The sequence below is a fragment of the Syngnathus floridae genome, chromosome 6 (genome assembly GCF_059516105.1).
Source record: "Syngnathus floridae isolate MCC-2025c chromosome 6, RoL_Sflo_1.0, whole genome shotgun sequence".
NCBI classification, from domain to species: Eukaryota; Metazoa; Chordata; class Actinopteri; order Syngnathiformes; family Syngnathidae; genus Syngnathus; species Syngnathus floridae.
In genome coordinates, this window is record NC_142418.1 from 4,802,217 (window position 1) to 4,930,489 (window position 128,273).

Below are 128,273 nucleotides of genomic sequence, written 5' to 3' on the forward strand. Positions count from 1 at the left end.
AATACTATGTGGCAGCTACAGTAATGTCATACCACAACCACTTTTTTTATTTGGAAAGAGTGCACCTAATGACTGCTCCACCAATACTCAGATGAGACATTTGTTAATTTTTCTAGTAAGAAAACCAACTGTTTTTGTCCTCCTCATGTGTCTCAATAGCCTGCTCATTTGTTTTTTCACCTTTGGATGTAAAGGTTTTGCTGAATAATTTGTAAATGATTGTATTTGAATGTACAGCATATCTAATCTTGTGCAGCCAAACCACCGCTGCACAACAGAAGCAGGTTCCCCATTAGGTAATAAGTCTTTATTTCGGGATAAAGTACAGGGGTTTGGCAATGAAAGGAGGAGCGAGTCAGGAAACGTTTTCCTCCACCAGCATCACGTAGTGGCCTAGCCACTATCCTGCAAGAAGTATGGCTTTATATCCTGCAGGAAATGGGGTCAAAATACAAAAAGTCCTGCCTAGCTACAAAAACAGATATGCTCAAACCTCATTGAATAAAGTACATAAGCAGACAAGTATATTCACATGTTAAATAAATAAAAGAAACATTTTAAGCATATAATTATACCTACACACCAAATCAATAAAGAAGACATAACTAGACATTTTTCATAAATGGTGATGAGAAAGGTTTTTATAACTTTATGATCTGATATATTTCTGAGCACATTGAAATAACAAATGACTTTTGATATATTGCCTAAATAGCTTAATGACCCTTAAGGAACTGTGTAATGCATGCCTGATGTTTTTTCTCTGAATCATGGACACGACCAAAGTCGTCTTGACCGTTCAGTACTTGATTGTATCTTGTGTTTTGACTAATGCTAGACGCCAGTTTTTGATTACTACTGAACGCTCTGCACAGAGGGAAATAGTTTGCCTAACAAAGAAAAGATACGGTTGGAAGCATGATTAAACTAAGAATAAGCAAAGACATGATGTATCAAAAGAACAGCAATAGATTAATGATGTCACAGCCAAAAGCTAACATAATTTCGTACAAAATGACAAAATTAAAAGAATCCAGCAGTACGACAGTCTATGTCCAAGATTGGAGAAGAATGTTCACAGGAAGGTCACGTGGAGATAAAACCAGCAGGTGCCAGAAGGAGCCACCCAAAGACTCGGCCAAAGATGATCGCCAAGGCCGAAAGACGGGATGGAAGACAACAGCCCCCCCTCCACATACACACACCAACAGAACCCCACCTCCACACCGAATTGCCCATAATCAGCACCACTCCCATGCAAGCAGACTCTCCTTCGAACTTGCCCCACCCCGAAGACTCATCACCCATCAATCTCGGCCCACAATGTGCTACTGAATATAAAACTGATCTAACAACCTTGGACTTTGCCTTTTCTGAATGGAAACTTTCCGCTCTTGAAGGGCCCAGCGCTGTATTGTACTTTCCTGAAAACAGAGCTTTTTGAACAAGAATTGTGATTGAACTCAACCAATCTGTGTAAGTCTAATTTCTGCTTCAGTGTCTTTGCATTTTCCTAAATCTGAAGAAATCAAACGAGCACACAGTGAGTAAATTGGATAACAGGTGATTGGCAAAGGCTTTTGCCGTGAGGCGCAGATAACGCGCTCCCTAAATTGTGGACAGAATCCAGCAATCCCTCTGACCACTGCACGTCATTTCAAAGACGAATTGACGCTCTATTGGCCGCAAAAGGAGCCCCTTATTGTGGTCTAAAATTGGGTGTTCATTATTAGATGTTGCAGCGCTGCTTTTGGTTACTGACACTGTTGGTATGCATTAGAGAATGTGCATACACCTGAAGGGACACAATCATTTATACGGAATACTTCATCAGGTCCCGATGTTGCACCCTCAAACAGAAAGACGCATCACATTTGCGTTCTTCATTTCGACATCTTTACTCTCCTCGGTTGACTCGGAGGTTACACGAAGCATTTTCTTTTCCATCGAAAGCACATCCACTCAGTAGCTTTTTTCTCTGTCCCCCTCTTATTACGTCACAAGCCACTTCAGCACTTGAAGTCTAACCTCTGTGTCCTAACAAAAGCTACTAGAACTGCATAAAAGTAAAATATATGACAAAATAAGAATTAACTGAAACCAAGGCTTTACTGAAACCATATCTTTTCACAGATAATAAAATATTCTTACTTCAAAACCTATAGGTTGCGACACCTACAGTATTAATTGATATTTCAAAGTTTTATCACCAAAAATAGTACACCGGTAATATTGTAGAAGGTATGATATGCCACACAAATTATCCTAAAAAGAAAAAAATCACAAAATTTTTGTACCTCTAATGCTAATAAGTGATTTGTGCTATGCACAGCCCTCCACTTTCTGTGGCATGTGTACACACTGACCAGCAACATTCCGCGTCTTCCATCCATGATGGCGGTGGTGATGGTGGACGGTGTTAGGTTCAAAATCAGCAAAAGGATCAGCAGACAAAACCAGTGAGGCAGAATATTGAGTCTTTTCTCGCGAGGAGTGCATTCAGGCTTACAGCAATCCGACTACACTAAAAATCTGTTTTACACTCCTCGCTCTTTTTATTTGGAAATGCCCTACCCACAGTGTGAGACGATTAGCCCTTAAGGGGGGGGAGAGATTGTGGCTTCCGAAAGATAAAAAGAGAAAGTGACGTTCTTTAAGGAAGATCAGAAGGTTCATGACGCATCGTTTGACGTGTTGTTTTCACGATCTGTTCTGGTGGACGCTGAGCTGTCAGCAGCATCTTGTTTGACACAACCGTCATCTTGCCCCTGACCCAGCCGTAATCCTTCTGTTCTGTTGTACAAGATAAGAATAAGCAAGGCAAAGCAGCAAGCATACTGAACAGTAACATTGTGAATAAGTACTCATTAGAGAACGCATGATAACATATATATACAATTTTTCTAACAATTCCCCCCTGTTTATCATAAGTTCTCGGGGACTAACTTATCACCCATATGGCCACTTCAAAAGATTTTCAGCCAAGGGATCACATTTCGCAAGAACTAACTTACACTTGGGAGGAAACTGAGTCTTAATCGTCAAAGCCAGAGTCATGAAACAAATCGGACAGGTTTACCACAATGGATTCGCTGACAGAGTCGTCACTAGAGAAAGAACTCCCGTCGATCGAAAGGTCATCCCTTTGGAGTAACAGAAAAAGTCTCAGCTGGTGGAGAGATAGCAGTTGTAATTATCTTATTAATTAAGGATCGGAGACAAGGAATGCAGCAACAGCCACACAGGGTCAAAATGGCAGAGAAAACGGCAATGGAGACCAGGACCGAGGAAACCAGGGTGCGGTACTTTCCGAACACGTTCAACCAGTCGGTCCAAACCTCCGTGTTCACCCCACTGTGTTCCTTCATCCTCCCATTCAAGGTCCTCAGACCCTCAAGGGCCCGGGACAGGCTTCCGTCGGCTGCAGTATTATTTGGAATAAATGTGCAACATTGCTCACCAAACATGGCGCAGACACCGCCCTCTTTTGAGAGTAGCATGTCAAGGGCCATTCGATTCTGGAAAGCCATGAGGGAAGTAGCGGCCAGTTGGGAGTGGACCGCCTTGAAACCCGCCTCGGTCCAGTTTCCAAGCCTCTGCACGTTGTAGTGGATGTAGTTAAGCCTGTCAACATTTTTGTTAAGAGTACTGCCAACAGAGGGACCCTGGTGGCATCAACGATTTTGGTGACCTCAGTAAAACTGAGGTCAACAGAGGGAGTGAAGGAATGAGGTCGAAATACAAAAAGTCCTGCCTCGCTACAAAAACAGATATGCTCAAACCTCATTGAATAAAGTACATAAGCAGACAAGTATATTCACATATTAAATAAATAAAAGAAACATTTGAAGCATATAATTGTACCTACACACCAAATCAATAAAGAAGACATAACTAGACATTTTTGATAAGTGGTGATGAGAAAGGTTTTTATAACTTTATGATCTGATATATATATTTCTGAGGACTTTGAAATAACAAATGACTTTTGATATATTGCCTAAATACCTTAATGACCCTTAAGGAACTGTGGAATGCATGCCTGATGGTTTTTCTCTGAATCATGGAGACGGCCAGAGTCGTCTTGACCGTTCAGTACTTGATTGTATCTTATGTTTTGACTAATGCTAAACGCCAGTTTTTGATTACTACTCTGCACAGAGGGAAATAGTTTGCCTAACAAAGCAAAGATACGGTTGAATGCGGTACGACAGTCCATGTCCAAGATTGGAGAAGAATGTTCACAGGAAGGTCACGTGGAGATAAAACCAGTGGGTGCCAGAAGGAGCCACCCGAGAACTCGGCCAAAGATGATCGCCAAGGCCGAGAGACGGGATGGAAGACAACAGCCCCCTCCACACACACACACCAACAGCCCCCCACCAACACACCGAATCGCCCATAACCAGCACCACTCCCATGGAAGCAGACTCTCCTTCGAACTTGCCCCACCCCGAAGACTCATCGCCCATCAATCCCAGCCCACAATGTGCTACTGAATATAAAACTGATCTAACAACCTTGGACTTTGCCTTTTCTGAATGGAGACTTTCCGCTCTTGAAGGGCCCAGCGCTGTATTGTACTTTCCTGAAAACAGAGCTTTTTGAACAAGAATTGTGATTGAACTCAACCAACCTGTGTAAGTCTAATTTCTGCTTCAGTGTCTTAGCATTTTCCTAAATCTGAAGAAATCAAACGAGCACGCAGTGAGTAAATTGGATAACAGGTGATTGGCAATGGCTTTTGCCGTGAGGCGCAGATAACGCGCTCCCTAAATTGTGGACAAAATCCAACAATATATATATATATATATATATATATATATATATATATATATATATATATATATATATATATAAAGCAGTTAACCAAATGTCTGATTTTTGTTTTAATTGGCGAATATAAAAACAAGGAATAAAACACCAGACAAGTTTTAACACAAATGTTTATTTAAAAATAATAATATTAAAAGTAAATTTCAAACCAGCAATCCAATGTGAAATTGCAGTCGTATTGGATAACAATGTTTAAGCGTATACATGCATACGCGTTATTTAAAAACTACTATAAGTGTTATAAAATCAAGATTACCCAAAGAGACGCATAATCTCCCCGTTGTTGCATAACGGCGCATCCCTTCATGCAATAAAGTTAGCCGTTAGCTTGGAGAAAATGTGCATAAAAGAAGTTGTGTTTCAGTTAGTGGTTCTTTCTTTCCTTGGCAAATTGTAAATCTACATTCTGGTTTAAATACCGTATTTGCCGGTGTATAAGTCGACTCGGTGTATAAGTCGACCCCCTAAAATTCAACGGAAATTTACGATTTTATGATATATCCTTTGTATAAGTCGAGCTCAATTGTTGCATTATATTAAACTTCAAAATTCAATCAGAAATATGCGAAATTTATTGACGAAATGTGTTCAAATTCCGGGAGGCCGTGCGCATGCGCAGTGGCCGGAAATAGCTCCAGCCGAGCGGATCGGCTGTTTATAAGCACCGCGGAGGAGATCGCGAGCCTCTTTCGACTTCCAGCGGCCGGCGAGCTCGCGCACGCCGCCCGGCACCACCGGGAGGCCGGAAATAGCTCCCGCCGAGCGGATCGGCTCTTTATAAGCACCGCGGAGGAGATCGCGGGGCCTCATTCGACTTTCAGCAGCCGGCGAGCTCGCGCACGCCGCCCGGCACATCCGGGAGGCCGTGCGCACACGCCAAGTGGCCGAAAATAGCTCCCGTCGAGCGGATCGGCTGTTTATAAGCACCGCGGAGGAGATCGTGGAGCCTCATTCGACTTCCAGCGGCCGGCGAGCTTGCGCACGCCGCCCGGCACATCTGGGAGGCCGTGCGCACGCGCCAAGTGGCCGAAAATAGCTCCCGCCGAGCGGATCGGCACTTTATAAGCACCGCGGATGAAATCGCGGAGCCTCATTCGACTTACAGCGTCCGGCGAGCTCGCGCACGCCGCCCGGCACATCCGGGAGGCCGTGCGCACGCGCCAAGTGGCCGAAAATAGCTCCCGCCGAGCGGATCTGCTGTTTATAAGCACCGCGGAGGAGATCGCGGAGCCTCATTCGACTTCCAGCGGCCGGCGAGCTCGCGCACGCCGCCCGGCACATCCGGGAGGCCATGCGCACGCGCCAAGTGGCCGAAAATAGCTCCCGCCGAGCGGATCGGCACTTTATAAGCACCGCGGATGAAATCGCAGAGCCTCATTCGACTTCCAGCGGGCCGCGCACTCGCGCACGGCTCTTGCGCCATAAAGAGTCCGCCTCGGCTGGTTCCCCATGTCGGCCAGAACAAGTGAAAATTCGGCCTCTTCCCCTGGAAGTCTGGCCAAGTTTGGCGAATATTTTCTAAGTGCCAACGACTCAACCGCCGTAAAGTGTCCGCCTCGGCTGGTTCCCCATGTCGGCCATAACAAGTGCAAATTCGGCCTCTTCCCCTGGAAGTCCGGCCAAGTTTGGCGAATATTTTCTAAGTACCAACGACTCAACCGCCGTAAAGTGTCCGCCTCGGCTGGTTCCTCCGGTCGGCCAGAACAAGTGAAAATTCGGCCTCTTCCCCTGGAAGTCTGGCCAAGTTTGGCGAGTATTTTCTAAGTGCCAACGACATTCATTTAGACATGGCGATTGAATGTTTACATACCGGTAGTTATTGTCGTTGCTTGACGTGCGATGACTCGCACATTCGCTCAATACCCAGTACTTCCCCCTAGCAGTCATCGTCGCTGTCTGGCTTTCGATGTCCATTATTGAGGTGAGAATATTTGAAATTGTTGCTGAGGATGCGTGTTAATGCGACGAACGCTTTATAATGATTCAGTTTCTCGCTGTTTGATGAGCCTAACGGACGCACACCCACGCACAATGAGATGCACGAGAAACGGCCTTGGTTACCATCACATTTGAAGCGATGAATACGAAGTTAAATTTTATGACTCGGTGTATAAGTCGAGGTCGATTTTTTCGGTCGATTTTAGATCGAAAAAGGTCGACCAATACACCGGCAAATACGGTAGTTCACGCCAGGAGGGAGACGCAACACGTTCACTGACTGATCCGTTGATGCACGGGAAGGAAGGCAGTTCACCCATTAACTCGTTCGTGAACGGGAATGTCAGGACTCGTTTCCTCACTGATCCGTTCTCGCGATGAACTGGAAATGCAAATCACTCACTCACTCACTGACTCGTTCACTCACAGATCCGTTCAGTTGGTGAACGGGAAATGTAATTCACGACACGACTAACCCTAACCCCAACCCTAACCCTAGGTCTAACCCCAACCCTTGATCTAAACCTAACCCTAGCTCTAACCCTATCCCTAGGTCTAACCCTAGCTCTAACCCTAGCCCTAACCCCAACCATAGCTCTAACCCAAACCCTAACCCAACCCTAGCTCTAAACCCTAACCCGAACCCTAGCTCTAACCCTATCCCTAACCCCTAACCCTAGGTCTAACCCTAACCCTGGGTCTAACTCTAACACAAACCCTAGCTCTAACCCTAACCCCAACCCTAGTCTAACCCTAACCCTAGCTCTAACCCTAACTCCAGCACTAACCCTAACCCTAGGTCTAACCCTAGCTCTAACCCAAACCCCAGCCCTAGCACTAACCCCTCACCCTGTGTTGCAAATTTTTCCATGATAAAATATTTATTTGGTCCCATGGGTATTTGAACTCAAGTCGCTGGGGTGTGAGTCCAGGGCACTAACCACAACCTTATGGAACCCTCTCTTGTGAGCATGGAAGGTAGCAAAGTAGGTAGGAAACCCCAAAGTAGGGCTAGTGCTTTAACGTACACATTTGAATGTAGGTGGTACTTCGTAGACAACACAAGAAGAAAAAAAAAGACACACACATCATCGAGTTGAATGTACTTTAATCAATGATTACCGGGCTGTTTCCCTTTTACGATGAATGCGTGCACGGCACTTCTACTTGACCAGAGAGAGACAGCGATAGTTGAAAGAGGAAGAAAGTTGCTATGTTTCCAGAGAGAGAGAGACAGAGAGAGTTAGCGTTGTACAGCATCTTGATAACGACAGAACTAAACAGAAGCACACAATCTGAAATTGGCGTTCAGACTTAGCGTTAGCGCTGCTTCCATGTTCAACAATTACATTCAGGATTAGAACCAAATGAGTCACATGCAAGAGGATAACATGATGTTCTCTTGGTGAGGTGGAATCACTGTCCAAGCCAAAATGTTACGTTCTGAGATATGTACAAAGCGTGTGGGTGTATGTTGCTGTGTGTGCGTGCGGTACATTCGTGTTGTGTTTGACCGTTTGGACCTTTTTTTCAAGTCGTAGTCAGGAGAAGGTTGCGGCCGGCGGGGCGGCCGTCACTGCTTTTGTGTTTTGGCGTCGTCAGAAAACTTGCAATGACCGGGTTGCCATTAAATCCACTTTTGAGTCGTTAGTCTGTGCATCTACATTCATAAAAATACTTTTTCCATTCCATAGTAAAGATTATACCTTAGCCGAGAAAATCACATCCGGACGCGATTGAAAACGTTTTGTTCAGAACTTTGAGGCATTGTCGAAAAAGTCGTCTTCTATGTCGTCGTTAAATCAAACCGAGTTTCACATTCCCAAGCTTGCTCAAACGCATCACGAGTACCAACATGCTGATGCTGCATTCAATAAAATTGGAAAATTGGAAATCTCTTCAACGCAGGGTTTGAAAAGAGATTTCATGTTCCACAGTAGGCTTCAAATTAAAGTTTCAAATTAGGCTTTTACAGTTGGGTTTCAATTTAGGGTTTCAAATTATGGTTTCAAAATCAGGTTAGATGATTTGGGTTATTTAGTGCGAGACAATTTGCTAACTGCTCGTTTTCGGGAATGCATCAGTCATCTTGGTGGAAAATTGAATTAGCGTTAACTAAGCCCAAAACGACCAATGTTTTGGTCAAAAGACACAGAGCAGAATTATTTGCAATATTAGCGCGATAAAGAAATAACTGGGACGACATTCTCAGCTACCAGCCTCGAGCATGCAGCATTTGCAAAATCAAATAAATATTCCAACAAATGCCTCCCTGAACATTCATTCATGCTCATTTATAAATAGTTGCTGTTATGATCAATATTTACATGTTGCAACGAGGTCATCTCTGTGCTTCAATACAAACAATTCAACCCCTCCCACTTCCTTCTCGGTAAAAAAGTGCATTCTGGCTTGGTGCAAAGATATTCCTAGTATTTGTTTTTCAAATCCAACGGGACTTGACGGCCTTTCTGGAATTTTGTGTTTGGTCTGGTCCTATTGCTTGGTTGAAAAACCAGCTTCCGTTTGCTACATTAGTGTTGTCGTCTCCAAGACGATGTCATGATGAGAAACTTTCGCGAATGTGATTCGTTTTAGTGCGGAAACGTCGTCAGACGCCTTGTCAGGAACATCCACACAAAATTTCACAAATGACAATGTTTCTCAGGTAGCGGAGAGGTAATCATGACTGAAAATATTTAAAATACATTTTAAAAAAAAATGTATTATACTATTAAAATAGAAATTAAAATGAAATAAATGATTTGAAGTTATTCCAAAGCAGCATTGGGATAAGGACATAAACAATCCAAAAATCTCAAATAAAATCTAAAAATGTAATTAATAATTATAAAGCAGCAGCAAGATGATCTGGGCCGAGGACACTTCATTAGGGACACCTGCAAGATTATTGCAGTTTACGAATACATGAAAAACGAGATCTACTAAAATGATAAGGAATTATATTTCTTGAGTGTCAAATGATTAGGGACGGCTCTCCGTTCAAATGAATAGAGTCAAAAGAAAAAAATAGATAACAATGTTATGACTGACTGTGCAAATATGCCTCAAAGTGATCAGTACGGCAATTTCATCAAATTTAGCAACAAATGGGAAAAAAGATAATCAGCTATATTTAACCGATTATATTTGGTCCCGAATTGTGTTTGGCGACGAGGCAAATCATTTGTGGTCAAGTTAGAACTCGATCTTGCAGGCGGGGAAAGACTCGTTCTGCATGACCACTGTGCTGCTGGAGGCCAGGACCATGATGTTGAGGTCCTGCTGCCTCTCGTGTGTGTGCTGGTACCACTCGCGGGTCACCTCCGTGTCGTGTGTTGGGATCAGGGTCACCTTCAGCATCAGAAAGAGCAAATATCAATCAGACCACGAGTATGGTTGATAAATGGAAATATCCAAAACCAAGCGGTTGCGTGAGCACCTGCAGGTTGGAGCCCCACTGAGCTTTGCCCTCCAGCAGGGCGTCCAGGACCCCGCGGCTTGGCTCCCCGCCGCTCGGGTCGTTACCGCTCACCACATAGTACGCCGCTCGCACCCGCTTGAAGAATTCCTGGTCCACGTTCTTGGCACTGCAGTGGTTGGGCACGTAGGCCAGGTCCACGTAGACCGGTGGTCCGGGCGGGACTGCCGAAGGAGTTTTCTGAGAGTTGTTTCCTGAACACACGGCCAACATTCTTTTACTGTCCCAGTGTCTTGAGATCTTCATTCAAAGATGAAACTCACCTGAACTGCTCTTCACTCCATTGACCAGGCCCTTGAGGATATCACTTTGTGAACCTTGGTTCTCTGACATCTTCACCAGCTTGGAGCTCCTCTCCAGGTCCTTCCTCCTGAGGGATGCTGATCGGGGTGAGGCCGAGTCCTTGTGGGCCTGCTTCACCGGCGTGGTGGACCTCTTCTTTGTGTCCCCCTTTCGGGCAGGAGAAGCTGATTTGGGTTTGGCTTTCCTGAGACCCTTGGTAGCCTGAGAGGTCTTTCCTGTGCTGCTGACGCCCTGAAGGACAGCCTCTGGATCCACCATGCACGCATGTGGATGGGGAGGTTGTGGAGGTGGGTCCTTCACCAAGGTAGGGAGGGGATCCTGCGTCTTCTGAGCTGCCCTTGGCGATGAGGGCCGTTGGCCACCGGCAACACCAGGGGCAGACAATTTGTCCGCAGGTAAATGTTCAGCGTCTTCATCTGAGTCCAGGTTGCCTTCGGCCGTAATGGATGGACATTCCTCGGTTCCTGGCGGCACATCAGAATCGGACGGCGAAGGCAACGACTCACTCACCGATGTGGGAGGTGTTTCCTCTCCGGCTAAAGTGACACCAGACAACTGATGACTGGCGTCTCCATGGTGACGCCTTTGCTTGTGCGATTTCCTTTTCACAGATTTTTGCTCGTGGACCGCATCACCTCCCTCCTGGGAACGGTCGCTTCGGTCGTCCTCTTCACCCTCGTCACCGGAGAACTGGTGTGGACTCGGGTTGATGAAGGAAGGAGACAGTTCTCCTTTACGCTGTTTGTAGTCATAAGAGGAATCAGTCAGAGAGGAAGCAGAGAAGGCTCCTGTGTTCAAGTCTGACGGATGATCGGTTTTTGCTTTGCTCAAGGTTGCTTCTGAGGAGGCACCGTGGATGCTTGCCATCCATTCGAAGGCTTCCTCATCTCGGTCACCGTAACCTGGCGGAGGGGCACTTGGGAAATCATCAGGCTTCTGCAGCAGCTCCCAATCCGATATGCTACTCCTTCGCCTTGCCTCCAATCTCTCTGGAGGCTTCTCCGAAACCTCTGGGAGGTCGGCTTCTTTTTCCCACTTGACATCTGCAGCTTTCATCTTCTCGGTGCTGTCTTTGCACATCTCATCCTCTGAGGACTTTGATTCCATTTGACCGACCGCAGTGTCGGTTTTTCTTGTTTCTTGGTCTCCTTCATCTTGGATCATCATCTTCTCCTTTTCATCATGTGGGGTCTTCACGCTCGGCTGCTTTCCCCCCTCTGCTTGTGGAGGGTCTGCGACGGCACATGAGGTGTTCATAGCACCACCTGGACTCGCTGAGGTGACGGAGGCAGCGTAAGGAGCAGCTTGCATCAGCACTTCTGGTAACGACGCAATAGTCGTGGCAGTCTTCGGATCTGTTGTATTCAAATTACTTTCCGTAGTTTGTAATGACGACGTGTTTTTCTCTCCAGACATGTTTTGCCCTTCAAAGTCACATACGAGATCTGCTGGCCCTTGAGGAACCCTGTCAGCCCTTTGTGAAGAGACATCAAAACTAGCTTCTGACGAGGAGAGCTCAATACTTGCTCCAACAGATGACGACAATTTGGTCTCCTCAGCCTGAGGATACTCTTTTGCAGGTTTGGTCATCACCTCCATGTACTCGTCTCTCTGAAGGCCACCAGAAGCTGAGGTTACAGAGCCGCTAGTGAGCAATGGCACTTGCTGGGCTAAATTGCTCGCAGCGTCTTCTAAATGCTGAGTGAAACTGGAGAAGGCTGATGTGTTACTGGCTAAAGAGGTGGTGAAGGCGCAAGGTAACCAGGAAAGCTGGTTCTCGGTTTTAGCAGTCAGATCTGAACTTTCCACTCGGTTGTCTTCTTGGTCATCTTCACTTAAGGTTACTGGTCCACATACATCCGGATGGCTTTCGTGCTGCTGATCTTTTGGACCCACTTGAGTGACAGCAGAGTATCCTTCAGATCCACCCGGTCCGATATCGGCATAGGTGTCGGTGTGCAGAGCAAGAAGACCAGAGGCAGGCACAGATACGGACGTGGGTCGGTCTGATGGTACTGCTGAGGTTGAGCTGCTGAGGTTGCTCGTGGGTGATGACTGGCAACTGTTTTCTGATGGTGGCGACAAAGGTTCTTTGTCTTCATCCTTGTTCTGTGACTGCTGGACCTCAGAGGAAGCAACACCCTCAGCGATTCTGGGTGATGCTGGCTCAGGGGATAAACATGTTTTGTTTTCCTTTGTTTCGAGAGGTTTTGGTTCTTTGACAGCACTTGTTGTCGTTTCGGCTTCGCTCTTGGTCTCGGGAGATGTGGTCATACCAGCAGCTGTTGCTCCATAGACCATTTCCTTCTCCAGAAGGTTTGTGTCACCAGATTGGAATATTTGACTTGTGTCCTGCTTGGACGTCATAAAGGCTTGATCAGGTGTAGGTTTGGAGGCCATCTCCTCTTTTTGGAAGTTCAACTCAGGAGAGGTTTTGTTTGAGTCCTCAGAAGGCATCGTATTATCATCAGGACTACGTCCGCACCATTCTTTTTCAGACTGCTCCCTGGCACCTTTTTCCATGTCGACATCACTGGAGTCCTCCTCTTCCTCATTATCGTCTTCATCGTCATCATCAACGTTGAAATCTTCACCTGCTACAAGTAAGCGTACATCTACCAAATGTTCTTTACCTTTGGGGAAGTCCATCACGGCTTGACTGTTGTCCGAGGCAAGAATGTTGTCATCTAAATACGAGGAGCCCAAGCCTGCTTTCAGTTTACCTTCTTGCTCTTCCCTTGCAGAGGATGAAGCATCTTGGGGTAGAATACCTCTTTCTGCTGCCATCGTGTCTTTGGACGATTTTTCCGTCTCCTTCGTTGCGGTGTCCTTTTGTGTGAACGGAGTGCTGACATCTGATTGGTTCCAGGTTTCTTGCTGCCCAGCGGAGTGAAGCACACCACCACTAGAGGCCTGATCCCTTTCTCCTGTCTGTAACGTTCCTGAAGTTCCTTCCTGGGTATCTTCCTTCTCTTTCTCAGATTTTTCTGGTTTGTCCTCTTTGGGACTATAAGACTCCTGGGAAATTTTATTGTCTTGCATATTGAAAGCTGAAAAACTCTTGTCAGCGGGAGTCACGTCGGCTCTTTGCTCTCGTTCCCGCTCTTCTTCTTGCCCTTTCTCTCTGTTTTCTTCTTCTGGTGATGGGCTTTGGTGGCTGTCACTCTGCGGGCTGTCGTCATCAATTCTGCTCAAGGACGTTGGTTCTTTGACTTGGTCCTCGTGTAGGAACACAGCTGACCTGGTTTGGCTCATCCTCCTATTATCATCCATGCTAATCTCAAGGGTCGGACCTTCAAACACACCTGTCCCTTCTCGAGTGGCAGTATCTTTTGGAACGGGCTTCTCATATGGGTCATATTTGGATGCATCCAAAGTTTGGTTTTGTTGTCCGTTCTCAGTGCTCTCCTCTGATTTCAAAGCATCAGTTAGCCTGCCGTCATCCGAGTCTTTGTCCAATAGGAAGTACGAACAAGGCTGTGCAAATCCTGGAGAAGCCGTCTCCCGTTCTCCTTCCATTTCCCGCTCAGCCTCTTTGTCAGGTTTCCCAGCACCAGGACTTATTGGAGATTGGATTTTGAATTGACTCTCAGTGCTGGAGCCGGACTCTGGTTCTGTCTGAGTGTATGATAAATCAGAGGACGGTTCTTGATTTTGAATAGAAGTTCCCGAGTCAGGAGTTGAAGACAGCTCCGGGTGGGTGGTCGTTGAAGGAGCAGTTGCGGGTTTTGCGACGTCATTAGAAAGACCGCATTCTTCTGCTGAAAAGTCTTTGATGTCTTCATCCACTGAAGGTTCCTGCATGGTTAGAGTTGGTATTACTATTATGCTCGGTCTGGATGCAGCCTCTTCAGCTCGATCGCTCAATGTAGATGTTTGGATGGTAGAAATGGAGTCAGGTTGGGATTTTCTCAGTTCAACTGATAAAGGTCTAGAGCCCATACATATATATTCTTCCTCACCTTCCTCCTCCTCCTGGTCTTCATCAGAAGACTGCACCAGGAAGGCAGGCCTTTGGTCTAAGACCGTATCTCCCAATGTTGCCTGTGCAGATTCCATCCTGGTTTCATCCAGTTCCTTCTCTTGCAACTCCTCTCGCTCCCACTTCTCCTTGGCATGTTCTACCTCAGCTCTCTCTTTGTCGCTGATCTCCTCCGCCTTCATATCAGACGTGGTTTTGATTTCTTCTGATTTGGTCTCACGCAGATCTTTGGTCTCACAGGTTGCTTCTTTTTCCTGTTCCTGCTCCATCTTTTTTTCCTTGCTCAGTTCAGCAACATGAGCATCATCCTTTTCTTTCGCCATCTTCTCTTTGGAGCTAATGACAACTGTTGCAACCTGATCACGTTCTTGTTTCTCCTCTTTTGGAGGTGCGGTCACTGTGTCGAAGGTTTCTTCTCCAGGTATGTTCTCGTTAGCTCCCCCGTACACCTCATTGACGTCACCCCTGGTAACTGTCTTTTGGATCTTTTCTCTGTCAAATGATTCTGTGTCTGTCTCTTGTTTGTCTCCATTTGAACGTATGGTGGGCTCTCCTTTGTTGTCTTTCAAGGCTTCATTGTCGCTAACGTGCTGCTTAACTGAATCCTTCACCAATTTCTCGCCGATCTCTTCAGATTTGACTTCTTTCAGTTTTGGTTCCTTCGAGCAGTCCTTGGGAACATCTTTGCCATCTTTGGTCGTTTCTTGAACATCCTCCAACACTGTTGGTTCTTTCAGCTTAACGGGGCTCTGTTTGTCTTTCATTGTTTGGGTCAATACAACATCAACATCTTGTAGTTCCTCTTTCTTCAGTACACCATTAGAGCTTTTATGCTTTTCGTCAGTTTCTTCCTTTTGTATCTCTTTGGTGTCCATCTTTTGTTGTTGTTCTTCTGTATCCATCTTCTTATCCACTTCTGCCATAGATTTTACTACAACGGAATCTTTGGGTTCCACTTTAGTGGGTTCGGCAGTCTCGTCATCAGTCGCTTCATCTTCTTCCTCAGATTTGATACCAAGGCTTTGATCCACGACTTCTTCCTTCTTGGCCAGTTTGTCGGTGATGGCGTCCATTTTGTCATGAGCAGAAATGTCATCTTGCAGAGTGGTCTGCTCATAGATATTCTCACTTGCCATCTCCACGGCAACGGGTATGTCGTTAGCAAAAGCGTCTAGCGCTATTTTTGCGTCTTTGTCCGGTTTGTCTGCAAGCGATGGTTCTCGTATGGAAGATTTGATCTCCTGTTCCTTTTCTTTGGCCGTAATGTGTGCAGCCGCCATACAAACAGTTTCACTCGACATTGTATCTGCCTCGTCTTTTTTCGTCTGCGTGTCTGCGACGGGTCTGCTTTCTACTTTATCGTCTTTGATGATCTTATCGTCCGTGGTTTCATCCTTGCTGTTCCTTTCCTGCTGGTCCTCCTCGCAAGGCTTTTCAATTGAACGATCATCCTTTGCCTCTGTGCTGTGAACAAACTGAATCTCTGTTTCTTCTGCTTTTGTGGTAAAAATGTCAGAAGATCTGTCCTCATCTCTCGCCTCCTGTTTCGTTTCGTCACGCTCAGCCACAACATCATCTGTCTTCTTGATTTCTTCCATGGTTTGGAGCTCATGGTCATCAACCGTTGCTTCTTCGGGCGACTTAGCTAAAGGACCGGTCTCTGCTCCCAAGTCTTGAAGGTCATCTTTCATGATGGCATCAAATGTTTCTTTTGTTGCAGGTTTATCAGTGTCAAGTTTGGCATCTTTCACTACCTTCTCATCTTTTATAGGTGAAACATCACAAACATCTTCCAGGGGAGCAGATTTCGATTCATTCTCATCCTCCATTTGTTGTAATTCAGAAGCTTTGATGGTGACAGTTGTTTTCACTACAGACTTGTCGTCATCATCTAAAGTGCCTTTGTTGTTATTTTCATTGTCGTCAAGGAAACATTTTTCTGCAGATTTATCGTGTTCTTCATCGGTGGGAGATTTTGGTCCTGACAAAGGTGCTTGAACTTGTGTTGAAGGGTTAGGGTTAGGGTTAGTGGTTGTCTGTTTTCCCGTGTCTTGTTCTGCCTCCATGACAGGTTCAGGTTCTTTGACAAATGGTTTGTCCTCTCTTTTGGTGTCTTTTTGTTCTTTTTCTTTCTTCATTCCGATTTTGTCTCCAGTTGAGGTGGCAAGCTTAGGGAGGTCCAGATCAGGAGAATGTCTAAAAGGAGAATGAGATGCGCTGGGTGGTCCCGATTGGGTCGGGGAGGCCATTTTGACAGTGATGTCATCTGGACTGAAACAACGCTCCTCGCTCTCAGAGGTGACAGAGTCCGAGCCAAAAGGTCTGGTCGGCACAACTGAGGAGACACCTTTGGAGGCCACCGCATCAATATTTTCCTCTTCTACCGGAAAGCGGACCAGTTTGTCTTCTTCTATGGACATGGCGACAAAAGATGCAGGACCGGACGGCTTTTCAGCCTCCTTCTCTTTGCACTTTGGTTCTTGAGATAAGGCGTAGCCCTCTTGGAGTTTCTCCAGTGAGATATCAACATTGGGGGTCTGATCTTCCTCTTCTTCTTCATCGTCATCATCGTGGGAATCGGGAACCTTCTTTGCATCTTCGAGAGGAAGATGCAAGTCAGCCGAAGGAGACTTGTCTTCGAGAGACGATGGTGAAAGCGTTCCAGACGAGAGAAGTTGCTCACTTGCCACTCGGCATTTTGCCGGCTCTTCAAGAGCCACGGTGGATGCGACAGACTGGTCTTCAGCCAACGAGGTGGGCAGAGAGGACATCTTGTCATACTCTGTGATGGACGTCGCAGAAGATACGTGTTCTTCCTCCGCCAGAGGAGCAGTGAAGATGTTGGTAAAGAGCGACAACTGCTCCTGAACGTCAGGTATGAAACCTTTCCCGGCCGAAGCCTGCATCTCTCTCATGCCGTGAATGTTTACAAATGACCCAGTCTGATCCGGAACCGAGACGTCGTGGGAACCGACGTCATATTGAAGGTGCGGGATCCGTTCCTCGGCCTCCTCGTGGATCTCCTCGTCGGAGATGGTCTGTTCTGTCTCGGAGTAGCCCGGAATGGTCTCGTCTTGGATGTAGGAGATGGGTTCTACCGCTGCCTTTCCGGTTCCAGGAGCACTTATGGGCGCCGTTGTCCCAGCAACATGTGAAAGGTAGCCCTCTTCCTCCTCTTCCTCTTCCTCCATCTCAGCTCGAGTCAAGGTGTGGGCTTTGCTCTCGCTGACCATCAGCTCTTTAGCCACACCTTCACCCGTGAGCTCTTCGTCGGCTATTACGTCTAGATCTTCAACTTCTTCCAGTTCCGCCTTCTTCACCAGCTCGTCTTCATCCTCTTTTGTGTCACCCTTTGCTAAAGTTTCTGATTTGTCTTTTGTTTCATGTCTGCTGTCCATCCCGTCATGCTCCTTCAACTGGAATTCATCTTCCTCTTCGCCAATTCCCATATCCTCCTCTTCTTCCTCTTTTTCCTCCTCCTCTTCCTCCTCTTCTTCTGTCCTCGCCTCAGCAGTATCAGGAGCATCTTCATCTTCATCTTGAGATGCAGCTCCCTCATCCTCATACATTTGAGTCTCGTCCATCTCTTTCTGGTTGTCTTTAGCTTCCGGTAGTCGCGGTTCCTCCCTTGAAGGAGGCTCCGTCGTAGGCGGAACACTTTCTGGTTCTTCTGTCTTCTCTTGGGGAAGGCTTTGGGCTGCAATCTGCAAGTCGTCCTCACCAGCGGATGCTTTCAGAACATCTCCAGCTACTTCTTTGACCACTTGGGTGTCCTCGGCGAGGCCTTTAGAGGGAGGAACCTCATTCTGCATTGGCTCTGCTTGAATGCTTTCTCCACTTTGGACTTTTTCTTGGTGAGGTTTTGGTTCTTCTGGCTTTGGTTCGGCCTTTGCCGGTTTTGTTTTTCCGATCTTTGTTTTGCTGGACACTTTCGCTTTGTGTAAAGTCTTTCGTACTTCTGGCGTGAGTGGTTTGAGGTCAGGCTTTGCTATTTTTCTCAGCTCCGGTTTGGACGGGTCCTTTTTCTTGTCCTCTTTGGCCTTGCTGTCTCTCTTCTCGTCTTTTCTAGCAGACTCATCTTTCTTGACCTTCTTGATCTCTTTTTTCTCTTTGTCCTTTTTCTCATCCATCTTTGACACTCTTTCCTTGGAGTGCTTTCTCAAAGATTTTTCCTTGAGAATTTTTTTCTTTTCTGGGATGTCAAGTTTAGACTTGATCGTTTTGCTTGTCTTTTTTGTGTCCTTTTTCGCCGACGGGATTTCCTTGACGGGCTCGCTCTTCGTCTCTGTGCCGACATCATCTTGTCCTTCTGTTTTTTCCTTGCTGACCTTTGCGGTTGTCTTGGGGGAAGATTTAAGGCTCTCTTTGCTCTCCGTTCTTTGTTTTAGCTTTATCTGCTTGAGCCCAGAGGGAGGTGCTCCTGACGCAATATCTTTTTGCGTAGCCACGGGATAACGCAAGTAGTCAAGGTGCTTTAATTTTTCCAGGCCTTCCAGGATCTTGTTTTGAGGTGCGTTTCCCGGGAAGAGGACTCTGACAATCCTTTCTGCAGGGTTTGCGGGAAGCCAGACAATTAAGGCGGTGACTGATGTCAGGTAGGGCACGGATATTTCTCCTTCTTTGCCATTTGGCAAAACAATGCCAGTTTTGGCTTTGCTGTTGCCAGCCCACTTTTGCATGAGGAACTGCATCTCCTTGCTTTCCTTGACAGGGTTGAGAACGTACATATCTAAGCGGCCCACTCCCATCTTGTGGAACAGCGTAATGGGCTCAATGGTGTTGCTGACTACTCGATAGAGAGGCTCGGGCTTGATTCCCAGTTTGTTAAGGTACTGCAAAGTCAGCGAGGCTTCTTCGATGCTGCGTTTGACTTTAAGATTAGATTCTGGCATGCGCAACTTTTCCGGCACGTTGAAAAAGACCACACCGAGTTCTGGAGAGATCAGGTTCTTGAGCCAATCGGTACCGTTGGTGGAGCCTTGAGATCCTTCCTCCTCCTGCTCGGCGATCTTCCTCTGTAAGATTCCATTGATCCCGGGGAGATTGTCGGCACCGACGTGAGTGAGCAGAATGGAGTCGATACGGTCCAGGTGCCGGACCAGTTTCCAGAAGCAGGCTTTGCGTTCAGAGCCGCCATCTACTAAGATGTTGAAGCCGTTGACAGCAAAGAGAGCCGAGTCGCCACGTCCGCCGGGAAAGATGTAGCAACACGGCTTGGACAGTTTCAGGAATCCTCCGGATGTCGGTGGTTCCAGGAGCTCAAAGGGCGAGGGCACGTCAACCGTGGCACAGATGTACTCGCTGAACTCGGTGACCCCTTCCATGTTGAGGATCACAGGATCAGGGTTTAGTTTGTAATGCAGGAACTCCCGAAGGCTCTGCCGCTGTCCCACGGAGTTCCAGCCCACCTCCCCGCGGCAGGACACGGTAAGTGCAGCCTGCTGCTTAGGGATGGATGGGCCAAGAAGTTCAATGACCTGCAGAAGGAGAAAAGGCAGAACTTGATCAAGATATCGATTTTTACTGTTGCTATTTTGGGACTTTGTCACATACAGAAGTTTATTTTGAAATAATAAATTAAAATGGTTTGGAGCAAAACAATGGTAACCTTCGTCTGGTCTGAGAGGTTTCAGCTCCTTCCACCAATGAATTCCATCATTAGAACATTGACTAGTGCTCTTTAGATCAATCTGATGTTTTCACCTTTGGCAAGTTCAGTTGGAGGTACTCTTGGTTACATTGATTTCCTGAAAATGTTGTGCAACAAAATACTGTATGAATTTAAGAGAACCATCACTTTAGTGGCGGCCATTTTGTTTGTTCTTAGTTTGCCTTGTCGGACCAAAAAGAATATCCTATTCCCAGTAGTTATTCCCAGTAAATTTGGATTAATTCATACTTTTGCTTGTTATTTCAGTGCCAATTATGGCTTGTCTTTCCTTAACAAAAAATTTACCCAACATGTATATGTAGACTAGTAAGGTAGCGTGGACTCACCCCAGGATCAGAAAATATACTCGCAAAGGTGTCGTGGGTGAAAACCCCTCTTTGAAGAAGGAGGCCACCGTGTTCCGAGCTTGGACCACTCAAGATCACAAGCTTGTGGCCCGCTGAGTCTGTGATGAGACACTGGATCTGGGAAACGCAAAGACACACCTCCATTAAGATGCATCAGAAGGGTTGAAAAAGATTGAGAGAGTAATTGACGGAGGAACGCACTCTAAATCATTTATGTTATGATGGACACCCTGGTCAGGTGGCGTCTGAGCTTACCTCTGCTACGACAGTTTCTACGGAAGGGTTAACAAGCACCACCGTCTCGAGGACATCACTTCTGTGGTGTAGAGTCCTTTGTCCTGCACACAAACGAAGGTCAACACATAAAGACTGCGTTTGAAATCCATCCATCTTTTCAAATGGCTAATTAGGGTCACGTGACCAGGAGAATATTCAAGCCGACGCCAGACAAAAGAATGCGTTTGCGCTCACATTGTGTTGTTTTTGAAATCTTCCTACAAATGCCAATTAGCAACATCTAAACCTGCTAGCTTTATTTTCTGACCATTGGTTGCATCATTACAGGCCAATCACTAACAAGAGACAAGCAACCCACTTGTGCGTCAACACTAGAAAAACACAAGTTGGAAATAGGCCACTGGCGTCTGCTGGATATTGAAATCGGAATTTGTCTTCCGCAATCTACTCCACATGCTCAGTAGCGCTCAACGATTTTGTGTATAAACAAACATTCCAAAGCAAGAGGAACATTCAGCACAATTGTGGCGCTTGTTCGGCCCACCGGTGACGCAACATTTCCGAATCCATTTTGTGTCAGCACAGATGGGATCTTATAATTAGCCAAGTCAAAAATGATGACCACAATTATCAGCTCATGGAGCTAATCATCTTTTTGTATTACCAACACTTCGCTCAATAGTCTCGACACGGTTTGTATGCATTTATTATTTTGTTTCATTTGATTTTTCAAATGCTTACGTATGTGAGAGTAATTGGTAAGTGTAGCATTATTTTCATCCATCCATCCATTTTCTGAACCGCTTAGTCCCCACGGGGGTCGCGGGCGTGCTGGAGCCTATCCCAGCCATCAACGGGCAGTAGGCGGGGGACACCCTGAACCGGTTGCCAGCCAATCGCAGGGCACACAGAGACAAACAACCATCCGCACTCGCACTCACACCTAGGGACAATTTGGAGTGCTCAATCGGCCTACCAAGCATGTTTTTGGGATGTGGGAGGAAACCGGAGTGCCCGGAGAAAACCCACGCGGGCCCGGGGAGAACATGCAAACTCCACACAGGGAGGGCCGAAGGTGGAATCGAACCCGCACCCTCCTAACTGTGAGGCGGACGTGCTACCCAGTGCTACCGAGTCGCATTATTTTATTTTATTATTTTATGTGAGAGTAGTTACTGGTAAGTGTAGCATTATTTTATTTATTTTATTATTTTATTTTAATTAATGTTTACGATTGTGCTGCTGTTCACATTCACCTCATTTACTTGTATACCATATCAATGTTTCCTATTGAAATGAATTGAAATGCCATTAATCCGCTCCAGCGATAAACACATTTTTGTTGTATTTCATTTTTGTCAAACTGTACATTTGGTTCTGAAGTGTGTGGTCTTATGTGCCCTCCAGTAGCACTGATGAAAATGTATGGCCCCCTCCATCATTTATAAGTTGCTCATTCCTGGTATGGAAGAAGTGGGTGCTTCTGCTCTTTTTTCCTCTGCTGACCCGTTTGATATAAATATCCATGTGAACTCCCGAAATGAGCGCGCTCCGTTTATAGGAGCCTGCTCCAGATAATGTTCCACGTGTCTAATACTGTGATAGGGAGAACTTTTGAAGAATCAAACGTACTACTTCTGGCTGTCCGTTTTTGGCTTTCGCGGGTCGTTACAGAGATAAAAAGCGATGCGTGAAGTTTAAAACCCAACGCTCACTTCCCCTGCCCTGTTAACAAAATGGAGGACGCGGGTGATTTAGCAAGGCCGCTTTTGCCATTTGAATTAATATAGCCCGCCCACACACCGCCCACGTGAGCCATCCAACCAGTTTACGTGAACTCAATTGAAGTTAGCTAATTACGCTAATAAAGTTCATCAACACGTCAGTTTGACAAATGCTAATCGCCCGTTAACTACAAATGATATTGGCGCTCATTTCATTGATGGGAGCTAATCGGTAGGCAGGATTCCCAGGATTGTCGCGGCGGGAAGATTGAGTCATGGGGAGCCAGACGGAAAATAAAAAGGAAACAGCCAATGTCATGAAAGTCAATATGTCCATCTTGTGCGCCGAATATCGTCATGTGAATTGCGACAATTGCGAGTTTCCGATGTTAGCTAACATTTGCACTGATAAACGGGGGTTCATCGTGCTTCTTATTTTGGTACTTTTATGACATGTTGAACTTTGGTGACAATTTTGACTGGCAGGGTGAAGCTACAAGCCAAAAGCAACACATTTGGGCAAACACTCCCTAGCAAGGGGGGGAGGGACCACCCAGGGAGAGAGAGAAGGCAGCTATTGTCGCTGCAGCCAGCAGCAAGATGTTGGCCAAGCGGCATCGCTGTGTGGCATGCCAACGATGACATCACTCTCAAAGTCCTGAAGGAAGTGTAGATAACGCACACACACACACAAAACAGGCAACATATGAGTGTGTATTTGTGTGTCATTCTGGCCAGCGTAAACACTTCCCCACACTGCTCGGTAGCAGCACAAATCCCCACAATGCTTCTGTTGTGCATGCCGTATCTGGAACGGCAGACTCTCTGGAGTCTGACATCGCATTGTTTGTTGCATCATGATTTGCATTTTCATTTCTGACGTCCAGCGGAGGGACGGAACAACGACAAATACATTTTGCTTCTATTTGTAGATTAGTTGAATCGTTTCATTCATGCCAGATGCTGTTTTTTCACATGGCATCCGTCCTGAAGTTAAACAATTTGCTACTCCAAATTTGTTACATCATCCCCATTTGTGTTCAGCAGTTGACATTTCAGCCAGGCGACTCCTGCTCCAGAAACAAGTTTAGGTTTCAAAGCCTATACTGGACTTTGTCATAAACATAACCCAAAGTATGGGACTGGGAAAGAATACCTCCTCTATGCTCATTTAGAATTTGTGGGAAACCTCAGGGCTGCGTCTTCAGTCCTCTCTGCTACTCGCTTTTCACGCGACCGTTCTCCCAATCACCACAGGAACACCATCGTCAATTCTGTCACCAGGGGAGTCGGGCAGAAGCATTTTTTCAACGTGGACGCTGGCGACCTCTCATCCATCACACGCTTTTATGTGAAAGACCTTCCTACGTGTCGGGATGGGCCGTTCAATCTGTCGAGGTTGAAAAAACACAGCACAGGAATGTCACGTTCCACTGTGTAGGGGACATTTTAAGGACGGGCTGGAGAAAATTGGAAAAAAAAATTCATTCAGAGGTGACAGGCTGTTAAATTGGCAGCAGAACTATTAGTAGGCCACGCTCTGAGGCAAGAGGCCCCTCAATGGAATTACTCCCAGCTTCTTTTCAAAGCAGCAGGCGGCTTGGGAAAAACTACAAAATAAAAAAACAAGTAGTCTGCAGGACCATCCATCCGTCTATTTTGGAAAGTCGCAGTCGGGTTCGGGCACATGGCCGAGTCAGCAGATTGGAGAGGACGGTGGAGACGGAGCGGAGTCTCCTTGGGGGCAGCTTGTCAAGGAGGGATCGATGTTTACTGCCGCCGCTGCTCTGCGCCAACAGCCGGCCGGCCGGCATCGCAGGACGGGCCCGCAGCTGCTCTCCATGTCGGCGTATCGGCCCGGCGCCATTAGCGTTCATTTCATCTCTTGCGTTTTTTTTGCCTCGTCATCGTGATGTTGCCGCTCCCAGGAGATAATCCCGGTTTCCGTGTGTTGCAACCAGCGCAATTTCTGCAGCCCCCAGTAAGAAAATCCTGCAGAAAATGGGGCAGCCTCATCTCGTTTATGAAAAGGAGGACTGCGGCGGGGAGGGGGGGCATACTGCTGCTTCTGATGTAAAACAAACAGATTATAGACAATCTCCACCATTGTTGTCATACACTCCAGACACTCCTGGCTTGCTATCGCTTCATTTTGGGAGAACCATGAAAGCCCCGAGGCGGAACGGAATCTATTTTGCTTGTCAACCTTCAATTCCTTCAGTTTCATATTCCCATGAGGCAGTCTCAACTGGTTTGCTCACTTAAGGTTAAAATTGCTTTGCTTGTGCTATCATAAATTGCTATGATATTTTTGATTTTATGATAATAATCATTATTTATATTCCTATAATAATTATCTATACTATTATATATTATAAATATTAAATATTATATTATTTTAATTATAATTATTATTATTTCAATTTTTGGTTGCTCCTCACATCAGCCATTTGAGCCAAATTTGGCAAGCCATCAAAACTCTCCATACAGACATTTGGCTGCGATAACAGAAGCGCTGAAACACTTTAATAAGACGACTTAATGAAGTATGTTAATGAGTTGGTCCTGGCTGGAAGAGTCTTTGAGGGCCTGAAGGCGTTTCATAACGCTCAGTGCTTAAGCTCCTTATTAGATGGATTGAGTGTGTGCGTGTGTTTCCATGAAGATGAGCTCAATCAATGGACCTCATCTAAATGAACCGTCTGCTCTGTCACGTGATCTCGTTTGTACGACGAGCCGGTTGCTAATCTTCAAGACAGCACGCAACACAAACACACAAAATTGAACTGTACATTAAAAAAAAGGCAAACAAATCCACGCACGCCTATGAAAGTTTTGCTGAGTCACTATCCTTCTTTAGATCCTGCTCAGATTGAATACTAACAAACAAGCATGTTTTCTAGCCCACAAACGTACGTTCGTGCACGCGCGCGCGCACACACACACAGTAGGTGGCTTCACTGCAGTGAGGCGCCATGAATGAATCATCAGAAAGAAGCACTCCAGCCACAAACCTGCATAGTCACCAACCTGAGGCCATCCCATCATAAAACCAGCCTGCCAACTAGTAACCATGACGACAAACTGGCCACCAATTGCCAGTGCTTTAAGAGTTGCGCCTGCCTGCCAGGGTCATTGAGTTCGTTTTGCAGCACCTGCGCTAGCTCTCACTTTTTCTATGTGCGTTGCGGAGGTGTTTCAAAGCAGGGAGGGAGGGGGCGTGGTGGCGTAGGTATTTGTCCATCTAACCTTTAGCAAGGTAGCACAAGTTAACCAGTCGGCTGCGGCATTAATCCCGTTACTTTGGATCAAGCCTTGGACTACTTGCCTCTTCTTACGTCAAGCCACATTTAAATTACTTGATCCTGTCCTCCTTCTTTTCCTCCACAGTACATGACGCGCAGCAAAAAAAAAAAAAAAACGTTTGGAAAATAGGAGTGACAGGTCGAAAAAGAAAAAGCAGCATCATCACAGCATGCAGCACACGCGCAAATTGTCAGCCGAGAATAACAACAGCACGTACCTTTGCGATGGACGTGACACCTGCCCGTTGAGTTGCGCGACTACAAGAAGAGATGAGCGGCCATCGTGTGTGCGTGTGCACCCGTGTACGTGTGTGTGTATAGACGCTAGGGAGGAACTTGGCATATGCAGGTGCGGTGCGTTCTAATGCGGTGCGCGCCAGGATGCTGCAACGACCATCTGCAGACAGCCGTGCTGGTGCACAGTGCAGCGCGATGGGAGGGGGGGGGTTGCGGGGTGGGCGGGGGAAACCATGGCTCAGCGTTAACTCATATGGGGTGTTGCGCGTGCGCGCGCACGTAACGTTGCACCAGCAAGCTGCCCCGTCGTGCGGTCATTTCTGATGACGTCACACGGGGCAGCCGCCGCTTAAAGCTGAGGACGAAGGAGCAGTAAAATTGGTTTAAAGGTAGAGTAATCTACCTCATTAGATTAAAACAAGTGTGGCATGGGAAATCAATTATATTAATAATATTAACTTGGATCTATTCAAAACAATTGAATAGTCTTCCACTAGGTGTGTCTACTTAATGTGAATTTTTTTTCGGCTGTGCGCCAGGCTCATAAAGGTTGTCGAAAACATGAATCATTTTGCTAGATAAAGTGAGCCAAAATAATAATTCTCCCTATGATGCTGCCAATTGAAATACTGGGGATCAATATCAGTGCTTTGCATAATTAAAGTGTCATCTCAATAATACATGACGCAATGAAGCACTCCGGAAGGACGCTCCCACCCACCTGAAATTTTACAAAGAACACCAAAGGCAATTAAGAAACAGTCTATTTCCTCCGGACACATATTTTACTAATCAACTTATTCCACCATGAGTGCAGCAAAGCAGCGGCTGAGTATAGATGGAGAAAAGCAAATTCATCTCCCGGATGTGTTTGTAGTGTGACTGCAATTTGTCCATTTTAATGAAGCAAGTGAGCAATCTGTTTGTACAGCAGATGTCTTAAGACACTACAACATCCCTCAAAGCCTTGGGCATGGCTATAAAAGAGAAAATATTGACACAGAGCCTTGTTGCTTCTTCAAACATGCACAAAAGTGCTGAGACCAGTTTGGTTGACTAACGCTCCAAGCATCCATCCACACACGGAGCAACCTGCGCAAAAATTAGCTTACATCACACGTCATTGATTCCGTGAGTCAACAAATGATACACGAAGGCACCACAAATTCAACGCTTCAGCAAACAAACAATTGTTGCAAACGTAATATCTGAACTCGACTGACTGCCTCAGCATAGTCACTTGAGTGTTTTTACTCGAAAGCACAAGATCGAGGTAAAGTGCACCGAGGTGGGACTCAGCAGAAAAGACACTTCCGCCTCACCAGGAGATCCGTGAAGATGTACCGGCCGGGATGTTGCTATGTGTGTGTGTTGCGTGACAGGGGAGGAAACGCCCGAGCGTGACTGCTGTTTGGTCACAAGGTCAAAGTGATCGTACGGAAAGTGAATCCTCAGCCTTCGTGGATCCCACGGGAGTGGTGAAAGCTCCCTGAGCTTCTTTTTTTTTTTTAAATCTCAGACTCACTCTCCGATATTTGTGCTGCAGTGAGGCGAAGCAAACAAGCAAACCTGCTGTGACACGGGCCGCTGGAGGTCAGGACAGCAAGTGTTACGCAGCAAAATTAAAAATCAATGCGGACACTTTTGCTTTACTGCCCGATCAGCCACATTATAGCAACAATGACAATCACAACGATGTATTTCTACAATAACCCCCGCGTCACGCTAGGTTTAACTTTGATTTGTTTTTGTTTTTTTGAGTGGCCATTGCGCAGACTTTCATGGCGGGAAATTTTGAGGAATATAGGAAAAGTCTCATTTGTCGAGCCGAGAAACACAATCCCGACTGCATCATCTTGTACTTAAAAATGTACTACAGCGTGTTAAAAAACAACAACAAAGTTGACACTATTACAACACTATGCTGTAAACAGTTTAAACATTTACGTACATCTTTGCTTACCACTAGAGAGAGCCCGTGTACCCCAAAATGTCTGCCTCGGACCAAAATGACTGACTTTCTTATTTATGCAGGCAAAAAAGGCTTTTTTTGTAGGTCTATTGTGAGGGAAGCCTCCTTTCTGCCCCTCTAAAACTTATCTTAAAACATATTTTTATTTTTGGGCTTTTGACTTAGCATGAGACTTGAGATTGTTTTGTGATGTTTTACTCTTATTATGGCTTTCATTTTCTTTTGTCTTTGTTGTAGGACTCATTTTTGCTGCATGGACAGCACTTTGTATGCAGTGGTGGTTGTTTTAAAGTGCTCTATGAATAAAGTCGAGTTGAGTTGAGGTGAGTTGAGTCCAACCTTACGAAAACGATTAAATCTCAGAGGCAAAATCCCGAAGGCTGAGAACAGAACAGTACTAAACCGGCATTAGCAAAACCAAAGATATGTGACGTGAGGTAAGAGGCTAAAACGGCCGATTGTTCGGATTTCTGCGGTAAAAATACTTCTTTAAGCTCACGGTGAGAACGTCTGAATTGCACAAGATTGTAATTCTGCTGCATCGATAATGGCTGACAGTCTTCATGACTGAAGGTGATCCCGGTCAACTTGAAAGTGTTTTCTGGAGTGAACGCGGGAGGAACTTGAATGCGAGAAGCCTTTGAACAAGTTGAAAGAAAAACTAATGAAGCTGCTCGCAGGCCTCCTAATCCATCTTGTCGGCACCACGTAGGCCTGAACGCAGGTCACGACTTTCCCACTATGAAGATGTTTGTGATGTTCCTCTCATCTATTTGTGACCACGCCCCCCACCTCCCCTTCCATCAATTGATGTTGGACATCAACAGTGGTGGCTTCCACCATCTTTGTTCCCTCAGCATTGTTTGTTTACGTTTTGTTGAATTCCATCTTAAACAAGACTACAAAGTTCTCGTCAGGCCTTTTATCGGTCAAAGATGGTCAAACCAAAAGGAGCTGCCGCTCCGCACTGACCTCTGACATCGGAAGAAAAATGTGCGGAGTGGCGCGTGATGAACAGCTGCAGTTGATGTTCAAGGTCGCATCGGTTGAGGTCCACGTCCCAAGATCGGATTCCTGTGATGGGAAGAGGAAAGAAGAAGCTTTCAGTCCCTGCGGCATTGGTTATATAACAAACTTTAAGTCAAAGTCTTTTCACAGTTTCATCTTAGACACTTTTTGGATTCAGGAAGTGAGAGCAGGAAGTAGGATTATGTTTCAAGCCGGCAAGATAAAACGCATTGGAGCTTTTTTTTTGTGTTTTGACCTTATGTGTTCCCTCGCAGTCTGTTCCTACAAATGCTGACTCACTCTTAGCTCGAGTTCTCCGAGAGTCGATTACAAGACCAGGAGGAAAATACAATACTTCATTTATTACAAAGAGATTCACATATAGCAAGGGGACAACAACAAAGACAAAAAAGAACCGTTAAATTGATATTATTGACATATACTACTTTTGCCACTTTATATGCGGTAATTGAGTCACATACAATAGAATGCGACATTATTTTATTATTAATATTATTAATATTATGCAGGTGTGTGTTCTTAGTGAGTTAAAATTAAAAGTGAGATCCTCCAAAGAGCTTCTCCTTAAGACGGCCTATCCCAGCAGCGGGTGGGTAGGTGGGGCACACCCAGAAGGGGCACACCCAGAACTGGTCGCCAGCCAACTGCATTGATAGACAAACAACCATTCACGCTCACAATCACACCTACGGGCAATTTGGAGTGCTCAACCCAGTCAACTTGAAAGTGCATGTCTTTGGAATGTTGGAGGAAACTGGAACACCTGGAGGAGGCATGGGGGGAACATCCAAACAGGAGGGCTAGAGCCGGAATCGAACCCTGCACCTCTGAACTGTGATGCGGACGTCCTCCACCATTCCAAACAGCAAAAAAATATGAAAAATAACGGCGACGCTGAAAATAATGAAATAATGTTGTGCTCAATGCTCATTTGATGTCTTTTAACTTCTAAGGAAATGAAATGGGACTTTTAAGTGCGACTGCGCCAATGGTGCAATGCTGCGCCAATATTTACAGGATGTTTGTGCTGACGTTGGTACATTTGCATTAGTTGAACACTTCTCGCGCAGGACGGCAGAGTTGGGCACTGCCATGCACTCACCGGCCTCGATGTGCCCTCGGGCGGCGTCCAGCTGCTGCTCGGTGACGACGTCGCCGATCACGACCAGAACGTAGTGGCCGGCCCGGTTGAAGGGTGGCCCGCGTCGTCGTCTCCCTCCTCCTCCTCCACCAGCGCGGTACCGGAGGAGCTCTTCGAAGGCGGGCAGCCGCACACACGATGAGCCCCCTTCGTCCTCCTCCACCGCCGGGAGAGCACCCCGCGCCAGCATCTCCATGGCAACACGCCTCGGGGATGACTCTGTCATCGCCATGACAACCGGACATGTGCAGGCGGCGATGGCGAACGCGGTGGAGGAGTGCGGGAGTGAGAGGATGCTGAGTAAGCGATGAGGGAGAGGGAGGAGGAGAGAAAGGCGGGGGGTGGGAGAGAGAGAGGGGGGGTGGGAGAGAGAGAGAGAGGATGAGCGAGAGAGAGAGACCGAGAGAGCGAGAGAGAGAGAGAAAAGAATAAGTGAGTGACGGGAGAGCGAGAAGAAAGCGAAGATAGAGGGCAAAGGGAAGGAGGGGGTGAGAGTGAGGAGATAGAGAAATGGGGTGAGGGAGAGACAGAAAGAGGGGAGACGGGGGGGAGAGAGAGAGAGCAAGAGAGAGAGAGAGAGAGAGAGAGAGAGAGAGAGAGAGAGAGAGAGAGCGAGAGCGAGAGAGAGAACAGTGAACGTGATAAAAGCATAAGAAGAGTTAAAAGGAGAGAGAAAGAGTAAAGGAAGAAGGCAACAATTGTAAATGTTTAATTACTCCGCTCTCAAATCCTCTAGAGCGGTACAAATTTACCAATTTTTAACATTTAACCAGTTCTAAAGTGTAATCCGCACATTCTCATGTCTGAGTAGTACCAAGACTGACCTGTAAGGGGCTGCATGATGTCATCCTGACCAACGAAGCCTGTTGTAGCGTCAAGATCGATAGGTGCTGCCATCTGCTGGAGAACCTTTTAAAAATCAGAGTTTACGTTCGATACGATTTTACAGGTGGTAAACAAGCTGTTTATCCAAAAACGAGACAATTTAAAATTATAAAGAAAAAGATTTTTTTCTTTTTTTTTTTAAAAGTGTGTTGTGCAAAATTTGTAATTGTTGATTGAAAAGAAGCTTCTCTCGTCACTCCATTTAACTGCAGAAGAGTTGTATTCATGAATACAGAGATTGAAAGCAAAGCATTTTATTATTATATGTTACATTCAATATTTTCATACAAAGGCACAGAACCAACAGACAAAAAAAAACCATAAACATCTGGATACAGGATCAATGTTAAATTAATGAGACCAATTCATATGCTGCCAAAACAATTCTGATTCATCACAGAGGTGATACATCCCATAATAAAAGGCGCACAGCTAATCTATATTCTACAATAAACCGTTATGTTGCATATGCATCTCCTGAGCAACCAGTTCAGATTTCTCAAGTGACCTGAAGCAGCTTTTAAATTATACTTCTAGTTGAAGCCCAACGAGATCAAAGTGTATTCCAATAGCAAAAGGAACGTTCAGCTATTATCCAAATTATTTAATCTTGCACTGAAAGAAAGAGGCTACATTACATTATATACTTATTTTGCATGCTGCCATTTAAAAAAAAAAAAAAAAAAAACAGGCTATAAACTCAAACGCAATTGTTTTTGTCACAGAAAGAAAATAAAGCCAAGTGGAAGTCAAATGCGTTGAAATTCCAGATGCTTTGGCAGGTTCTGCTGTTTTGGTAAGCAACAGTTCAATTTGGAAGTTGATTGGAATGGCGCCTGTCAGTTGAGATAATTAGACATGATTTTTCTGTTCTCCCCTATTGTGAAAATGGATATTTTTATGAGAGAAAGACGCTGCCATTGGCCAGCAACAATATTTTTGTAAACCGCATGTTAGTCTTGACAACAAAAGAAAAAAAAAGTAAAGAAGGTGGAACTAAGAGGGCTCGATTTAAGGAATGATTCAGCAACTGAACATTTCACGCTCATTTGACAATTGGGAGCACGTTTGTTCGGGTTCAGCAAAGAAAAAAATTCAATATTGACCTGCCAAACAACACCACGCTCAGAAAAGAAAAACTATCAAATACTTGTAAAGAATCTCACACATGCTGGTGAAAAAAAAATCCACCCACAATTTCCACAAATGAGCGTTGCCAAAAAGTGCAAGCAAAATATACAAAGCCGAGACCAAGTGAAATGAAGACAGACATCAGTCAATGCGTCTCCTGCTCCAGCCACAATGTACCTGCTGTGCTTGTCTGGCACCGTGATGGTGGCTGTCTGTACGTATGAGTGCGCTCTCACCTTGCTCAAGGTCGACACATTACAAGGATGGACACAACCCTGCCAACCGGATAACATGCTGACTTCCACCTGAGCAGGTAGCTTAGCGCGGGCTAGTTGTTAGCCGGGAAGGCTCCCTGGGCTGCCGACGAGGCTGCGCCGGCGGCGGCATTTTGGAAGGTTTTGTTGGTGAAGATGCCCTGCGAGAACTCCTGCTGGGCCTTGTGGAAGCTGGCCCCGGTCCGGCGGTACATGCCATGGACCTGTCGCAGGGGACACAAACGTTAGCTCGTGGCACCAGTCTTAAATGTCAAAGTGACTGCGAACGAGGACAAGTATAATCAAACGGCGCATCGTTAGGTCCAAGTCACAAAATGAAATAAAGTTGACAATATTTCAAATAAGCTATAGAAAAAATGATATGTAGGCTATTGCAATAAAATAAACAACCACTAGGGGGTGCAAATGAAAAGGAAAAAGGGCAGTATATGTTAAAGCATTAAATAATGAGAATATAAAAATATGCATAGAAATGCACATTGCGGTTTCTCACCATCTTGAGGAGAATGATGGACATGACGGCGCAGATGGTGAAGAGGATGGCCACAATGATCATGATGGCGCCCACCGCTTTGGACGAGTTTATGACGGAGAAGGCGGCGATCCAACCACTGCGCGCCGACAAACACACTGGTTACGTTTTAGGCGGCGGAAGAACAGTTAGGAAAAAAATGTCGGGCCAGTGAAACCTCCAAAATGGTACAACTCATAAGAGGTAGAAAATAAATATTTGGATATTAAACTGCAATCACATTATTGAGGGGAAAAAAAAAAAAGACGATTAGATTTTTTTCCCCCAAAAATTGTTATGCCCTGACTAAGGTGATGTCCACTTTTGGGGGCTCCACTGTAATGTTGAGTCTTGTCACAAGTCAGGAAAAAAAAAAAAAAAAAGAATGAATCTGTTAGGTGTTACGAGAAAGCGCATAAGATTTGTCGCCATGCAGAACACCAACTGTGTTTATAAAAATAAAAAAAATAAAAAGATTTGAGTTTTTTTTTGTTTAATCTCACACTTACAGCAAGAAAATCAGCGGAGAGGCTGAAGGTTGCCAAGTCTCAGCAAACGGGAGAGGAAGAGGACAAAGAGTGCAACTTAGCAGGCAAGAAAGTTGACAATAGAAGAATAACAACAAACAAAAAACAGGCAAGAAAGTCAAGCAATTCTGGAACCAAAACTCACCCAAGTTTCTTGCGAGCAAACATTTGGCTTCATACAACATTTAATTATTTATTTTCTTATTATTGATATTTTATCTATTTATTTATTTATATATATCTTTAATTTGACTGGTTTCCCTTTGGTGCAATTGCAACGACAAAACAGAAGAGGAGCAAAAAGGAAATGTGCGATAACCAAAGAACAGGAAATGCGACCTGCACGAGCGGCACGGATTTTACCGAGCAGATGTTGACAGAAAGAAAATTTGAATTAAAAAAAAAAAAAAAAAGCCCACCTGTTGCCCCACTTGGGGATGCCCACCGACTGGATGATGAAGATGACCACTTGGCAGAAGAAGATGAAGAAGAAAAAGAAGAAGCTGAAGGAGCTGTCGGTCCTGAGGATGCCATAAACAAAATTGGAATTTAAAATGATGCGGAACATTTTTTTCCCAAAATCATTTCAATAACTAAAAACACACCACATTCCCTAAGGGTTGCAAAATTCTGGAAATTCAAGTCGGGGACTCTCTTATTTTGGAGGCAAAATAAATAATCAACACATCAACACAAATCAAAAAGATTACCGTAATTTCCGGACTATAAGCCGCGACTTTTTTCCAAAATTTTGGACCCTGCGGCTTATATAAGATTTTTTTCGTGATTTTTGTGACGTTTACTCTTAACACTATTATATACAGTAAAAGCTACAAAACAAACTGACAAATAACTCGTTTTCAAATCAGACGAGTAAAAACTGGTCAAATATTTTAAAAAAAAGATATTAAAAGTGAAGACAATTTGCAATTCTAGTAATGACACACGAATTTGATGCACAATTTGTCTTCGCGGGCCACATAGAATGATGTGGCGGGCTGAATCTGGCCCCCGGGCCTTGAGTTTAACACCTGTGCTCTAAACCCTTTCTCTGCCATGTCACTCAGAGATTACACAAAGCAGTGGCGCTGTTTGGACCATCTGCATTGTAATAAAAAACAATCAATCAGCATTTGAATTCAATTCTTCTGACATTTTGCTCACCCAAAACAAGTTGTAATGAATGTGAACTTTTGATGCATTTTATTCAGAAGGTTACTTTGAATCTTAAACAGCGGCGCGGCGTACTTATGGATTTTTACGGCCTCCGGCCTCCAGGGGGCGCTCTAGCAGGAAGCAAGAGCGAGACAGGCGAAGAAGAGATAATGCGCCGAAGAAGACGTTTGTGATTACATTTCGCGCACCACGCAGAACGCGATCAAGACGGACATTACTGAAAGGAAGCCTTTATACACAAACCGTCATCATGGGGGACAAAAGAAATGCATATGATGCCGCTTTTAAGCCAAAGGCAGTCGATGTTGATGACATTATCTTGTGTCTACTCTGGAGCGTACTTATGGATTTTTACGGCCTCCGGTCTCCAGGGGGCGCTCTAGCAGGAAGCAAGAGCGAGACAGACGAAGAAGAGATAATGCGCCGAAGAAGACGTGATCGTCTCGCGCATCACGCACACACCCGCATTCACACAAAGACAGGAAGCTTTTATACACAAACCGTCATTATGGGGGACAAAAGAAATGCATATGATGCCGCTTTTAAGCTATACGTGTCGCTCGCTAGTTTAATGTAATTTAGCGCTTTGTGCATGAATAAGATTAGCATGAACAGACCTTCTTCACACTCGAAGAAATGCATAAAAGTGACGACGAAAGAGAGCCTGAGAAAGTGTGAGGCGAAGGATATCTAACGCTATTCCAATCGGACACTAAGGAGGAAGACTTCGATGGTTTCAGTGCACAGGAGGAAGATGAAGACGGCTCTTTTTTTACTTTTACTGGTATGTTTTTTTTTAACCAGCCCTGTTAGTGCTGTGCTACCATGTTGTTGCTGTGTTGCTGCTGTGTTACCGCCGCGTCTCAGTGACTTTGCTGTGTTACTTCCGTGCTGCTGCGGTATTTCTGCCGCGTCACAGGCAGTGTTTGGAAAGAAATGTTAAGGTATGTTATTAAAGCTTTAAAAAAACTTTCTGTGTCCAGTCTTTCTTTGCTAATAACTCGCATGCACACTTCCGCGTTGCTGCAGTACTACTGCTGCGTTACAGGCAATGTTTAGAAAGACATGTTCAAGTATGTTATTAAAACGTTAAAAAGGCTTTCTATGTACTGTCTTTCTTTGTAAAAAACTCGTGTGCACGTGCGGCTTATAGTCCGGTGCGGCTTATGTAAGAAAAAAACTGAAATATCCCTGAATTTTGGCTGGTGCGGTTTATAATCCGGTGCGGTTTATAGTCCAGCAATTACGGTAATCCAACGCGGAAGTAAACCAGGAAGCCTCGTCTTTGCACGCCACTCACTTGAAGGCCTTGTAGACGGGTCGGTACCAGCAGAGAAAGGAGCAGGGAGCGAAGAGGATGAGCCAGAGGATGGAGAGGCCAAAGTCTACCCCGTAGGAAGACGATGTGGTGAAGAAGGCCAGACAGGCCAGCATGTTGAGGAAGAGCGTCACACAGTTGACTGCGAGAGGGAGGAGCGGCCGTTATACTCCGAGCGGGTACTCCAGTACGCGCCCGCGCTCACTCGGGACCACTCACACATCCAGAGATAGTACATCATCTTGCACACCCTCTGATACTCGCTGGGGATCTCCTCGAAGAAGTCTTGGTAGAAACACGGCTTGATGGGGAAACTCTTCGGGAGCGGCGGCCAGTTGTTTGCTTTACCTGCCGCGCGTGCGACAACGTTATCTTCATTTCTACGAGTGCGAGCATGGTCGGGCATCGGTTGGCCCGCGCGTGAACCGCACGGAACGCAAACAAGGGAGTGGGACGGACCTGAGGAGCCTTGGCTCTGGAGTTCCTGCTCTCTGCGCTCCAGCTCGGCGGCTTTCCTCTCCAGCTCCTCCTGTTGCCTCAGCAGGTTGGCCTGTGCCGCCGTGGCGGTCGCCTGTGGGGGCAATTCCAACAACAGTGAGACCTCTTGACTTTTTGCACATCTTTGGTCATTCCAGAAGCAGCAGAGGTCAACATTTGCTTAGCAGATTGAAGCAATGTTTAAGAAAGGAAAGAAATAGCAGCGAGGCCGAATGGCTCTGCAACAGAGTCAATTTTGAATGTTTGAAATAAATAAAAATAAAATTAAAAAAAACACCAAATTCAATTAGCCTTCAAACGACGACTCGCATGATGTTGTGTAAACTGAGCCGCTGCATAGGTAATGTGATGCCCTTAAAGGAGGCAGCGCGGGGAAGACGAGACGACTGCAGGTCTCGCAAATGACGCTACAAAGCGGAAGAAGATGTTTGTAGACGCTGCGTGACTCACCTGCGGGGTGGGCTCGGACGAAGGCTGCAGTACTGCCGGTTGGTACGAGGTGGTCTGACTAGCCAAGCTCTCCAAAAGAAAAAAAATAATAATAATAATTCAATTACTCAGGTCATGTCAGGAAATGCAATGAAGCAGTAAAAGGTCTTACTGTGGCAGGGAAAGGGTTGTACTGCTCAACAGGTTCTACGCTGGAGCTTGTCGCCTGTGTAACAGCCGGGTCCTGAAAAAAGAAATCAAAGCATGACTCGGTCAATTTCTCTTAACCGACCCAAAAAAAAAAATTACTCTCACGACACATTTTGAGTAAGCCCTTCTCTGTGGACTAAGTGCGCAAAGCAAGATCCATAAACAAACTTCTTAGAGGATGAATTTGAACAGCAAGTCCAAAATTAGCGGCTAACAGATCACAATGTGGGAGAAAGCCTTTCCAAAAGAGCCGCCCCGTTTTTTTGCTTTGTTTTCACTACGTATCGGTAGACTGTCCCAATACTTTCGTCCAAAAGTGGAAACCGGACTGCATGATCAAAGTTATCGGCGCCGGACGCACCTGTAAACATTCCCAGCCGGACTCAACTATTGTCTTCTCTTCCTGTGTTGCAGGCAAAGTATGTTTGAAGGTTGCTGAACTTGCTGAAATTAAAGCCAGTAGCACGAACAATCCGTTGCAGCATTTGGAATTGAGACACGCAGCAGAATTTATTCAACCTAAAAATGTTCAACCCAAATGAACAGAAAGAGTAGCCCAAGAGTAGCACATAGGCCACACCAGTCAAGGGAAGAAGATTAAATTGAGGTTCTGTCAGTTTAGGGATTGGGGTTAGGTTTTTATTTTAAGAAACAAGCAACCAGGATGAGTCAGGAAATGAACAGGAGCATCCAGCGTGGGCGTAACACACAAATGTAAAACCAGACTTTGACATTTTGTTTAGTTGCAAATGTTAGGGTTTGTTTTGCATGCTTGTGCAACACGGCTAACGGACAACAAGTCATATTATGAGAAATTATATGAGGCTTCAAAAGTGTCACTTTAGAACATTGTCTGCACAGTCCAGAAGTAGGAAAGATGGTCCTTGTCCATGAAAAACGGCAATGAATTAAAATAAAAACAGCCAGATGGAGGTCACCTTGTGCCTTTTGATGACACCGCATAAAGTTGAGCAGGAAGACTCAAGAAAATTCAGTACATCTGTACAACCTCTGTGAAACAGGAAGTGAGATAAGACGCTACACAACACATCAACGCCAAAGGATGGACTTTTATTTTTTTTGCGAGTGTCGGTGTTTTTGTGTTGGTATGACTTAAAGCTTAAATCTGTTTATTCGAATGAATGTGAGAGAGAGTGAGGGGCTGGCCGGCCAGGCGGGCACCGTGTACCAGCTGCTGAAAGCTTATTTGTTTAGCTTCATCTCCCCGCCTAGCAATCGTACAGTCGCGTACTCTTGTAGGTTGTTAACGCACGTGATATTTTGCAGTGGTTAAATCGTGAATCAATGACTTACAATTAGTGTGTCATGCAAGATCATCAGTGCTGCAGGAAATTGCTCAAATTCACTTAAATAGTCTGGAAATGTATCTTTGCTCATCACTCTATGACAGTGACGTATCGTAACAGGAAGAACAATTAAAATGCTCGTCAATAACTGGATAACAAATTGGCAATTAACCTGTGGACACTTTTTTGAAAAAAAAAAAATCAAGGTAAATTGTACGTGTTGACTCAACAATGGTTGAGAATCTTAAATCATAATGTGGCTTTTCATCCAACATACCTTAGGCACTCACATACAGACATTATGTGCCCCCTGTAAACCTTGATTCTGTACACGCCTTCAATTGTAAAATTGTCTGGGTAAGGTCCTTTTTGTTGTTTTGCTGATGCAGAAAGTAATAAATTGATATGTTTATGGCTTAATTGGCTCATATCCTTCACAAACAGCATTGTGATCAATCTAAGTGGCTACTCCTGAGCTGGTTAGCTCAACCTGATTTCACATAAAAAACGACACTACGTGGTTTAAAATAAATTCATGTGGTCAGAAAGGTTTATCAATTTGGCGTGGTAACAACTGCAACGCGGTTAAAAAGTTTAGAAAGACATTCCTTGTTGGCTACACGTTAACTTCCTACAATTGAACCCCGCTTTCCATGGCAAGAGCTCTGATTGGCTGATGGCCTGTCAATTATGCACATTCACCCAATAGCAATAGAGACAGCAGGCTGACACGCCCAACAACATCTACCCAACAAGTTTCCTGACGAGCTGGCTACTAGCTACCTCTCGAGATCGAATTGACAGCCACGGAACACGTCCGTTTAGCGTCACTTCAGCACACATTAAAGCACTTACATTAAAAGGGTTGACGCCAGCCGGCTCGGCGAAGGGGTTGTCATCAAATGCCGACATATTTCTTCAAGAATCTCGGTGATTCAAACCTCTGTGAGCGGGTAATAAAGAGCCAACTCCTCACCGCCACTGAAATTGCGTCCTCAACCCACTTCCTCGACTCGAGTGTAGATCGCATGCGCACACTGGCAGTTGCGTGATGACGTCAACGTCACACTGCCACGCACAATCCAGGAGGCGCGAACACGGGTTGCGTTAAAGAGACCAAACTTGTCATGCCAGTAATCATGCAAATTAAAGGTCATTAAGACGCACAACGAAATGGGTTAATTTGAATTAGGGATAATGGATGAAAATTCATGACACGGGAAGAAAACGTAAATGACAGTCAAAGAGCGAGCGTGGGATTTCAAATAAAGTATTATATGACATAGACACAGAAAAAGACGGGTAAAAAATTGCCTTAATTATCTAAATTTGTTCATTGCTACATTGTACATTTCTAATGGAAATTTAATTTTTATTACTGTTTTATATTTATGTTTTGTTGCCATTCATGTTCGGTTTAGCACTTACAACAGCACTCCAGGCTACAATTTTTTTACCTCCTCTGTCCACCTCTGCCTCTGAGTAAAAATATTTTTCTGTTTTGTGCAAAGTGACTTGGCACAAACAGACGCTTTTACACCAAAAGTCGCTCGGTCGTGCGTGACGTCACATCTTGAGTGACAGCTCGGTCGCCGTCATGGAGGAAGTAAAAGGTGAGGTTCTCATCTTCTCAACTACTGAGTTCAACCATTCAATCACGCGATCAATGCGTTTTAAATCCGTCAAGCTAATTGGATTGTGTAAAACGAAAAGTGCATATTTTGACAGAATGTTGCGTTCGCTCACTGGGTAGCTAGTTTGCTAGCTAGCCTCTATGTTCCCGTGAAGTAACCAGACACTGTAATGTGTGAGAACACTGTGCATTGTGCTTAAATCTGCTTAGTCGTGTTTTTCCCCCCTCTGTCTAATACCGCAGCCCCGCTACGGCTCGTCGCTGCTCCACACATACACGCTTTTTTAATTTTACCTTTAAATGAACGTCTACTTAAAATGACATCGAAGCCAAAGTGACTCTCGATGCCAGCGTGCTAATAATCGGATAGTTACCTCGGTTTACGACGCAGTTACGTACGTATGTGAATTATGCACGTAGGTCGGAACGCTCCGGCATCTATAACGGATTAGGGAAGTCATAATTACAGTAAATATGGGTACATCTGTCGAAGCCACACAATAGTGACGATTATGTGGAAAAACACCAAGTATGGCGGTAACTGAGTGCCATGTATTGTTAGTTGTATTTATTTTTTTACCACTATATTACAATCTTCTGGTTGTTGTATTGTTGGGGCCCAGAAAGCTGCATTTGTAGCACCAAAAAGTTGTGTTCTGAACAATACTCTGTTTTCCCGCTTGCTTCCGTTTTAGTATTCCCACTGACCTGTGCTGTGCAAAACTATGCATGGGGAAAAGTGGGCCTAGACAGCGAAGTGGCCAAACTGGTGCTTGGCGGGGATCCGTTGGCTGTCATCGAAGATGGCAAACCTTACGCTGAGGTAGGCTACGCGGAATACAGTCGAGACAATATGGCCGTGACCTCTGCTGCTCTTTATTTAGCACCCGAGCAGCCCTGTGGGGGTTCGCATGAAGGTCATCAGTTCACTTTACCAGAGCATTGACATTTTCACGCTGTACGGGCGACATTGCCACATGATGGCACTTTGAATTATGTTTTACAGGGCCATGGTGCTGCATTTTAAGTATATATACGACTCCCAAACAAGGCGCTTTGAAAGTGCACTAGTCAGCGTAACCCGAGCGCGCTCGCATCATGGTCCTTTTTGCCTCATTCCAGCTGTGGATGGGCGCCCACCCAAAGGGCGACGCCCAGATTAAAGACAACCGTATCGCGCAGACCACACTGGGTCAGTGGATCGCCCACTTCCCTGCATGCCTGGGCTCCAAGGTCAAGGACACCTTTCAGGGCCAGCTGCCTTTCCTCTTCAAGGTCCTTTCCGTTAACACCGCCTTGTCCATACAGGCTCACCCCAACAGGGTGAGTACGCACACACAAATTAGCATCTTCTGAGGCAAGCTTAGGCATGATTCTGGGGGACGTTCCTGGCTCGGAAAGAACCCGCGGACGATGTTCCGTCTTTCATTTAGGAGTTGGCTGCTCGTCTTCACGCTCAGTTTCCGGAGCACTACCCGGACAACAACCACAAACCAGAGATGGCCATCGCTCTCACACACTTCCAGGGTCTCTGCGGCTTCAGGCCAGTGGAGGAGATCCTCGGCTTCCTCAAGTGTAAGTGTGATGAGAATTTTCAGAACCAGCCAAACAAAAACACACCTTGTTTATGTCACGCATCAGTCGTCCCGGAGTTCTGTGCTCTGGTGGGCAAGGAAGCGGCCGAGGAGCTGCGGAGCGGTGCGGGCGACGCCAGCCGCACCAGGCAGGCGCTGAAAAAGTGCTTCACCAGGATGATGAACTGTGAGAAGAAAGTGTTTGTGGATCAACTAAACATGCTGGTCAAGAGAGTCACTGAAGAAAGTAAGCAAAATGACCGACGGAATGATCTGACCCAAGCATCGTTACGAGTGTCTCGTGCGTTTGCATAGGCTCGGCGGGCAAGGACACGGCAAGCAGTAACGGCGAGCTGCTGCTCCGCCTCCACTGCCAGTACCCCGGCGATATCGGCTGCTTCTCCATCTACTTCCTCAACCACGTGCTCTTGGAACCCAACCAGGCCATGTTCCTCGGAGCTAACGAACCTCATGCTTACCTCTACGGAGGTCGGTAGGAGCTTTGGCGGCTTTCTGCTCCATTTTCGTCATTTTTTTGTTTCGCTATCAGATTGCATCGAGTGCATGGCGTGCTCTGACAACACGGTGAGAGCCGGCCTGACCCCGAAGTACATCGACGTCAACACGCTATGCGAGATGCTCAACTACAGCCCGAGCCCTTTCGCCGCCAAGATTTTCCCGCCGGTTCAGGACGCCTCGGACCCTTGCGTCACCGTCTACGACCCACCCGTGCCGGACTTCACCGTCATGAGGATACAGGTGAAAGAAAATGATGGAGAAGTCCTTAAAGTAAAAGTTGAAACATCTGTGACTTCTGCAGGTGCCAGCCTCCGTCAAGCAGTACACGCTGGCGCCCGTGGACAGTGCCAGCATCCTACTGGTTATCGAAGGCGACGCCAGCGCCGCCTCACCCGCAGCACCGTCTGACGTCAGCCTGAAGCGCGGCAGCGTTTTGTTTGTGTCGGCCAACGAGAGCGTGATGCTGCACGTGGCCTCTCCATCAGGTTTGACCATGTTTCGGGCCTGTTGCCTCCTGTAGGAGCAGTCGTGACCTCACAGCAAATTGTGGAGCTTAGACGAAGAAAGCGCCACTTGCACAATAGTTCAATCACTTGAAAGGCAACCCATCCACCGGTGCTTTCCAAAATACAGTCCGGGGGCTATTTGTGGCCCGATGGCTATTTTTAGCGGTATACAGCATGTACTAAAAATAACATTTGTCTCATCCTGCATTTCCTCACCATTCATCCAACACAATATGGTTCAGAGCACAGTACAGTATATTCTGGAACTCCAGATTTTTATATCACGTCAAACAGGGTTAATTCATTTCTTTGGCTGTGAAAACATTTCTGCGTTCTGCGACAATGTGAATACGAAGAATTAGGAAATTAACGGAAGGCTGAAACGCATTCACAGTGGTGCAGAACGATGCGAATGGGAATTAGAATCTCAATCATGATTTCAATTTGACCAAAATGGGAAAACATGACTACACAAAGTTGAAACGTGTTTAGAAATAAAGATAATTGCTGAAACAAAGGATTCTAGATCTTACACGCTGATTCTCACGCAACAGTCGAACGTGAATGCTGAAACACTGGTACAAGAAATGCAACATTTACACTGGTAGAGGATGCGGAACATGTTCAACACATTTCCTTGTGTTAAACTCTGTTGAGGAATGCAGAATGGCATTCAGAATGCGTGCATGAAGAATGCAAAAATATTTACTGTACGACAAAATGCGCCGGAAACGCCAACGCTCTACTTCAGTCTTTGTAATTGCTGTGAATTAAGCCGTGTTTCCAGTTGGATCATCCAAGCTTGTGATGAGATGCTTGATGCATGTCTCATACATGTACCTTTGGATGACTGCACTGAGAATTAACTAGTCCTCCACCACTATACTTAAATACTTCCTGTTCAATATCATCGACTGTGGAACCTCCAAAGTGGAGCACAAGCCAGCTAACTGCAAAGTTGTTCTCAATACAAAACTACTTATAAACGTTACGTAACATTCAAGGGCTAAAACGATGAATGCAATAGTTAGATTTTTTTGCTGGCTCTCACGTCACTCACCAGGCCAGGCCACACCCTCCCACCAAAGCCACACACACTAAAGGTCCCCAATATTATGGCGTAGAATGTGAGGCTGGCGCCCTCAAGTGGTCAGCGATAACAATGGCACATTACGTTGTTAAATTGTGTCACGTCTAGAAAAGTTGACAGCTGCGGCCCTCATTCTTAACATTTTTGACTGTAATACAAATGTAAATAATCAAAATCAGCTTTATTGACCAAGTTTGTGCATGCCAAACAAGAATGAGAGATGCTAACTGAACTTACCTTTTATGCAGTAAAAAAAAGTTCAGTTTGTCAAGTTCCACAGTGCCACTTCTATGGTTATCGTCACATGCTTCCTCTTTGGGGGTTCTACTGCAAGCAAAAAAAAAAAATTACAGAAAATATTTGCTACTGGAGGAAAAAAAAATCCAACAAAGCATAACCGACAAGGGCAAATGTTTTTGTTAAAAATGCTGCATCAAGTTTAATAATATTTTAACGTTTAGTACATTTGGTCCTCGTCAGAACATGAGATGGACTTGGAATGTATTTTCCGATCCTTCTGTTCTACTTCCTGTTACCCATGGCCAAGAAGTGCACTTTGTTCTAACCATCTGCAAGTTTTTATTTCACTACTGATGTTTTTTGACTGCCGCTGGATGTCGTTTTCTGCATGCTCCAGTCAAAATGTTTTGCCCGCCTTGTTTGATCAGCAAATGTTGTCAACTAAACGTTTTCTTTCATTGTAGCTTAGCTTTTCAGTCACGGGTTTGTTAGCAATCTGATTTGCACTTTGCACGCTCAAAGGCAATTTTAGTCTTCTTTTTGTTGTTGTTCAAATAGTGTTGTGAGCATTCTGGAGCAAAGCCTTGCTGTCGCATGGGAACTGCAGAAAATGTTAACGTCAAAGTGGTTCAATTAAAGCTTTGCGCTGTCACTTGACTGTTTGTGTCAAGTTTTATATTGTTTCTTTTTTTTTCCTGACTGCCAGTGGGCCCATGAGCAAAGCCATTGTTTGCTGGATTGCCTGCAAACAAAACATTTTAAGAGCCAGTAAAAAATATTTATTAGATTTATTTGGCAGTAGAAAAATAATGCCACGGGGTTCATCCGAGTATGAGATGATATTAGAAGATGAATTATCATTTGGTCACCAATGTCAACGCTAAGTTCTGTGGCGTTATGCCGTGCTCCCATCGATATTCTTGACTGGTTGTTCCAGGTGCTGCCAAAGAAGGCGCTGTCCTGGCAGCAGGCGCCCGCCTTTGGGAGCTCTGCTCAATTCGTCGGCAGCGGCAACCTTCTTCACGTCACTCAGACTGAACGTGTAGTGTGCCACCATCTCCGGCTTGGGTTGCAGCACATAGTAAAGCTTCTGCAAAGAGAGCACGTCCTCAAAAGCGTCGTGAGCATTGTAGTCCATGCCCATCAACTCCTTCACTAAGTATTCCTGCTTGAAGCTGCGCATGCCGCAATCCCTCAGCACCTCCCGGGCCAACTGCAACGTGTCCACGTAGCCGGCGACGGACGCATCGAACTGCGCTCGAAGGCCCGTCTCGTCCAGGGCTCGGGTCAGAGGTCGGCAGTCGAAGCGGCGGATGTTGTGGCCCGCCAGCAGGGGGCGATGGAGCCTATGAAGGAAGGCGAGGAAGGACAGCAGCACCTCCCGCAGGGGGCTGGTGGGCACGGGGCGGCCGTGGAGGTAGAGCCGCCGTTGGCGCACCCTGAGGCCCGTCACCCTGGCGGCGCCCGGTTCCATTCGACAGCGAGGGACTGTGTAGAGGTTGAGAGAGCAGCCTCCGCTCAGCGCCGCCAGCTGGACCATCTCGCACATTGGACCTGATGATGACAAATAACACTGACTGGCCAAAAGCATGCCTCAACTTTTAAAGCCACAAACTTTGTGGTGCTATTACACTACAATGGGCTCCAGCTAACAATTATTTTAATATTGGCAAAATCTGAATTATTTTGTCAGTTTATCAATGACTCAATAGTTCCTCCACTTGGTTGATTGGCATTGTAGTTTAAACAATGTATTTTTTAAGCAATTAATTAAGCAATTTTAAGCAATTACGTGATTAATCGATGGGATAATTCAAAGAATACTCAGTTCTATTACTTCAGATTAATCCTACAGAAATTTTGAAAAAAAATTCTGATTCCCATTAAATTGGATTATTGCATGGTCGTGGACTAAATCAAACTTGGAAGTCATCGTAGCGTTGTAGCTCTAAAGATTTCCAACTTGAGGGTTTTATCCTAAAAACTAACACTGAGTCAGCATTTCGACCTTTACCACAGTCATTTTGTACATAAGTTTATGTCGTACTTTCTTTCCACCTTACCCAGTCCAGTTGTCTCTAAATCGAAGAACACAATCGGCTGCTGAGAGGAGCCATCTGCCCCTGACGTCTCCATCGTGTTTGTCAACGTTGCTCCGAAACGTTAACGTTCAAAAGCTCAGAACTTGACTAGTCATAGACAAACGTTAAGTATTCGGCGTGTACAGAAGGTCCGCCAGAGCAGAATTTAAAAGTCCTCTTCTTCATCTATTCTCCGCCGTTGATTCAAAGAAAAACAATCGATCGCTCTCTAGCGGCAAACAAGTGAAACTCAGTCTCCAGATTCCCGTATGCTGTGTAACAAAATCTACTCCCCTAAACAGTCATCCTATTTTTTGTCTTCCTTTTTAAAAAGAGAATGTAAAGAAAACTGATTGAAACACTTGAATAGGTAAATAGCTCACCACCTGTGGGAGGGGCCAAAGGGGTCGGGTGCAGTGTGAGCTGGGCGGCGGCCAAAGGCAGGGACCTTGGCGGTCTGATCCCCGGCTGTAGAAGCTGGCTCTTGGGACATGGAATGTCACCTCTTTGGCTGGAAAGGAGCCTGAGCTGGTGTGCGAGGCAGAAAAATTCCGACTAGATATAGTCGGACTAGCCTCCACGCACAGTTTGGGTTCCGGTACAAGCCCTCTCGAGAGGGGCTGGACTCTCTTCCACTCTGGAGTTGCCCACGGTGAGAGGCGTCGAGCAGGTGTGGGTATACTTATTGCCCCCCGGCTGGGCGCCTGCACATTGGGGTTCACCCCGGTGAACGAGAGGGTAGCCTCCCTCCGCCTTTGGGTGGGGGGACAGGTCCTGACTGTTGTTTGTGTCTATGCTCCAAACGGCAGCTCAGAGTACCCACCCTTCTTGGAGTCCCTGGAGGAAGTGCTGGAGAGCGTTCCTTCTGGGGACTCCATCGTTCTACTGGGTGACTTCAATGCTCACGTGGGCAATGACAGTGAGACCTGGAAGGACGTGATTGGGAGGAACGGCCCCCCCGACTGAAGCCGAGCGGTGTTCTATTATTGGACTTCTGTGCTCGACACGGATTTTCAATAATGAACACCATGTTCAAACATAAGGCTGTCCATGTGTGCACTTGGCACCAGGAGACCCTAGGCCGCAGTTCGATGATCGACTTTGTAGTCGTGTCATCGGATTTGCGGCCGCATGTTTTGGACACTCGGGTGAAGAGAGGGGCGGAGCTGTCAACTGATCACCACCTGGTGGTGGGTTGGCTCCGATGGTGGGGGAAGATGCCGGTCCGACCTGGCAGACCCAAACGCTCTCTGAGGGTCTGCTGGGAACGTCTGGCAGAATCTCCTGTCAGGAAGAGCTTCAACTCCCACCTCCGGCAGAGCTTTTCCCACGTCCCGGGGGAGGCGGGGGACATTGAGTCTGAGTGGACCATGTTCCGCGCCTCCATTGTTGACGCGGCCGACCGAAGCTGTGGCCGTAAGGTCGTCGGTGCCTGTCGTGGCGGCAATCCCCGAACCCGCTGGTGGACACCGGCGGTAAGGGATGCCGTCAAGCTGAAGAAGGAGTCCTATCGGGCCGTTTTGGCCTGCGGGACTCCGGAGGCATCTGACAGGTACCGGATGGCCAAGCGGAACGCGGCTTCGGCGGTTGCTGAGGCAAAAACCCGGGTGTGGGAGGAGTTTGGTGAGGCCATGGAGAATGACTTCCGGACGGCTTCGAGGAAATTCTGGTCCACCATCCGGCGTCTCAGGAGGGGGAAGCAGTGCAACGTCAACACTGTTTACAGTGGGGATGGCGTGCTGCTGACCTCGACTCGGGACGTCGTGAGTCGGTGGGGAGAATACTTCGAAGACCTCCTCAATTCCACCTACACGCCTTCCATTGAGGAAGCAGGGCCTGGAGACTCTGAGGCGGATTCTCCAATCTCTGGGGTCGAAGTCACTGAGGTAGTTAAAAAACTCCTCGGTGGCAAGGCCCGGGGGTGGATGAGATCCGCCCGGAGTTCTTAAAGGCTCTGGATGTTGTGGGGCTGTCATGGCTGACACGCCTCTACAACATTGCGTGGACATCGGGGACAGTGCCTCTGGATTGGCAGACTGGGGTGGTGGTTCCTCTCTTTAAGAAGGGGGACCGGAGGGTGTGTTCCAATTACAGGGGAATCTCACTCCTCAGCCTCCCCGGTAAGGTCTATTCAGGGATGCTGGAGAGGAGGGTTCGTCGGGAGGTCGAACCTCGGATTCAGGAGGAGCAGTGTGGCTTTCGTCCTGGCCGTGGAACAGTGGACCAGCTCTACACCCTCGGCAGGATCCTCGAGGGTGCATGGGAATTTGCCCAACCAGTCCACATGTGTTTTGTGGACTTGGAGAAGGCGTTCGACCGTCTCCCTCGGGAGGTTCTGTGGAGGGTGCTCCGGGAGTACGGGGTGCCGAGCCAACTGATAAGGGCGGTTCGGTCGCTGTATCACCGATGCCAGAGTCTGGTCCGCATTTCCGGCAGTAAGTCGGATTCGTTCCCAGTGAGGGTTGGACTCCGCCAAGGCTGCCCTTTGTCACCGATTCTGTTCATAATTTTTATGGACAGAATTGTTAGGGTTTTCCAGGTTATCTTTATCATAGGATTATGTTGGAATGCAACAGGTAATAAATACCTTACCTTGTCCTCCTTATCACAAGGTCGTAAAACATCCCCTGAGATGTTTAGACGAGAGGACAAGGGCTTTCTACTCAGCCTACTCATCCCCCCACTCTGTTTCTCTTAATAAATATCCTCTTGCAGGAAGGAGGGTTCAGAGCTCTATTCGAACATCGCTGTACGCACAGCGACGAATGGACTCTCCACCTGCAGGTGTCTAAAAGGACTTACTTGTCTCCCGTGTGGTTCTTGCAAAATAAGTTGGAGTGAGCAAATCTCTAACAAGAATTTTTAGGCGCAGCCGAGGCGTTGAGGGGGTCCAGTTTGGGGACCTCAGCATCGCGTCTCTGCTTTTTGCAGATGACGTGGTGCTGTTGGCTGCTTCAGGCCGTGATCTCCAGCTCTCGCTGGAACGGTTCGCAGCCGAGTGTGAAGCGGTCGGGATGAGGGTCAGCACCTCCAAATCCGAATCCATGGTCCTCGATCGGAAAAAGGTGGAATGCCCTCTCCGGATCGGGGATGAGCTCCTGCCCCAAGTGGAGGAGTTCAGGTATCTTGGAGTCTTGTTCACGAGTGAGGGGAGGATGGAGCGCGAGATTGACAGGCGGATCGGTGCAGCGTCGGCAGTAATGCGGACCCTGTACCGGTCCGTTGTAGTGAAGAGAGAGCTGAGCCAAAAGGCAAAGCTCTCAATTTACTGGTCGATTTACGCTCCTACCCTCACCTATGGTCACGAGCTATGGGTCGTGACCGAAAGAACGAGATCCCGGATACAAGCGGCCAAAATGAGTTTTCTCCGCAGGATGTCCGGGCTCTCCCTTAGAGATAGGGTGAGAAGCTCGGTCATCCGGGAGCGACTCGGAGTTCGCTACTCCTCCACGTTGAGAGGAGCCAGATGAGGTGGCTCGGGCATCTTATCAGGATGCCTCCTGGACGCCTCCCTGGGGAGGTGTTCCGGGCATGTCCCACCGAAAGGAGACCCCGGGGACGACCCAGGACATGCTGGAGAGACAATGTCTCTCAGCTGGCCTGGGAACGCCTTGGGATCCCCCGGGATGAGCTGGATGAATTGGCTGGGGTGAGGGAAGTCTGGGAGTCCCTCCTAAAGCTGCTGCCCCCGCGACCCGACCCCGGATAAGCGGAAGAAGATGGATGGATGGATGGATGGATGGATGGATGGATGGATGGATGGATGGATGGATGGATGGATGGATGGATGGATGGATGGATGGATGGATGGATGGATGGATGGATGGATGGATGGATGGGTAAAATAAAAAGTAAAATACCGCGTCAGGAAATGTCAACAGGTCATTGTCAGGGGTAAAACTGTGTTAGCAAGAGGAGCAAGATAGGTACAATGAATATATTTTTTTAATCCAGTTTTGAAAATGATATAAAGATAAATCATAGCAATGCATATACAAATATAGTTTTCAAAATTCATATAACTGCTTCGTTCGTCACCTACAACACATATAAAAGCTCTTTTAATGAAATGATCACAAATCACAAAGTCAATCATAAATGAAAAAACAAAGCATCTACTTTCAGTGGTAGAGTGTTTGTGTCCCAACTTGAAACTGAGCCCTGAACCCACTTCAGTTATCATTCGAGTGTCCTTTTCAGTGTCAATACTGTCAGCTAATATAAACCATAGACAAATATAAAAGGACTTTATGTCAGATTAAATTACATATAGCAGGAAAACTTTTCAAACTATTCTATTTCACCACTTGTGGGAACCCTAATATTGCATAATTGCCATTTTGGGCAAGAAAAAAGTGACAAGCTTTTGCAGGCCGTAGAACCTGACATGAGGCCAAAAGGCCTTGAGTTTGTCACTTGTGCTGTATTTGGTCCACAGAAGTCTGGAAATAAACCACCGGGCCATGTTGAAAAGCCACTGACTCACGCCATACTGTGTGTCAGCATTACTCACGGCTGTTTCTCAGTTCTATTTGTATAAATTATGATTTTTGCCATCAAAAATGCTTTCAGAGTATTTTTTGTTATTCTATAGGTTGAGGCAAAAAAAAAATCCTAGGGGCAAACTTACTATTCTGCTTGGCATGTTTCTTAAAAAAAATGTTTTCTTCACTTTTTGGTTAGGAAATTTCGAAATTCAAGTCATGCAATTAGGGAACTGAAAATTGTGACAAGCAAAATATGGGGGGAAAAATGCTGATTATAGATGAGGAAAATGCAATTTGGTTACAGATTTCTTGCCAAAGTAGCATAAAGCAGACACACGATTTGATTACTGAGCGCCCAAAAGTGGCCAACTGGATCTGACCTCCAGGGCTTAGATAGGAAGTGTGCTCTAGATCAAGCAATTCAACACGGCATTCCTGTCCGGCTTCCACACCAGAAACAGCTCCTGCAGCATCCTGGCATCCTCCAGTGCGTTGTGGGCGTCGTAGGATTTGCCCAGGAAGTACTGCACCATGTACGCCAAGGAGTAGCTATAGAAATTGCGGAACATCCTCTTGCTGAGCAGAAAGGTGTCCAGGTATTTGGACACGACACTCTGAAATGGGTGCAGGAGGAAGAACTCCCTCAGCACCCGGTTCAGGACGGGCGCGTCAAAGCGGTTGGCGTTGTGGGCGGCCAGGTACAGCGGCCCGCAGAAAGAGGACAGGAACTCCATGAAAGAGTCAAGAGCCTGGCGAAGTGGGACGGTGTCCATGGGTTTCCCGTGGCGGAAGAGACGGCCGCTCGCCAGCGAGAAACCCGTTACGTCGCTGGCCTCCTTCGTGAGTGCGCAGCGGGGGACGACATAGGTGTTGAAGACCCGTCTGTTGCAGACGGCCGCGATCTGGATGATATCGCACTTTTGAGTGTCTGCGGGTACGGGAGAGAACATATATTTCGTTTCACGGAGTTTACCAGAAAAAAGATGCACGCGCGCTTCATTGAGGTTAGCTTCAACCAAGACCAACTCATTTATGCTATCATCATTAAAGACTAAACTGTCTTCAATAAGTACAAAAAACACATGTTAGTTTTACCTATAACCAAATTGTTTGCAAAAATTAAATTGACACTATTTAAAACAAAATACAATCAACGAGAACAGTGAGACTGCCAATGTGTGGTTACAGCACCACAAGCGGTATGACAGCACTCTCTAGTGCAGGGGTCACCAACCTTTCTTAAACCGAGAGCTACTTCCTGGGTACTGATTAAGGCAAAGGGCTACCAGTTTGACACACACTTCTGAAATAGCCAATTTGCTCAATTTAGCTTTCACTTTGTGTTATCATTGTCATTTTCAGTTCTCATGTAAGTGTGATTTTAACAAGAACAGCAAAAATACAGTCAAATCTCGGTTTTCGACCACAATCCGTTCCAGAAGGCGGTTCGAGAAGCAAATCGGTCGAATTCCGAATCTATTTTTCCCTTTACAAATAAAATTTAATAAAATTTAGTCCGTTCCAAGACTAAAAGAACCCCCCCCCCCCTTTTTTTTTTTTTAAACATTTTTTTCATTTGCGCATTTTTGCCCGATCGCACAACTGCAGCGCACCGCCGAACGCGCAACCGTAGCGCTGCGCTGGTCGCATTATTGTGACAGAGCCGTCGCTGAAATTTAGAAAATATTCTTAAAGTCCTGATGTACTTTCCAAAATTTAAGTGGACCTCAGTGCGCGGGGAGCTTTATTTGGTCCGATCGCGCAACCGCAGCGCGCCGGGCGCTCAGTGTCGCATTGCTTTAAGAGCGTCTTTGTGTTTTAGGATGGCTTTACTGCTCCCACTTGCTTTCTTTGGAGGCATGATTAGGGGTTAATACAATCCTCAAAGTAACGAAAATACCATAACCACAGATTCAGTCGGCATCCGGGCCGCGCGGTCGGGTTTTCTCGGGTCCTCCCGGCTCATCTAGTGAGGTTCGACCTATGAATTTTGTTCAACAACCGAAGCAAAAAATTTCGAATTTTTTATTCAAATTCCGACTTGTTCGAGAACCGGGACGTTCAGAAACCGAGGTTTGACTGTAAAATAAATAGATGCAGCTCACTGACAAGTGCCGCTATTTGAGCTAATTTTAGAACAGTCCTGCGGGCGACTCATGCGGTCCTCACGGGCTACCTGGTGCCCGCGGGCACCGTGTTGGTGACCCCTGCTCTAGTGGTATATTAAAGATTCACAGAAACAAATATGAAAAAAATAAAATGAAGTAAATAAAAGGAAAACATTCGAATAACTTTTTTGTTTAACACTAACAGCACTTTTTTAATTAGTCGGACAACTTTGCAAGCTTGAAGCTATTCATGGTAAAAGGTTTGAGAACTACGTACTATAAAGATTTTATTTTGTTTTTATTTTTTCCACACAAGGGTGGGTGGTCCTTTGTGATGTCACAGTTGTTGGCAGACAGTTATAAAATAAAGACGTGTTCCTCACTTCTGCCACAGTATTTTAAATAAGAGCTGTGGTGTTTGACGCTGATAGCAAAGTCATCAAGTAGATTTTTGTGCCATACCCAGTCCAGTTGTCTCCAGATCAAAGAAAACCACCGTGTACGACATCTACAGAAAAATTAAAAGAAATCATTGTGTCAACACGACGTTTAAAAGCACCATAAGAAGTTCATCAACTCACCGTGAAGAAACGTCTCGCCTTCGACTGTCGCCGAGCCAGTGTCCAAATTGCAGATTTTATAGCCCGCTGTCGTTTACGAGGAGGAGGGCTGTTTCCCTTTCCTTTCTCTCTCGAGCTGGCCGCCCACACAGGGAGAGCCCCCGTTCGCTCGCGTTTTTGTTTTCCTCTCAACAGCCGACTTTTCTCCTGGGTTCCCTTTAGTTTCGCTTTTTGTCGCGGTGCACGACGGGAAATGAAGTCCAGCTGCATTCCCAAAAGGAACGAAGGGACATTTGATTAGGTACACCGTCACTATATAACGCGAGGGCAACGGCATACTTTGCACTTCAAGACATGATATCGAGAGTTTAGAGCGGGGGTGTCAAACTCATTTTTTTCGTGGGCCGCATTTTAGTCATAGCTTCTTTCGGAGGGCCATTATGACTGTCAACCCAAATAAATGTATGAGCACCTCATATTATGTACAGTAAAAGCTACAAAACAAACTAACAAATAATTCGTTTTCAAATCAGACGAGTAAAAACTGGTCAAATATATTTTTTAAAATATATATTAAAAGTGAAGACAATTTGCAACTCTAGTAATGACACGAATTTGATGCACAATTTGTCTTCGCAGGCCACACAAAATGATGTGGCAGGCCTTGAGTTTGACACCTGTAGTGTAGAGAGGACACGAAAACGGGGAAACAAAAGAGAAAATGGCGAGAATGTCAGGGGAAATGAAAGAAAATGGAGAAAATGGCAGGAAATGAAAGTGAGGGAGAAATAGAGAGAGAAATAGAGAAAGAAAAGAGAGAGAGAGAGAGAAAGAGAGTGTTGCGTTTTGTTCAAGATGTCCGTCATCGAGCAAGGTAAACAAAGATGTGTTGTAATAGTTGGTTCTTTATTTGCAAGATCTTGGGTTGTCTCACAGCAGTCTGTACACAATGCACTTTTAAGAAAATGAAACAACAACAACGTCATAGTTCCGGTCAGAAGGCTTTTTAGTGAACCCACAAGCAGGAATCCGGAAGAGAAGGGAGGAGGAAAGAAGGAAAACGTATCCTCATAAGGCAGACATTTGTTCTATTATCACCTGAATGTCTTGTTATCTACTGAATGTTTTGTATCTATGTGTCATGAAGTTAATGAGGTGTGCATTACATGTAATGGAAAATTACCAGCTCTGCGTGCCGCGTCTGTTCTCTGATGGAGCGACTATGTTTGTATAAATTAATAAGAGTATTTACACATTTATATGATAAAGTATACAAGTTTGTATAAACTAATAAGAGTATGTGCACATTGCTGTTGCTCCCTTTTCGAGAGAAAGAGAGCAAGAGCGAAAACAAAAGCAAATTGTCACTATTCAGCCAGCAATGACGTCATCCATCTCAGCTATAAAAGGACACGCTTTCATTTGCTTTGAAATGCATTGCGTACATGATCAAAATGCAACCAGAGTGTTATCTGTAGTCAAGCAGCAATGATGCAGAACATGTCGATCTTGTGAAAAGCTTCTGCTGGGGTCATCTCTGCAAACTGGTTCCAGCAAGTTGCAGAGTTGGTCTTATCTCTATCTTCGCAGTGGTCAGCAAGCAGATATTGACACTGTAGTACAACTCAAGGTTACAGCCAGCACAGGAAAAAGTCAACACTTGAAAATAATCATAAAATAAGTTGTCAACCTTATCACCAATGTGTGATTGAAATACTGTTGCAAAGTCATTCAGATGTTCTGAGGTCTGGCATCACAGGAAATGAGCTGTGTTGGTAAATATTTATGGGTCAGAGTTCAGTGACCAGCTAACCCTATATCTTTGGCTTCCTGACATCTACAAAGAGAGCACCAAAACCATTACCTGGGTGTGGAATTAAGAAATGATACTGGAACTATCCTCACAAGTTATTGGCAGTTTTTGTTTCATTTTTTCACCAACCATGTTGAAAAGTTTCTTTACAAGAATATGTTCTATGTGAAGCAACAAAGTAACGACCTTCACGGTGGATCTGTTTTTTTTCCTTTCCAAGATGACCCCGCCTGGTACGGTGATGTCATTTCTTCAGTACGAGGCAAAACGGCTGCACTCCTGACATAGATCTTTATGCTTAATTCAATTTTGACAAACGCTGTATTGTGCAGAATATTGTGTTTATACTAAGTGAGGTGCATAAAACAATGCCCAGAATATTTTTGACATGACAGATTTTCTGGAAAGAACAAATCCAATTAACAAGAAACATTTGATTTACTTGAACAAGAAAATGACGTGGTGGGATGAATCTGCCCATTGAGACCTTACATTATTATTGTTGTTATTATCATTTACATACAATTTTTTTCCTCTATGAAAAATGATGTAAAAAAAATTAGAAATTCAATTATAGTTAAATCTTTTGATATTCATTACGGATTGAGATGAATCTGCCCCTCGAGACCTTACATTATTATTATTGTTTTATTATTATTATTATTTACATACTTATTTTTTCTTTATAAAAATAATGTAAAAAAATATATAAAAATTCAGTTATAGTTAAATCTTTTGATATTTTTATTCATGATCTCTTACAAAAATGATGTGTTGTAACCTGCCCCGTGTCTTGAGTTTGACACTATGGGTAGATCATGGAATCCAGAATGGTATCCCAACTTGGGTTCCAAACGTTGTAGAGGTCCTGCAGCACCTCGGCCTGCTCCAGCGCGTTGTAGGCGTCATAGTTGTAGCCGTTGCCCAGGTGGCACCACACCAGGTCGTGCAATTTGTGATTGCGGCTATGCGGAACCATCCTCCTGCTGATTAGTAAGGTATCCACGTAGCAGGCCACCACGCTGCGGAACTTCTGCAGGAGGGAGAACTCGGCCAGAATCCTGCTGAGGACGTGGACGTCAAAGCGACTGGCGTTGTGGGCCACCAGGTACACGGGCTCCTGGAAAGAGGCCAGGAAATCGATGAAGGAAGTGAGAGCCCAGTGGAGTGACACAGTGGGCATCGCTTCCCCATAGTGAAAGAGAATGCCGTTGGCCACGTAGAAGCCCGTGACCCCCGACGCCCCCCTGCTGATGCAGCAATCGGGGACAATGTAGGTGTTGAAGGTTTGCTCATCACAAACGGCTCCGATCTGGACGATATCGCACACCTTGCTGTCTGCAGACCAAGGAGAGTTCAAAAAGGCATGTTAGCTTCACTAAATTGTCTTCAATGTATACAAAACAGAAGATGTAAATGTGACTGAATATCAAAGAGAATTGGGCCTAAACACAAGTACGGTTGAATACGTTCATAGAGGTGATGACGACACAGGTGGACTCTGATCATTTAACTCAACGTTAGATCATTCGGAAATAATTAAGGAACTACTGGAGTAACTGCACTAAAAGAAAAGAAAAGGGGAGGGGGGTGTGAAGAATTCCGTATGCCCTACTTTTCCTATCTATTTGTAAATAAAAATTTAAAATGTACATTTCATTCCACTTTACAATTGTGTCCATTTTACTGTTCTTTCACAAAAAAACATCAATTGTATCCTTTCACCTGAAATGTAGCAAAAGATCAAATAAAGTGGGCTGATACTTTTGCAAGGCAGTGTAAAGACAGCTGCCTGCATCATAATGATAGACAACATGGACCAATGGGCGCTGCTTCCGAATTGTGGACTAGTCTCGAAGATAGAAGGAAAGAAACCAAGAGGGAAAAAAATCACCGTTGGACCCATGTGCACTGGCTTGCTCCTGTCGCCGTGGGGTTCCGTTAAATAAGTATGAAATGAAATATGGGACACTTAAATGAAGGCGCAGTCGACGAAATTTGTTACAACCGAAAAAATGTTATTTTGGCTCATTAATTCTAAGAACCTCAACTGATAAAGACGATGGAGTACGCATCATCATTCCGCCCAAACATGTCGAGTACATAACAACTCGCAAAACGTCTGTCTGAGATAAAACGATTTTGTCATTAGTTAAATGTTTTTAAATGCCATTAAGTTGCATACTCAATCCAGTTGTCGCCAAGTCAAAGAAAACCGAAGTCATCTGCAAAAGACGATATCAAAAACAGATTTAGAGACAGTGACAGTCGCATCGTCACGTAAATTAAAACATGATAAAATGAAAAACATGGCTTTTAAAAGCAACGTTATAAACTCGGCAACTCACCGTGATGAAGCGTCGGGCAACTGCTGTTATCTTGCGCTTTCGTCGCCGGTGCATGCTGGGAAATGGAGTCCAGCGCTCCTCCTTCGGCGCAGCCGCATTTCACGCGAGCCAGAAGACACTTCATTAGACACATGCGCCGTCTAAATTGGGCGGCCTACTTAAAAAATGTCCAATTAAAATACATTTCCCCTGCGACATGTCACTATGGAATTTATGAGGCGCATTTCATTTCTATTTTTTTCTACTATTAACAATATTTTGTGCGCTGTGAAATTAACAAATATAGCTGAACTGTACTTGGAATGCGTTTCTTTTAAACACCGCTAGAGGGAGTCTGCGTTGCACTGGTAGTGGTTTTCGTATCACTGATAAGAGTAAAATAAGAAAACATATTATTTTTTGAAAATAAGTGTATCATCATATAGTCGTCTTTAAAAATATTCATATTATTTTTCGAAAATAAGCGTATATAGTCGTCTTTAAAAATATTTCTTTTATCTTGCATTTTAAATTACTCACCAATTTTGTGTGCTAAGTTATTATCAATATTTTTTATGAATTTTTTGGGTTAAAAAAGAAATTGATCAAACGTTTGGACACCTGTCGTAGCCACACGAGTAAATTCGCGGAGGATCAGCCCACCCACAAAACCGGTGACAACAGAATCCCAGGATCTTGACAGATTTTCTGCCGCAGTGTAAAGGAAAAAAAACAGTTTGACAAGAAACATGAAGTCAAAGTCAAAGTCAGCTTTATTGTCAATTTCTCCACATGCCAGAGACACACAAAGAAACCGAAATTTCGTTCCCCCCTATCCCACGGTGACAAGACATGGCCCACAACAGACAAACAAGTAAACAAGTACAACAACAGTGTGCTGAATAAATAATGAATAAATAACACAACAGATAAATAAATAAGAGGAGCAAAAAAAGGAGCAAGTGAGCGTACAGCAGACATTCCAGAAAGTAGCGCAACAGTGCCGCACGCTACGCAGAAGGGGGTAGCGAGTTCAGGGTCCTAACAGCCTGGAGAAAGAAGCTGTTGGCGAGTCTGGTTGTGAGCTGTAGCCGAATAGGAGGGCGATACTCTGGCCCCTTCGACCTTGGTCTGCTTTTGTTCTCAATCCTGATTGTTTCACTTAACTCTCAATATTTCAAGTAGCCCAATGGGTGTGTGCCGAACCTTGGATAAAAGAGGATGAAACGAGCGTTTGCACCGGCTTCTGTTGATCACCATAAAATACTGTTTAGTCTAAAAATGAAATATTGTTTAACCTAAATGTATAATTGACATAGATTGTAAAGTAAAAAAAAAAAAATCGACAGTTGCATTTTTAAAAATGCCATCAAGTCACATACCCTATCCAGTTGTCGCCAAATCAAAGAAAACCAAAGACATCTGTAAGAAAAGATATCACAAACATGTTTATGGACAGCAACATCACCTCATAAAAAATAGGAAAATTAAGTACGTGACGTTTAAAAAGCGACGTAAAAATTCAGCGACTCACCGTGAAGGAGTCTGCCAACTTTTTTGGGCGATTTCTCATTGCCGTGATGCACGATGGTAAATGATGTGTGGCGCAGGCGCATTTGGCGTTGAGAAAGAAGATGGTGCGTTAGGCACACGCGGCTTCCACACTTCAAATATAACATGTTATTCTGTTATACAGTATTATACAATCCTATTAAAAAAATGTTTTAATAAATTATTTTCCTAGACAATAACCGATGTATTATACTATTGAGGTTTTTTTTTTAACAATATGATGCAGCTGTATTGATATGAAAAGAATTGTGGTGCTGCGATGGCCCATTTTTCATTCAAATATTCTGCATTTCTTTTTATCAAGAAAATCAAACAAGCCTGCAGTTTCAATTTTCTTAATTTATTATGGGAAAAGATTGAATTGCGAGTGTTTTCCAAGGCAGCAAATGTTGCGTTCACATGAGAGTTCGCAGGGTTGTTCAAGATGAATCATAATACTGAATTTGTGTTTGACTTGAATTCCCCTTAAATAATCACGAACCTAAGGTCTGGTTTTGCTATTAGTAAACAGATTTGTGAAGAAGAATCAACAAAATAAATAACCATCCATTTGCATAAATCTGCAGTTAGTCTGATGAACTTCCCCCATCGTCTTTTATTTACTCTTACAACATAGACATGCTTGTGTCATTAAAATAATAATTATAAAAAAGGAACACGAATTACACCTCGTATATAACTATGTACAGAGTGGCGCAGCCAAAACTTTGTTTCGTTTTTCTTTGCTGGCCTTGTAGCACTTCATCGTACGCAGGATAATATATCCTTCATAAGAAATCCTTTGAAACCGCAGTAAACGTGGACATAAATAAAACTCACATACAGTACATACACTGTGTATAAAAGAGGAAAAAAATGACCCAAGAAAGCAGAGCATGCCTTCCAGTTACACTTACATTCACTTTTTTTCCCCGCACAAATTATGCAAAAGGACATAAACGAAGAATAGTGAACGATAATCACTTTTGTTCATCCAGCTCATTTTTGTGTGTGTGTGTGTATATAGTAAACTGAGGCGGTGGAAAGTTGCTTAATACTGATGGTCTTGTCTCACAGTTTTATTGACGGCCACCCATGAGGCCTTCATGAGCCTCACTGCACGAAATATTTGGCTGCTACGTGTTTTGGTTTCTGCGTATTAAATGCTACGAGTAGACGGAAGCGCTGCTTGTTGAGCTCAACAAGGAGGAGGAAAAAGTCAGAAGCATCTAGACAAGCGCCTTAATGCGTGTGAACGAAACCAGTGAGCTGTCAGAGTGAAGTTTTCCCCAGATTTTGGAATAAAATAGCAAATACTTTGATGACCTGACCTAGAGAATATGTGCGTGTATGTGTGAGCCGATACGTCAAAAAAAAGTCCGGCAAGTGTTGACCGACAGAAACTAAGCATATCAAGAATATAACAATGACAGCACACGTTCTTATAGTAAAAACGGAAGAGAGAACTTCAAGTGGTGACGTCATAACACTGATGTTCACAAGCGTGGCACCGGAATGAAAGCGCGTCCTAACTTTCGCTTGCTCTCTATGTACATGTTCTTGCCATGGCACATGCTCAGAATCATCCAATCTTCCGCATCGCTAGTCCGCGTTTGAGTGGTCGCCAGCCAAGCGCGTTCGAAAGTTTGAGTCGCGATGGAAGGAGGCGGAGGTGCTAATCGCCATGACGTCACGCTCAAGCATCGAACTTCCGTGTCACCGGACCACTTGAGAGAATGGATGAGTTTGGGCTGAACAATTCCTCAAACTCAATGTCGTCAAACACAATAGGTTGCATTGGGGAGGGGGGGTTAATTCATTTCTATGGGTCAGCATTTTTTTTTTTCCATAAAACATTGACGTGATAAAAGCCAAATCTGCGGCTTGTGTCCTAATCTTATGATTTATGTTCACACTTACAAATGTTGTGAGGGTGTGATAGTCAACGCCTTAAAGATGGCTAATGTTTGGTAAATATATAAAAGGTTTTCATATTAATTTGTCCTTTATTTTAGCATCACCTGTAAGACCAAAACAATTTGGTATGATGAATCTTGTTTACGGCAATGCAGATTTATTTATTGCTTGTGTTTGTTGAAAAAAGGCTGGGGAAGAGAAGCTTGAAAAGGATGCCCGCATAGTAAATCACAATGGCAATATTGAGGTGAAAAAAATACAATGATATGATTATTCAAAATTGTTCAGCCCTATTCTCTTCCGCATAAGGTGTCTGCTGTGGCACGCTTTCTTGACAGGAAATCTAACGGTTGAGCATGCTGCATCTCGGCTGGTGTGTAAACGTGACAAGCGGACTTGGCTTAGCCTAGCTTAGCAGAGTTCAGCGTAGCTGAGCGATTCAATCGTTATGGCTACAGGCTGAAGAAGACAGACGGCCCACCCCAAGTTCAGCGGCACTTCCTTCGTCTTCTTCTGCACTCTGGCTCAGTGCTCACCTGCCCTGCTGAGGAGGGGGGCGGGCGGGGGCAACCCCCGTGACCAGTCTCGGCCGAACCTGAATATCGAGGCCTTCGTTCCGCCCCGTCACACCATGAACTCGTTACTGCCATACAGAACCAGCTGCTGCGGCGCCGAGCCGAACTCGGGCTCCCTGCGGTGTCCGCCTGACGTCTCCCTCGGTGAGCTGTGGCTCAGGCGGAGCCTGTGGCTGGGGCGGCCTTTCCCGGGCCGCCGCCCTGACTCGGACGCGTTTCCCGCCCCTCCCGGGCTGTAGGAGGCCAGCAGGGGTCCTGACGACGACGAGCGGAAGCGGTAGTGAGGGGAAGGCGAGTCCGACGGCGGCTGATTGAAGCAGGAGACAACGGAGGCCGAGTCGGCCGAGTCCACCGAGTCGGGATGGCGACGCAAAGGTCGCCTGCACTTCATCTCCCATTTTCGGGAGCCATAAGCGCCCGATTCTGTGGAGTCGGAACAACTAACGCTAAAAAAAATTCAAAACATGATATTTCTCCTGTGCTGATTGATAGTATCGTCACTTACAGTTTCTGTGTTTTTAATAAAATTCTATGATTTTAGTTCAATCCTTACCGGGCTGCTCCCCTGTGGCACCCTCCGTTTCCATGGTGATGTTCTCGGAGCTGTCGGCCGTGCAGATGGACGCTTCTGATTCTGGAGTGTCGTCGTCGGACGCTCGCGGTTCCAGGATCAACATCTCATATGTCAGCTCCTCCCTGGAAAAAAAACAACACATCGTGTACTTCCTATGTGACCCTGCTCATCAACTATTTCATTAACTAATCAACAAACAGCAATCAAATCTTTCATACTTTTCTTTCTGCAGACTCTCAATCTGCTCGTTGAGGATCCGATCCTCTTGCTGCATGGCGAGCAGCTGCTGCTCGCTCAGCGTGCCCTCAACCGCTTCCTCGCCGGCCACTCCCGTGCTTTCGCTGTCCACCACTGGGAGGCCCACCCTAGGGCTGAGTGGGGGAGACTGCGCGTGGGCGCCGCTTTGCCGAACGCGGCTCTTGCTCTGAAAGTTTGGACACAAACAAAAACAAAACGTGCGCTTCTCAATATGGCCTGTTAATATTTTTAAAACAAACGAAAGAGAAACAATGATGGCAAAAAACACTGGAGACTTTCTAAAAAAATACACTTACTTACAACGTACAGATGTGCTAATCACAAGAACACAGCTAACAACAAACTGGAAGGGATACTAGTAGGACACTCTCAGACTCAAAGAAAGGCTTTACCTTCAGTCGGGCAGCGTTAGGCTGCGTGTTAGCCAGTTAGCAAAAACAAAAATGGGTCAGTGCGGCAATAAAATTATCATTCTCTCTCCGAAATACTCATGGAAGAAACACAACACAACACAACACCGACAGCAGCGCTAGCTGCTATTGCTAATATTGCTATTCAAACAACAAACAATAAGCTTTGTGATTTTTTAAATTTGTGAATAAATTTAGACAAGGTTGTTATTTTGGTGCGTGTATGTGCTATGGTGCCTTGATAGCCGAGTTTGAATTTTTTGGGGCATACAAGCGGGCAGACGAGACAACTGCGAAGACTTGGACTGAACGGGACAGACAATGGTGATGGGCGGGCGCACTCGGAGAAGGGGGCATAACATACCGGGTTGGCAGTGTGGGCTATGCTCATAAACTTAACAGCGATTAGTACAGGTTTCTGGAAGGAGGCGTCGGGGGTGGGAAGGGAGGACAAGTCGGGGTTAGGGAGGCTCAGGGGCCTGCCGCCATTGCTCAAAATTGGCTCGCAACACACTCAATACAGTTGCACATCCGGTCTCGTGCAAACAAGCCACTGCTCACCCCGCCCACCTCGAATATTGGGCTCTGAAATTAAATATTGATATTTTTCTACGTCCACCAAGGATCTTTTTTTTTTTAATAGACTCTTAAGTGAAAATGTTGAAATTGTTTTTCCCCAGTGTCAAAACGCAAAGCAAAAAAATTTGTTTTCATGGCAAAAATATGAGCTGCAAACATGGCTGCCGCTTCCTGAAGCTGACAATCGCGCAATGCCGAGCGTGGCGCTCTTACCATGGACCTCCTGACGTGGCTCAGTCGGCTCTTGGCTTTGCTCTCGGCGAACTCCAGACTGTTGATGTCCTTCAGACGCGCTCTGTACTTGCTCATCTGCTCATTGATGATCAGCTCCACGCACCTGCAAAAAGGCCCCAAAATGTACATAACATCAACAACAACGCAAAAGAACCACGAGACTCTTCAAAAGTACAGTAGTACAGAAGAAGACGAATGGACGCACGCTGTGGTCTTGCTGATGTCTTGGACGCTCTGCAGGGGGTCGATGGTGTCGGGGCAGCGCAGGACGCACGGGGCGAAAACGATGGCCAGCGCGTTGGCCGACATCCTGTTGGTGTCCTCCTGCAGCGCAATCCTAAAACCAAACATGAAGAAATGGAAAACATTGTGATGCGCTATGAAGTCGTGACATCTTATCACCTCCAAATTAAAAGCAAATATCTAGTTGCAGTCTCACCTGACCAGGTGGAAGATGAGGCGTTCCAGCGTGCTGAGGTATGTGCGGCTCAGCTGGTCGATGACTGAGTACACACCTCGGATCACCTCCCGCTTGTCGGCTTGACCTGAGCACCCAAAATGGCACGTCGTCACAAAACGAGGACAAAGAGCGGGGCGGCGTGACGTCATTTCACGCCACGCCACCACACACCACGCCACGCCACGGGCTTACCCATGGCTCGGAGGAACTCCTCGTAGAGCTCAAACGTCATGAGCGGGCTGGGCAGGTCGCGGAGCCACTGCTTGAGCACGCTGGCGATGACGTGAATGTTGTAATCGTCCAAGGTCACGCTGCTCACGTCTGGAAAGTGACCAGCCACACGTGACTCCCGTTGCCTCGCATCTGGCCGAGCGCTTCGGAAACTGACCGGTGTCCAGCCCCTGGCGCAGTTCCTTGATTTTATTGGTGGAGCCTGACTTCCTGTAGATGCCCTCCGTGTAGAGGCCGTGCATCTCGATGTAGTTGATGAGCTTCTCTACCAGTTGGGGGACGTTGCGCTCCTCGCCGGTCAGCCTGGAGAGCTCCACGCCAAACTGACGAGGCGACAGCTCCGGATCGTACTTGGCCGCGCGCGCGACAGTCCCGTTAAGAAGGAAAAATAAAAAGACGACAACTTTCGCCAGCAACGAGCGTGGGTGCCTACCTTCTTGCTGCACTTGGTGGCCATCTTGGAGCAGCACTTCCTGTGGCAGGCGTAGCGGCAGACTGCAAGACAGCACACGAGAGTCTGTGCTTTGAAAGCTCAGTTGAGGCATCTCATTGGTTGACACGTGAAGCCAAAAAGTGCCAACCCGATCGAAGATGGCATTACCGTGGAGAAAAATAATTTAATCCAATTTTTCGTCCCTCGGAGAAGAAGGATAAGTGTCAGGTAAGTGAGTTAGTGAGAACACGGCGCTCACGTTTGCAGACGCAGGCTCGGTCCATCATCCAGATGAGCGACGAGCAGTACTCGCAGTACGTGGGGATGCTGTACTGCGTTGACTTGAAGATGTGGCCGTTGTGCTCCTCAACCTGCGGGCAAGGGGGCGGCAACGACCAGCTCAGGCGACCGAGAATCACCACTCAAAATGACCGCCTGGCGTTTTCAACTCACAATGTCAGTGTCCTTCTTGCGCGACTTCTTGCGCTCTCGTTTGGCGGCCTGGGAACAAAGACACGGAATTGAACTAAATTTGATATTTATCATTTTTAAAAACTGACAGTGTGAGCTGACTGATAAAACAATCAAATCATATTTTTGGGTTGTAAGTGGAAGTTAATGAGTAGCTTACATTTTTTTCCAAAAACCAAATAATTAATAATAAAATAAAAATGAAAAAATAAAATAAAAATAATTTTAAAAAATAAAATGAATAATCAGATAATAAATCAAAATTACATATACTTAAGGCTCGTGTAACATGAGTTTGAAATGATATTACTTTTCATCCAGGCAATTCGATTTTTTTCTAAATTGGCTCCTGCGCCAATGACAGTTCATTATTTTCTTACCCTGCCGATGGTCCCCTCCATGGGCTTGTACTCTGTCATGAACTCGTCCAGGAAGACCTTGAAGGTGTTGACCCACACCTTCACCGGCGACTCATTCCAGTCACGTTGCTCCAGCCGCATGCTCTTCTCCAGGATGTGCTCAAAGAGGGCGTGCAGGTCCTTGTAGCGAATACTCCTCCCGTCGTCCATCTGCCCGGTGACACGCATGTTCGTTTGACATGGTCCACATGGGCGAGTCCACTGCACAAGATGGGGGGATCGCGTACTCACAGCCAGGGCGGTGGAATACGAGTTGAAGATGTTGATGCGGAACTCCTTCAGGGCTTTCTTGAAGACCACATCCACCATGGTGTCCTTCTTGCCGTTTTCACTCTCCAGGTCGGCGATCTGAAGGTACAAACGCAAAAACATTTTGGTCAGTTCCCACACGTTCATAATACTAAGTGGTGTTTCCGGTGAGGTCATGGAAATATTGGGAGCAGCTCTGGGATGACCTAAATGCATTTTTAGGGCGGGCACCTTCTTGAGCAGGAAGTCGTTCATGGTGCGGTAGTCGTGAGCCGAGCTGAGGATGTGCAGTGCGTCATTCTGCCACTGGGCAGGTTCTAGAGCCACGCTGCTGATCTTCAGGCTGCGCCGCCGCCGCATCTTGGGAGACGGCTCCTTGTTCTCCTTGCTGTCCCACAAGCCCCGTGGCGCCGACGCTGCCTTCAGGTCCGGACTAAGAGGAGGCGACGGGGCCTCTGATGGACGAAAAAATAAAATCAGCTGATGTAAGATGCAGCTTCTTTTTTTTTTTACTTTTCTTACCGGGTGTCTCAGCAGCACTTTCGCCCCTGCTGGACACTTTTTTCCCGCCGTGTTTACTTTTACTCCAGAATCGCATCTTCCCTCTCATTCTGCTCCAAATGAAGAAAGTGAAAGTAGTGACAAAACACACATGAACATTTGCGTGCATCATGTGATCTCTCTACCTTCCATCCTGACTGGAGGTTTTCCTCAGCACCTCCACTTTGCCCAGATCTCCCGATGACATGGTCTTATGGATCTTCTTTGGGTCTTTGTGGGAATCCTGCAGCGGAAGACATAAAACCAGAAGAGTGAGCAAGCAGAGCGTTCCCAAAATGGCCGACGGCGTCCTGGGATGCTGCGAATGGCGACGAAGCGAGAAGGTTTGTCCCCAACGTCGGAATACGTGACTCACAAAAAGTTAGGTCACTTGGACTTTGGGGTGAAATTCCAGGATGGAGCGTAACCTTTACAAGTCACCTTCTTTTATCATTTGAGCGCATTTTTGGTTCATCCTGAAATTTCTACTTTGTGTGGGTCGTGTCTCATTTCTCTTTTCATGCTGAATTAAATGTTGATTAGTAACAAGAAAGAGGACAGGATGCTCTTGATCAAGCGTCATTCGAGCCAGCATGCATCAGCGCAGCTTCTCTTCTCAAGAGTTGGATTGGGTGAGTCCAGGCCGTGCAGCAGCTGGAGCCATCTTCTTCGTTTCCAAGCAGACAGAAAAACACTTTGTCGTTACGGGAAGAGAGAGCCTGTGAAGTAAGAAGGCTCTGCTCCCGAGAAGTCGGCGGAAGTGGCGGGCGGGAAAACAAAGGAGGCCGAGGAGGGGTCCCGGGGGGATTTACCATCTCGGAGTCACTGTGACAGTCGGCCTTGGGGCGTGCACGCGGTGGGCACGGGGAGGGGGGCGGCGTGCGGGAGTGGGCGGGGACATAGTACTCGTCGTCGTCGTCGTCCGAGCGCGTGGCTCCTTCCGAGTTACAGCGCGTGAGGAAGTCGGAGCGCGTCCGGGACATGAGCGCTTTCTTTTTGGGGCCTGGCCGCCCCAACTGCTGCCGGGCAACCACAGCAACAGCAAAAATGTTCACAAACCGCCAAAGTGACTTGAGGAGACATTTTATGGCGTTTTTCCACAATCTCAAAAACAGTTGTCTGTCAAAATTCGTTAGCAATTAAGCGAGTTGGTCCGATTTAAAAGCGGGCCCGGCCCGCTTGCTGCAGTGTGTGAAGTGTACATTTACCTCTCTGGTCCTGGAATCATCTTTGAACATGGACAAAGATCTTCCCTGGGTCACCAAATCCTTATCGGACCTGCAAGGAACACACATACACGCATCTGGACCTTTTAGTAAACAAGGTCAAAGGCCATGTGGTGGTTGGGACTTACTTGGAGAACGGAAGCTTGCGTCTGGGTGGCGCCGTGTTGGTGGGCTTCTCTGTCATGTTGACGATGACGGTCTGAGCCGAGTTCTTCTTCTGGGCTTTGGGTGGCTTGGTGTCAAGGAGCGGGCTGGCGGCTCCCTGCCCACGCGGGACCATTTTCTTCTCCCGCTGACCCGGGCGGACGGTGGGAGAAACGCCGGCTTTGGCCTCCAGGGTGATCTTGATGTCCACTTCTGAGGAGCAAAGACCAGGAACTTCTGGGCTTGCCTCAAAAGTGGCTGGAGACAGAACCATGGAGGAATCGCCTTCCTCAAAAGTGGACTGTGGAGTTCTTTCTTCTTCAATGGTAGATGCTACCTCCAAACCCGATATGTGTGTCTGTTGGGAACTGGCTTGCGGTTCTCTGCATTCAGAAGTTCTTTCTGGACTTTGGACTACCGACGACCCCTCTTCCAGAGGACTCTCTTTTTGCATACTGATCAAGACCACGACGGGCTTTCGAAACGTGGACTCTCTTCTGTCTTTGGAAGACTTGCTGGGACTTTCGCGTGTCGGTTCTCGGACTGGACTTTGGTCCGAAGCGATGTAAAACGTTGCCCTCGGGCTCTCGGTCCTGAGCGGTGACTCCGTCTCGGGCTTTTCGTTGTGGTTTGAATCTCTCGCTGGCTCTGAAGTCAAACGTTCTCGAGGCGCGGTCAAACAGGACGTGAAAGCTCCTGAACTTTCGGTCTCTGTGTCCTCGGCAGCGAGCGCCTCAAAGCTATCAAGAGACCCAAGAGGCGAATGTCTGCGATGGTCCTCTGGGCGACAGGTGGCGCTGTCTGGTTCCAACTCTCCTCGAGGAGGTGTGTCGACATTTCCGGTGCGAACCTTGAGAAGCACCAAGCTGAATTGTGCCTGCTCCAGCTCTCTCATGCGCCTGCTCTCTCGCTTGGCTCGAATCTTGTGGCTGGCCTCGTCCGCGCCCCGACTTCGATTGTCTTCCGCCAGTTCCCCGGAGAGGCTCTCCACGTGATCCTGTTCCAAGGTGAGGTCGTCGTCGGGTCCTTGAATGATGGGCGCCGCCGCTTCGTGCTGCTGCTTCAGTTCTCGGAATCTATCGATTTTTGAAAAAGATTCATTACCAACGTGACACGTAAAGTGTTTTTTTTTTTTTTTTTTTTGCCTCTCCCACTCACCCTTTTGCGTACCTTAGGCGGGCCAGGTAACCCCTCGCCATGGCCTGCAGCAACATCACAGTCCTGCAGGTCTCACAGTAGCGTCTCCTCTCAGCGAATCCCCTCCAAACCGCCTGGATGGCGACAGCCGCCACCGTCCTTCGGCGCCGGCGCGTCCTCCAGCTCCTCTGGACGGCCACGGCCGAGCTGCGCCACCGCAGGAATGTCCGGCGCTGCCTGCAGCGCCTCCAGGCTGTCTGGAGGCACACCACCGCTCGCTCCTCCAGCCTCAAATCCATGGCGGACTCTCGAATGAGGCAGCATCGCCACCAGCGCTTCAAAACAAAAAATGCAGGCCAACGGGTTTTATTTGATTTGCTGTTGTTAATTATTTGTAATCAAAAAAGTCCCACTTGGATGACACGTGCAGCCAGCCTCATCCTGACAAAGTTGCTCCTCTCCAGGACGGCTCTGAAGCGACGCTGCAGCGTGACGATGCGCCGCAGAACTTCCTGGTGCAGGAGCGTCTGAAGACGTTGACGCTCCGCCTCCCGCAGGAACACCTGCAAGGCCGACGGGTGGATTGCACCCATCAAAACCTGCGGATGACACCAGGAGGCGTTTGCGGCTCTCTTTACCGTGGTGTTGCCCACTTGGTAGCCGGCCGGCATCAGATGGATCTGCCTGAAGAACTCCCTGATGCCCAACTTGGTTGCGGTTGTGCCTCGAGGCAGCAGCACGTGAAAGTGACGCACGAAATCCTGGAAATGACATCACACTGATGGGGGAGGAGGAGCTCACTTTTTTTTTTTTTTTATTTACAAGCACAATAAAGTATATTACATTTTATGCCATTTTTTGCTCATAGCATCAGAATCTAAAATGGGCCCAAAGCTTTACCTGGAAAGTGTACTTGACGCTGTAGCCCGATTGTCGGATCCGGACGGTTTCCAGCATCCCCGTGTAGCGCAGCTGCCTCAGCACTAAGCTGTCATTAAAGCGCAACGGCAGCTGACAAAGACAAGAAAATGATTTTTTTTTTAATTTATTTATCTTAGATCATATTTATTAAATTAATATATAATATAAAGAAAATGTATTGTATTTTTAATATAATATTTATTATATTAATATTTATAATTGTGGGGTTTTTTTTTGTACCTTCTCAGCATTGGAGCGGATGCACTTGACAAAGTACGGCTCCGATTGGTTGAGCGTCTCCATCAGTTTAGTGAGGGAAGCCTGCACACGCAAACACATTCTCGTCTTGTCCAATCAATTTAGTTGAGTCCGACAGGCAAATTTTCTTATATTTTTTGAAGAGTGAGCAATTAGTATTTTCTTTTGAGTCCAGCAGGGGCAGCAGAGAGCAAGCACTCACCTGGAACTGAGCGCTGATGCTGGGCGGTTTCTTCTTCTTGTGCAAGTGAAGCAACGACTTGGTGATGCGATCGTGGAGCGTAACGCTGCTCAGGTGACGCAGAGATTTTACGTCCAACAAGTGCTACCAATATTAAAATATATATATATATATATTAACACAAGTCCTCTTTCATAATTTGATGACATATTATCACCTTGGGGAGGCTGGGCTTGACTTTGCAGTTTCTGTTTCTGCTGAAAAGTGAGACAAACAAGTCAGCAATGGGAAGTTGAGGCAAAAATGTTGTTAGACAATAAAATACTCACAGTAAGATTCCCTGAGCTCGTTCCAGGAGTTTGCTGTTGGACGAGTTGATGAAGATGCCGTCCTCTCCCAGGGCCGTCGGGCTCCCCGCCGACGACAGGCGTCCCGACCTCAGCCCGCGCCCATTGCAGCCGGCGCCGAAGCTATCACTGTAAGGCGATAAAAAGCCAAATAATGACAAAGAACTAACGACGAAATGACGTCGAGGACTCACCAGCCGGCTTTCTCGTTCAGGGTGTTGGCGCCTTGAAGATCTGCCAGCGGAGAGCGAGGGTTTTTCCTGGTGATGCCTGCATGCCAAGGAATGAGAGGAAAACAAGATGAGCTGTGACTTTGCTACAACAACAAGAATATCACAAACGACAAAAAATGTCCAGTGCAGGCTCCCGCTTGTCCACAGGGGACGAATTCCACAGATTTTTTTCCCGATCAGTCACAAAGAAAATTGCACGGGTGAGGTTGTATTTCTTACGGCGCGCTGCCATAATAAAAGCTTCTCGCTTCTGGTGTTATTGACCACAAGTGACGGCCTCAACCTGGAATTGATTTCTGAGCGTTTTCATTTGAACTCACCTCAGAAATGTGACGCCATTGTAAAGCCCGTTAACAAGGCACCGGCTTCCAAAAAAAAAACGGCGCTTACAGGAATTTGTGGGGGCTCTAAAAGCGAGCTTGTTTCACACATGACCAGTCTGAGTGTAATTTCATTGAGTTGGACAAACGTCTTCTCTTAAATCAAATCAATTTGTGGCAGGAATCAACGTTTTTTTTTTCTTTAATGTGAGCAAGTTGGAGCTGTTCCCGATTGAACCTACTTACGGTATTTCTCATCCTTGCACCTTTGAAGGATCTCAAGGCTCCTCTGGTGAACCGGGTGATGAAGGAAACTGAAACTGTCCACAGTTTTGACGGCGGCACAGGGGACGGCGGAATCGTGACCTAGCCATCAGATGTAATAAAAAGGTAATTTTTGGATCTGGTGATTGAATTGATCATCGATTTTGTTAATCGATTATTGAAACAGAATTGTTGCGCCTCTAATAATAAAAAAATAAATAAATAAAATCGCTGACGTCCGACCTGTCTTCTTGTATCGGCTTCCGGCCTCCCTGAAAGCCACCAGGGCCCGGAAGTAGGCGCGCAAAACGGCCCAGCGGAATGTGGCCACTGGGTCGATTCCCATCAGGCCGCAGATGAAGGCGTTTTTGCTGCTCTTCAGCAAGGCCACCACGTCGGGGCGCATGTGGTCCGTGTTCTTCTCCCGGAAGTCCTGAACACGGCACAAAATATTTTTCGGTGTGGTAGATATCTCGCAGCCGATACTCGGCCGCCGGCGTGATCCAAAAGACTAGAGCGCTTCCAGCACATGTGCTTCTTATCAGAACGCAGCTGGGAGGCGAGCGGGAGAATTAGATTGAGCGGGTGGGCGAGGAGGGGGAAAAGACAAAAGTAGGTCGGCGGCACAACGAGAAGTTCATAAAAGGCTTGGACAAAAAGGAGAGGAAAAGATGTGAAACAGGCCAATTACACTTGAGCTGCGCTGTAGCAACATAATCTGTTGCCGCCGCAAAAGTAGATGAACGTTTTTTTTCCTGCCTGCTTCTATATTGAGCAGGAAAGAAGCCCAAAAAAGTGATTTGTAATCTAATGGGAAAGAATCAGATCTGATCATCTTTTTTTTTTTTTGTCACACTGCAGAGCCAGAATTAGAAATTCCGAGCTCACCTTAACTCTGTACTTGACTTTGCCGGCGTAGTGCGTGATGATGAAAGCGGGCTCCATGACGGCGGGGAACTCGATGTAGCTGTTTCCCTCATGCTGACGCTTGAACTTGTCCAGCAAGGTCTGATTCGACGCCTGAGGGAAGCTGCCGTCAAACCAGACAAATGAGGAGGACATGTCGCTTCCTGATTCACGCACCCCCCTCTGAGGCGTACTTGCACTCCTCGTCCAGCAGGTGGAAGAGCGCCGTGGGTTTCTTGCTGATAAGGTTGATGCAGCTGCTGTTGTCGATGTAGTCGATGGTGTGCCAGCTGATGCCCTCGACTTGGTACTCCTCCTGCAGGAAGACGGCAAAGCGCTCGCAAATTTGGAACCCGCAAAACAAAGGAATGTGGCCAGAGCTGCACCTGCTCCAGCTTGAAGATGTGCTGGTTGAAATAATGCTGCAAACGCTCGTTGGCAAAGTTGATGCAGAATTGCTCAAAGCTGTTGTTCTCGTAATCCTCAAATCCAAAGATGTCCAACACGCCGATGGAGAAGATCTGGAGGAAGGTAACACAGGCTGATAATGTCAGCTGGGTTTTGTATTTTTCAGATTTGGGGCCATTGAAGACGATATTGGCGATTGCCTTTTAACTCATTCAGTGCTATCGATGGTTATAGACGTCAAAGATATTAACTGGGTCGGCAGGACGAGGCCTTTCGTTAGGGATTATTCATCTAATTGGAAGGCAAGAGGAACAACCTCGATAAGAAGCGCCGCCGCATCGACCCACCTCGGCGTGATCGACATGACGTCAGTGCCGAGGGAAAGCAAAACACCAGAGGGGGAAACGTGAGCTGATGGGGAATTCAATGCCATCTGCTCAAATTGCGGGGGCCCAAATAGCAAGGGGGCGGGTGGGGGCGGGTGGGGGGGGGGGGGCATCCTGGACTTTAGCAAAGACGTCTCACCTTTGACTTGTCCTCCAGGTCCTTGTTGTTGAGCAGAGCGTGATTGGCCCGGAACACGATCCAATCAAAGAGAGCACTGTACAGCGATTTGGCCATGGAGTCCCTCACCGTGCCCGCCTGTGCACAACGTGAACAAAATTCAGCTCCTCTGTGACGGGTAACAACGTCGAGTATAAATTGGCATTTTTCAAGCAGTTCGGAAAATGGATAGATGGATGTTCTGAATGTGAATATTGAGGGGTAGGTGTCGGGTCAGGTCATTCGGTTCAGGGCTTGGGGTCGATGTTGACATTTGACATTTATGTAATATTTGCGCTGCCTTCAACACAACAGCAGCAAAACAACCGATTTGATTTAGCCTATTTTCCACTGAACATGAGCTCACCATAAAAATCACTGACATACTATAATAATAATAATAGTAATAGTAATAATAATAAACTAATAAATACTAATACTAATAATAAAAAATGAATAAATAATACCAATAATAATAATAAACATCTTATCAATAAAGTCTGACACGTAAGACGGCTAATAACAGAATAGTGAATAGCGCAGAAATGTGAGAGAATGTCTGGTTGAAATGTATTGAAAGAACTCTGAATGCTAGAAAAAATAATTGTTGAAAGTATTGCCATGAACACATCCAGTTTTTGTTAAGAGTGCAAATTGGGAGCCGGTCGCAGCCTTACTGTGGCGACAACCAAAATATTTTAGCTTGTTTTGAGGTCTCAACAATAGCTCCTATTTTTCCAGACTGAATGAAAAATGAAGGGAGCAAATATTTGTCCCGCTGCTTCATGGGCACGCCGAGCTAAATATGACTCGCAAGAAAATTTTTGCATTTAGGCAAAAAAAAAAACACCAAAAAAACATTTGCATTATTGATTCTTTGTGTTATTTTTAGCCGTTCAGGCTGCGTTGCTTGGGTTATGCAAGAAGGTTATGAATAATTCAAGCAGAGAAATCATAACGGGAACCCGGGGGGACAGAGTTGTGATGCAAATGTCGAAGTGTTTTCCTTGTACGCTTCCTTGTTTAACTCTTTGCAACCATCGCATGCATGCATCTCCATTAGATAAGAGGAAACATTTGTCGTCGGCTATTGCGGAAAATATCTGCAGACAGTAGAGGCTGACGGCAGGAAAAAAAGAAGTCTACACACCGCGCCGTATGAATTGCAGCTGCCTCGTCTGCCCTCACATTTAAGAACATGTGGCATCATAAAAGTCAGGACTAAATGTTAGCAGTTCTTTTTTTGGGTTGCGTCAAAGCACACTTTGGAGGCTGCCTGACTGACATTATGGCGCTCAAATAAGTGACATTTGTAATATACTTCAAAAACTTCATCTCGCTACCAAAACAATATAAAGTTGAGTACAATCATTTGAATGAAAATAAAGCTCCTTCACCGACTTAAAAAATACAACAAAAAATAATTAGATAACTAAATAAATAAATAAAAATAAATATAACCAATCAATCAACTGAAAGAAAAAATATAATGAGCTCAGCTGCTGACACAAGTCAAAGTTTCAGATCCAACAAGGCGTATTTCCGCGGCCAGCGTTTGCCCATTGTGGGATTTATTAAAAGCTCAGTTTATGCCATAAAGCTTCTACAAATCTCAAGTTACAGATCTGCTAAAGCCATTTTGCAGGGGCTCTCTGCCAAAGATAAAAAGTAAGCATTGTCATTTCAGCAAAGAGAGAAAGCTGTATGCGGCACTCGCATCGGACAAAGCTCATGCGGAAGCTCATTTGTCACTTCCTCCGGGAAAGCGCCAGTGTCGGACCCCTAAGAGCGGGTCAGGGTTCTTTCTGTGAGATGAGCTGCGAGCGCCCGTGAGCCAAATTGATGGGTGTTTGCCGGATGGCAAACGGTCAAGGTTCGGCTCCGTGCCCTGTGGCGCTCCACTCCATTTGACGGCGTGACAATCGGGTCGATTGATTGTTCAAACCTAAAATAAAGTCAAGCACCATCTCGTCTTTTGGTTCAGCTGAGGGACAGTTACAATGTCAGCTCGTTGGCTGTGTCGCATATTCCAGTGGAGGCTTCACATTCCTCAGACAAGAGCACATGACTGCATGGATGGGAGGGGGTGGATGTCCGGCATCTTGTGAGCAACTAGTGTTAGTGCACAGATCAGATGTGCATGTGGGTGGTGGTCGGCTACGAAGACTGTGTGTGTGTGTAGTATTTCCTTCCTCAGACAACAAAAGCTCCGCAGCCACAAGCAGTAGGCCGGACGGCAAATTAAATTCTGCACAGTAATCGAGTTCTCGCGGATGAACTGCTGAACGGTTGGCGTGGGCCCGATATCACATCTAAGAGGCGGGCAGGCAGCTCCACGACAACGGCTGCTTGGCACGACAGGAAACGGGAAGTTGCAGGGGGAAGCGGACGAGTTTGCGCGTGCGAGTCGGGCCACAGAGACAAACTTGAGGAAGCGCGCCAATACAATCGAGGCCTAACGCATTTTGTCGCAAAACCGTGACTGAAGCTACTTCTTAGTCAATGATTGGAAATGGAGGGATTTTTTTTTTTTTTAAATAAAATTTGCTACTTCCTGGTCAATGATTGGAAATGGAGGGATTTTTTTAAATAAAATCTGCTGGTCAGCATTTTGATACATGCGCAAATCACCTCAGCAAGTTTGTAGGGCACAATGAGCCTCTCGCCAACGGTGATGGTTTTCCTGGTGGTCAGCGCCTCCAGCAGCATCTCCTCTTTCACCTAAAATCAAGACAATGCTCAAATCCCTGCGGATGATCCTTATATGAAATAATTATAAACATAATGAATTTAATTTAACAGCAACAATTATTATAATAACAATTATTAATATTGATAAAAAAAGAGAAAATCCACGTGCAATTCACACTATCACATCAATACAGCCATTTAAATTAAATTGAGAAAGATCAAATTCACACTATCACGTCAACACAAACAGCCATTTAAATTGAATTAAAAATAAGGGAAGTGAGACCACAAAGGGTAAAATGTTGGTTTTGACATTAGAATAACTTGTTCCACTGTTGCTCATTCATCTTTGACTTGTTAGTCATCTTTAACCAAGCAAGGAAAGTCCTTCCGGCTTTCGGCATCTTCCTGGCGAGCGCCCACCAAAGCGGACCAAATTTGGCGGCGGCCCAGCCATTGATGACACATGGTGCGGCGGGAGAAGCAGATTTCAGAGCCGCACGTCTCACGCGGCAGCCTCAGGGATTAGTAAATAGTATCACCAAAGCGAGTGTGGATGTGCGAGGGTATTAGCGGACTTCATTTCACACTGCGGGCTAATCCCTATGCAAGGAGCAAAGAGCACGCTGGAAGCTGCCAGGCAATTGGTGGGGGTGTGCTGGGTGGCACAGATCAAAGCGTTCATAAACACACAAGTGTCAGAACTGATCCGAGGTCACATCAAAACATCATCATTGACAGAAAGCTCCGGAACACTTTGGACGTTATTTCCCCAGAGCCGCGACAAACATGTTGTCCCTGTGGAGCTTTTAAATTGGACCTTCAGAGAAGCAAACGTTATAAGGCATTTTTTTTACCTTGACGAATGCGGCGTCATCACGCAGCTGACTTTAAGCGCGTCAGTACGTGGCTGCTAGTGGGAAAACGAACCCGCGTGGCACAAGAGGGTTAAAAATAGAACGCGGCCTGCCGGGACCTTGTGTAAGTGCAAGGCGGTTTGTGTCAAGCACCTCTTCACTCCCACAGTCACCGCAAGCTGTGCTTGGACCAACTGAGCCAGAGACGGACACTTTTTTTTTTTTTTGAAAGCCACAAATTTATGTGGTTATTATGCTACTCCGGTGGGCCATACATCACGGGATAACTTGAGGGAGATGACAAAAAAGCAGCCAAAAGCAACAAAAAAAAAAGCCCTGCAATGTAATGTCACATAACACACACACACAGTAACACGTTAGCTTTAGCCTTAACATTACAAACATAACCATTAGCCTCAACATTAGCCAAAAGCTAGCTGGTGCTAACGCTACCGCTAACGCTGCCACTAACGGATGATTTTTTTGTGAACCGGAGTCGCATCCTACCGCGGCACATCTCGTAAGACGATGGCTCCAACTCACAACTCAAGTAGCAATGACACGCTCACCTCCAACAGCTCCGAGACGATGGGAAGGACCTCTGGGTTGCAGATGTCGATGGAGTCGTCCCTGTAGGTCTTCTTCTTGTAACGGATGTTGCCCAGGTGGAGGATGGCCGACAGCAGCGAGAAAATCCTGGCAGGGGGTAGAAGAGACCTGTAAATATTCATCCGTCACAACCCATCATTGTCATAAATATAGAGAAAGAGACACTTTTTTTTCAGTAGTTTTGCAAAACAAAGTGCTAGCCTGCTAGCTAACATCAGCTAACATCAATCTCATTGTTTTTATTTCAGACAGCTGTTTTGCAGGTGGCTAGTGTCTGAGATAAACAAAATATAGCTTGATTCCTAGTAGAGACAGAAGGAATTTTGTGAAGACACTATCTATTTCAACGTCAAAAGAACAGACGCGCCGAATCCGAGCAACGGAAAAGTCAATGGATTAGCCTGGCTGTCTCTCAATGGGCATGCTTGCTATGTTGGCACTGCACTGTACTATTTGACTATTATACATTTGCGACGCAGAGACAAAAGCAGCAGCGCACAAAAGGGGAAACGTGAAGCTGAACAAGTGATTGATTGTTCTCATCCTCCTTATTCGCCATCGCGGCAACCGCATTGTGCTGAGCTGGTAATGAACAGCCACAAAAAAGTTTTGCACATTGGCTTCACTCTGGCATGGCCCGGACGGCGGCGACGCACAATATCGCTGCGGTTCCCGACTAAGTATCTCATCGCCGCGCACGTCACGGCAGGCGCTGGCGCTTACTGTTTGCGTGTGGCGGGAAGGAAGCCGACCATCTCCATCGCCAGCTGCAGACGCTCAAAGTCGTGTTTCAAGTCCTCACCCTCCACGCTAAAGCAGTCCTGCTGGTATCACAAACACGCACAGGAAGACATGATGTGGGGTTTTTTTTCTCCCCCTTGTGTTACATATTACATTCAAGAGCAAATAGCGAGCGGGCCTGCCGGATCTGCATTTGGCAGCGGAAACAACTGAAATAAACATCAATGCACACATTAGGTACAACCTCAATTGGAATCAATTTTCTTGACTTGTTTACAGTGGTAAACAAGCACAAATTTCTGGAGCAGATCCTCTTCTGCGCCTACCCATTACTTGACGGAGATACACGTCGGTGGCAGTAGACGTTTCGAAAACAAGCAAGCGTGTCTTCACGTCCAAAGCTTCTTCCCCACATTGTTTCCTCCCGGAGAACAATCGAGCCACTTTTCAAATAAAAGACTAAGCTCGGTACCAGACGACACACATTCATGTTTGTTTGCCCAAAAAACAAACAAACCCGAGTCAAGTCACCAACCAACATGGTTAATAAATTTTGTTGTCATGTCAAATCTGTGAAGGTCGGGGAAACACGCCACTTAAGCTACGTGTCGCCGCGCTGCCTTCACACACAAACCAGGTTTTCGGGATTTACTGTACCCTTCCAAAATGGACTCAACTGCGTTGCGTGGTGGAAACTTGACTTTGACTTCACTCAAATGAAAGCAGCTATACATGACAACAACAGCAGCAGCCATAAACATATAAATAAAGCAAAGCACGGTGCGTGCACATTCCACTCAGGCGAACACCCAAACAAGAGCACGCATACGATGGAAGAAGCACCACGCCAAGGAGGCTCGCGACCAAACAATGTTTGCTCTTTGCGTGGAGGTCTAAAGATGGTTGGTGACATTGGACAGCAAGGTCACAACCCACGAGGAATTTGACAAATAACTGTGTGTCAGTCACATACTTTTAGAAACACAACCACCGGTCAGCGGATTTGTTAGCATAGTTCAAACTTTGTTTTCGTCCGTCAAAAGATCCCCTCCCTTCCCTTCCTCTGATTGGCACCAAGCAAGCCTCGTGTATATCAAACGCAAGCGCTATTTAGCATCTGATCTTAACCTAGCATATTAGCGGTCAAGCTAGCAAAAAAACATTCGGGATAATTACAAAAAAACCTTTGTCACGATCCAAAGAGCAAAAATGACGGAAGCGCCTTGCACAGCAAGCAAGGGAGAAAGTTCAGGACAGGAAGCCAACAAAAACAAGCACGTCGTCTTCATAAATGTGTCAAAAAATGGATCATAATGAGTGGCGTGTGGATCCTGAAGCCTCTCCCCTTGAGAAGGCGCTCTCCGATTATGACATCATCAACCTTTGCCTAGAAACAGAGCACTTCAAAATCGGTTCTCGAGGGTTTCCCTTGACGCAGATGTGATATACTGACCAGCTCGCTGTCAGAGTAATTGTCCCGGCAGAGTTTGTGCGATTTCTTTGTCATCTGCAAGTGAGGCAAAAAACGTTAGCGGAATCGCAACGACACACCGCGACACCGATCGCTGGCTGACTCAAAATGAAAACAACTGCAACAGCAGCAGATGAATGATGGGAGAAAAAATACTCATGAAAAAAAAAAAATATATATAAATACAATAATAAATATAAAAATAAAATTAGCAAATATATAATAAATAAATAACAGGCTACTTTAATCATTTGTGTATTTATATTGTTGGGAAAGACATTTGGAATGGAACATTGAGACAGATGGACCGAAGAGGACAACAACGCGCCGGCAACTAAATCTGAAGGAAAAAGCAAAATATGGATGAGCATGTGTGCAAGACAAACATACTCGAATGCCAGCGGCCCTGGCGCGTGAACCGCACAGCGCGAGTCATTTTGTTACCATGGAAACAGCAGCGTATAGTAACTAGATGCAGTCGGGAAGATGCGAGGGGGTCGCGTGGGGATTTGCTGAGTGGCACACGATGGGCAAAGTGATACTTTGTCTTGCTCGGGAGCTAAAACGCTAAACAGACGTTTGTCCCGATGGCTCACGCATGAGGGCTTGGAACCATTCCGCTGATGCCATCAAAATCACAGCAAGGCACTCCGCTTGAGTCAACATGACAAAGTAAAGTACTGACCTGGTTGAGGTAGTGGTATTCCTCAGGTTGGAGCAGGTGGAAGGATTTCCTCTCCTCCTCGCTGGCTCCAGCCAGCAGGTAGTAAAAGACGTGGTAGTTCCTGCAGCACGACAATCAAGTAGCAGCCCATGAGATTCTTTTTTTGGTGGCTGGTATCAACTTTCTTCGCGAGAACCAATACCCCCCAAAAAATAAAACAGGTATTGGTAAGATACCATCTTTCTAATTGACAATAATTACTTGTGCAGTAAAAATAAAAAAAATCTCTATGAGCAAAACGGGAGGGTCTTAGTTGAGTGCCTCCAGGCGGTCATGAGGTGCTGAGAAAACGGAGGTGCTTTCAGGATTGAGTTTCTTTTTCAAAGAAATGTGTATCTGACATTTCATCTCCAAGACACGAAAGTCCAAGGCTCAAATTTCCGCTTTGTTTGATTTATGACTGCGGCACATCGGTCAGGCCCGATTGTGGTTGGTTGATTAAATCATCGAGTATAACAGTCAAATCTGCTCACTTGTACACAAACTGCAACTCGTACCTTTCATTATGCTCCTGGTAGACCAGGCGAGATTTCTCCAACAGGTACTTCTCCACATAGGCCCTGAAACCCATTTTAAGAATGAGGTGGCAACACTTTTGCTATCTCTCATTATCATTGTTATTATCATGACGGACTTTACAGTTTTTCTTCCTGCATCGTGTGTCTTACCCTCTAACAGTGCCGCTGGCTTGATAGTTGACCTGGATGAACTTTCCAAAGCGGCTGGAGTTGTTGTTGTGGGCCGTCTTGGCGTTGCCAAAAGCCTGAGTGGAGAGGACGGAGAGAGAAAAAGAGAGCGCCACCGTCAGGTCGTTGATGACAGACAGGGTGTGTAGAATTAAACAAGCAGGTCATTTAGCCAGTCGTGGCTTCGCCCCCACTACAAGCCAGCCCTGCACCATACTGCTGAATTCCTAACACACCACCGTCACTATTCATGGAAGCAGACGCATCCATCATTAGGGGCCTGGAGAGGTTGCATGTAGGTTCTCATTAGGGATGTGCCGGGGCCCTCACTGGCAGATAAAAGGAGGAGATGACAGGATGTAGAAGATGACGAGACAGAACGAGTAAGAAGCCAAAGGGCCGCAAGGCAAAGAAAGGTGAGGTGAGAAAAGAGATGTTACATGAGAAGAGAAACATATTAAAAAAGGTTGAAGATGAAGGAGGGGAGGAGGTTATGAAGCCAGACCGAAGGCAAAAAACTGCTGGGTCAATAAGTTTCCTTTCAAGATTTTTTTTATAATGTTTCAAAACAATAGTAACGTTGTCCAAGTACGTAAAATGGAGGAGCCTCACTTGAACATTTTCACTCCCACAAACATAAGAAAATGAAATCCCCGTACACTTAATAAAGGTTTTATGACAATGTTTACTGTTTGTCCCTAGAACAGATTTGTGGAACACACGCGCGCGCGTACGTGTGTGTGTGTGTGTGTGTGTGTGTGTGTGTGTGTGTGTGTGTGTGTGTGCGCTGCTTTCTAAGAACAGCAGGGTGAGATTAATGAGCAGGCCCCCAAAGTCGGTCTGATTTAGTGGGCAACGCTGCTTTGTGGTCAACTCCTGCTGTGACCGCAGCATAGGAAAGCACACACGAGGATTAGGCCGCGTGAGTGTGTGTGTCATGTAAAGTGAGACAAAGAAAAGTCAACACATTTTATAGAAAAAGTAAAACGCTAATAATGTGCCCCGGAATTTAAACACGTAGTGTGTGGAGCAACTTCAAGTCAAGATTATTTCGAAAACTGCATGTCCAACAGTTTTGTGCTTAATTTGTGTGCACTCATTTATAGACACGCAAAACTAATGATTAACTTTTGAAAAAAATAAAATACCGTATTTGCCGGTGTATTGGTCGACCTTTTTCGATCCAAAATCGACCGAAAAAAATCGACCTCGACTTATACACCGAGTCATAAAATTTAACTTCGTATTCATCGCTTCAAATGTGATGGTAACCAAGGCCGTTTCTCATGCATCTCATTGTGCGTTGCACTTAGAAAATTTGAACCGGGCGGCGTGTGCGAGTGCGCGGCCCGCTGGAAGTCGAATGAGGCTCCGCGATTTCATCCGCGGTGCTTATAAAGTGCCGATCCGCTCGGCGGGAGCTATTTTCGGCCACTTGGCGCGTGCGCACGGCCTCCCGGATGTGCCGGGCGGCGTGCGCAAGCTCGCCGACCGCTGGAAGTCGAATGAGGCTCCGCGATCTCCTCCGCGGTGCTTATAAACAGCCGATCCGCTTGGCGGGAGCTATTTTCGGCCACTTGGCGCGTGCGCACAGCCTCCCGGATGTGCCGGGCGGCGTGCGCGAGCTCGCCGGCCGCTGGAAGTCGAATGAGGCTCCGCAATCTCCTCCCGGTGCTTATAAAGTGTCGATCCGCTCGGCTTGAAGCTATTTCCGGCCTCCCGGTGGTGCCGGGCGGCGTGCGCGAGCTCGCCGGCCGCTGGAAGTCGAATGAGGCTCCGCGATCTCCTCCGCGGTGCTTATAAAGTGCCGATCCGCTCGGCTTGAAGCTATTTCCGGCCTCCCGGTGGCTCGCGCACGCCGGCCGCTGGAAGTCGAATGAGGCTCCGCGATCTCCTCCGCGGTGCTTATAAACAGCCGATCCGCTCGGCTGGAGCTATTTCCGGCCACTGCGCATGCGCACGCCCTCCCGGAATTTGAACACATTTCGTCAATAAATTTCGCATATTTCTGATTGAATTTTGAAGTTTAATATAATGCAACAATTGAGCTCGACTTATACAAAGGATATATCATAAAATCGTAAATTTCCGTCGAATTTTAGGGGGTCGACTTATACACCGAGTCGACTTATACACCGGCAAATACGGTACCTCATTTATGCTAGCTCAGTTCAAATGACAGATTTGGATTGAGCTGCACATTTGTTATGATTCTGCAAATGCAGCACGCTGCACTGGCTACGAAATAGCGTTATGCTAATGTGTGCTTCACAACCCCCCAGGTTTTTCCACGCCGTCATATTACATTAGGCACTTGTTTCTTCCTCTCCTGCTAATAATCATTTTTTTCAGGCTAAGAGGAAACAAGTCATGTATTTCCAAGACAGGATTTAGCTTGTTAAGCAGAGCGTGCGGAGTGGGTTAGCCAGTTAATTATCATGTCAGGATCTTCCTGTTAGCAGGGGGTGAAATCATACCAAATACCAAAAACTTTATTACGTTCTTCCTCGCAGCACAGCAGCAGTATTTTCCCATCGGCTACTGAAAACCTTTCAGTGACCTACATTCGGAAACACAGGTGGACGCGTGCCAAATGGGCCACAGTTAGCTTAGGTTTTGTTAGCTTGTCTGTTTTGTAGAGATTTAAAATGATGACATGCTGGCAGCTACTTCAGTTAGGTTTTTTTTTGGTCGATATGAATGAAAATGGTCTTTGAATAGGCTCATCTTTTTCTCAAATTGTTGTGTGACACTAAGTGGGTTTGGGTATTAATTACAGTAGCGTGTCAGGATCTACCCCAAAGCGTATCAAATATATAACCTTCATACTTCTTGCCTCTGGCACATTGACTGTCTTTTACAAAAACATTGGCTGACCTACTTACTGAGCTAGCTGTGTTAGCTTAGCATCAGCTGAGCTACCGCACCTGTAGAACAGCTGGACTGAGGTGCCAAAATAATGAAAAACTGCTCTTATTTTACAAGCTTGTACAATGTTTTTGTCTGATTAACAGATTCCCTGGTGAATTAATACAATATTTTGGAATTTTAGATGGTTGGGAGCAAAATGGAAGCTCTGTAGTTAGCATAGCACAGCATAATCATCATACTGATGACCCAAAAAATGAAATCAATTTGCTGACCTACTTATCGAGATGGAGACCTGCTACATCAACTGTTAGCTAAGCATCCATTAATTGAAATATCATGCTTGTTTCATTGAGAACAACGGTGCTAAAATAATAATAATAATAAAAAACACCCCAAAGCTAATTTCAAACACTTAAAAATACTTCTCTGTTCATTTTTTTTGTTCTATTGGCTGTGAGATGATCCTGCTATTGAAGAAAAAACAGACGGGACTGGAAAAGAGGAAGGGCGGTTACATGACTGTGAGGCTCAAGAGCTTCTAAGAACATGTGGGCAGTGATGATGACAAATCTTGGACATAAAACACAAGAAGGGGAAATGAGTTCATGACGTGTCTGGTTATCCCCTGAATCAAACCCAATAGGCACGCATTCAACGGTAAATAGCGGCATTTCCTTCAAGACCGCGCCTTTCTTACAAATGTTTGAAGAAGAACAAGTCACTGTGCCGTACCGCACCCTTAAAAAGTGTGATTCACTGTCTTTCTTTACGACTGGCGCAAGCACGCAAGTGACACATTTGTTCACCCTTGAGCCGTATGAGCTCTGGCCAGCACGTGGGTGAGCTGGAGCCCAAGCCAGCACCCGGGACTGGCCCTGGAACCTAGAACTCACGTTCACACCGAACGACCGTTGAGTCTTCAATGACCCTAACACGAAAGATGGAGTAATGAAGTGACAATCTCTCCCTCTTTCTCTCTCTCACTCACTCGCTCTCTCCATTAATTGTTCCTGTCACTGCATTGGACTACATCTGGATCTCATTGGCCTCGGGAACGACTCAACTCAAAGGGCCAGCAGGTGGGGCGGCAGATGAAGCGAGAGGGGATGCACAATGAGGATGAGCCGACTTTTGCCAGACAAGTACAACCCGGTGCAAAACAATAAAAGCGAAAGGATATGTTCCCCCCCTGTAACTTGGGCTAGGAATGAGGGAACCTGTTCAAATTTGCCACACTACCTGAGCAGACCCCCAGGAAGACAGAAAAAAAGCCAGTCGATGTCCAGGACTCACCGATCTCAAAATGGGAGGGGGGCACAAATATTCACGGCTTGACATTTTTTATAGCGTTCCTGTTACAATTTTTATCCCACCACCTTTCACTTTGCTTGGGACAAAAGGAGCCTTCAGAACTGAAATTTCTTCAATTATTCATTCAAATCAATTCACTCAAATCATTTTCGTTATGAAAGATTTGATCACAAAACGTGTGTGGCTTTTTCTTAAATGAACACGTTTGACATTGCTATAGTGTCAGCTATTAATTATATTGCGCTGTCATTTTAAAGCAAATTAATAAATGCAACAATATTAATTTGCTTTGAAAACACCTGAGTAATAAAATGGATGGATGAATGATGATCACAATTAAGTATAAAGTCTCCTTTGTAATATATACTCCTTGTAGCATGTAACGGTACCCAAGAGGAGTTTCTTTGCATCGAGGTTTATGCAAAGAGCTCACGTAATTATATCATTGCTTTTTGGTGAAGTGAGTGAGTGTTCCGTCTGTACGACTGGTCTTTGAATGCACCCCGCTTCAATGGCAGAACGCGGATGAATTTAAAGACATCAAATGAGAATAATCCTTTATAAAAATTAAAATTGACTGACGCAAACGAGAATTCTTCATGTTTTTATTGAAAACAACATAGTGCTGACCCCGTAAGGCATCGGTTTTTCGCTTTCCAAACAAGGCGTGCGCGCTCCCGCGGCAGGGGGAACAAAATCTCACGGGGGAACCAAATCGAGCACAACACCTGATCACTTTTACTAGAGAAGCAATGTTAAACATCGGTCAGTCTTCTTCTGGTATTTTCTCTCCTGTTCTCTCTGATTCAGGCTGCTTGTCGGAGATTTTAGCCGGAGCGGCTGTGCTATACAAGCTAGCGCGACGGCGGCGACGCGGAAAACGAGCCACGCCATGGAGTTAGCTGGGTTTCGGCTAACGCGTGCAGATCGCAGCGCGGAGCTCTCCGGAAAATCAAAGGGAGGTGGTCTCTGTTTCTACATTAATGAACGTTGGTGTACCGATGTCATGGTGCTGAAAGAGTTTTGCAGCCCTCTCCTAGAAAAACCTTTCATAAACTGCCGGCCGTTCTATTCACCACGGGAGTTCTCCTCGATCGTCATGGCGGCTGTGTACATTCCACCACACGCACGTGCGAGTGAAGCCACGCAGATGCTGGCTGACCAGGTGACAGACATGGAGAAACTTCCACCAAATTCGCTAATCGTTGTTCTGGGTGATCTTAACAGGGCGAACCTCGCACACGAACTCCCCAGATACAGACAGCACACAACGTGTCCCACCAGAGGGGCACAGACACTGGACCACTGCTACACCGTAATTAAGGATGCCACTCTGTGGCTCGTGCAGCTTTAGGACTCTCGGACCACTGTCTAGTTCATCTGATCCCTGCCTACAGACAGAAACTAAAAACTTCTAAGCCTGTGGTGAGGACTGTAAGGAAGTGGACAGTGGAGTCAAGGCAGGACCTCCAAGCCTGCTTTGACTGCACCGATTGGAGAGTTTTTGAAGCTGCAACTTCAGACCTGCATGAACTCACTGGCACTGTCACATCATACATCAGTTTTTGTGAGGATCTGTGTGTGCAGACTAAGACCTTCTGCACGTACAGCAACGACAAACCTTGGTTTACACCGAACCTTAGGAGGCTGCGCAAAGTCAAGGAGGAGGCCTACAGGAGCGGTGACCGGGACCTGTTCAAGCAGACCAGAAACACACTGAACCGAGAGGTCAGGAAAGCCAGGAGGTGTTACGGGGAGAGCCTGTAGAGACACCTCTCTGCCAATCCTGATCCTTCAACAGTGTGGAAAGGTCTGCAGAGCATCACGGGCTTCAAGAAACGAACCCCCCGTCCTGTGGAGAGCCCAAGGCTCGCTAACCAGGTTCTACTGCAGGTTTGATTGGTCCTCCCACACAACGGGACCTCCTGCAGCACAATCTACATACTCACCTCCGCCCACAACTGCTCTGTCCACACCTCCATCACCGTGGTCACCGACTCTCTCTCTTGCAGAGGCCGCGCCCGCACTCCAGATCCGCGGGGAGGAAGTGCGCCAGATGTTCCGAAGACAAAAGATCAGGAAGGCATCGGGCCCAGACGGCGTGTCACCTTCCTGCTTGAAAGTCTGCACTGAGCAGCTGGCGCCCACCTTTGCACGGATCTTCAACCGTTCCCTGGAGCTGTGTGAGGTGCCCTCGTGCTTCAAGAGCTCCACCATCGTTCCAGTGGCCAAGAAGCCCGCCATCACAGGTCTGAATGACTATAGACCGGTTGCACTGACATCTGTGATCATGAAATCTTTCGAGAGGTTAGTGCTGAACCACCTGAAGGATGTCACGGCCCCCTGCTGGACCCCCTCCAGTTTGCCTACCGGGCAAACAGGTCGGTGGATGATGCGGTCAACATGGGACTGCACTACATCCTGCAACACCTGGACACCCCAGGAAAGTACGCCAGGATCCTGTTTGTGGACTTCAGCTCGGCGTTCAACACCATCGCTCCTGACATCCTCCAACAGAAGCTCATCCAGCTCGCGGTGCCTGCCTCCACCTGTCAGTGGATCACCAGCTTCCTGACCAACAGGAGACAGCGTGTGAGGCTGGGGAGCATCACATCTGACACCCTGACCACCAACACTGGAGCCCCTCAGGGGTGCGTCCTCTCCCCACTGCTCTTCTCCCTCTACACCAACAATTTCTCCGCAAGTGACTCTTCCGTGAAGCTCCTGAAGTATGCAGACGACACCACTCTCCTCGGACTGATCCAGAACGGTGATGAGACTGCGTACAGACAGGAGGTGGAGCGGCTGGTCCACTGGTGCAGCCAAAACCACCTGGACCTGAACCCGCTCAAGACCGTGGAGATGACAGTGGACTTCAGGCGAGGCCCTTCACCACTTTCACCCCTCACTATCCGCAGTAATACTATTCTCTCATCAGACACCTTCAAGTTCCTGGGAACCACAATCTCTTGGGACCTGAAATGGACCGGCCACATAGACTCTGTCCGGAAGAAGGCCCAGCAGAGGCTGTACTTCCTGAGACAGCTCAAGAAGTTCAACCTGCCGCGGGAGCTGCTGAAGACCTTCTACACTGCCATCATCCAGTCTGTCCTCTGCATCTCCATCACTGTCTGGTTTGGATCGGCCTCCAAACAAGACAAGCACAGACTGCAACGGACAATAAGGACTGCAGAAAAGATAATTGGAATCAACCTCCCATCTATCCAAGACTTGTACCTGTCCAGGACCAGCAAACGTGCAAGTAACATCTCAACAGACCCGTCGCACCCAGGTTGCAGCCTCCGGACGCCGTTATAGAGTTCTGTACACTAAAACCAGCAGACACAGAGACAGCTTCTTCCCCCAGGCTGTCGCTCTGATGAACTCACACCACTCTTAGATGTGTCCTCTCTGCATCCATTGCAGCCTGGTCATCGTAGAAGAGGGACCCTCCCATCTGTGGTCTCTTCTCAAGGTTTCTCATTTCCCCTAGCTGGAGTTTTGAGTTTTTCCTTGCCCTCTTGGGAGTTTAAGATCAGGGGATGTTTGAGAATATCTTTCGTTTTTCACATGTCCTGAGTGTTGTTGTTAGTCACCTAAATGTTGAACAGAGGCTGTGATTTACCAAAGTCAAATTCCTTGTTTGGCACGCTCAAACATGGCGAATAAAAAACTCTTGAATCTTGAATTATATATTATATTATATTATTATATTCAAAAAATATTTACCTTTATCATATCATTATGTCTTTCGAGGCACCCAAGGACAAAACAATTGCTAAAAATATTATGTAACAATTGCATTTAAAATTAAAATTAATTAACTAAAAAATATTTTAAATTAATAAAATATTGATTTACATTTACATTAAAATTTACATCATAATATAGCCAAAATATACATTAAAAATACAACATACAATAGGAATATAAATGAATATAACATTTTCATACATAAAATAACAAAACCATAATAATAAAATCTCCATGTTTTCATTCATTTACACAATAAACTTTTGCTTCCAAATTATTATATCATAATAAATTGAAAGTGAATCTATTGTCAACATTGATGCTTTACTGCTTGGCTGAGTGCAATCGTGTGCGTCTACAGTTTAACAGCCATTGACTGTAAGTGACCAAATATGGCATTCAAATGCTAAGAAGCTTGCGCATGTTGTTGACCCTGCAAGTGTACTACAAAGACATTTTACTTGACTTGTTCAGCGTGACTCAGAAGCCAAAGCTCCTTCTTTACGAGTCCATTTGAGACCCAATTTGACTTTTTTGGCTGCTGTCATCAAATCAGTTCCTCTCGAGTCTTGCGGCCACAGATGTCGTACGGCGTCCCCGCCGCCGAACCCCGTGGAAAAACTTGACGGGCGTTTAAGTCCGACAAAATGCATCAATAAATTATAAGGCAGCTGGGGTGGTTAACGCCGCTGCCTTTTAGCAAGAAAGCTTGGCATTCGTTGAGGACTGCGGCTCAACTAATTACAAAAGTAAAGGCCAAAACATCCTGCCAACGAGCATCTCGCAGCATAGCGTCTGACGGCAAACGCTAGAGTTTACGCCAGGAGGTGGTGTGGGAAAATCCCGCAGTGGAGTGCTAATCCCCTCGGGAGAGCAACACGTATATAAATGCAACCAGAGATTATTCATTTGTGGGGGTGGAGGCTTTATACACAAAGTGTGGCACATGCTGTGCATTGGTGCTCTAGTTATACATCATATAGAGGGAAAAAAATGCTATATGAGGTCATGAAACATAGGGTGTTACGTTGTTGCTTCCACTGTAGAGCCTGACCATTTGTTTTTGTCTAACGCCTTCATGGGAAAAATAAGACGTCATCAAAAACAACGGGGCCTAAAACGCATCCCTGAGGAACTTTGTTACTAATTGTGACTGACTGGTTCTTACTCAGGCTGGATGTATGAAACACATTTGGAGCGGACTTGAAACAATTCCCTGAGGAACGCCACTCAAAATTGGGACCGTTATTTGGAAAACAAAATCATGTCTGGACTATACAAGCCATTAGTACCATGTACTAATCTATACCAGATTTTACTGTACTCTACTCTACTCTACTCTACTCTACTCTACTCTACTCTACTCTACTCTACTCTACTCTACTCTACTCTACTCTACTCTACTCTACTCTTACTCTTACTCTTCAAGCACACTTGTATGAATTTGGTGTGGAAGAACAATCCCTGACTTGAAGGTGTTTGGGAGGGCAACAATACTTTTAGTTCTCTCAAGTTCATTTGCGTGGACAATTTTTTTCTCAGAAGAACGGAAGTAGAGAACAATGACCTATTTGCCTTGCTCTGAATTTGGCTCAAAAAGCCATTTTGGTCCATTGGGAGGGAGCAGAAAGAACATGAAAGATTTGTCTAAAGGGAGCAGAAACACCATGAAAGATTTGTCTAACAAAGCCCACAGTCAGAAGCTTTTAATTTAGTGCCGAAGCTTTGTTGGAGTGAGACCGAGCAATGAAACCTTTGGTGCTTCAGAGCAGATGTGTCCGTCACAGAAAACCGCAGTCTGACCGTGGAGATGCAGACTCTCCAGTTGTGGTGTAAGAGTCCAAAGCGACGAGGAAAATCTTGCATGACGAGCTCGCCGCATGATTTGGAGCCGTTCGCCGCATTTCACGGCTGTCAAGAAGCCGAGAGGTCATTAGAGCGTACCGGCGAGACACACCGCCCACGGCTCGGGGGATTCTCGCGCCGGTGGTGAGATGATAAACATCTTCCCGCACTTCGACGGCACGATCATTTCTCAGCTGACAGTTCGTACGAGCAGACGTTTGCGTCAGTGGGGCCGTTGTCGGAAAACTCGATATAGATGTAAAGAGGACCTCTGCTATTTTTTCCCCTCTGAAATAACTCATTCACCGCCAACCCAGTTAATATCTTTGACGTTTATGGTACTGAATGAGTTAATTGAAATAAATAATTGACAGATTTATCAACTCCTAAAATAATTGGCTCTAAAACTGAAAAATGTGCAGCCGTGTGATCGGTATCGGAATCAGTATTGGCCAATCTCGCTCATGGAGAATCAGCACCGGAATCGGCAGCAAAAAAGCCCAGTTGGAACACTACTATTCAGGTCATATCACTCCAAAAAAAAACTTTTATAATTTATGACATAAACATGGTGGACTTAGTGCGATTTTGGCCAACAAGTCCACTTTCCAGTTTGGCCGAGTCCAAAAATCTACTTGTCGGCGTCCAAAGCAAATAGCTGCAGTTTGGATGGGGAGTCTTTTGGCGGTGAGTTCATAACTCAGTGCACAAGAGCCAAAATGGAAGGACTTGTGGAATTCTGGTCCCGCGTCTCGATACATGGATGCGCGCCGTGTTGGAAGCGTGAAGGGGACTTACAAAGGTGTTCGATAAAGACACAGGTATCTCCTGTCGTCTTGGATGAGAGACTACGTGGAAAATTGGCACACCATGCATTATTTCCTTCTTTTTATTTTTTTTGTCCCTCTCTTCTTGCTATCTTTTTCTCCCTGCTCTGCCTTATCTCAGGCCGCATGCAAGCATGCAGCAGAAATAACAGCACTAAAATTCTGTTTTTACGCCGCAGATCAACCGAGGGGCTTCATTAATCTGTTATGGAAAAAAAAATTCATGCAATTAGCATGCGTGAGCACGGAGAAATGTACAACAACATGCATCAGCCAAATGCAACCCATTTTTGCCCCTTTCAAAGTTGGTGAAAGAAGGAAGAGAAGAAGACAAACTTAAGTCTTGTTTTCCATCAACCAATATTTTCCATCAATCAAATGTCATCGGGACTTGGAATGGGGTTTGTTTGCTCCACTTTCTGCCTCATGTCAAGGTCAGCTAAGTACACATGGCGCTGGTTTTGCTTCTGCATGCGGAAAAAGGATTGGGCTGATGTTCAGTGCATCGATTCGAGCATGACACAAAAATGTCGGCCGGCCACCCAAAAATAAAATATTGGCTTTTATCGCTGATAAATATATACAACATATGATTCTATCCATCAAATATCTTTTGTTCCTAAAATGAATCAAAATACTTAGCAGCACTTTTGCTCAGCAAAAGTGGGGCACTGGGTTGATGCAAATGACTCTATCACGTGTCCCTCGCCAGCCCTTTAAGCATTACGCCACCCGCTCTCATCCCTCGGGAGGGGGGGGGGTCTTTCATCTCCTGCTTGTACCATCAGGAGGACCACGTAGGCCTCATTTTGATGGATCCCAAGCGGGTTCCAGCCCTCTCTCCTGCGTGTCCTGGGTCGTCCCCAGTTGGGACATGCCCGGAACACGTCACCTTGAACACATCATCCTAACCAGATGCCCGAGCCACATCGTCTAGCTCCTCTCGACGCCGAGGAGCAGAGGCTCTTTGTTTTGAACGCAGGTCCGTGCCAAGTCAAGTTTTTTTTTAAAAAGATTGACTATGACAAACCACTTAACAATAAGGCTACCATTATGAACAGTTTATCAGTTCAAATAAATAAATACAAATTAAAATATATATATGTATTAAAATAAATTAACAAATAAATCTTTATCAATTCAATTAAATAAACGACTTCATGAAACATTCATACAGACTTCATGCATCGTTCCAAATGGTTAGATAAGATTTAGGTGGGGCAGCAGCTTAACGTGCCCAATTGTGAGCACATATCTTATTTGGAACATCATCACTTATAAATCTCAATACAATTTAAAATATATACAGAAGGGCTTGTGGGTGTCCGTCATCATAGTGCCGATGATAACCCAAGCACTGATGAAATATTTCAAATGGAAATCCCCATTATTTAAAATAAAGACTCAAAAATGAGAGAGGTTTACTAAAGAGATTAAATTATTAAATGATTAACTTCATTGTTCACCACAATAGCCTGTGGGGTGGAGGGAGGGGCTGGCTTTTTTAAAAAATTCTATCCATCCATCCATCCATCCATCTTCTTCCGCTTATCCGGGGTCGGGTCGCGGGGGCAGCAGCTTTAGGAGGGACTCCCAGACTTCCCTCTCCCCAGCCACTTCATCCAGCTCATCCCGGGGGATCCCAAGGCGTTCCCAGGCCAGCTGAGAGACATAGTCTCTCCAGCGCGTCCTGGGTCGTCCCCGGGGTCTCCTACCGGTGGGACATGCCCGGAACACCTCCCCAGGGAGGCGTCCAGGAGGCATCCTGATAAGATGCCCGAGCCACCTCATCTGGCTCCTCTCAACGTGGAGGAGTAGTGATTCTACTCCGAGTCTCTCCCGGATGACCGAGCTTCTCACCCTATCCGAGATCTCGTTCTTTCGGTCACGACCCATAGCTCGTGACCATAGGTGAGGGTAGGAGCGTAAATCGACCGGTAAATTGAGAGCTTTGCCTTTTGGCTCAGCTCTCTCTTCACCACAACGGACCGGTACAGGGTCCGCATTACTGCCGACGCTGCACCGATCCGCCTGTCGATCTCACGCTCCATCCTCCCCTCACTCGTGAACAAGACTCCAAGATACTTGAACTCCTCCACTTGGGGCAGGATCTCATCCCCGATCCGGAGAGGGCATTCCACCCTTTTCCGATCGAGGACCATGGACTCGGATTTGGAGGTGCTGACCCTCATCCCGACCGCTTCACACTCGGCTGCGAATCGTTCCAGCGAGAGCTGGAGATCACGGCCTGAAGAAGCCAACAGCACCACGTCATCTGCAAAAAGCAGAGACGCGATGCTGAGGTCCCCAAACCGGACCCCCTCAACGCCTCGGCTGCGCCTAGAAATTCTGTCCATAAAAATTATGAACAGAATCGGTGACAAAGGGCAGCCTTGGCGGAGTCCAACCCTCACTGGGAACGAATCCGTCTTACTGCCGGAAATGCGGACCAGACTCTGGCATCGGTGATACAGGGACCGAACCGCCCTTATCAGTTGGCTCGGCACCCCGTACTCCCGAAGCACCCTCCACAGAACCTCCCGAGGGACACGGTCGAACGCCTTCTCCAAGTCCACAAAACACATGTGGACTGGTTGGGCAAACTCCCATGCACCCTCGAGGATCCTGCCGAGGGTGTAGAGCTGGTCCACTGTTCCACGGCCAGGACGAAAGCCACACTGCTCCTCCTGAATCCGAGGTTCGACCTCCCGACGGACCCTCCTCTCCAGCACCCCTGAATAGACCTTACCAGGGAGGCTGAGGAGTGTGATTCCCCTGTAATTGGAACACACCCTCCGGTCCCCCTTCTTAAAGAGGGGAACCACCACCCCAGTCTGCCAATCCAGAGGCACTGTCCCCGATGTCCACGCAACGTTGTAGAGGCGTGTCAGCCATGACAGCCCCACAACATCCAGAGCCTTTAAGAACTCCGGGCGGATCTTGCCACCGAGGAGTTTTTTGACTCCCTCAGTGACTTCGACCCCAGAGATTGGAGAATCCGCCTCAGAGTCTCCAGGCCCTGCTTCCTCAATGGAAGGCGTGTAGGTGGAATTGAGGAGGTCTTCGAAGTATTCTCCCCACCGACTCACGACGTCCCGAGTCGAGGTCAGCAGCACGCCATCCCCACTGTAAACAGTGTTGACGTTGCACTGCTTCCCCCTCCTGAGACGCCGGATGGTGGACCAGAATTTCCTCGAAGCCGTCCGAAAGTCATTCTCCATGGCCTCACCGAACTCCTCCCACGCCCGGGTTTTTGCCTCAGCAACCGCCGAAGCCGCGTTCCGCTTGGCCATCCGGTACCTGTCAGCTGCCTCCGGAGTCCCGCAGGCCAAAACGGCCCGATAGGACTCCTTCTTCAGCTTGACGGCATCCCTTACCGCCGGTGTCCACCAGCGGGTTCGGGGATTGCCGCCACGACAGGCACCAACGACCTTACGGCCACAGCTCCGGTCGGCCGCCTCAACAATGGAGGCGCGGAACATGGTCCACTCAGACTCAATGTCCCCCGCCTCCCCCGGGACGTGGGAAAAGCTCTGCCGGAGGTGGGAGTTGAAGCTCTTCCTGACAGGAGATTCTGCCAGACGTTCCCAGCAGACCCTCACAGAGCGTTTGGGTCTGCCAGGTCGGACCGGCATCTTCCCCCACCATCGGAGCCAACCCACCACCAGGTGGTGATCAGTTGACAGCTCCGCCCCTCTCTTCACCCGAGTGTCCAAAACATGCGGCCGCAAATCCGATGACACGACTACAAAGTCGATCATCGAACTGCGGCCAAGGGTGTCCTGGTGCCAAGTGCACACATGGACACCCTTATGTTTGAACATGGTGTTCATTATTGAAAATCCGTGTCGAGCACAGAAGTCCAACAATAGAACACCGCTCGGGTTCAGATCAGGGGGGCCGTTCCTCCCAATCACGCCCTTCCAGGTCTCACTGTCATTGCCCACGTGAGCATTGAAGTCACCCAGTAGAACGATGGAGTCCCCAGAAGGAGCGCTCTCCAGCACTTCTTCCAGGGACCCCAAGAAGGGTGGGTACTCTGAGCTGCTGTTTGGTGCATAGACACAAACAACAGTCAGGACCCGTCCCCCCACCCGAAAGCGGAGGGAGGCTACCCTCTCGTTCACCGGGGTGAACCCCAATGTGCAGGCGCCCAGCCGGGGGGCAATAAGTATACCCACACCTGCTCGACGCCTCTCACCGTGGGCAACTCCAGAGTGGAAGAGAGTCCAGCCCCTCTCGAGAGGGCTTGTACCGGAACCCAAACTGTGTGTGGAGGCTAGTCCGACTATATCTAGTCGGAATCTTTCTGCCTCGCACACCAGCTCGGGCTCCTTTCCAGCCAGAGAGGTGACATTCCATGTCCCAAGAGCCAGCTTCTGCAGCCGGGGATCAGACCGCCAAGGTCCCTGCCTTTGGCTGCCGCCCAGCTCACATTGCACCCGACCCCTTTGGCCCCTCCCACAGGTGGTGAGCCCATGGGAAGGGGGACCCACGTTTCCATTTCGGGCTATGCCCGGCCGGGCCCCATGGGCGAAGGCCCGGCCACCAGACGCTCGCCTTCGAGCCCCGCCTCCAGGCCTGGCTCCACAGGGGGGCCCCGGTTACCCGCGTCCGGGCGAGGGAAAACAAAGTCCATTTATGGTTTTCATCATAAGGGGCTTGGGTGAGCCGTGCTTTGTCTGACCCCTCACCTAGGACCCGTTTGCCATGGGTGACCCTACCAGGGGCATGAAGCCCCCGACAACATGGCTCCTAGGATCATAGGGGCACGCAAACCCCTCCACCACGATAAGGTGACGACTCGCGGAGGGGTTTTAAAAAATTTTTTTAAATTTTAAAAAAATTTTATTTTGATTTTGCGGCACATATGAAGATTAAGCAGCTTTGAATTTCAAATGAAAGCCAAAACAGTTGCCCTATCTCTTCCAGCAGAAGGATTTAGCTTGATTAGCTTGAGGCTCACAAAGGCCCGAGGCAACAAAAAACACACCGACACCTCCACTCGTACATTTTCATTCTCAAAAATAACTAAAAGGACGCTCGAGACTTTTCATACGTCTTGACTTAAGAACCGATATGCCACATTCTCGGGAGCGAGTTGCCTCAGCGCCGGTCGTAACTGGACCGGAAGAGCGCTTAGCGTAGATTGAGTTAGCGCAAGGGGCCCAGATGGCTTCTTTGCAGCTAATGCTTGTAATCGCATCTGCTTCTGATGGCGGTGCCGGCAGCGGCGCTTCGATTAAATCAGGCCCATTTGGAGCGTTGGGCCACTTCCACTCAAGTCTGTTACGACACGTGTACTTCCTTCGCATATTCCAAAGTCGAGTTGGCTGCGCAAAGGGAACATGTAGCGTGTTAGCATAAAACATTCAAGCAATAAGTTGTCAGGGGAGCCACGGGGCACAGATGAAAGATTTTTTTTCTTTATCCGTTCAGAAGATGGGAGCCCAATTTCAGAACTTCCAGCTGTTTCTTTGTGTTAGCTTGACATTTTGGAACCTTTTTAATGACTAGTCTACAGTTAGCCGTGTCACAATGTACAATGGTGGCCATGTTAGCGGTCTTTAAACCAGGAAAAGAAAAACTCTATGTTTCTAGACAAAAAAAATGGAAATTGGCATATTGTATCATCTCTGTCCTTACCACAATGTTTTATAGCACAGCGATTTGTTTTATTTTTTATTTTGGCCTTGAGCGCAACTTGACTGCTTTGGCTCCAGCCATGTGTTCATTCATGTTTAGCATCTTGACTAATCTTTTTACAAGCTAAATCAATTCTAGTCATCAATCCAATCGCACATCAATCTAAAGATAGACCACGATAACATCATCAGTCACAAAAATGGGGAAATTCCCATTCAACAAGATCAAAACAAAAACAAAGACGTGCTCTACCAGAACCAGTGAAAAACGTGTTGTTGCTACATCACGTCTTTCCAATGCGCAACATCCCACTCGGATCGAGCGAGTCCACGCCGTGCAGCTGTCTGCAGTCAAATTGTCCTGGGCTTTCCTGAGAACGCAAAGCAGGAATGCTCCCCGAGAAGGACAGAATGTGATCACCATAATCCGGCAAACAGATGTTTGAGGAAGAATGCTGGCTTGCCCAGAGGACACGGATTATCGGCGTGGAAGTGCTAACAGGAAGTTGCGCCGGCGCATCAGTGACGGTTCGTCAACGCGTAGCCATGTAACGGCGCTAACCAATGGATGATCACTTCTACGAGAATCCTGGAAAATCACAACGTCCCGTCACAACGTACAAATCATAGCATCGGCTAGCATAGTGCAGACAATGATATGGTAAGAGCAGCAGGGGGAAGTTTACAAGTGGCACAATGGAAGGAGGCTGCGAAAGCCTTTTAAAGTCCCAAGTCCCAATGATCATCGTCACACACACATCTGGGTGTGGTGAAATTTGTCCTCTGCGTTTAACCCATCCCCATGTGATTTAGATCCATCCCCTGGGGGAGAGGGGAGCAGTGAGCAGCAGCGGTGCCGCGCTCGGGAATCATTTGGTGATCTAATCCCCCAATTCCAACCCTTAATGCTGAGTGCCAAGCAGGGAGGCAATGGGTCCCATTTCTATAGTCTTTGGTATGACCCGGCCGGGGTTTGAACCCACAACCTTCCAGTCTCAGGGCGGACACTCTACTACTAGGCCACTGAGCTGGTCCTTTTGTGATCGGGTTAGCGAGTTCACCTCTTCTGGTGTTGTAACTGTACACCGAACTCGAGACTGACTAGGTGAAAGCGAGGAGCTGTCCTCCATCCCGGGCCACTCGTCTCCACCTTCTGGAACCGCAAAAAGAGAGGATGGCCTGGGAACTACCTGGAACCATCCATCAGCCGCAGGAGACAGGTCGTGTCCCTCGGGGGGCCTGCCTGCTTTAGTGCACTGAGGACATCTGGATGGGAAGCATCTGGTGGAGGGGGCGGGGGAGGGGAGGGGGCGCTTCTGCGAGAGGCCACAACAACAGGCTGTCATCTGGACTCGGTTAGCACCGCGCAATTGGGCTCGGTGGCCCAGAAAGCTTTTGCAGAAGGTTGGTAAACAACACAAGTCAAGGCAGAAACGTGAGTGAACATTCAAGTTCAACAGAGCCATTACAAGACGACATTGACATTGAGCTCTCGCCAACTAATCGTTTCTTCCAACGTGCGCACTTACGGGCGTCACTTAGACACATGGCCATTAGAGTAATGGTGGGACTCAAACACCTGATGCCTCAGGAGACATCTGTCGCCACTTTGGAGGCGGAAACACGCAAAGCGTCTTCATGCAGACGATGTGTGTTACATTGCCTGAACAGTTGCTGGGGGGGGAGGGGGGGGGGAATCATCTCATCTCGGTGTTAACCGTGAAGTCATCGCAATAGAAAAATAATTTGTGACGTGTCTTCCAAGCAACATTGAGCAGTTTCACACCAAGCAGCTGCACTGGAAGCTGTCAGCCGTCAGCCGCCTTGACGCTTGCCAGATGATGAAGCGTAAATAAAGAGCTAGCAAGCGAGTAATCAAATTGCCCGTCAACATCCACAGCTGCGTGCGGACAACACCTCCACGTGCATCCTGACAGCTCAACTCAACAATTCAAAAAAAAAAAAAAAAAGGTCCTGAATTGACCGGGTTGTTTCGTCACCTCGCAAAACTTCCCCAATGATTTTTCATAATCCATAATCCATTTTTTATTTTGTAATCCAGGATGGATTAGTCACCATTTCATGATCTTTTTTTTTTTTAGTGCCATCAATGCAGAGATTGAGCAAACTCGGTTTCTAGGTCACATGGCCTGGATATACTCGTCATATCATACGCACTAAATATAGGCCGCGGGAGCTTTCTAATCCGTTTCACAAGCTGCGGCATCCCGAGGCCAGAGGACCAACCTGCTGCCTTCTCATTGTATGTCGTCTGGGCTTTTGTCACCTCCGCGTCTAATTTAGAACATACGAGCGGGAAGTGAAGCCCCGGGAACGAGAGTGAGGCAGCTGCACGCCAGCCGGACTGCTGGGAATTCCCGACCAACTAAATGAAGTCCAATGAGCCTTTGGTTCTGGAGAGAGCACATTCACAGCCACGATTACTTGCCGTCTTATTTTTTACTCGCTATGCCGATTTTGAGCCGAATTAGTTAATTTTATTCTAGGTTGCTGATTGGGTGGGTTGAATCCAAATGAGTCGTTCTTTGCAGAGGATAAAGAACATATGCCCGCCAGGACACCAACAAAACAAAAAAATGTTGGCGTCCAAAGCACGGCTTGAGGCAGGACTGCGCTTGCTCGGACAGGCGCAAAAAAAAGTGCAGCGTCGTTGAGTCTTACCTCCAGCACGGGCCCCGCCCCCAGGATGATCTGCTCCACGCCGCTAGCGAAGCCCTTCTGGCTGAGGGCAGTCAGGTGGTGAATGAGAAAGTTGGTGCTCTGCGTCTTGCCAGAGCCGCTCTCGCCCGAGATGACGATGCACTGGTTGTGGCGACGCTGCAGCATGGCGTGGTAGGCCACGTCGGCCACGGCGTAGATGTGTGGCTCCAGCTTGCCCAGCATGTGATTGTCGTAAAGCTTGACGTACTTGGGGTTGTAAATGGGCAAGAACTGGAAGGGGTTGACCACGATGAGGATACTCCCCACGTAGGTGTAGATCTTCTCTTGGCGGAAACGTGCCCGCAGGCTCTCCAAGAGGGCGCGCTCCGTCAGTTCGGGGAGGGCGCACAAATCCGTCGGGGGGTCGCTCCCCGCCGGTTGGGGGAGGAAGCCGCGCTCCACCATGCGGCGGCGCTCCTGCGTCACCCGCAGCCACATCTGGAGGCTGCCGCCGTAGTGGATGGAACCGTCCAAGTTCTTTTCGCGCAGGAGGAAGCGGTAATCGTCGCCGCTGCCCAGCCCACCGCGGTTCTCCAAGGCGCTCCTGGGCCACAGCATCATGCGCTGCACGGGGCAGTCGCCGGGGTTAAGGACCCACTCCTCGCCGCCAAACTCCTTCACCTCGGCCAGCACGTAGCATTTGGTGCGCTCCAGGCCCAGCCGCTTGATGAGGCACTCAATGGCCTCGGCCGCTGTGGTGTTCTTGCGGGCGATGACGGGGCAGTAGATGGTGCCCTCGGCCAGGGAGCCCGGGTAGACGCGAAGGCTGAACTCCTGGTCCTCCAGGCGCCGCCGCATGCTGCCGCTGGCGGCGGCCATGTTGGTGCTGCTGGCGTAGCTGCAGCTGCCATCTTGTAAGCTCATGGTGGCACAGCCGCTCCCATCAGCGCTGCGCTCTCGCCGGGCACGCTGGCAGCAACTCAGGACATCCCAACCTGAAGGAGACAAAGCCTGGTTGGTGAAAAAGCACGTGCTGGGATACTGGTGAATTTTTAAAAAATATTTAGAAAAAAATAATAATAATAATTTGTTTGCTTCATTATTGACAACTCATTCATTAATGCATTTCTCTCTGGCCGTCAATTGGGGCTGCATATTATTGGGAAAATATCTTTCAGCCCTACAGTCAATCAAATGCGTATTTTCACTATTTGTGAAAATAAATCCATTCCAAACACTCATTTTTAATCAGAAATAATCGAAGTAGCATCTATCGTGGGAAACCAGCCGAGTCGTCACATGGTGGCGACCACTCAATAAACTCTCTGTCGGGGTGCTGAGGGGGAACTTCGGCGATGAATGCGGTGAAAACCAAGACCGCAGGCACATGATGCAACAACAAGACGCTTTATGCATTGACGGCGTGTCACTGCCGTAAAACCATTATGCGTGTGTGCGCATGTGTGATCATGTGACAACCCAGAGAACAGAATCCCGCCAAGTGCCAAAATTAACAGCTGCCACCTTCCGCACAAAAGTGGCTGTAATGAGCCAAACAATGGGCTAATTCACCGCTCACTTCCTTGTCTATAGTGGCCAGTCTCACACACACACACACACACACACACACACACACACCATCCATCCATTTTCCGAACCGCTTAGTCCCCACGGGGGTCGCGGGCGTGCTGGAGCCTATCCCAGCCGTCATCGGGCAGTAGGCGGGGGACACCCTGAACTGGTTGCCAGCCAATCGCAGGGCACACAGAGACAGACAACCAATCACACTCACACCTAGGGACAATTTCTTCAATCTTCAATCGGCCTACCAAGCATGTTTTTGGAATGTGGGAGGAAACCGGAGTGCCCGGAGAAAACCCACGCGGGCCCGGGGAGAACATGCAAACTCCACACAGGGAAGGCCGGAGGTGGAATCGAACCCGCACCCTCCTAACTGTGAGGCGGACGTGCTACCCAGTGCGCCACCGAGCCGCCACCGAGCCGCCACACACACATACACAAAGGTTAATTGATGCTAACAAGGGCAGTGACCAATGTCGCTACAATGAAGCACAAGACTGATTACAACATACTGTACAAGGGTTATTTCAAAGGCAACATGTCGCTACATTAGTTAGCTTTCAATTTCACAGGCCTCGGAATCATTTCTGCTTTCATAGTTCAAGTTACAGAGAACAGAAACCAGCTCAGTGGCCTAGTATACCAGCTCAGTGGCCTAGTAGTAGAGTGTCCGCCCTGAGACTGGAAGGTTGTGGGTTTAAACCCCGGCCGGGTCATACCTAAGACTATGAAAATGGGACCCATTGCCTCCCTGCTTGGCACTCAGCATTAAGGGTTGGAATTGGGGGGTTAGATCACCAAATGATTCCCGAGCGCGGCACCGCTGCTGCTCACTGCTCCCCTCTCCCCCAGGGGATGGATCAAAATCACATGGGGATGGGTTAAATCCAGAGGACAAATTTCACCACACCCAGATGTGTGTGTGACGATGATCATTGGGACTTTAAGTTCCTGTAGTTTTCTTTACTTTGCTGAACCCAACAGGATTTTTTTTCTTTAGCTGTGGAACCTGACGAGAACATAACATTTAGGAAAGCCTGAGCTGGGATTCGAACGCAGAACCACAAAACTATGAAGCAGATGGTTGGTAAACTATGCCCCTATGGAAAAAATAGTGTCTTGGTTGAACTCAAGCAAAGATCTCAAGGGAGCTTCTGCGAGCTCCTGAGACATATCTCCTTCCACGCTTCGCCCACCCTCCGTGGAGCAAACACACAGAGGCCGACTGTGATCCGTGACGAGACAGGGCCCGATTCCAAAACCAGATAAAGTGAGCGACTGAGGGCCGCGACAACTCTCGCTTTATGTCCGACCAAAAGGAACAAAATGGAAGACAAACAAGATGACCCAAGGAAGTGACAAGCTCTTCATTGACTTCAAATGTCGGCCTTGCGAGTCACACCAGTCGTGCGCTTGTAGAAACAATTCAACATGTATTTAAAATTTCGGTAGGTCACAGTGTTCAGAAAATTGTTTTTTGCAAAAGATACTCAACAAAGACAACACCAATGGTCTCAAAATAATCGCTCACAACCTTGCTGTTGTCGTAGATTGCCAACAAACATTTGGCTAGCTGTAATTGATAATGTACTTATTTGAATAATTCTATGTAAAAATAAAAATCAGGCGGCTCGGTGCCGCACTGGGTAGCACGTCCGCCTCACAGTTAGGAGGGTGCGGGTTCGATTCCACCTCCGGCCCTCCCTGTGTGGAGTTTGCATGTTCTCCCCGGGCCCGTGTGGGTTTTCTCCGGGCACTCCGGTTTCCTCCCACATTCCAAAAACATGCTTGGTAGGCCGATTGAAGACTCCAAATTGTCCCTAGGTGTGAGTGTGAGTGCGATTGGTTGTCTGTCTCTGTATGCCCTGCGATTGGCTGGCAACCAGTTCAGGGTGTCCCCCACCTACTGCCCGATGACGGCTGGGATAGGCTCCAGCACGCCCGCGACCCCCGTGGGGACTAAGCGGTTCAGAAAATGGATGAAAATGGATGAATAAAAATCAGGCTTTGAATCAGCAGGCTAACATAGCAACAGTTGCTAAGCTAGAGTTCATGACCCCAAGACACAGGCCTCTGATTAGCATATCGCTGTTTGTTTGAGTTGCTGTAGCAAGTTAGCTAACCGCCGTGACAGCCATGTTGGGAGGTGCGACTTTGCCATTAAAGGCAATGTGTGGACATGAAAATTTTTCAGCAACAGTAAAAATGTACGCTAGCTGCTGCCCTGGCTACTGTGAATTTCTGGAGAACAAGCTGTCAGAAATGTAAAGATGCCCTTTAGGAAATAAAGGATATTACAGATTACCATACGATAAAGCTAAAGCCCTACTTCGAGTAATGGTTTATTTTTTTAGGGGATGTGAGGAGGGGGCGGGGTCATAAGCGATGAGTCCCACTGAATTGACTTTTCAAAATCCACTCGACAACCATAAAACACACACACAAAGCGCAACGGATTAATTTTTGGGATTTTGTTTGTGGGTTTCTCGTGTCCCTTTTAGGAACAGGAAAGCTATTTGTCTGTTGTTTATGTGAAAACTAAAACAAATTGAGATGTCCTTTAAGACCAAAACGTTCCTGGTTTCTTTTTGCCTTTATACTATAAATTCATTTGAAAAACAAACCAGTTCTGGTCTGAATCGTTCTTATCCTCCTCTTCCGCTCCCCTCCCTCATTCTTGCTCTGCGGCCTGCATTCAGTTCTCACCAGTGTAACAGCAATAAACACCAAACCTCAGCATTCCTCAACACACACACACACACACACACACACACACACACACATGCACACACATGCGCACACACACACACGCACGCACGCACGCACAAGCATACACGGACTGCACTTCAAATCTTTTGACACAGGAAGTGTGTTTTCCTGCCTGAGCCCAAACTCAGACTGATACTGTAAACTCAAAGAAATGGATCATTGCGGGAATTACATCATGGCACAAAACACAAACTACACGTGCATGCACTAACACATACACTAACCGACTCACTCACTCACTCACTCACTCACTCACTCACTCACTCACTCACTCACTCACTCACTCACTCACTCACTCACTCACTCACTCACTCACTCACTCACTCACTCACTCACGTAATTGCTGTCTTATGTGACACAATTAAACAGATTAAAAGAATAATAAAAAGTTTTTCACAACAAATGAGTGCCGAGTCATTGGAGGCTCTGCTCGGTTGAGGTGCCACAACAACATAAAATATGTCACCAAAGTGACACACGCACGCACGCACGCACGCACGCACGCACGCACGCACGCACACACGCACACACGCACACACACGCACACACACGCACACACACGCACACACACACACACACACACGCTGGTCCCAAAGTGCATTTTTGCGTCACTAACATTGCAACAGCGTCCTGTTCTGGGATGACATCATCCCGAAAGCGGAGGTATTGATTTAAAACCCCAACCCTGTAAAAGGGCCAGCCAGTAAGGGAGCATCTGTTGCCATGGTTACCGTCACACACTTGCTTGAAATCAATTTGAGCAACACTTTGGAACAAGGGCCAAATGCAAAAATGTAATCGCTTCATTGGATGAAGAGCTTGTTTCATATTATGATCAACCTTTTTTGAAAACTCTTCTATTTATACTGCATACATTATATAGTCTTATTATTATTTATTTTCATTGTATTTATTATTATTTTTATTAGTAGTAGTAAGTAGTAAGTAGTATTAATAATACTTAATTATTATTATTACTATTATTATTGTGGCTTTCTAGATTTCGTTGATAAATGATCCAGAATTCATATTATGCACTCTACATTTTATTTGTAATTGATTCAGTTGTAGTTTTGTATTTTCACGAAATGTTAACATAGGTATTGACTGTAACCATAACGGCAGCGGGGGCAGGTCCTAATGCCTCCCCAATACCGCCATCATTTTCATTGATCCGCCGGTTAGCCACGTGCCTTTCTGCGGGGACGATGATCAATATCAACTTCTGGTTTCTGCGCATTAAAACGATCGATGCTGAGATGAGATTCAATTTTTGGAACACTGCGGCACATCATGCTAGATTTTTTTTTTTTATTTAGCTGGGCCGCGCTCCAAAACGCACTCGAGAGGAGCGCAACATTGACCGACAGCGCTCAAAACCGCACGACGTGTTTAGTTCTTGGGGAAAACCCCACTTTTGTGCGGATATGACCTTTTTTTTTTTTTTTTTTTTTTTTTTTAAAACCTTTTCACCATGACGTCACAAGTGGCAAAAGCTCAAGCGATTTTTCAGAGTGGGACTATAGGAGGAAAAAAAACATCTGAAATGATCAGCATTCAAATGTCTCCGTCCAAAAAAGATGTTACGGGATGTAAAGGAAACGATCATAGATCTATAGCATTCGTCCTATCTTCTTTTATCAAGGGATCAGCCAGACTGCAAATGTGCGAGGGTCAACTGCGCTCTTACTTCGCCGACACTTTTCTGTTTTTAGACGCATCACAGCAGGAAGTACCGATAACTCAGACGAAAGCCAAAACTGTCAGCGAGGTCAGAGTTCTTCTCTTGACCCCTAAAACATTTTGTCAGAGCACAGGAACTTGACTTCATTCATTTTTCCTACTTTTGTCATCATCTGTGCAACATGGGTTAGTTTCACACTCACAAAACAGGTTTCTGATTAAAAGGTAGAGAGAATGAGTTTTATCTGTCAACCAGAACCAACGCTGATATTAATCTTGCTGATGTCAAACACAAAGCGATGCAATGGCGCCATTTGCCAAACAGCCATTCATAAATCCAAATTTTACAGACCCTCTTGCACGCCTACACGTTGAAACATGTGTTTGACGAACATATTTGTTGATGGCAGTAAATGGTTGGATTATGATCGACGGGAATAAACGTCCACAGGAGTGAATGAGTTAAATAATTGTGCCTTGGTGTCTATTGTTTAGAAGCATTAAGAAACAGTTGCTGCTTTTATACAAAAGTGGGCTTTGTATCCAAGTGTCAAGGTCTTCTTTTTGGTTGAGCTGTGTGGTCACTTTCACTTCCACTTTGGAGGCGCTCGTGTCGCATCACTTCCTGCCTGGGTTATTTCAAATCATCAGAGAAGCTGTGCTTCCCCTAGTCATGGAGAAACCAAAACGAATTGAAACTAACTCGCAGTCTCATCATCAAATAACTTCTAAAGAATTGAAATCCAAATTTACGCTTAGTCATTATTTTTACCCTAACCCTATTTGAAACACTTGGCCCAATAATCATCATTGTGTGTGTGTGCGTGTGCGTGTGTTTTACTGTGTGACGGACGGGATGGTTGCCACCTGCACGACGTGACATGACAGCGCGTGAACACACCCGCGTGTGCATGCGTGAGAGGAAAGAGTGCCACGACGAGTATCAATAACAGTTGCAAGAATGCGGTCATTAGGGACGAGCCTCGGGGCACATCTCGTTCAAGCGAAAGCTCATCGTTCCATCTCATACCAAAGTTCACACACTTAAGAAGATGCGCCCTGGACAGGTCGTCAACCAATCACAGTGCGAGAGCGATAAATGTTTCCGCTTAGCAGGCAAGACCTCACCGATGTCGGTACACGTGCTGAGCGCAGCATAGGAACATCGCAACAATAACAATTGTGGTTTTGATGTGATACTAACGCAGAACGACCTATTTTCCTCAAACGCATTTTTAAAAATTCATCATACATGCATATATACAGACAGACGTGTCCATTTTGTATCACAAAGACACACACACACACACACACACAACATGTAAGAGGTGGCGTGCAGATGCTGCGCCCCCTCCCCCCGCCTTCTTCCAGCCACCAAATCCATTTAGCGGCCACTGTTGGTGCGCGTGTGCGCGCTTGCCTTCTTCTCAATGGCAGTCGCTGTCTTCCCTACTTGCTCTAATCGACTGTCAGTCGGTCAAAGACGAACAGCACTTGCACTTTGGCGGCCTCCAGTGCACCTCGAAGAGTCTCAAATCGTCCAAATACGGAATCACAATAAACGACAAGAAGTGCCGGTTCAATTGAATGCGGCCGAGGCCGACTGTTCATGAATATTATTGTGATGACGATCAACAATCAATCAAGTGAGATTAGATCATCACGATGGTCACAATGGAAGACCAATCCATGATGAAGGATTAGAAACGGGGATTAGGCATCAACAAGCGTGCGTGTGTGTTTCTGGTTCTTTGCCTTCATTTGAATTAATTAACTCCACTTTGACAACACACGCACAGAGCCATTTCAGCGCCATGACAACAGCCGACGCCACAAACCAATCGCCACCCTCGTCTCATTGTAGCCGGCCAATCAGAGCGCTCGGTGCTCCTCACAAGTGGAAAATACTATGATCGATGAATCAAGTTTGCTTTATTTGAGGAGTATTTTGCGTGCAATACGTTCAAATATCACATTTTCCATCGCATCTCGCCTTCGCCGCACGGCAATTGACTAAGGGATGATTCCGATTGCTGCGACTTCCTCTAGGACGAATAGTTTCCAAAAGCTAAGTGCCTCGCAGGCTGTCGTAAAAGTGGAGCCTCAACCAAGGGTGACGTTTTGCACATCTTTGACAACGAATGAGATTTAATGGCGAGTGTCAGTCAACGCGCAGATGTTGATCATCTGACTGCAACCACCGCCGCCGCGCTACAAAGCGTTTGATTGTCTCCAGACGGTTCACTCTAATCAGCCAGCGTGACGCCATTTGCTTCATATGGCGGATCTCTTCTTTGTGCCAACAACTTCAGACGAACGTACAGTACATACTCTACTCCGGTTCACCTGATAAGGTTTGAGGCAAAAAAAAAAATTCCACAATCACTAAGTCAAATGATTATAAAGCTGAAAATGAGCAAACAAAAGTAGCGCCTAAAGGAAAACACACACAAAAAAAAATGGAACACAAGACAATTGCGCCACTGACAGAAGATCGACTGAGTGGCCTTAAAACACACCAAATCCAATTTTACTGCAATATTCTTTGTTTTGCCCTGAAGGAAACATTTGAGCTGAAAATGACAATGATGGCATCAAATGAAGATGACCCCGCCCCTGTGGCATTGTGTGGCGCTCTATTAATAGACCTGCTGAGAGATACATAAGGGAACGTGGCGCCAACACGGTTTACAAAGCCATGACCTCATCTTGGTGTTAGCTTACGCCAAACAAACCTCCGGCGACTTTCCAGCTCGACGGCAAATGTAAAGCTCCAATTCGAAATCGATTCTTGGCCATAACGTAAAATGAGTCCTGCTCAGAAATCGGAAAGCCCAAAGTCAACGCAAACATGCTCAGCTGAAACTTGTGTGACGTCCCCCACATTAAACACAACGCAGGGAAACTGGGAAATACAAGCCGCACTAAAGGCATCAGTCAGAACAAGACTGTCGCAGTCATCTATTTTTCGATTATGCAAGCAATTAATCGGATAACATTTTATTTTGCACGAAACCATTTTTATCTCAGTTTCTGTTTTCTAACGACTTGATTGAAGTTTATTTGTGATGGAACAAAACTAAATAACAATTAAGCTATGTAACATGCAAAGGATTGATGTTGAGAACGGTTTGAAACCGATTCGGTTAACTGCTTAGGTCATTATGTTGTAAAGTCAAAGCAGATGTTTGTAAATGTCTTATTTTGAAGAAACACAAAACACGGTCGGTCCATTTTCGAAAAGGATGACAAATATCACAGACTGTTGATTTGAACAATTTTACGTGCAACAATGACTTGAAAAGATGACTCAATAATTAAAATAGTCGTCCACGTGGAACCGAATTGCGGCCTTGCAGCTTGGGGGACGGGAACAATTGCTTGCAATCAGGTACATGATGTTGTCTTTTAGGAGTCATCCAGTGCGTTTGGTCGACAAAAACCCAAACTGCCTGAACACGCTTGGCAGCAGTTTGCCGAGCAAGCGGCACGCTCTTGAGAGAACCCTCATTGCGCCGTCATCTTTGCTGACATTAACATTTTATTTGGCTTATTATGTAAGTGGCAAAGTCTGCGCGAGGCGGGCTGAGCACATCATTCTGACAGCAGGCAGCTGGCCTGCAAAGTCACCCACGCAGCGGCAGCACAGACAACCCCCCCCTTCCCTTATCCCCTCCCTCCTCCAAAATCCCTCATGTGAACATGCAACTCAGGGAGACGTCAGAGCTAAATGTGCGTACAAGCCAACGTGGAAAAATCATCGTTGGATTAGGCCGGAAAGGCAGGAATGTAAATTCAGAACTACTACAGCCGGTGTGCCACAAGGGTCCGTGCTTGGCCCCAATTATTTCTGGGTTTTCTTAAATGAAAGTTAGTGCTGGCGCTTTTGCTTTCTGGGAAAAAACGCGTGACAGCCACGTGAAGGGGATCACATGTATTGAAATTCATCCATCCATCCATCCATCTTCTTCCGCTTATCCGGGGTCGGGTCGCGGGGACAGCAGCTTTAGGAGGACTCGCAGACTTCCCTCTCCCCAGCCACTTCATCCAGCTCATCCCGGGGGATCCCAAGGCGTTCCCAGGCCAGCTGAGAGACAGTCTCTCCAGCGCGTCCTGAGTCGTCCCCGGGGTCTCCTACCGGTGGGACATGCCCGGAACACCTGCCCAGGGAGGCGTCCAGGAGGCTTCCTGATAAGATGCCCGAGCCACCTCATCTGGCTCCTCTCAACGTGGAGGAGTAGCGACTCTACTCCGAGTCTCTCCCGGATGACCGAGCTTCTCACCCTATCTCTAAGGGAGAGCCCGGACATCCTGCGGAGAAAAGTCATTTCGGCCGCTTGTATCCGGGATCTCGTTCTTTCGGTCACGACCTATAGCTCGTGACCATAGGTGAGGGTAGGAGCGTAAATTGACCGGTAAATTGAGAGCTTTGCCTTTTGGCTCAGCTCTCTCTTCACCACAACGGACCGGTAAAGAGTCCGCATTACTGCCGACGCTGCACCGATCCGCCTGTCGATCTCGCGCTCCATCCTCCTCTCACTCGTGAACAAGACTCCAAGATACTTGAACTCCTCCACTTGGGGCAGGATCTCATCCCCGATCCGGAGAGGGCATTCCATCTTTTTCCGATCGAGGACCATGGATTCGGATTTGGAGGTGCTGACCCTCATCCCAACCGCTTCACACTCGGCTGCGAACCGTTCCAGCGAGAGCTGGAGATCACGGCTTGAAGAAGCCAACAGCACCACGTCATCTGCAAAAAGCAGAGATGCGATGCTGAGGTCCCCAAACCGGACACCCTCAACGCCTCGGCAGCGCCTAGAAATTATGTCCATAAAAATTGTGAACAGAATCGGTGACAAAGGGCAGCCTTGGCGGAGTCCAACCCTCACTGGGAACGAATACGACTTACTGCCGGAAATGCGGACCAGACTCTGGCATCGGTGATACAGGGACCGAACCGCCCTTATCAGTTGGCTCGGCACCCCGTAATCCCGAAGCACCCTCCACAGAACCTCCCGAGGGACACGGTCGAACGCCTTCTCCAAGTCCACAAAACACATGTGGACTGGTTGGGCAAACTCCCATGCACCCTCGAGGATCCTGCCGAGGGTGTAGAGCTGGTCCACTGTTCCACGGCCAGGACGAAAGCCACACTGCTCCTCCTGAATCCGAGGTTCAACCTCCCGACGAACCCTCCTCTCCAGCACCCCTGAATAGACCTTACCGGGGAGGCTGAGGAGTGTGATTCCCCTGTAATTGGAACACACCCTCCGGTCCCCCTTCTTAAAGAGGGGAACCACCACCCCTGTCTGCCAATCCAGAGGCACTGTCCCCGATTTCCACGCAATATTGTAGAGGCGTGTCAGCCATGACAGCCCCACAACATCCAGAGCCTTTAAGAACTCCGGGCGGATCTCATCCACCCCCGGGGCCTTGCCACCGAGGAGTTTTTTAACTACCTCAGTGACTTCGACCCCAGAGATTGGAGAATCCGCCTCAGAGTCTCCAGGCCCTGCTTCCTCAATGGAAGGCGTGTAGGTGGAATTGAGGAGGTCTTCGAAATATTCTCCCCACCGACTCACGACGTCTCGAGTCGAGGTCAGCAGCACGCCATCCCCACTGTAAACAGTGTTGATGTTGCACTGCTTCCCCCTCCTGAGACGCCGGATGGTGGACCAGAATTTCCTCGAAGCCGTCCGGAAGTCATTCTCCATGGCCTCACCAAACTCCTCCCATGCCCGGGTTTTTGCCTCAGCAACCGCCGAAGCCGCGTTCCGCTTGGCCATCCGGTACCTGTCAGCTGCCTCCGGAGTCCCGCAGGCCAAAACGGCCCGATAGGACTCCTTCTTCAGCTTGACGGCATCCCTTACCGCCGGTGTCCACCAGCGGGTTCGGGGATTGCCGCCACGACAGGCACCAACGACCTTACGGCCACAGCTTCGGTTGGCCGCGTCAACAATGGAGGCGCGGAACATGGTCCACTCAGACTCAATGTCCCTCGCCTCCCCCGGGATGTGGGAAAAGCTCTGCCGGAGGTGGGAGTTGAAGCTCTTCCTGACAGGAGATTCTGCCAGACGTTCCCAGCAGACCCTCACAGAGCGTTTGGGTCTGCCAGGTCGGACCGGCATCTTCCCCCACCATCGGAGCCAACCCACCACCAGGTGGTGATCAGTTGACAGCTCCGCCCCTCTCTTCACCCGAGTGTCCAAAACATGCGGCCGCAAATCCGATGACACGACTACAAAGTCAATCATCGAACTGCGGCCTAGGGTGTCCTGGTGCCAAGTGCACACATGGATACCCTTATGTTTGAACATGGTGTTCATCATTGAAAATCCGTGTTGAGCACAGAGGTCCAATAATAGAACACCGCTCGGGTTCAGATCGGGGGGGGGGGGGCGTTCCTCCCAATCACGCCCTTCCAGGTCTCACTGTCATTGCCCACGTGAACATTGAAGTCACCCAGTAGAACGATGGAGTCCCCAGAAGGAGCGCTCTCCAGCACTTCCTCCAGGGACTCCAAGAAGGGTGGGTACTCTGAGCTGCCGTTTGGTGCATAGACACAAACAACAGTCAGGACCCGTCCCCCCACCCGAAGGCGGAGGGAGGCTACCCTCTCGTTCACCGGGGTGAACCCCAATGTGCAGGCGCCCAGCCGGGGGGCAATAAGTATACCCACACCTGCTCGATGCCTCTCACCGTGGGCAACTCCAGAGTGGAAGAGAGTCCAGCCCCTCTCGAGAGGGCTTGTACCGGAACCCAAACTGTGCGTGGAGGCTAGTTCGACTATATCTAGTTGGAATTTTTCTGCCTCGCACACCAGCTCGGGCTCCTTTCCAGCCAGAGAGGTGACATTCCATGTCCCAAGAGCCAGCTTCTGCAGCCGGGGATCAGACCGCCAAGGTCCCTGCCTTTGGCCGCCGCCCAGCTCACACTGCACCCGACCCCTTTGGCCCCTCCCACAGGTGGTGATCCCATGGGAAGGGGGACCCACGTTTCCTTTTCGGGCTGTGCCCGGCCGGGCCCCATGTATTCAAATTAACTAAAAATTATAACTAATTATTATTTTTAGTTGTATTCAAATTAACTAAAAATAATAATTAAAGCCCTGAAGTGATGCCACGGTTGTATTTTGGTACAAATAGCCACAGGCTCCCTGTGGGCTTTTACACCCCCCCCCCCGTCGAGCAAGTCTATCACGCGAGCTATCGGACCAGATGAGATGGCCAGTCTCAACTTGTCAACTAGCCCACGGCAGCGTTGTCACACCGGCTGACCAACAAGAACATGAGTCTCCACTGAGCCTAATGTTTGTTTAGGGAATTTGCAACCAAGTCGAAGTACCTGGACAAAAAGTGTGTCTTAAGTTGGAGCCTTCGAGTTGCTCATCAGCCAACTGGCAGCAGCACAAGACCGATAAACAGCTGCTATTGTGTACACGAAGATGGTCTCAGCTCCTCTAATACGTCTTGCGTCTTTGTTTTTGCTAGTTTGACGGTTAAACTTCAACTAGGAGGGGGCAATATGCAACTTGAAGCCTTTTTTGTGACAATCGCTTGGACCCCAGTCTTTCTATCGGACCAGTCGCTGCTAGTTGGGACGCGTGTTGAGTCACGGCCACCGTTGTATGTCAAGTTTGTGAGTGCAAGTTAAAGAAAACATAAATCAGACAAAAGATGGTTCATATCTCAAAAATCATGCAAAATTGGACCTCAAGGCACAAGTGTATGAGGATCATAGTAAGAAGCCCCAAACAGCTTGAGACCCCACGAGAGTCCAATATGATGCTAGCAATGAATGACTTGCATTTGCGGCTTCATTTTACAATCACTTAGTCTTTCATTTTTAACTCCTCAAGCAACATCACTTGCAAAAATGGGAGGGGGGCATTCACATCAGAACCTTGCTTGATTTATTTCTTTTTTTTGGGGGGGGCGGCTGCAAAGGAGATTGGAAGCACCCCCCTCCCTTCTGTCCTTCCCTCCCTCCCTTTAGAAGGGACTGCGACAATATGACTACATGAACACACATTGCTCAGAACAAAAATATATCTATGCGCATGGAGACGTTAGATAAGAAAACCATTTGACATTCAAACGAGGCGGCTGCGACAAGGGGCGCGTGTGTGTGTGGGGGGGGGGGGAGCATATTCCACCTTTTTGGTTTCATAACCGCGGTATGTGACTGTGGACATGATGACAGCGTGCAACATGATGTCCGCACAGAAAAAAAAAAGACAAGGAAGGAGAAGGGGGCTTTGGTCTTACCTTCTCCGCCTCCGCCGCTGCCGCTGCCTCCTCCTCCAGTCCGCCCAAGCGACGAGGGAGAGCGGCCAACCGCCACCGAGTCAGCCGGAGCCCACTGCGGTGCGTCCGGACACGCCAGCCACAATCCGCCGGTCCGATGTGTCGATCATGGAGAATCAAATTCCGGTGGGAAAGCTGCTCCAGTGTCTATGTGTGTGTGTGTTTGGAGGATTCTGGCAGAATCTGTCTGCCGTCCTTGCCGTCACTTCACGTCACCTCACACACGTCACACACGCTGCCGTCCTCTCTTCAAGGCTTCCTCCACACAACTGCGCGTGGCCGCGCCGCGCGTCCACGCGTGGGATGCAATAGGGAAGTGGTGAGAAGGGGGGACACTCCTACGAACACAATAACAAATCAGATTTAGACTAGCAATTGACCGCTCACTTAGGAGGGAAATTGGATAGATAGACAGAGAGATAGCGAGATTTGACAGACTCCATCAGTACCCAAAACCTTAAAATAAGGACACTTGCCTGATCCCAATACCTGGTATATTTGTACTCGCTCATCCCTAACTTATATACATAAATATGAAAATATAATATTGCTCATTTTAGTAAAATTAACGTTTTCATATTATTTTTATGTGACATTGTCATTTAAAAAATCATTTTACATTGTTACATATTCCACAAAGACTTCAAAAACTAATTTCACCTACAAATGATTTGACGTTTGCTATGACGCTTGATTCACATCCGATAGTCAAGGTAAGGTCGCCTTTGTGTGGTTAAAATGTGTATTACACATAACCCGTTTGGTTATGTCGCGCAAACTAGTCAGCAATTTGTTTCATAAACCGCAGCTAAAATTGTGATTCAAAATACGCAAAAAGTATTTATAGTAGTATAGTATGTATAGTACAGTATAAATATTTTAAATTGCAATTTTGAGTACGAGCGGTACAAAGCTTGTGTACACTGACCAAATTTGAATAGTGTCTACAAAAAATGATATTAGAATTATAACAGTTTGTTAAACAGGATACAAAATAGAAATGTTTAATATAACAACAATAATACTCTGTAACGTTACGTTCGACGCCATTTCTGCATATGGTTTGTGTTTAGGCGGGAAAGAGACGCGTGTGGAGACACTATGACGCCACAATCACGCGACACGGTTGTCAAGCCCGTGACGATCAAGTAAACAAACGACAACAATGGAGAACATACAGTCGATGGTGTTCTTTCTGCTTGGCATGTGGCTCTTTATCACGAGAAGAAGGCAAGCTTTGTTCGAGAGGAGATTGCAGGTTGCGCGGAGGAACACTGCGGAGAAAATGAGGAGAGTTTGGGAATTGTTGGAGGACGACCCCTTTCCGAGACGAAGACGGCGGCGCCAGATGGTGATTGTGACTTTTTTCGGCACGATGGTCCAGTAAACAAAAAAAAATAGCTGATACAAGATACAATAAGATATTTGAGAATAGATCTTTAAACTGTCAAGAAAAATGTCAACAAAACCAAGCTTTTTGAAAAGCCAACAACCACTATTGGAGCTAAGAAACCCATTTTTATGGCAAAGAAAGAATTGGTTTGGTGAACTACCACCACCACGAGTCAATGATTGATACTAGTAAAGAAACAGCAATACATTAATCCAGCAAAAGTCATAAATAGGGTCAGTCAAAAACAACATGTTACGTGAACGTGTTGTGACTACTAACAATCTCCACCAGGGTGTCTTTGCAGACATAGTACTACTACTACTATTTCTCCTTTGATAACCAAACCCAACGCAATGTGCTTTCCAGATGCTTCAATTGCTGCTCAAGCGCCGGCGCCGTCCGAGCATCTGGGTGGTGCATCACTCTAGCATGTGGTGGGACCAGATCGTCCCAGGCTTCACGCGCGCAGAGTCACTTCCGCATGTCCGAAGCAACCTTCCTGGACATCTGCTCCAAGCTACGGCCGGCCATGGAGAAACGTGACACCAACTTCCGCGTGTGTGTCCCGCTCAAGAAGCGAGTGGCCGTCGCTCTGTGGAAGCTGGCCACCAACAGCGAGTACCAAAGTATCGGCCACCTTTTCGGCGTCAGCAAGACCACGGTGTGCCGCTGCCTGCGGGAGTTCTGCTCGGCTGCCTGCGCGCTGCTGCTGCCATGCCACATTCGCTTTCCCGACCCGGAGATGCTCGCCGGAACGGCGGCTGACATCGAGGTAAGGTGGGGGCTTCCCCGATGCGTCAGGGCCATCAACGGCTCCCACATCCCCATCATCGCGCCTCAGGAGAAGCACCGGGATTTCATCAATGCCAGGGGCTGGCATTCCATCATCCTTCAAGGCGTGGTGGATGGCAAGGGGCTCTTTTGGAGCGCATGCGCCGGCATGGCAGGAGGTCTGCGCCACGCCCGAGCACTCAGGGAGTCTACGTTGTGGGAAACAGCCGAACAAGGGTGCTTGGAACCCGGCTACTACATCCTGGGAGACTCGCCTTACCCGTTAAAGACGTGGCTGTTGAAAGCATTCCGGCAAGACGGTACGCTGATGCCAGAGCAGCGCGCGTTCAACGAGAGCGTGCGCTGCGGCAGAACCATGGTGCGCACAGCATTTTCCAGACTCAAAGGTAGGTGGCGCTGTCTGACCAAGAGGAATGACAGCGACATCCAGATGGTCAAGTCCATGGTGTTGACCTGCTGCGCCCTGCATAATATATGCGAGAGACAAGGAGAGGAATACAGGGACCGTTGGGACACTCCTGCTGTGACAAGAATGCAGGATGTGAATGACGAAGAGGAGGAGGAAGAGGAAGGTGGACATGTACGAGACAATGTGGTGAGATTTTTAAGAGATGTAACAACTTGAAATAATAAACTTTTATTTTGTATTAATGTTGCCTGTTGTCATTTGTAGAGCTGCAAGGATTTAAAAAATGTTGCCAATTAGTCGGGAATGCTCTGGTGAGGTTTTAAAGCAGACCTGGGCAAATTACGGCCCGCGGGCCACATCCGGCCCTTTGAGCGTCCCTGTCTGGCCCGCATGAAGCCAATCGTAAATTATATTTGATTACTACTTAATTTAAAAAAAAAAAAAAAGTGTCGTGCGTGCAATACAACTGTTTTGGTTTTATTTTGAAAGGGGTCGCACTTCCGTGTAGCGTACGTGTATGTGAGCTGTGCGTGAAGGTGAACAGTGCGAAGTAATGCTGCCCTTGAAATGTGTGCTGACCCTCAGAAAAGAAAAGTTGACAAGGAGTGCCGTGTTTTCAACAAGACATGGTCTGCCAAGTATTTCTTTACAGAAATGAAAGGTAAAGCCGTGTGCCTGATTTGTGGTACACAGGTCGCTGTGTTTAAAGAATATAATTTGATTCGACCAAGCATGAGAAAAAATACATCTGTCTGATAAACAGCGCCCAACAGAGGCTGATGCATTGCTAGCAAAACTGCAAGCCCAACAAGGACTTTTTATCAAACTTCACAGCCAGAGATGCAGCGGCTTTGTCATTTGAGGAAAAGTTAAAGAAGTTAAGAATAAATTGTACTGATTAATGATTGTTTTTTTGACCTATACACCACAATTTCACATAGCTTAATATAAACAGAATAATTGTATTCTTCTAATTACCAGTACCAACTATTTAAAATAAATAATTTAGTGCATTTTACAATGGAAGAAAATTGAGCAGGTTTAAGTTATTGTAGGTGTGGCCCTCTGACACAACTCAGGTTTTTCATGTGGCCCCTTGTAAAAATTAATTGCCCACCACTGTTTTAAAGCAATACTTTGTGTGGTTATGGGCGGATACGCATACGTGAGGTTAAAGGTTAAGCCGCAGGTCCAAGAATGCGCCACAAGAGAGCGCTGCTGCATAATCGTAGCTGCAACCTCGGGTCACTTGTCCACTGGCAGACTTGAATAATATTGGTAATTTGGGAAAAATATGATCACGTATGTGCATGTATGTGAGCACATTTTAAATCACTACTAAAATCACCCAAGTGGCCTTTATCTTTAATAAAAGTATACACACAAACACACATTTAAATGGCTTTTTAGTAAATCAAACTGCTATAAAAAGATGTGGAAACTCTTGGTGGTTCACGATGAGGGAGAACACTGGTGGCCGCATGTGACCTGTGCATTTGCAGCGTTATTTTTCGAGCGGACCACGAGAAGGTGCCACATTAGAGTGTTGTTACAAGAAGAGATTAAAAGCTCAAAGTGTGTCACGGCCTCAAAGTGCAGCAGATGGGCTTCACGCATCCTGCATGGATTGTGTAACACACACTTGAGCTGTTATGAAATAACCAAGAGCACACACTGGTCTTCCCTTTTCATCATTTGTGTTCACTCAAAGAAGTCTTTTGTGATTTCAGTTGAATTAGCACACAGACATAAATATTCACGCTTGTCGTTAAGGTCATGGTCAAATTCCACCTATCAAGACAAATAGAATGTCAACATATTATTCACACTTTGACCACATTTTTTCCTGCAATTGAATGGCCATTGTTGTGCTCTCTGTTCTGCGCACCTTGGCCACCTGGGACCAGTATAATAAGGACATGCATACTCAGTGGAGGTCACGACTGCTCAGGAATGGGTGTTCTTCACAGAGAAAGAATAAATGCCTTCAGCAAACACATTTGACCTGGCCATTGCGTAACATCCATTTGCCTTAAAAAAACACAACTGGTTACTTTCACAGTATTTTACGCACCCGTGCGCTTGTCACCTCTGAACCGATTCTGTGCCGCTTAAACTGAGTCTGCTTTGTACCTCTCAAAGGTCAAAAGTGTCTCGATGCCTCAGCGCGTGGCCTTTAAAAGCAAGGCGCTAAGAATGAGGCTTTTATTTCAAAGTGCTTGATGTGAGTCGCACGTTGACAAACATGAGGGCACGAGCGCTTTCCGAGAAAGGCCGCGGTCATCCGTCGTCCTCCCTTGTGAGCTGACTTTACATAAATGTCTGATTGAGATTATGGTCAGGAGAGGACAGCGGCCGTCATGGGTATTAACTAAATGACACAAATCCAATCACTACAATACAGACCAAAAAATATGACCGCAATTCAATGAGGTTGGGACATCACATAAAAAATAAGAGCGTACAACGATGTGCAAGTTTAATTGAAAACAAGATATTGAAAAAATGTTGATAAATGTCCTGACAATACATCAATAGTAGTCATTTTAGAGCTACAATATTATTTAAAGAATATAAAATGATAAATGGATCAAATTACTACTTTTTCCCAGTAATTTTGCTTTCTTTTTTTTTTCCTTCTCTGTGATTACAGCAGACACGGCAAAACATTTTTAAAGCCTTTTTATTTTATTATTTTACAATTATTTTCACCACCACAAGTGACAAGCTTATCCACAGTGTGGACTGTCCAACAATGGAAGCAAACTGTCACTGGGAAACAAAACAATAAATACCTCAACTATGCCAATCTTAAGAAATATATACACATATAAAATAGAACTTTGGAGAGAAACTGCGTAATATTGATTAGACCGGGAAGATGTTTTGAAACAAAAGTTGCCCCGTGCCCCCCCCCCCCAACCAAGATCAAAGTTTCTTTGGCATCGAGTTCAAAGTGCTACATTAAAAAAATATTACAAACGTACGCATCTACGATGTTACAGCTGATTGCATATGATCGTAACACCCCGAAATGCTTCATCTGTTTTGTTTTGCTCACGGAACCAACGTTTGGGCTGAAAATCAGGAACACATTCCTCCATAAGACTTAAAAGGTGAAGTCCGTTCGTTTGGCACAAACGGGTCGGGAAGACAGACGGGGCCACAAAAATGTAACCAGGTCTTACCTACAAGTAGAAAGACAAATGTTTTCTGCGAGCACCTCGCCGATGTCAACAAAAAATGTATTTAAGTTTTCAATGTGGATAAATTAAGACTGGCCAATGATTTAGTGGAGTCAAAAAAGTGGCGTGACAATAGCCAAACGCGACATTGTAACAGTTTCATTGGCTCACACGATCCTTTATTGATGTCGACCATCTGATGACTTTTCAGATATTGACCACTGACCCTTGACGCTGATAAATCAAACTGGCCAACAAATTCAAATGAACCAGAATGACTGACGCCTTACGGAATTCTTTTAAGTACTTGTAAAAAAAAATAAAAATAAAAAGTAGGTTGAAACTCACATCCCTGTCGATGAAGCGGAGCGGTTGGCGACGTGATGTTTTGTCCCAAAGTTGTCCCAAAGTTACTTTGAAAACAACGCGATGCGATGGGGGGTGTTAACAAATCTTCAAAAAGTTGTTTCTTACTCGACGCCCTCTCATTGATGGTGTCAAGAAAAAGGAAGCAGGAAGGGGTTGTCAGGTAAAAGCTGGCATGTGACAACTTGCTTTCAAGCAAATTAATTCGCAGTCTTTCAGGGGAAAAAAAAGAGCCTTGATCCTTAAGGTATTAGGAAATGGCAGGTGGGGGAGGGGCTGTCAAGGTGGGCTCACTCCTCGTCCGAGCTGCTGGCGACGTCCAGAGAGTAAAGCATGAAGGCCAAGTCGGGGCGGGCCGGAACCGAGGGATTCCCCGGCTTCACCATCTCGAAGCCCATGTAGTGGAACGTCTTGACAATGGACACTGGCAGTGAAAAACAACACCTTGAGTTTTATGGAAATTTATCAGTGATTATTTTTTTGGGGTTGGAATGTCTTATTTTTATTTATTCATTTTTTTGCCGGCAAGTGTCCAATTGGTGGCCGAGCCAACAATTGCAACAAGCTTGTTACGGTGCACAGAACCAAAAAATAAATCTTACGTCGATCCTCTCGCCCTTTGCAGAACCACAGGAAGACAGAGTTCACCTTCAGCTTCTCCTCTGCAAACTCCAGCAAAGCGGTGAGCCTGAAAACACAAGTCCGTCAGTGGATGGCGGACTAGGGGTGAGGGGAGGGGGTGAGCGATGCAGATGACGCAGTCTTCTCCTTTTACATAAGAGCTGCGAGCGCTTTATATAATATTGCGGTGGCGCAGCCGACGTCTGATTGGCCGCGGCGGATGTGCATGTGCTCACAAACTTTTGACAGGAAGCGCCCGCCTCACCCTTCTTTGCTCCCCTCGGCCAGCGGCCCGGCAGGAATCTCCAGGAAGAGGCTACCTTCCGACAGCACCGTATCCCAAGAGGCCAAGCGGCGCTCGCTCAGCTGGTAGCGGAAGCGCAACGGCGAGGGGTTCCCGTTCACCTCCACTGCCTGCGTCACCGTCAACTTGTCATCCTGCGGGCGTAAGAGGCGCCTTCCGTCAGACAAGGCTCGCGGCAGAGTCGCTCGCTAGGCGGCTAAAGTGCTAGCTGCTGGGCTAGGTGATTGCGAACTGTTGCTGCCGCTTTGGTTAGCAATAGAGTTCATATGGGCACAGCAACAATTAACAGTCACTGGGCATGTTGAGTTAGTGGAAAAATATTCACAGCTGAGTGCAAAACTGCATTCAGATGATGCCTTTTTTGTGTGTGTGTATTTCAAGATGACGGTGATGAAGCCAATAAGCTCCATGCGAAAGACAATGAGTTGGTTATGGCTGGTTCCCCCGGCGGGCAGAGTCACATGTGCGGCCTACGACACACGCATGCTAATAACACAGCAGCTTGTGTTTGCTTATGCCTGAAATTGATGAAATTTAGCTTGAATTATTTAAGTCAAGCACAAAATTGTGTGCAGATGAAGATAAGAGAACATTACGATGTCCTCAACCCTAAAAAAAAAAAAAAATACTACAGAAAGTCCAATTCTTTTACTTTTTACAATTTTTAATTGGAGAAAAGTCACCATGTCATTTTGTGAACGCATGTGTGGCTTCTTCTTAAGAAAACTCCTTTTGGTGTCCAGTGAGACAAAATTTGAAGGACACAAACTTAAAAAAAAAAAAAAAAAACACACCTGCCCTCACATGTATACAAAAAGGGATTTTACATTTCTACATTTCATTACAAGGTTAAAAAAGTGTATGAAATATTGTCTGACTCTCGCTCACCTTATGTAGAAGCACGTCGTCAAGAGCGTGATCCCTGAAAGTCCCTCGCCCACCCGGGATCTTCAGCTGTGGGTGAGGGGCATCAGGAGCACCACTGAGGCCCCGGGGGAGGAGGAACGGAGCCTGGAAGCCGCAAGCCCAATAACCACGAACTGCACAGAAAAAAACGCGGGGGTGAGTTGCGTTTGAGGGAACACGTATGCTTGTTTAAATTTTCCTTTATGAGTGTATGGGCAGCGATTTCCTGAATTGAAAAGAATCTGTCCATTTGAATAAATATCTGACTTTCTTTTTCCTCAGCCTTTTATTTGTTCTCCCAGTGCATGCAAAAAGTGTGGCAGCAAGCGGACAAGGAAATGAAAAAGAAACAATAATGAAACGAAAGTGTCAAAGCTATTATTTTGACTCCAGGGCAAATGTGTGACGAGACGGCGCATTCGGTCTTTGTGCGAGCGTCCCATTCAAACATCTTTGACACTTGCAACTGTGTGCCACGTTTCCACAAGTAAATAAATCCATTCAGTTCACTTCATTTTGTTGAAAAATAAAATTAAATTAAAAATAAACATAAAATTAAAAATAAAATAAATATATGAATGAAGAAATAAAAATCAAGCTCGACCTTGGATAGTAACAAAAAAGCGCATTCCCCAAAAAAATGGCGTGTAGTTCCGCCCCCTGACAATGAACGAGATGCTGGGTGGCAATGCGTTGCGAAAGAAAATTGCGAAAAAGCCAAAAACCCGGGCTTTGACATCAGCACAAATCCAGAAACTATAACAAATTTTGGGCTCAACTTGAAATTCAGGTCTGGCCAGTTGAATACATATCGCTATGCAGACAACATCAGTGATTAGAGGCGGAGCTTCCCAACCAGCACATGATAGATGGCATGACAAGACTCCTCCGCAAATAGCCCGCCGGAGGTTTCTGCCAGCACTCCTCTTGACTTGCCACGGCCTTAGGTGACACGAGACAGACTCGTTCATGTTCAAGCGGGTCAGGCAGGGGAGCCGGCGACCCAATTGCGAAGCCATCCAACCAAACTTTGTTTGCTAGCAAATGTTGACATAGACGTCACGTGCGGCATATTTGTTTTTCTGCCCATGACGACCAGCGCTCCCATTCTGGCCCGACTCGGTGTTAAAAAAAAAAAAAAAAAAAAAAAAAAAGGTGAGAAGTCATTGCAAGTCACGATAAGAATCACGGGAGGAGAGACAGATGGGCAGGACACAGATGGAGGAAACGATTAAGACTCAGCTACCACCAAGAGCTGCTTGTCATTTTTTTTTTTTTTTTTCCTCCATTGCGCTGCCAGAACCCAATGGACGCGCCAGCTTGTTGTGAAAGGTGACACTGTGACATTTCAATCGGACCCTCCTCCCCGAACAAAATAGTCGCCCAGGTCAACCTAAAAGCAGAATCTAGGTTATGTTTTGAAGAAGGTCAAGCAACGCTGGTGACGAAGACATTCAGAGATGTTCAAGTTCAAGTTTACTTTATTGTCAAAAATTCTATGTAACAGGGTTAAGCACAGAAGTTTGAAATTGCGTTTGACCAGTCTCCATAGATGTTGGGAAGCGTTGCCCTTCCTGGCGCCGCTTGGACTAGAATCGGACGATTGGTTTGAAAGGACAACAAGGGAAGGGATGAACGTTGAGGTGTTTGGAGGACAGCCAAGAGACACGCGGGGAACAAAACATCTCTGGCTGGAGAAGAGCGGAAAGCCTTCCAACGGCACAATGGGAGAGAGAGAGGTGAGTGGAAGTCGGACGCTGTGCAGTCGAGGGCGAGGATGCCGCCTTTCGACTCATTTGCATTTCGGCAAATCTGCATTTGAAGAAAATTGGAGCAACAAGTTGAAAAATCATCTTCCGCACAAGCCAAGTGTCAAATAGCTTGATTATTTTTTTCTTGTGCATTTCTGAGCACATCTGGCTTTTTGTGAGCAATTTCCATGGCAACTTCTCCAACGCCAACTGTCAATGTTTGACTTAAGCAAGTTTGGCCGTGTTGAAAGTGCAGATAAGAAAAAGCTTGATCGCGTCGCGAGTGCCCACCATCCTGAACCCTGAACGCTAGTCAAATAACCAAAAGTAGCCCAAAAACAACAAAACATTGACTTTGGACCAGCAGCCCGTGCGGCTTCTTCTCTGGCGGCCTAATTTCTTCTACACATTGACGCAAAGTGAATCAAGTCAAAACAAGGCTTGGCCCCGCCCACCTCAAAGTCATCCGCCGACATTGTTTTTGTTTTCGGTCTAATCATAAACTACTAGACTCCACACATCAAGCAAGACAGTAAAAACAAAAGCGTGTGCGCGACATGGCAGGGCGTGTCTGAAAGCACCGTGGCGGCCAGCCAGCGCATTACAAAACAAAACCCAGCACATGGACCGAGAACACAACACGTGAGTCGCGCTTGAAACTTTACAAGAATGTCTTTGAAGAACCATAAAGGTGAGTTTGTTTGTGAACAAACGGGCCATTGCAAAAAAAAAAAAAAAAATCATTTTGCCATTAAAAGCCTTCTCAATATGAACGGAAAAAGACTCAGTAAACTACTCTGTGTCTCGAGAGACAACAACTGATTTGAATCAGAAAATCAGTTTGGATTCAAAAGACGTACAGAATCGAATCAAACGCTTCACTTTGAAATTGATGGAGACTCAAATGATGCTTTATTGGAGCGAGAGACTGGAGCACTGACAAGTTCACAAGAACATCATTACATGATCCTTCTTCAAACTCAGCCGTACCATAATGGATTCGGAATTCCACCCTATCAAACCAGATCCAATGATTCCAAAGCGCTCCGCAATCGTATCAAGCCGCTTTGAAAATGGCTGGCAGCCGAAGCGTTAACCTCTACATGGATAGGCCGAATTAGGACGTTGGCATGTGGCCCAGAAGCACTTAACATCTAGTGTGACGCATTCAAGCTCGGCCCAAGCCCAAGCGAGGCCTCAAGCCAAAACCGGCACGCTCGGATGCTTTGGGCTTGGCGGATGGAAATTTTGAGCGCCGCCACGCATAACAAGACGCTTCGGCGTGGAGTCTGTGACTACACTTATACGTCCGGACCATTGAGGGTCAAGCGAAAAACTAAAGCAGTTTTGCCCACCTGGAATTTCCCAAAAATATTTGCCTTTAGTCGCTTAAACAGAACACCACGATGCAACCACAGTAGCATTCAATCAATGACGTTTGCGTCTAATTACAACTGGCACTCAACATTTCAAAGCCAAGCCGAAGAAGACAATTACAATTTGCACCATTGTGCTTGAGGGAAGACATGCCAACCAGCCGCAATCATAAAAGTGAATATAAAACAAACTGAAGCATTTCACCAAACCACAAAACCGATTAAAGTCTGCGAGCTTGATACTGACAAATAGCAAAGGCAGGCAACGTGACAATTAAATTGGGGAACTATACAACTTTTTGTTTTGAATTATGAAGAGTTTTGTCTTTTGACAACTTTTACTTGACTTTGATCCCATCTCATTTCACTACTACACCATTCATTTGGAATCACTCAAACTTTGCAGTATCATGATGACGATACAACAGATTTGGAGAAGCAAGCTTTTCCCCATTCATGGCCTTAGTGAAGTATTTTTTTCGGCCACAATTTTTTTCCAGTACGAAACCTATGCAACTTACTTCAACATAGAAAAGTATATTTACACAACAGACCATTCGCCAGTTCTGTTGATTTGCATAACACTACATTGGAATTGCAATTTGGGTGACGTATATTCTCCATGTTTGTCAAGGCCAAAGGTCATCACTGTATTAAATCATATGATCAATGAATAAGAGTGTCGTGCATTAAAAACAAAAGTTCGTATGCGTGAAGGGAAAAGGTCTTCACGGAGACACGATGGAACATTCCAGGTACTCAACATGAAGAGGAAGTCGCGACATGTTTCCAAACATTACACAGCAAGCATGTCGTCAGTCTAGGTTTGTTTTTAAGTTTTGTTTTTTTCTAGGAGGCGCGGGGTCGCCTTACCATCACTGGAGAAAAGCTTTGCCTCGGAATGCGGTCAAAGTGACAAAAAGTGAACCAGTTGTTAACATTATTATTAGCACGAGTCACTTCCTACCTTTCGTCTGCGTTCAACATGACAGCCTCGACAACAGCTTTTTACGGTCCTTGTTTTTTTGAAAGAATAAAAAAGTTTTATGGGGAGCAAAAAGGTTAGGCATAAAAACTCTGCGTTCGACGAACTCCAACGAATTTTATCCGTGTGCTTCAGTTTTGTTTTGGTCAAGGCGGAAATTGAATCAGCATAAATCAGCTACAGCCAACAAACTGCTAAGACAGCGCTTGCGCTATTTATACAAAGAAGACGCCGCGGTGCATTGTGGGTGACTCCGCCCCCTCCCAAGCCTCACTCATCACGCCATCTCATAAACAAAAGGCTGAAAACTTCAAACAACACTATTAAAAAGTTGTTTTTACATTTTATGAAAATATTCTTTATTTATTCGTATGTTACGTCAATTAAAATTAAGGGTTACTCACGAAGGCGGCTTAGGCAAACTTTAGTGCATTTTCTTTCTTCATTAATGAACAGATTCTGATGATAAAATCGTACATTCTGATAATAAAATATTTTTTCTCATTCTTATGGGATTATTCATAATTAATCGTTTCCATCTCACTGTCTTCTATCTTCTTCTGTCTCACCAACCACCTGGATGTCCTCCCTTAGCTTCTTTTTGGCCTAATACGTACTTGCATTCATAACGTACTATAGAGCAGGGGTCACCAACACGTTGCACGCGGGCACCAGGTCGCCCGTGAGGGCCGCACGAGTCGCCCGCAGGACTGTTCTAAAATTAGCTCAAATAGCGGCACTTGTCAGTGAGCTGCATCTATTTATTTTACAGTCAAACCTCGGTTTTCGAACGTCTTGGTTCTCGAACAAATTGGAATTCTAACACAAAATTCGAGATTTTTTGCTTCGGTTGTCGAACAAAATTCGGAGGTCGAACCTTGCGAGATGAGCCGGGAGGACCCGAGAAAACCCGACCGCGCGGCCCGGATGCCGACTGACTCCGTTGTTATTGTATTTTCGTTACTTTGAGGATTGCATTACCCCCTGATCATGCCTCCAAAGAAAGCAAGTGGGAGCAGTAAAGCCATCCTAAAACACAAAGACGCTCTTGAAGCAATGCGACAGTGAGCGCCCGGCGCCCTGCGGTTGCGCGATTGGACCAAATTAAGCTCCCTGCGCACTGAGGTCCACTTAAATTTTAAAAAGTACATCAGGACTTTAAAAATATTTTTTAAATTCTAGCGACGGCTCTGTCGCAATAATGCGACCAGCGCGGTGCAGTTGTGCGGTCGGCGACGCGCTACTGTTGCGCGGTCGGCGGTGCGCTGCAGTTGCGCGATCGGACAAAATTAAGCTCCCTGCGCACTTAAGTCGACTTAAATTTTGAAAACTACATCAGGACTTTAAAAATATTTTCTAAATTTCAGCGACCGCCACAATAATGCGACCAGCGCGGTGCAGTTGCGCGGTGGGCGACACGTTACGGTCGCGCGTTCGGCGGTGCGCTGCAGTTGCGCGATCGGACAAATATGCGCAAATGAAAAAATGCTTAAAAAAGGCGGGGTTTTTTTTTTCTTGAAACGGATTAAAATTTTTTCCATTATTTGTAATGGGAAAAATAGATTCGGAATTCGACCGATTCGCTTCTCGAACCGCCTTCTGGAACGGATTGTGGTCAAAAACCAAGGTTTGACTGTAGTTTTGCTATTCTTGTTAAAATCACACTTACATGTGAACTGGAAATGACAATAATAACACAGTGAAAGCCAAATTGAGCAAATTGGCTATTTCAGACGTCTGTGTCAAACTGGTAGCCCTTTGCCTTAATCAGTACCCAGGAAGTAGCTCTCGGTTTAAGAAAGGTTGGTGACCCCTGCTATAGAGTATTTTTCTTCTTGCTGTGAGTTCACTTTGCCCGAGGGACTGACCTACATCTCCGCAGCTTTTTTCCACCCTAAATCTTTGCTCTTCGGGATTAGTTTACCATCTGATAAAGGTGTTGCGTCTACAAACC

General features: G+C 46.6%; 9 protein-coding genes and 1 long non-coding RNA gene across 31 annotated transcripts; 2 read left to right on the forward strand and 8 right to left on the reverse strand.

Moving 5' to 3' along the window:
• Positions 1 to 7,865: 7,865 nt before the first annotated feature.
• On the reverse strand, positions 7,866 to 30,491 carry map1ab (microtubule-associated protein 1Ab). 2 transcript variants are annotated; one of them, XM_088377891.1, is made up of 7 exons: positions 30,165 to 30,491; positions 29,006 to 29,107; positions 20,814 to 20,896; positions 20,538 to 20,675; positions 10,519 to 20,017; positions 10,217 to 10,449; positions 7,866 to 10,128 (listed from the first exon to the last, which is right to left on the reverse strand). In XM_088377891.1, exons 1-7 carry the CDS (start codon positions 30,433 to 30,435, stop codon positions 9,973 to 9,975), a joined length of 10,482 nt encoding a protein of 3,493 aa, XP_088234017.1. In that variant the 5' UTR covers positions 30,436 to 30,491; the 3' UTR covers positions 7,866 to 9,972. The 2 variants fall into 2 exon arrangements, with proteins under 2 accessions (XP_088234017.1, XP_088234018.1); XM_088377892.1 differs by lacking the exons at positions 29,006 to 29,107; positions 30,165 to 30,491 and adding an exon at positions 25,534 to 25,673.
• An 835-nt stretch (positions 30,492 to 31,326) lies between these two features.
• Positions 31,327 to 39,506, reverse strand: scamp2 (secretory carrier membrane protein 2). Its single transcript, XM_088377894.1, has 9 exons — positions 39,326 to 39,506; positions 37,126 to 37,197; positions 36,975 to 37,043; positions 36,486 to 36,597; positions 36,246 to 36,374; positions 36,009 to 36,168; positions 33,952 to 34,053; positions 32,988 to 33,105; positions 31,327 to 32,697 (listed from the first exon to the last, which is right to left on the reverse strand). Exons 1-9 carry the CDS (start codon positions 39,380 to 39,382, stop codon positions 32,548 to 32,550), a joined length of 969 nt encoding a protein of 322 aa, XP_088234020.1. The 5' UTR covers positions 39,383 to 39,506; the 3' UTR covers positions 31,327 to 32,547.
• A 464-nt stretch (positions 39,507 to 39,970) lies between these two features.
• Positions 39,971 to 44,689, forward strand: mpi (mannose phosphate isomerase). Its single transcript, XM_088377893.1, has 8 exons — positions 39,971 to 40,083; positions 40,799 to 40,926; positions 41,226 to 41,426; positions 41,537 to 41,678; positions 41,745 to 41,924; positions 41,993 to 42,166; positions 42,228 to 42,436; positions 42,498 to 44,689. Exons 1-8 carry the CDS (start codon positions 40,068 to 40,070, stop codon positions 42,714 to 42,716), a joined length of 1,269 nt encoding a protein of 422 aa, XP_088234019.1. The 5' UTR covers positions 39,971 to 40,067; the 3' UTR covers positions 42,717 to 44,689.
• A 99-nt stretch (positions 44,690 to 44,788) lies between these two features.
• On the reverse strand, positions 44,789 to 46,328 carry LOC148395986 (uncharacterized). Its single transcript, XM_088377895.1, has 2 exons — positions 46,096 to 46,328; positions 44,789 to 45,586 (listed from the first exon to the last, which is right to left on the reverse strand). Exons 1-2 carry the CDS (start codon positions 46,166 to 46,168, stop codon positions 44,928 to 44,930), a joined length of 732 nt encoding a protein of 243 aa, XP_088234021.1. The 5' UTR covers positions 46,169 to 46,328; the 3' UTR covers positions 44,789 to 44,927.
• Positions 46,329 to 50,040: 3,712 nt separating this feature from the next.
• LOC148395987 (uncharacterized) lies at positions 50,041 to 53,553 on the reverse strand. The gene is made up of 3 exons (XM_088379615.1): positions 53,290 to 53,553; positions 53,171 to 53,216; positions 50,041 to 51,528 (listed from the first exon to the last, which is right to left on the reverse strand). Exons 1-3 carry the CDS (start codon positions 53,536 to 53,538, stop codon positions 51,008 to 51,010), a joined length of 816 nt encoding a protein of 271 aa, XP_088235741.1. The 5' UTR covers positions 53,539 to 53,553; the 3' UTR covers positions 50,041 to 51,007.
• Positions 53,554 to 54,157: 604 nt separating this feature from the next.
• Positions 54,158 to 57,513, reverse strand: LOC148395988 (uncharacterized). Of its 2 annotated transcripts, XM_088379656.1 has the most exons (4): positions 57,430 to 57,513; positions 57,267 to 57,306; positions 55,844 to 56,419; positions 54,158 to 54,881 (listed from the first exon to the last, which is right to left on the reverse strand). In XM_088379656.1, exons 1-3 carry the CDS (start codon positions 57,481 to 57,483, stop codon positions 55,887 to 55,889), a joined length of 627 nt encoding a protein of 208 aa, XP_088235782.1. In that variant the 5' UTR covers positions 57,484 to 57,513; the 3' UTR covers positions 54,158 to 54,881; positions 55,844 to 55,886. The 2 variants fall into 2 exon arrangements, with proteins under 2 accessions (XP_088235782.1, XP_088235781.1); XM_088379655.1 differs by lacking the exon at positions 54,158 to 54,881 and having other exon boundaries at positions 55,802 to 56,419.
• A 650-nt stretch (positions 57,514 to 58,163) lies between these two features.
• LOC148395989 (uncharacterized) lies at positions 58,164 to 58,928 on the reverse strand. Its single transcript, XR_015858969.1, has 2 exons — positions 58,791 to 58,928; positions 58,164 to 58,614 (listed from the first exon to the last, which is right to left on the reverse strand). It is a non-coding gene; the product is annotated as an uncharacterized LOC148395989 (long non-coding RNA).
• Positions 58,929 to 59,299: 371 nt separating this feature from the next.
• On the reverse strand, positions 59,300 to 114,541 carry LOC148395990 (unconventional myosin-IXAb-like). 19 transcript variants are annotated; one of them, XM_088378124.1, is made up of 44 exons: positions 114,193 to 114,541; positions 99,911 to 100,884; positions 80,959 to 81,053; positions 80,788 to 80,850; positions 80,252 to 80,351; positions 79,549 to 79,602; positions 78,078 to 78,178; positions 77,315 to 77,462; positions 75,829 to 75,918; positions 73,180 to 73,296; positions 72,633 to 72,767; positions 72,441 to 72,562; positions 72,229 to 72,370; positions 71,584 to 71,773; positions 71,323 to 71,442; positions 70,718 to 70,793; positions 70,506 to 70,652; positions 70,394 to 70,433; positions 70,198 to 70,320; positions 69,978 to 70,058; positions 69,717 to 69,827; positions 69,455 to 69,577; positions 69,230 to 69,379; positions 68,838 to 69,151; positions 67,664 to 68,755; positions 67,518 to 67,587; positions 67,122 to 67,328; positions 66,456 to 66,553; positions 66,292 to 66,380; positions 66,001 to 66,224; positions 65,752 to 65,868; positions 65,482 to 65,670; positions 65,084 to 65,131; positions 64,890 to 65,001; positions 64,631 to 64,692; positions 64,355 to 64,547; positions 64,159 to 64,287; positions 63,946 to 64,051; positions 63,712 to 63,843; positions 63,486 to 63,609; positions 62,676 to 62,696; positions 62,244 to 62,449; positions 62,005 to 62,147; positions 59,300 to 61,706 (listed from the first exon to the last, which is right to left on the reverse strand). In XM_088378124.1, the coding sequence occupies exons 2-44, from the start codon at positions 100,811 to 100,813 to the stop codon at positions 61,501 to 61,503; spliced, it is 7,113 nt and encodes a 2,370-aa protein (XP_088234250.1). In that variant the 5' UTR covers positions 100,814 to 100,884; positions 114,193 to 114,541; the 3' UTR covers positions 59,300 to 61,500. The 19 variants fall into 19 exon arrangements, with proteins under 19 accessions (XP_088234250.1, XP_088234237.1, XP_088234240.1 ...); XM_088378111.1 differs by having other exon boundaries at positions 59,300 to 61,874; positions 78,078 to 78,175; positions 114,193 to 114,540; XM_088378114.1 differs by having other exon boundaries at positions 59,300 to 61,874; positions 70,394 to 70,430; positions 114,193 to 114,540.
• On the forward strand, positions 114,408 to 117,063 carry LOC148395991 (uncharacterized). Of its 2 annotated transcripts, XM_088378133.1 has the most exons (3): positions 114,408 to 114,944; positions 115,305 to 115,582; positions 115,991 to 117,063. In XM_088378133.1, exon 3 carries the CDS (start codon positions 116,106 to 116,108, stop codon positions 117,039 to 117,041), a length of 936 nt encoding a protein of 311 aa, XP_088234259.1. In that variant the 5' UTR covers positions 114,408 to 114,944; positions 115,305 to 115,582; positions 115,991 to 116,105; the 3' UTR covers positions 117,042 to 117,063. The 2 variants fall into 2 exon arrangements, with proteins under 2 accessions (XP_088234259.1, XP_088234258.1); XM_088378132.1 differs by having other exon boundaries at positions 114,408 to 115,582.
• A 2,429-nt stretch (positions 117,064 to 119,492) lies between these two features.
• LOC148395992 (ornithine decarboxylase antizyme 2-like) lies at positions 119,493 to 126,321 on the reverse strand. The gene is given in 6 exon segments (XM_088378401.1): positions 119,493 to 120,800; positions 120,979 to 121,064; positions 121,263 to 121,435; positions 122,190 to 122,273; positions 122,275 to 122,341; positions 126,302 to 126,321. Coding segments are annotated over 6 exon segments (564 nt in total). The 3' UTR covers positions 119,493 to 120,666.
• Between the last annotated feature and the right edge of the window lie 1,952 nt (positions 126,322 to 128,273).

Bases quoted from the DNA above. Each gene is read 5' to 3' on its own strand.
- LOC148395987 (XM_088379615.1), bottom strand. From the start codon at position 53,538: ATGCAGCTGGACTTCATTTCCCGTCGTGCACCGCGACAAAAAGCGAAA. The intron at 53,217-53,289 runs GTGAGTTGATGA...ATTTTTCTGTAG, and splicing joins AGGCGAGACGTTTCTTCACG to ATGTCGTACACGGTGGTTTT. The intron at 51,529-53,170 runs GTATGGCACAAA...CCGTACCCGCAG, and splicing joins TCTGGAGACAACTGGACTGG to ACACTCAAAAGTGCGATATC.
- LOC148395988 (XM_088379656.1), bottom strand. From the start codon at position 57,483: ATGCACCGGCGACGAAAGCGCAAGATAACAGCAGTTGCCCGACGCTTC. The intron at 57,307-57,429 runs GTGAGTTGCCGA...CGTCTTTTGCAG, and splicing joins TTGCCCGACGCTTCATCACG to ATGACTTCGGTTTTCTTTGA. The intron at 56,420-57,266 runs GTATGCAACTTA...CTTGGTCTGCAG, and splicing joins CTTGGCGACAACTGGATTGA to ACAGCAAGGTGTGCGATATC.
- LOC148395986 (XM_088377895.1), bottom strand. From the start codon at position 46,168: ATGGAGACGTCAGGGGCAGATGGCTCCTCTCAGCAGCCGATTGTGTTC. The intron at 45,587-46,095 runs GTAAGGTGGAAA...TGTCATCATCAG, and splicing joins TTTAGAGACAACTGGACTGG to GTCCAATGTGCGAGATGGTC.
- LOC148395990 (XM_088378110.1), bottom strand. From the start codon at position 100,813: ATGAGCTTACAAGATGGCAGCTGCAGCTACGCCAGCAGCACCAACATG. The intron at 70,321-70,393 runs GTGATAATATGT...TAATATTGGTAG, and splicing joins TCAAGCCCAGCCTCCCCAAG to CACTTGTTGGACGTAAAATC. The intron at 69,380-69,454 runs GTAAAGAGAGCC...TCGGCCTTGCAG, and splicing joins ACCAAGTGGGCAACACCACG to GTGTTCCTGCGGGAGGCGGA.
- mpi (XM_088377893.1), top strand. The intron at 40,927-41,225 runs GTAGGCTACGCG...GCCTCATTCCAG, and splicing joins ATGGCAAACCTTACGCTGAG to CTGTGGATGGGCGCCCACCC. The intron at 41,427-41,536 runs GTGAGTACGCAC...TCTTTCATTTAG, and splicing joins TACAGGCTCACCCCAACAGG to GAGTTGGCTGCTCGTCTTCA.
- LOC148395991 (XM_088378132.1), top strand. From the start codon at position 116,106: ATGTCCGAAGCAACCTTCCTGGACATCTGCTCCAAGCTACGGCCGGCC.
- scamp2 (XM_088377894.1), bottom strand. From the start codon at position 39,382: ATGTCGGCATTTGATGACAACCCCTTCGCCGAGCCGGCTGGCGTCAAC. The intron at 34,054-36,008 runs GTGAGTGGCGTG...TGGCATCCTCAG, and splicing joins CCCGTCTACAAGGCCTTCAA to GACCGACAGCTCCTTCAGCT. The intron at 32,698-32,987 runs GTGAGAAACCGC...CCCCTGCGACAG, and splicing joins CCATCATTCTCCTCAAGATG to GTCCATGGCATGTACCGCCG.
- map1ab (XM_088377891.1), bottom strand. From the start codon at position 30,435: ATGGCGATGACAGAGTCATCCCCGAGGCGTGTTGCCATGGAGATGCTG. The intron at 20,018-20,537 runs GTGAGTCCACGC...CTCCTTCTGCAG, and splicing joins GTATATTTTCTGATCCTGGG to GTCATTGAACTTCTTGGCCC. The intron at 10,129-10,216 runs GTGCTCACGCAA...CTGATGCTGAAG, and splicing joins AGTGGGGCTCCAACCTGCAG to GTGACCCTGATCCCAACACA.